This window comes from Vulpes vulpes, chromosome 12, assembly GCF_048418805.1.
Source record: "Vulpes vulpes isolate BD-2025 chromosome 12, VulVul3, whole genome shotgun sequence".
Taxonomy (NCBI): domain Eukaryota; kingdom Metazoa; phylum Chordata; class Mammalia; order Carnivora; family Canidae; genus Vulpes; species Vulpes vulpes.
Genome location: NC_132791.1, coordinates 68,774,211 through 68,898,863, shown reverse-complemented (window position 1 = coordinate 68,898,863; position 124,653 = coordinate 68,774,211). Strand labels below are relative to the sequence as shown.

Below are 124,653 nucleotides of genomic sequence, written 5' to 3'. Positions count from 1 at the left end.
AGAGGGAGAAGCAGGCTCCCCATAGAGAGCCCAATGCAAGACTCAATCCCAGACCCTGAGATCACGCCCTGAGCTGAAGGCAGACGCTAAACCACTGAGCCACCCCTGACAACCCTTGGGTTTCCATTTTTAATCTAGTAATACAGTCAATTACATTAGTCTAGTTTTTCAGCATGGAACCTCTCGTGATATAAATCCTGCGTGGTTGTCATATATAATTCTATTAACACATTACTGAATCTGATGTACTAACATGTTCTCCAGTATTTTTGGTTTAATGTTCACATTCATCCCATCTGATCACTTTCTGGTGGCCTAGGGCTCTTCCCATCCTTGTATCTGCCCTTTCCAAGCCAGTAGCACATTTGAAGTCATTCTCATTTTTAGGTAGCAGTTTTTCTCTGTTAATAAGATTGCCTCTGCTTTGCATATTTCAGGGATTCCTTCTAATAATCTCTGGCCCACCCAGGGTATCTGTTTCTGTTTCCTAGTACTGTTATGGATTTAAAATATAATAATAATAACATCTGCCATTTCTGGGAACTTGGGATGGGAGGGACAGAAGCCTTTGTAATGGGCTCTACCTTTCGTCCTCTCTAAAATCTAAGATTGATGCTGTTTGTAGGTTCTTCCTGGCACCTGATTATTTCTAGTACTCTCTGATTTAAATATTGTCAGAAAACTAGGCACACCTACCTAGCATTTTCCATCTCTTTTAATAATGCGCTTTCCGGGGGTGGGGGGAGCAGCCCGGTAGCTCAGTGATTTAGTGCTGCCTTCAGCCCAGGGCCTGATCCTGGAAACCAAGGATCGAGTCCCATGTCGGGCTCCCTGCATGGAGCCTGCTTCTCCCTCTGCCTGTGTCTCTGCCTGTGTGTGTGTGTGTATGTGTCTCATGATAAATAAATAAGAATCTTTTTAAAAATGTGCTTTTTTATTTAATTCTATAAAAACGTAGACAATTAGGAAGGAAGGTAGTACCTTGACCAGTTTTCTGTAATGGAGATATGTCATAATATGCTTTTCCTAGATGGCTTCCAAAACCAATTTGGAACAAATTCTTCTAATTTCTTCTTGGAGTGAACCAGTTTGGTCAGCTACCAATTTTTTTTCTCTTCTATATCAGGATTGGATTTTTTTAGAAAATGAAGTGTTGATTACCTCAGCAGCATTAAAACAGTATTCCTGGAGACGCCTGGGTGTGGCTCAGAGGTTAAGCATCTGCCTTCAGCCCAGGGTGTGATCCTAGAGACTCAGGATTGAGTCCCGCATCAGGTTCCCTGCATGAAGCCTGTTTCTCCCTCTGCCTGTTTCTGTGCCTCTCTCTCTCTCTCTCTCTCTCTCTCTCTCTCTCTGTCTCTCATGAATAAATAAATAAAATCTTTAAAACAAAACAAAACAAAACAGAAAACTATTCTTGGAGTACCTGGCTGACTCAGAGAGGCAATATGGTGCTTGATCTCAGAGTTGTAAATTTGAGCCCATATTGGGTGTAGAGATTACTTGAAAATAAAATCTAAAAAAAAAAAAAAAAAATGAATAGAATTATTTTCAAGTCCCTTTTCCCTAAGGTTAAAAGGACATGATAACTTCTAATATTTTCTGTTTTTAAAAAGTTTATCACACTTAATCTTTGGCCCAAAGAGTGGGGCAAATTGCCTTGGGATTGCTTGTTTAAGGACAAAGGATCAATCCTTGTCTTAGTTCCCCAAATGGCAAAGTTGGAACTCTGTGCACATATCCTAAATTCATCCTCACTCTAGGATGACTACAGTAGATAAGATTTTACCCAGGAGGAAGCCTAGAATGGCCAACCCAGGCTATCTGGGGAGCCAGTGACTCCCTACAACAAGCTGCTGAGCACACAGCCTTCATTGCCTGAATTCCTATATACCCCCAACATTCATCCACTAGCCATGCCTGACCGCCTACTGTGTGCCTGGCAGTGTCCTGGCAGTGCAGATTCAACAGTGAACAAGGTAAACAAGGCTCTTAAGATATAAACATCCTCCCAGACCATAATGTGTATTGAAAGCTTCAATTTCGTATGAGGCTTTTGGATGCTCAGGTAATGCGATCTTGAAAGGGAGGACAGAACCTTTTTTTCCTGCAGGGGACACTGTGCAATGATATCCCATTTCTTTCCTAGGAAATGAGATATACAAAGAGATCACTGGTTTGTTTGTCATTAGATATGGCAGAGGTATATTGGATAACCAGTCCTTTCTTAACCGAGGTCCTGACCAGTAACCCACCCTGAACTGCCACACTGGCACACCATGGCATAATTCTTTGGGGGGCAGGTGGTAGCTTCTGGAGGTACAGGGAAGGGAAGGTTAAGAGAGAAAACCACCTCTGATCGATACAGCTGCAGCAGCATCATAAATAATTTAAGACAGACTCCGTTTTTAGTTTCTTTGATCTGCTTCTCTCATCATGTGGTGTTACTGCCACAAAAGTTTACTCTTCGTGGGCTGAAGAACCTTTCCTAGCACCTCAGTCATCTCCCTGGGGGAAAACTCCACTTTGTATCAATTTTTCAGCTTCATAACTAAGTACTGATATCGTTACCATTCTGAAGGATCTCAAGTACGTTGCTGCTTTGCGATGTCACAAGTCAGAGCTAAAGAAAGTTACTCACTAGTACTGGTAATAAGCTAAATGGGGTGGCTCTAGGAGCTGTCTTCCTGTTGTCCCCTACTTATTTTAGAAGGTGGTTTTGTTTTGTGAGTATTGGGAGAGGGAAGATACAGGGAGGAGTGTGGAGGGCTGATTTATAGGATCCCAGATTCCAATTTAGTACTGTTTTTGATGGCAGTGAATGAGGAGATGGTATATTAAGAGGTATTAATTAGTAATAGGATGGGCGCTAATTATTGAAGAAGGAGTTGATTGGCTCTGGCAAAAATGACAAAGTGTGTCTATTGTTCTATTCTACCACCAAGGTACACATTAAAAATCTCCTTCTTGTTGTGCTGGTGTTCCTCAACAAAGGGCACAGCTTGTATCTCCATTATTTTGATATTAAGAATATTTACACCACTAATATAGGCTACTGATTTATTGGTTAATGTATTTGCTGGGGCTCAAGCTTGTTGTTCTATTATAGGGGAGGGGTAATATCTGGAACAAATTTGCAGAATATAAACAAATACTAAGAAAGGGATTCTATTAACATCCTACTGTAAAAATAACATTGACTTTGAGGAGGAGGAAGGACGAACCTTTGGCCAAGAGGTAGGCATGTTTTCACCTGTCTCCAAACTACAAGCCAAGGCAAGGGGAAGAGCTACAGTATATATTTAAAATTACCTATCACCTTTTTCTGAATATGATCAAGGGCACAACAGGGAAAGCATGCTGAGAAGTGTATTTGTTAACCTGTTTGCTGTGTTTTAGTATCTGCCACATTTACTGCCTTTCTGCAGAACATTCTCCTTCAGAATCTTGCTATTCTCACTGCCTCTCTTCTCATTGACTCTGCACTATTACCTCTGCTTCTTACCTGGATCCATAATTGGAATGAGGGTTTGGTGTCTTTTGTAACTTCAAGTTAATATACTCTATTTTAAGGCCTCAAACCACTTCTGGGGTGCCTTTTCCCAATCCCCACACATTTAGATAGGTCTCTAACTGGCTCTGAGGTTTCTCCCACAGCCAACTGCTGGCTGTGTGCTGTGTGCTGGCAAACAAAAAGTGAACAATTCAGTGGTTTGAATGGCTTGTCTAGTGTCAGGAGGTAATCAGAATTAGTAATGAACTGAAGACCAACCACAACATCGTAGCCACAGCCTTAGGCTCTGACTCCGAACTCATGTCTCTTAATTTACTGTGACATGCACAATTTTGAATTCTATCAGGGGAAACATTTTTATGATATTTTCCATCATAATGGAATCTTCTACTCTGATTTTCTTTCTAATATGTTTCTGGAACACAGTAGTAATATTTATAAATATTTCCTTAGAGAAGCAATATGGCTACATTAATATAAGTGAGAATATTTTCTCCAAATATATCCATTTTAGAGTTCCATCAGCTTGCTAGGGATAAGCACTATGTTCCACAAAGGCATTTCATAGTATGTTGTTTACTCTTTTTTTTTTTTAAAGATTTTATTTCTTTATTTGAGAGAGACAGAGATAGCACGAATGGGGAGGAGAGGGAGTAGATTCCCCGCTGAGCAGGGAGCTCAATGTGGGATGCAATTCCAGGACCCCCGGATCATGACCTGAGCTGAAGGCAGATGCTTAATGGACTGAACCACCCAGGTGCCCCTGTTGTTTAATCTTAAAAAGGAAAATGCTTAATATTTATCTTCCAGTATCCTTACATACAAAGACTCCTAATATGTTCTGCTATGCGTAATGTGTACCTAATTAAAATATTTGCACCTCATGATTCCAAAAGAGTTTTAAGTTTCCTTTTGCAATGAAACATATTTGGTTTATCCGTATAAAACAGTATACTTTTTATTTAATTTAACCATAAAAGTATCACTAACAGATTTTAAATAATTTGTTACACATTAATCCATTATTTTGTTAACAAGAGGAAAATGGCTGTCACATATAAAGCATCCAACACCTATTAAGCCCACTACAAGCATTTGTTGAAGGAAAAATGAATATATCTACTTTTCAACTGGAGAAACTGAGGTCAAATGAAAGGTTTGGGCCATTATCAAGTACTGTATCTAATCTAATTAAGAAATCCTCTAAATAGCTAATTCAAATATTCTTTTCCTTTCTTTCCTTAAAAGATAAATGAAAGTTTTGATATTAGACATTTACTCTTGAAAGGAAAATCTGAGAGTGATGTCTTGAGGAATAAAAAAACCCTTCAGATTAAAATTTTAGAATAAAAAAGGGCTCCTGGGTGGCTCAGTGGGTTGAGCAGCTGACTCTTGATTTCCTCTCAGGTCATGATCACAGGGTTGGGGGATCAAGCCCTGAGTTGGGCTCTGTGCTCAGTGAGGAGTCTGCTTGGGATCTCTCTCTCTCTCCCTCCCTCAAGCCCTCCCCTGGTCTGTCTGTCTGTCTGTCTGTCTCTCAAATAAATAAATAAATAAATAAATAAATAAATATATCTTTTTAAGAGTTTCAGAATGAAAATATGGAAGGAAATTATTTCATTAAAATACTACTTCTGTCTTACTTTTAATCTTAATTGTTAGAGCCTAAATAACATTTAAATACTATGAAATTACAAGATCTCATTCATTATACCTCTGAAGTGTGGACAAGGGAAAACTGGAAATCTTAGTAAAGTTCTAACTTTTTTTTCTATTGTATACATCATCTTTGTTTGATTTTCCAAGTGACTGCCACAAGTGGGAAATAAAAACAGTAATTCAGCCCCATCTTCACCTGCCAGCCAACAGCCCAGTTCCAGTGTGAAAAATTATATTTTATGGTACATGTGTCCAAAATTTATTTTCTCCTCTTTGTTATAGAACCTTATTAAATGTGCCCTAGTTAAAAAACAAAACAAGGGTGCCTGGATGGCTCAGTCAGTTGGGTGATTGCTCTCAGCTCAGGTCATGATCCCAGGGTCCTGGGATCGAGCTCTGTGTTGGGCTCCCTGCTCAGCAAGGAGTCTGCTTCTCCCTCTCCCTTTGCTCCTCTACCCTACTTGTGCTGTCTCTCTCTCTTTCTCTCAAATAAATGAGTAAAGTTTTTTAAAAACAAAAACAAAAACAAATTTCCCAGCCTTCTTTGCATCTAGGTATGGCCAATGAGATGTCAATGGAAGTTGTTGGAGGGGGGCCTCCTGGAAAGTCCTTTTGCCCTCTCCTTCCCCCTCTCTTTTTCTTTTCTTTTTTTACATTTTATTTATTATTATTTTTTATAAGTAAACTCTATGTCTAATATGGGGCTCAAACTCCCTATCCTGAGATCAAGAGTCACATACTTTACCAACTGAGCTAGCCAGGCACCCTTCCTTCCCTCTCTTCTGACAGACACACAGTTCTGATGTCTGGCATTGCAGGGGATCCCCAGCTTGGACTACTGAGAAGAGCCTGAGGATAGAAGTCGCACGCTAAGATGACCAAAGAAGAAAGAGAGATGAGCCTGATCTCTAAGAATGATGGGGCTGCCATTCTAGCCTTGTAAGTACAGTTGACACACAATGTTATATATCAGTTTCAGGTGTACAACATAGTGATTCAACATCTTTGTACATTATGCTGTGTTCACCCCACGTGTTGCTACCATGTGCCACCCTAGTTATTGCAATGCCACTGACTATGTTGTCTATGCTGCATCTTTCATCCTCATTTTATAACTAGAAGCCTGTACCTCTCACTCCCCTTCACCCATTTAAACCCTGATATTTGAGTTTCCTGTTACATGCAACTAACCTAGTAGCTCCTGATAGAGCCACACGATAGCTATTTGACCTTTGGCAATTCATTTAACTTCTCTGTATCTCAGTTTACTCCTCTGTACAAATGGGCATGTTATAATAGCACTGGCTCACTGAGTCATCAGGATTAAATGAATTCACACATGTAAAGAGTTTAGAAGTGTAAGCAGCACAGAAAGAGGGCTCAAAGGATCTTGTTATTATTATTCATTTGCACCAGGATAATGCCTGGAATATAAATGTGAAAGGAAAGGGTGAATGAAAAGGAGAAATCAGCTGTGTTTGTTTCCTGTCATATTCTTCAGAGGCAGAGACCTGGGCAAAGAGCTTAACAGAACACTGATAATACTTCTCAATCAAAAGGACTTCATGGCCTAAAATGTGTAAGGAACCACAAAAGATCCCCAAAGGCCAGAGCAATCTTGAAGAAGAACAAAGCTGAAGGCATCACAATGCCAGATTTCAAATTACACTGCAAAGCTATAGTCATCAAAACAGTATGGTACTGGCACAAAAATGGACACACAGATCAATGGGACAGATTAGAGAGCCCAGAAATAAACCCACAACTTTAGGGTAAATCGATCTATGACAAAGGAAACAAGAATGTACAATGGGAAAAAGACAGTGTCTTCAATAAATGGTGTTGGGAAAACCGGATAGCTACATATAAAATAATGAAACTGGACTGCTTTCTTATACCACACACAAAAATAAACTCAAAATGGATTAAAGACCTAAATGTGAGATTAGAAACCATAGGAATTCTAGAAGAGAGGACAGGCAGTAATGTCTCTGACATTGGTGGTAGCAACATTTTTCTAGATATGTCTCCTAAGGCAAGGGAAACTAAATAAATAAATTGCTGAAGGGTGCCTGGCTGGCCACTCAGTAGAGCCTGTGACTCTCCATCTCAGGGTTGTAAATCTGACCTTCATGTTGGGTGTAGGGATTACTTAAAAATAATAAAATCTTTAAAAAAAAAAAGCCTTCTGGAACTACATCAAAATAAAAAGCTTTTGCACAGCAAAATAAATAATCAACAAGAAAAAAAAGACAACCTACTGAATGAGAGAAGACATTTGCAAATGATACACCTGATAAGGGGTTAGTATCCAGAGTATTTTAAAAATTTATACCACTCAACACCAAAACCACAAATAATCCAATTATAAAATGAGAAGACATGAATAGACATTTCTCCAAAGAAGATATCCAGATGGCCAACAGACACATGAAAAGAACTCAAAAGCAATTATCATTAGTGAAATGCAAATCAAAACCACAATGAGCTATCACCTCACACCTGTCAGAATGGCTAAAATCAAAAACACAAGAAACAAGTGTTGACAAGAGCATGGAGAAAAGGGAACCCTCCTATGCTGTTGGTGGGAATGCAAACTGGTGCAGCCACTCCGGAGAACAGTATGGAGAATCCTCAAAAAATTGAAAATAGAATTATCATATGATCGAGACTCCTCAGTAGCTCAACAGTTGAGCATCTGCCTTCAGCTCAGGGTGTGATCCTGAGGTCTGGGATTGAGTCCTACATCAGGCTCCTTGCAGGGAGCCTGTTTCTCCCTCTGTGTGTGTCTCTGCCCCACCCCACCCCCGTCTCTCATGAATAAATAAATAAGTAAAATATTTTAAAAACTATCATATGATCCAGTAATTCCACTACTGAGTTTACCCAAATAATAAGAAAACACTAAATCTAAAGGATATATGCACCCCTCTGTTTATTGCAGCATCATTTACAATAACCAAAATATGGAAGTAGCCCAAGTGTCCATTGATACAAGAATGGATAGAGAAGAGGTGGTACACACACACACACACACACACACACACACACACACACACACACAAATAGAATAGTACTCATCCATAAAAAGAATGAAATCTTGCCATTTGCAACAACATGGATGAATCTAGGGAGTATAATGCTGAGTGAAATAAGTCAGAGAAAGACATCATATGATTTCACTCATATGTGGAATTTAAGAAACAAAACAAATGAAACAGCAAAAAAGAGACAAAAAGCAGACTCTTAACTCTAGAGAACAAACTCATGGTCACCAGAAGGGAGGTGATGGGAGGACGGGGTAAACAAGTGATGGGTTAAGAGTATACTTACTGTGATGAGCACTGAGTCATGTACAGAACTGTCAAATCACTATACTGTACACCTGAAATTGTGTAACACTGTTAATTAACAATGTGAACTAATTTATAATGTTAATTACACTGGAATTTTAAATGGTGACTTAAGAAAGTATATATTAAAAATAAATAAGTAAATAAAAGCACTTTACAGATTATACTGAGTGCTTTCAGATACTACAGTTCCTCAGATGAAGTGACCGTTGGAGCTGTTTGTGTTGGCAGGTCATTAGCTTGCTGGCTCAGTGGCTGATACACATGTTCACTGTTCAGAGAGGGCCTGTTGGCTTGATTCCAAAACACAGTATACACAGTATACAGTATACAGTGCAGCATATACGTAGCTCTGGTTAACTGCCCTCTGAACCTAATTCCAAGTTTAAATCATGTGGGAGGGGACATGAGGAAATGTAACTTAGCCATGCTCTAGAGAAACCCTAACTCTGCCTTCCCTACCTGCCAGTGGGTGCACAGGTGGGTTGTAAAAGAGAAACCCCCCCTCCCTTTCTTTTAAGAGAGTTGCTTCTGGAATCTTTTCCAGAAATCTGAATTTTTTTTCAGCTAGTTTATTTAGAAGCCTTCTGAGCCTTAGGGTTTGAACTTTAGGATGATTGCCAGATTATTTCCACTCCCATCTTAATATAATAATAATGATAATAGTTAACATGTAGTGAACGCTCACTGTGGGTCATGCACTATTTTAAGTAATTACTCATGAGGAGAACAAAGGCCAAAGACATGTAGATAAAATTAAGTTTCCTTACAACTTGTAGCCCATCGACAAGTATTTGAGATAGGCAGGATATGACATTTCTCCAGTAGTTCACAATTGCCTTCATGTTAATGCTCTGCTAGAGGCAAAAAGCAACCTTAGCTCAACAATAGCTAGACCTCAAGGTTCCTGCATATGTTTTCTTTAACGTATGAAAATTTCTTTGGAAACTTCCTTTATCTCTATCCCCAACCCCCCAAATTTAAAAGTATATAATCAAGGGCACCCAGGTGGCTCAGTGGTTGAGCGTCTGCCTTTGGCTCAGGTTGTGATCCTGGAGTCCTGGGATTGAGTCCCATGTTAGGCTCCTCATGAGGAGCCTGCTTCTCCCTCTGCCTATGTCTCTGCCTCTGTGTGTGTCTCTCTCATGGATAAATAAATAAAATCTTTATTTTTTCTTCAAAGCAAGTCTCTTTACAAAACCAGGGCAGCTCTTTTTGGCTACAGGTCCTGTCCCTGTGCTTTAATAAACCATCTTTTTGCACCAAAAAGTCTCATGAATTCTTTCTTGACCCTCTGCTGCTGGCCCCCACATCCAGTCAATGATATCATCCAGTTTGGTCTCCACAGAATTCTAAAAGCCACGTCCTATGATATACAACCTCCAGAGTCATGAAGCCTAATCCACTAACAGTGGAACGGCTCAGCCCAAAGTCACCGGAAGAGGCAGCAGCAGAGTCAAGAGACAGCCTGGGCCCTTGGTCACCGTCCAGGATCTGTCATATTCCTAATCTCTCCACTTTCTGCCTTTTCTCCTCAGGCCTCAGGCACTCACAAGGAAGTGAGTCTGTTTCTTGGGCCAGGCGTGGCCATATTTCTTTATGACTTGTTGTTCTGCATTCCAGTCTTTTATTACTCACAGAAGATTATAAAAGCCCTTGGGCAGTGTCTTCTATTAGCCTGTCAACCACCAGGACAAGTCTGTTGTCCCTGCCAGAGGGTTGTGGCCTTTGGATGGTCCTGCAGCTAGGCAGGCTCACTGTCAAAAGCCCACGAGGGCCTCTGGTCTGTGGTTCTGAGGTCACAATGCTCCACAGAAAGTTTTTTCTGAGGGGCCATTCCTGTTAGTGATATCCAATGGGGTAAGAATGACTCCCAGTAAGAATACTACTATTCTAGTATTCTAAAATACTAGAATAAAACCTCATTTCCTTGGTCCTAACTGGCACTATCAATGTAATAACAGGTTTTTGGGGTATGTGTGGGGGAGAGGTGGAGAGAAAAATGAGGGTGGGGAAGGACACAGGATTTTATTTTTTTAAGATTTTATTTATTTATTCATGGAGACACAGAGAGAGAGAGTCAGAGACATAGGCAGAGGGAGAAGCAGGCTCCCTGAAGGGAGCCTGATGTGGGACTCGATCCTGAGACTCCAGGATCATGACCTGAATCAAAGGCAGACGCTCAACCACTGAGCCACTCAGGTGCTCTGGACACAGGACTTTTTTTTTTTTTTTTTTTTTTTTTTTGACACAGGACTTTTAAAAAGGTAATCTTTCTCCCTAAACCCACAATCCATCTAATATGGAGAAAAGCATTAGGCACATGCCAATTGAGGGACATTCTACAAAATACCTGACCAGTGTTCCTCAAAACTGTCAAAGTCATCAAGAACAAGGAAAGTCTGGAAACTGGATACAGGATAACTAAGTGTAATATGCTGTCCTGCGTGGGATCCTGGAATAAAAAAAGGACATCAGGTAAAACCTAAGGAAATCTGAATATAGTTAATAGTAATGCATTGATATTGGTTAATTAATTGTTGCAAATGTACCACATGAATGTCAGATATTAATAATAGAAAAACTGGGTCTCCTGGCTGTCAGTTGGTAGACTATGCGATTCTTCATCTTGGGACACCTGGGTGGCTCAGCAGTTGAGCATCTGCATTTGGCTCAGGGTGTGATCCCAGAGTCCCAGGATCGAGTCCCACATCAGGCTCTCTGCATGGAGCCTGCCTCTCCCTCTGCCTGTGTCTCTGCCTCTCTCTCTCTCTCTCTCTGTCTCTCATGAATAAATAAATTAAAATAGTTTTAAAAAATAAGGAAATTCATTAAAAAAAAAAAGTAGGGGAAACTCTCCATTTCGCGGTTGTGAGTTCAAGCCCTATGGCAGGTGTAGAGATGACTTAAAAAATAAATTCTTAAAAAGAAAAAAATAAGGGAAATGATGCAGAGTATTTGGGAACTTGGAACTATCTTTGCAATTTTTCTAGAAATCTAGAATTTCTACAATAAAAAATGTATTGGAAAAAATGAAAGTCTTATCTGAGATTTTTGGGAATGGCTGTGTTGTTTGTCTTATCATAAAAACTCTGAACCAAAAACACCCTCTCAACTCTAAAGAGCTTTGGGCACTTTCCAGAAAAGGACTGGCCAGTTTTTATTGTTTCTGCTGGTCCAGGTGGCACATTTTATTATTCCTGTGTTGTACAGTAATGAGATCTGACACAGGGAAGGGCATGCTAGAAGTTACTAGAATAAAGGCAGAACTGGGTGGGGAGTCCTGTTTACCCTTCCTAGTATCACTGTAGGCTTTGTGTGTGTGTGTGTGTGTGTGTGTGTGTGTGTGTGTGTGTGTGTGTAGGGGGGACTAGCTGGGATGAATTCAATTCTATTCAGTTCAATAAACGTTTACTAGCACTTCTTCTGTTGTGGAAGCACCTGGAAATCTGAAACCAGGTACGGTTCAGTTGCCTGCTCAAGGGCCTTGTGCTATGATTGGGAAGCAAAAAAATATTGTAAAGAAGTAATTTCAGGACAAGAGGGGAAGTGTCTTGGTGGCCTGGAGGGAGCCAGGAGAGAAGGCCTAGGGGAAACATGTCAGCCTGAAGTGCAGGTGGACCCCCTCAGAGAAAAAGGTGGTTGTTGGTTCTGTGGGGGCTCTGCTGTGTCTGACGTTTTACAGAGCTTCACCTGGTGGTGGGCTGGGCCGGGCACTAAGGCTCATAATCTGACAAGGCGTAGGTCTGACCCTCAGTGGCCCAGTTCCTGTGAGAGCCTGGAAGGCTTTAGTGCAGGAACTAAGAGCAAAAACAAGGTCCACGTAACCCCCCTTACTCCTGGGTCTCTGAGAAAAGAGAAGGGAGATTTTTGCAGGAGTTTCCTGTCTGTAAAACATGTTGGCACTCCTAGGACAGAGGGACAGCTCTTTGTTTTCTGTGGAGGACTTAGGGACAGATTAGCCTGGCGGGATGAGGGAGATGGATGCAATTTTCTTCTGCCGTCTGATAGTGAAGCATGGCCATATCTCCTCTCGGCTGGGAACCAGGTATGGGAGACACTCCTGGTGCAGGGCCTCCTGCTTCCCTGTGGGAGAATAAAGGAGCCTCTGGGCCTCAGGTCAAAGCTCTGTACAAGCCCACTGTACAAATGTGAGAGATTTTCTTTCTTTTTCATAGTAAGTCTCTGCATTAAAAGAAGCAATTTCCCAAACTGTGCCAAGTTTTATCCTATATATTTTGAAATTACTTCCTACTTTTCCATGTTTTCTGAGGCCTGGTGGGCAGATACCTGTGGGGTCCTCTTGTCTCTCTGCTTGGAGCCTTTGCTCCTTGGAGCCTTTGTGATAACCATCCGGTCCCCTTCTCACATCCCAAAGTTCTCCCTCTCAAAGATGTATGTATGCTTGCATCATCTCCTGACAGAGCTAACACCCTTCCCTTCCTAAACTTGGGTGAGGAATGACACTCTACCTGCTTGGCTTTTTTCAGCACATGGTATAGTCTCCCAGGCTATAATTCTTTGGTAAATTATGCCAATAATTGCCCAGATTTGGGGGGATTGGTCTTTTGTAACATCTTCCTTTTATGGATCTCCCAAACATGATGAAATGGCCCTGGTATCCGGATGAAGATTTATTTTTATTTTTTATTTTTATTTTTAAAATTTATTTATTCATGAGAGACACAGAGAGAGGCAGAGACAAGAGGAGAGAAAAGCAGGCTCCCTGTGGGGAGCCTGATGCAGGACTCAATCCCAGGACCCCAGGATTATGACCTGAGCAGAAGGCAGATGCTCAACTACTGAGCCACCCACACATCCCAGATGAAGATTTAGAAAGTGGTATGCGGAGATAAATTTACAATTATTGAGGAAGAAAAGTGATGTAATATGGAAACATGATTTTTGTCTTGAAAATGTGATCCTTAAAGTGGATATAGATAGGCTAGTATAAGGATTTCTTAGTATCTTTAAGGAAAGAAAGCCAGAAATCAATATTTAGGCCTTTTAAAAATGCAAGCACTGAACAGTGATTTAGTGATAGTGGTCTTATCAGAGGATGTTTTTCTTCTATAACTTACTTAGATGTGACTTAACTTCTCTTTGCAATAACTTTATTATAGTTAAAATATCTTGAAAAGACAGGCTATGATTTTACATTTGGCTTGAGGGATAAGAAATGGGTTTACATGTTATTTTTGCATTTTGTGAAACTGGCTACAAATCAGAGGAATACAAACAGAATTATTTTTAACTGATTTGTTCAAATCATACACGCTATTGCTTTTAGAGAAAATGGTTTCTGGAAGAAATGGCCAGCAAGATTCCGAGTGATGGATCCAATAATCTGACTTTCGTACCTACCATGTGCTGTGTTACCTCCTAGAAATTCAAAGATGAGTAAATCCGAGCTGCTGACACCAAGCGCTCATAGCTTGGCTTGAGAAGATAGTAAACAGAAAATTATTGTCCAGTATGATGTGTTCTGTAATAGTCACATAGTCAGAGCATGGGAACAGCAGGTGGAAGTAAGACTTTATAAAGGGACCAGGGTCTTGCTCTGCCTAATTCAGCTGGGACTGGTGATACTTGACTTTTAAATTGACAGCTGAAGCATAATCAAGAGTTCAGAAGGGCAGGTAAAGCACATCCTAGGCAGAGAATCAGCCATGCAAAGAATAGAGAATGCAGAGTGCATTCAGGCATTATAGACACTTCACCGTGATTGGGATAAAGAGAAGAGGAATGATCAAAGATGAGGCTGGGAAGGTCTGCAGGGCCCAGATCTCTCTTTTTATTTTTTTTAAAGATTTTATTTATTTATTCATGAGAGACAGAGAAGGAGGCAAAGGCAGAGGGAGAAGCAGACTCCCCGTGGAGCAGGGAGCCCAATGTGGGGCTCGATTCCAGGACCCTGGAATCATGACCTGAGCCGAAAGCAGATGTTTAACCACTGAGCCACCCAGGTAGCCCCCCTCATTTCTCTTTATGTAATGCCTTATACAGCACACAAAGGAGGCAGACACTAGACATTACCCTGCAGACCAACACTTCTCAAACTTCAATGTCCACCAGATACCCATGGGGAGCTCCCTTAAAATAATACTTGAGGGCACCTGGGTGGCTCAGTCAGTTAAGCATCTGCCTTTGGCTAAGGTCATGATCCCTATTTCCAGGATCAAGTCCCACAACAGGCTCCCTGCTCAGCAAGAGTCTGCTTCTCCCTCTGCCCCTTACCCTGCTTGTGCTCTCTCTCTCTCTCTCTTTCACTCTCACTCTCTGTGTCTCCCAAATAAATAAATAAAATCTTAAAAAAAAACTCTGCAAAAATAAAATGATACTTGAAGTAATAAATAAAAATAAAATGACATTTGATGGGGGCACTTGGGTGGCTCAGTCTGTTAGGCTGCTGATCTTGATTTTGGCTCAGGTCATGATCTCAGGGTCCTAGGATCCAGCCCCAGACTGGGCTTGGTGTCAGGCTCTGTGCTCAGTGTGGAATCTGCTTCAGGATTCTCTCTCTCCCTCTGCCTCTCCCCCACTTGCTCTTTCTCTAAAATGAATTAAAAAAAAAAAAAAAAAGACACTTGATGGGTCTGAGTGCCACCACTTCTAATGAGCCCCAGATGTTTTGTGGCTGCAATCAAGTGACCTTCTGGCCTCACTAAGGGAGCAAATCATTACAGATTCCAGCACCAGGAATGGATTTCTTGTCTGTGCTCAGCTCTGATGTCTTCTGCCCTTTGGAAGGAGGGGTGTGCAGTGGGACCTGGGTCACCAGAGCCTCCAGGCTGGTGAGTGGTACCCACAGGCTGCAGCCTGGGTTTATGGCAGGTGTGCTATGAGTAATATTTTCTATGCATTCTGTGATGGAAAGAAAAGCAGGGGGACGCCTGGGTGGCTCAGTGGTTGAGCGTTTGCCTTGGGCTAGGGTCATGATCCTTGGGTCCTGGGATCGAGTCCCACATTGGGCTCCCCATAGGGAGCCTGCTTCTCCTTCTGCCTAGGCCTCTGCCTCTCTGTATCTCTCATGAATAAATAAATAAAATCTTTTAAAAAGAAGGGGAGAGGAAGCAATACCAGTTCAAATAAGCAGGTGTGCACTATCAAACCACAACCTGGCTTTGTATTAGGAACCCACAGTGTTGCAACAGCTCCTGTGGCCCAGAGCCTCCTTCCCTCAAGCACTCAGTGTTTTGAGACTGAAATCTCAACTCCTAATGTACTCTGCCAGTGGGGCTGAGTTCATCCCAGCCTGTGATGGTTTCTGTTGCAGTCTCTCTGTCCCACTCAAAGTGGCAAGACTCTGTTATGTGATGGCAGCCAAGGAATGGTGGGCTGAAAACACCAAATCTCCTTCTGGGACCTGACAGTTTGTACTGGTTCATTATTATACGTACAGCTCTCTAAGTTATTTTAAGTCATTTCTTAGTCCATCCTCAAAACAGAAACAAGATGATTAAGTTGGTCATTTCTCCTAATGACAGTAATAGACATCCATCCTGCACAGAAAAATGCCAGCCAATGTCAAATGAATGCCAATTTGGATTTCTGCTGAGTCCATTGGTCTTTGGGTCACTGTTGTAAGCAGTGTGTGAGTATAAACATATTTGGTTATATTTGCTGTTCCATTTCTAGAAAAGAAATGGGAAGGAGGCCTTATGTTTTTAAGATTTTACTTATTTATTTGAGAGAGAGCAGGTGGAGAAGGAGAGAGAGAATCTCATTCAGGCTCCTCGCTGAACACGGAGCCTGACCTGGGGCTCCATCTCATGACCCTGACATCATGACCTGAGCCGAAATCCAGAGTTGGACATTTAACCGAGTCACCCCGATGCCTTCCCTTCCTCCTTTTTAAGATTTTATATTTAAGTAATCTCTACACTCATAGTGGGGCTCTAACTCACAACCCTGAGATTAAGGGGTTGCATGCTCCACCCACTGAACTAGCCAGGCACCCCAGGAGGCCTTCTTGTCTTGACTTTTGTCTTGCTTACAACTTTTCTGATATGATTGCTTACCTTTTCTAAACAACATAGAAAAGACAAGAGTCATGCCAATGGTTGAGAAGCATGATGACATCTGCTGTACCCCCTCGTTGTGCTGGTTTGGAGAGAACACTCACTTTCCTCCTGATGCATCTAATCTCAAGACTCTTCTCATTCTATGGGTTCCAAGGGAAAAGATGAAAGTCCTTATATCTCCTGTGTTTGAACATGCTGCTGTGTTATCCAGAGTCTGTTATGAGGAAATAAACCTCTGAAATTACAAGTTTCTCATATATCAGAATTGTTTTTAATTGCATCCCCAGCTGACACTTTTGCCCTCTCTTCAGATAACAGCAAAACATAAACAAAAGGAGATATAATATTACAAAATAAAAAGGAACTGGAGGGAAAATTTTGTTTTTAACCCAAGCAAGTATCTTCACTGATGCCCCTCCCACTACCCCCTCTCTGCTCCCAAATACACCATTGTAGATCTGTGGGGGAAACACAGCTCAGATATACACCATCCATACACATTTAGTGGATAGCCTGTATTATGTTATTATATATTTTTAAGCAGGGAAGAGGCATTATTGTATCCTTTATAAATACTATAATTAGACATTCAGCAGCTAATAACCCACTTTGTAATCTCCTACAAATTAAAATAAAATCTAAACTAGAGTGAGCCTAATGAACTCTAGACACAACAGTAATATTAGTATGCTCCCATTGTAGAAACAGGAGCCGAAATAATTTGGTGTGGAGCTCTGTGTGTTGTCGCCTGTCTTCTCACCTCCTGGCAGGTAGTACACTTAAGTGCTATGCTTCCCAAAACACCTTTGTCAATTTACTCATTAAATAGATGTGACATTTAGACATTTTTCCTGCTCTTGCTGGTTTCATCTATGAGGTATGTATAGATAAAATACGCTTTAAAAAAAATTTATTTGAGAGATAGAGAAAGCGAGAGACAGAACATGAGTGTAGGGGGCAGGGCAGAGAGGTGGGGAGAAGCAGGCTCCCCACTGAGCAGGTATCTGATGCAGGACTCGATCCCAGGACCCTGGGATCATAACCGGAGTCCAAGGCAGATGCTTAACCAACAGAGCCACCCAGACGCCCCTATCAATGACAACATACAGCCAACCCCAACTTTTATTGAAGTTTTCAATAAAGATATCTTCCTTTTCCAGTGTTGGGCATAGCGTAGACCAGCAAGGCCTGAAGTGGAAAAATAAAAGTTTCTCTGCTTCTGATTCTTTTTTAAAAGTAATCTCTAGGTTTCCTACTATCGACGCCCCTTCAAGGAAAGGGATCCTATTGTTAGAACCTTAAAAGTATCCTAATGACATTGCTCCCAACCACTTATTTTAAGAATGCATTAAGGCCATTCACTCTCCCTGTAGAAAGGACCTTTTGAGTTATTTAATATAGTGACTCCTAAACCTGGCTTCTCATCAGAGCTTTAAAAAAAAGAAAGAAAGAAAGAAAGAAAGAAAGAAAGAAAGAAAGAAAGAAAGAAAGAAAGAAAGAAAGAAAGAAAGAAAGAAAAAAAGAAAGAAAAGAAAAGAAAAGAAAAGAAAGAAAAGAAAAGAAAAGAAAAGAAAAGAAAAGAAAAGAAAAGAAAGAAAGAAAGAAAGAGGCACCTGGGTGATTCAGTGGTTGAGCATCTGCCTTTGGCTCCAGGCATGATCCCAGGGTCCTGGGATCGAGTCCAGTATCAGGCTCCACACACAGAGCCTGTTTCTCATTCTGCCTATGTCTCTGCCTCAATCTGTGTCTCTCTCATGAATAAATAAAATCTTTAAAAAAAAAAAGAAGAGAAAAATTCTTGTCTTTGCCATAGTTTTCTGAATAAAAAGCTTTGGAGGTGAACTCCACTAGTATTTTTAGTTTTAATTTTTTAAAAGAATTTTATTTTTACGTAATCTCCACACCCAGTGTGGGGCTTGAACTCACAACCTTAAGATCAAGAATAGCATGTTCCACCAACTGAGCCAGCCAGGCACCCCCCACTATAGTCTTTTTATTTTTTTTAAGATTTATTTATTTTAGAGAGAGAGAGAGAGATAGCATACACAAGTATGTGGGCGAGGGGCTGAGGGGGAGAGAGAGAGAGAATCTTAAGTAGACTTGCCACTGAGCATGGAGCCTAGTGCAAGGGTTGATCCCAGAGCCCAAGATCACAAAAACCAAGAATGAAACACCCAACTGAATGTGCCATCCAGGCACCTGCCCCACCCACCCCACCCCCACTATAGTCTTTTGAAAGCAAAGTTCTGGGGCTACCTGAGTGACTCAGCCAGTTAAGTGCCTGCCTTTAGCTCAGGTCATGATCTCAGGGTCCTGGAATAAGGCCGCACATATTCTCTCTCTCCCTATGACCCTCTCTGGGTCCTCTCCCTGCTCCTCTACTCTCTCAAATAAATCAGTCCTAAAAAAAGTTAGTTTGTACAGATTAGGATCCAAACTCCATGTGTTGCATTTGCTTATTCTGTCTCTTGCATTTCCTTTAATTTAGAGGAGTGTAGCTTATTCCTGATGCTCCATAATTTTTATGCTATTGACTGGTTGAAGAAACCAGGTTTGTCTTTCAGATGTCCTACCTTTTTTTTTTCTTCAAGATTTTATTTATTTATTCATCAGGGACACAGAGAGGCAGAGACACAGGAAGAGGGAGAAGCAGGCTCCGTGTAGGGAGCCCAATGTGGGACTCTATCCCAGGACCCAGGATCACGGCCTGGGCCAAAGGCAGAGGCTCAACACTGAGCCACCCAGGTGTCCCAATGTCCTACCTTTTGGATGTGGCTGATTGCTTCTGTGTAGTACCATTTTACTTGTTAGATCTACCAGAATGATTAGATTCAGTCTCAACTTTTTTTGGGCAGTGATCCTTTATAGATAATACTCTTTACTTCATACAGCATTATGTTGGGAGGCATGTGACATCTGCTTATTCTGTTGGAGGCTGAAGGACTCAGGTGATGACACCTTCTACTGTAAAGTTCTCCATCAACTTCTTTCCTAATAGTTTTGGTGTCCATTGCTGATTGTGGTCTAGACTTCATCAGTGTTTGCAAAACAGTTCTTTTTTTTTTTTTAATCCCCATCATTCTTCCTATATTTATGAGCTGAGCATTTTTCTGAAAAAGGGAACTTAACCTCACCAGTGGGGATAATCTGTTTACTCTGAAAATAGTTTGCTCAGAGCAGGGACTATAAATGCTTACTTTTTAGTGAAATAAGTTAATAAAATAAGCGTGTTTGTTTTTGCATTAAATGCTGCCCTTTCCAAACTGAATGACACCTTCAAGGGGGTCTCACTGTGTGCTGCCAGCCTGTGGGCCTGTGCTCCATACCTGCTTTCCAGCTGAGCCGCCCCTTCTCCGGCAACAGAAAACTTACCGGGGCTACTGGGTCCAGCTTCATGCAGCTTCAATGTCCCCAAGTGCTGTATGTTTCTCACACAGCAATTCATGTATTAATTCCATTGTCCAACAAGTGTTATTTGCCACATGCTCTTTGAGTTTGCAGCAGCCAATTACTGGTGGAGCCAGAGTGTGGCTAAGGGTATATGGTTAAGATTAACCTGAATCTTCACCTGCTCCCTCTAAAGCTACCTGACATAAATGCCTAATAAAAAAAAGAGTGCAAGTGATATGCAAATCTCCTTCACAGCAACTGCTCCAAGCCTCACTTGCTTACTGATGCCACCCCCACCTGGGGAGAAATTCTGGAGTTGCTACTGAGTCTACTAACCTCTTTCCATGGAAGAGCCCTTTATATACCTGAATGTGCAAATAGCCTTTTTTTTAAACCCCCAAAACCTGATCTTCCCACCTCTGATCTTTCGAATATGTAGCAGCCTGAACAGACAGTGGTGTCCTGACAGTACAGAGCACATTGGTGTCACCCTCTCTTCATTCTAGCTACCCAAACCTGAGCAGCGGGGAAGCCAACTATGAAAAATTTTAATGCATTTGCCTGGGTATTTCCTGTTCCTCCAGAGGCACTCATTTGCCTCAAAAGGTTTAGAACATTTCATCATAGAGACAGGAAGAAGGGGGCAGCTTTTGTTTTTATAGCAAAATGAGAATCATAAAGCCAGGCTTTTGTCATGAGGGAGAGGATTTTGTAGATTTCTTAGAAGTCCAATTAATACATCAGGTCAGTGGCAGAGAGAACCTGGGAAGTGAAGAAAGGCAGGTCGCCCCACAGATGAAGGGGAGTAGTTCGGTGTCCCCCAGCCCTGGGACAGCCTGGAAAGGAGGAAGGCAGAGGCAGAGGAGGAGAGGTGTGTGAAGATGCCTAGTAGCAAGGTCCAGACACGGGGGCTGGTGGTCTGCCAGGACCCCATTCCAACGCTCCCTTTAAGATGGGGAATTGGAGAGGCCCCTTTCTAGACCATGCTCCAGGTACTGGAGATCCTGGTATTCCTGTCTGAACCCACTTCCTGGCTCTGCATGGGCTTTTTCCCTGGGTCCTTTTTGGATTGTGTTTGTCAGGCTGCATACCCCAGGTCCAAGGTGTGATTGAAGGAAGCTTTTGTGGGAGGGTGCCTAGGTGGGGGAGAGGAGGGCTGGCCACAGGCTGGGAACCCTGAGGCCCCCAAAATGTCTAAACTTGAGACTGACCTTCCAGGCTTCTGCTCTGCTGATGCACTTGAAAGGGGTGATGTTGGTGAGGTAGGAGGGCTAGGGACATGTGAGTAAAGACTGCCTGGGGCATATCTTTATTGGAGAGGGTGCAGGTCCCTATACCCCCTGTAAGAAGAGAAAGCTGGGACTCCCAGCTGGGTTATTTGGTAGAGCATGCAATTCTTGATCTCCAGATTGTGAGTTCAAGCCCCATGTTGGGCAGACTTTACTAAAAAAATAAATAAATAGGGACTCCTGGGTGGCTCAGTCGGTTAAGCATCTGCATTTGGCTCAGGTTATGATCCTGGAGTCCTAGAATTGAGCCCCCATCAGGGCTCCCTGTTCAGTGGGGAGCCTGCTTCTCCCTCTGGCTCTGCTGCTCCCCCTGCTTGTTCGCATGCTTTAACAAATAAATAAAATATTTTTAAGATGAAATAAAATAAAATAAATAAAATAAAATAAAATAAAATAAAATAAAATAAAATAAGAGAAAGCCAATGCTTATTCTATGAATATCACCAATGACAGCAGGAAGCCAGGAATGGTCAACCAGCATACCAGGGACAAAGCTTTGCACATGGTCCACTCTGTTCCAGGCCAGTAACCACCACTGCCAAATCATGGCCTTGGGTGGAAAATGAATTATGGATTTGTGTTCTTCATAGTTATTTATATGACCTGATATTTTTCCAAATCTGTCATTATGTGTACTCGTCAACCAGGAAGGATAGAACATCATCATCTTCTAGTTTGATTTGTAACTCTTAAATATTTGCACATGCAGTAATGGGGTGGCCTTGTGATCTGCTTCTCCAAGCACAGCCTACAAGAGGCTGAGTCCTAGAGGAAACACACTTAGTTTAGCTCCACATCTAGCACCAAAGTGGGAGGGGAGGGAGCTGGTTAATACGAGATGGAGGCAGAGCTTTGGTTATACAAATCTAGGACTGGCCTGAGAGCAAAGAGGCCCTGGTGCTGGGACAGTGCCATCAGAGGCAAATGGCAGTAACCCACCTTGAATGGCCATACTACACCAGCAGACAATTCAGTGGGCACCAGTCGAGGCACCAGATCAAAGCAGCAACCTGCAACAGAGACTCTATCAGCCACCAGGAGGCACAACCATCCAGAAAGCAAAGAGCAGGAGATGCAACCAATGATGTTGACAAAGACTTAAAATGTTAATTGACAGATTTAAATAATTCCACTCCCGGACCTGCCCTACCCTGACAGATAAAGTTACTGGCAAACGGAGACTGGGTCCATTTGAGAAAATGAATTTTTTCTTTGCATATCTGAGCATTAATTACATTTGCAATCCTACTACCACACATGAAGACAGCATCAACTTTTGGGGATGGGGGTAAAGATCACATTGTTTTAACATACTTGGCTTACTGTTGACTAAAACCCCTATGTTTTTATTAGGGAAGAGCTGGTGACTCTTGATTTTGGGGTTGTGAGTTGGGTTCCCACGTTGGGATTACTTAAATAAAACTTAAGGAAAAAAAGGCCTATCTTCTTAAAATTTAAATTTGCAAATACTTAACAGGGATCTCCTTTGCTTCCCCTGCCCAAGCTGCTATTTTTTCCTTCATCAGTGACTAGTTCTCAAACTTGACAGCGCAGCAGAACCACTCAGAGGCTTTTTAAACACAGATGGCTGCTCTTCACCAGCCCCTCCTCCCCCTTTCTGATTCAGTAGGTCTAAAGTGGGACCAGAGGATTCACATTTCGAAAAGCTCCTAGATGATGCCAATGCTCCTGTCTCCAGACCACACAATTTGAAAATGATTGCTATTAAGCCTATGTTAATGGAGAGCCATTTTTCTGAGTTCACTCTTACAGACATGAAACAATTAGCATTAACTCATACAGCACAAATCAACCTTCCCCAAACTTGGCAGGGCCTGTTGTCTATCCATGTTGTTTATCAACAATGGAACACCATTTTTCTTGGCATGCAGGATGGGAAAATTTACAATTGAGAATATCCAGTATTGCAGAGAATATGAGGGAAGAGGTACTCCAATATCCTGTTGATGATGTTATGAATGGCTACCCCATTTCTGGATCCAATTTAACAGTAACTACCAATACTTTTTTCATTTTTTTTTTTTTTATGCCTCAACCTGGCAACTACCAATACTTTTTAAGTACATATCTTTTAATCCAGAAATTGCCTGCTAGAAACTCCATAAAACATATGTATGATGTTCACAGCAACATTGGTAAGATGGAAATAATCAAATATCCCTTAATATGAAGTATTAAAATCAGTAGCAAATGTCATAAAAGGTATTACCTGAATGATTGTTCTCCTATGCGTGTTTCTATAATTTAATCACTGAATAATTTTCTACAGTATGTTCTGTAGCAGAGAAGATACTCTGTAGCAAAATATCGTGGATATTCTAGGTAGAAATCAACTGCTGAAATTCAAATGCAAGATGAAAATCCATTAACATTTGAGTAAGCTACTTTTGTACTTTATCAGATTGATTCCTTTAATGATTTTCTTCCACTCCTTGGAGACTTCATAAAGCCCTACCAAACTGCCTGGCTTGCACATCTAGGATTACATGAAAGGAAAAGTGGCTTGGAGTTCCTCCAGTGAATTTATGCCTCTCATGTTCCCATAGACACTTTAAAAAACTTTTTTGAAATACTTAAACTCACAGTAGGTTGTGAGCAGACTCTGAAGGGGCCCTGAGCACCCATCACACAGCTTCACCAACGGGTGAAGAATTGTGATGCCTCATCAGTCAGTTCAGGAAAAACCACATACGCTTTTAAAGGCAGCACTTAATTTAGCCAAAGCCTTGAGAGCCTCAACGAAAAGTTATTAGAACTGAACATCTGGAAAAATGGGAAAGTGGGCAATAGGATGACTACCCTGGGGAAAGATGCCACAGTGTGGGGAAAATCCTCATCCTGGAGACTGTGTGCATTCTAGTTGCAGCATCACCACAAATTTTATGTTAGAAAACACATCTGTCTTATATGTCTCTATTTATATGTAGATATATTTTTTTAGATATATGTTCTATAGATAGATATAGATATGTTCTTATCTAAGAATATGGTACATATATGATCTTGCATGAATTCTTTTGTCCTTGGGTGAGGAATGGAGCCATGGAGGTCTTTCCCAATGCCACAATTGTGAATTACAAGATGGCGTTTTATTATTGGAAGATTATTTTCTGATATTTAAAACCTCAAGTGTCAAGATAGAAGCATGTATCAGTCTTTGAAAGCAATGTCTTTTATGGAAAAGCTACCAGAATTTAGAATGTGCACAATCTTCGCCCCAGCCATTTCACAGCCATAAATTTAGCTGAGTTACCCAAGTAGGCAATGATACATTTTCAAAGATCTTACACCAATATTTTTGTGAGAAATAGATACTAATTATAGCTTTATGCAATACAATACTAACATAATACTAATATTACTAATATTACCCAGCTGTTGAAAACAAAGTATGGATTTTGAAAGATGTTCATAAAGATCACTGAACTTGGAAACAAGTTGCAAAACATAATGCAGTATCTCATTTATATGCCTATCCACATGTATTTGTGGATGTATGTAGTGGTGGAATGACAAGGGCTTAAATATACAGATATACAAACATACGTGTGTATGGAAAGAGATGAAAGGATTGAGGATTTATCCAACAGTGGTGTTTATTAACTCCAGGAATTACAAGACAGGGGAGGGGTGGGGTATATCACTGTTTTTCGAATATTTTAAATTAAAAGAATAAAAAAATATTCAGTGTAAAAAAAATAAAGGGTTCAAAGTGAAAGAAGCTATAAATTCTTTAACAATAAATATAGATATCGGAGTAATCAATGGTCATTCCCATATGATTTATTTTAAAAGTTCATCTTCTTGGGGCACCTGGCTAAAGCATGTGACTCTTGATCTTGGGGTTTTGAATTCAAACCCCACATTGAGGGTGGAGATTACTTAAAAATCTTAAAAAAACAAAAATAAGAAAAAAGATAATCTCACTGATTTGAAATGCTACCTTTCTTATATGGCTACCATTGAGTCTACTCCTGGAATTTTTCTGTCCTGCTGTATGGCCTATTCATGTGCCAATACCAAACTTTGAATTATGGAAGATTTAAGAGTGCGTTTTAATGTCTGGTAAGGTTAGGCTTTTTTGTTTGTTTGTTTTAGTTTCCATAGCTTTTCTTGTATATTCTCTCAAATAGAAGTAAACAGATCATCTGTATTGAGAGAAAAATATTTTCATGATGAGTCTTAAGAATATGATACATTAAAAAAAAGAATATGATACATCTTTTCAATAGTTAAAGCCTACTTTTCTATCAAGAGTTTTATTTTTTTAAAAGTCTTCCTGTTAGGGGCACATGGCTGGCTCAGTTGGGAGAACTTGTGGACTCTTGATCTGGGGTTTGTGAGTTTGAGCCCCACGTTGGGCATAGAGATTGAAAAAATAAACTTTAAAAAAGGTTTACACATAAATTTCTTTTTCTAATAATAAAAAGGGTCTTCTCTTCAAAAGCATCTTCTAACTAGTTTAAGTTTGTGTGTATATATATAAAGTCTTTTATTTTTTAGTAAACATTTTTATTGAACTATAATTATACATACAGAAAAATGCATAAATCATAAGTGTACAGCTTGATAAGTAGTCATAAAATGAATGCACCTATGTAACCAGCACCTGATGATGAAACATTACCAGCACCATAGAAGCTGCCTCATACTCTTCCTCTTCCGGGTCTTTGTTGAGCTAAAGAAGCCAGATGAAAAATCATGTATACGAATCCACTTATATAAAGTTTAAAAACAGACAAAACTGACAATTTCATCATGACAGTGCTTACCTTTGGGGGAGGGAGATAGTGAAAGGGGATGCTGATTCTTGACACCTATAGATAAGTTTTGCCTGTTTTGAACTTCATTTAAATGAAATCAGTTATATATATATTCTTTGTGTCTGGGGAGTGCTACTTGTATGCATATGATATTTCAAAGTATACTTGTAATTGCTACTTTACTAAGTCATCTTACAGTTTTTCAACAAATTTCTTAAGGTTTTCTAGATACTAGATGCCTATCTGCAAATACTTCTTCCTTTCCACAAATTTCATATGGCTTTGTTTTGTCAAACTGCATTGGTTTTAAGGGGAAGAGAGAGACAGGGGCACATCTTGTGTCTTGTTTCACTTTGTGGAAAGCCACTTTTGTATTGCTGGCTTTTGGGCAGAAGTACAGTGGTAATGAATGACTCATCAATTTCTGTTTATTGAATACATTCAGCATGAATTGAATGCTCAATTCTGTCAAATGCCTTTTCTGAAAAATGGAGAATGAATTTCTCCTTAGCTCTTAATATGATGGTACTAATAATTGCCTACTATTGAATTATCCTTGTAGTCCTATAAGAAATCCTACTTTGTCATGATTTATTAGTTTTTGAAAGTGCTGTTGGAATGTTTGCTAATACACAAGGCTTTTTGCATTGGTATTTGTGAGTGGTCTATAATTTTCTCTTTGGTACAATCTTTGTCAAGTTTTGGAAATAACGCTATTGTATTTGCTTTACAAAATCAATTTGCAAGTCTTAAAAACATTTTTTTTTTTTTTTGGCACTTTGAGGTCAAGATTCTTTTTTTCTAGCTTCTAGAATTACATCAACAACATTGGGATCATTTAATGTTAAAGGTTTAGTAGAAATCCCTGGAAACCATCAATGCCTGACACTTTTTTGGTAAGGAGTCCTTTATTAGTTTCTTCAATGACAACTGGTTTTAAATTTGTGTCTAGGAGGGTAAATGCTGGCAATTTGCCTATTCTTAAACAAGTTATTTTTCTAATTTATTACATCAAATTAGTCTTATAATTTTGAAAAATTTCCTGTTTTGTGGTTATTTCTCCCGTTGTCATTTCAATCTGTGTATTTCTGCTTCCTCCCTTTTCTCTTGAAAGAGTTAGCAGATTCACACCCTCTCTCTTTTACAAATTCCTTCCGTTTTTTTTTCGTTCAGATTTTACAACGTTTGTATAATTTTCAGCCTCTCCCATTTTTAATGATATATTCTAAATACTGTAAATTACCTGTCATAACTCCTTTTTAAAAAAACTTGAAGTTTTCATCAGTCTTGTGGTCATGTCTTTCTGGTGTGCTTTCACTGTCTTTGGGGATGTCGGCTTGCTTATTCTCTTATTTCTTCTAACTTTTGAATGAGATCTCATGGTCATCCTCACAGTTTTGTGGAGTTTCCTGATTGAGAGTTTTCCTGTACTTCTTAGGAGAGGAGCGGCTCTAGGATGCCTTTTCTTAGTTCCACTGCCTTAAAGCTCCGTTTTCATTTTGACAAAGAATTGACAGGACATTGCTACCCACCTTCCTTCCCAACATTGACTTGGACTCTCTCTTCTCTTTGTGCTATTGTACCTGTCCCGTCAAGCTGAAATCCTAATTCTAGCTGTTTCTCCTCAGTGCTGCTAGGTTTTGTCTCATTAGTTCTGAGACCTACACAGCACCAGGTCCAAACTGCTTTAGTACATTTGTCAGACTTCATTACACTGCTGAGACACCACCCTGGCTGAGAAGCAGGGGACTGTCAGAATACAGATGCTGAAACTATGCTGGCCAGCCATTTGTCCTTCCTTCCTTGTGTTTTTAAGTTCACAGGGACAACTGTCATCTAGTTTTGTAGAAAAGGGTCTGGGGTTAACCTGGTTACTCTGTATTCTTAGGGGAAGGTTCAGAAGGGACCCTCCTGTGGTCATGGTCCCCAAGCTTAACCCTTGTGAAATCTCTATTACAGAAAAAGAGATTTTAATAATGATCATTTTATGATGGTTATGACAAATTATAGTGAGGAAGTTACTGTATTTCAGGTACTAACTATGCCAAGTGCTTTATATGCATTATGTCATTTAATCCTTGAATAACCCTTAGGCGTTCATCCCCTCCTCACCCCAATTTTATGGATAGGAAAGTTAGGTTCCAAGATCACGCTGCTAAATTTGCACATCTGGGACTTAAACCCAAATCATAAGACTCCAGAGCACCTCCTTACTAAGCTGACTCTCAAACAGTATCAGGTCCAACCATTTCCAAACTACGGGCCACTGTGAACTGAAATTAAAGAATATTTGAAGATCTGATAAAAATGTATACACGTTACAGGTCAAATCTAAAAACACCATTGTGTGGTATGACCTGATTAATCAATCTTGTTTTCATGCAGATGCTCAAAACAAAGCTTCTCCTACTAACTTCTGAAAAAAACCACAAAGAGGGTGAGGGCAGAACACAGAGCTATTTGAGGTTCTGGACTTCTATTTCCTTGCTCATTATAAACCAATGCTAAAGAATAAATATGTGAAATATTACTTATAATTCAGTTTATTAATAAATATTGTTTTTGTAAATAACTATTTAGAAATAGGAATCCTTTCTCTGCAGTTCACTGGCTGATGTGTTCTGGTCAGCATGCCACTATGGACGGTGAACACCCACTGGGCCACAAGACTGCATAAAAAGGCCCCTCACATGTGTACCATTTAGAAATTCTATCATACTTATTGTAAATTTAGAAATTTACAATCTTTTGCTATTAAAGTATACAAGCAGTTAGGAAATATTTAAGTTTTGTGAAATACTTTTAAACTTAGAATTCTCTCCCATTTACAAATAGTTACTATTATTACTTTATAACTGCTAGTGGCAATTCAGAAAAACAATCTGGGTTTTTTATAATAGCTCTACTGCCATTCCATAAATGTTATTTTAACTCCCCATGTCTAGGAAGTTACTTAGTTTGAGATAGGGATGTCTTAATTTGTCGGGACTTAAATAGAAGCAACTGAAATAACTTGCTGAAAGATAACATCTGCTGTTAAGCTTATATTTTCCCCACAATCAGAAAAGGGATTTTATTTCTAATTAAAAAAATAATAAAGTTGACTTTGGCAAGATGAGTTTTAAAACTAAGGATGCCAACAACAAATGAATCATTTCTCCAAGCACATACCAGATTTCCCTTTGGAAGGACCATTATTTAAGGGCATTCTCCCCTCCAATTTAGGAAAGAAATTAAAATTTAAATAATCCCTAAACAGTAATACTAATAATTTAGTTTTTATACTGATAGTTGTAGAATAATTCAACATCAATTATCACCAAAACTTGAACTTAAACTCAGCTCCTTTAGTGAAGAGATTTTCTTATCCATTTCAGTCTTTGAACATCATTCAACAGTGATGGATGTGATTTATTGATAAATTGTTACTAATGAAGATGAGTTTTTACACTATTTCCTTTACAATTAGCTAGTTCACAGAATGAAGAAAACAAAAAAACAAAAGCGACACTCCAATCATTAACGCCTGAACAGAACATTTCCCTTCCACTTACCTGAAAATATAAAAATATAAATGACCATGTATGGAGCTGTACCATTAAATTTACTTAGTGGTTCTGTTTTTTTACTGAGATTTTTACTTATTTATTTTGAAAAAATTAGAAAATTGTCATTTTGAAATCAGAACCACTAACATATTGAAGGCAACAAACTAAAAAAAAAAAAAAATCCAAATGGCTAAAAGTAACTTATAAAAGTACAATTTACAATATCACATATTTCAGAAAAATAAACAAAACCACTAAATGTCTTTCCTTCTAACTATTTTCTCTCCAGAAAGAAAAAGCAACTAATGAAATTAAAATCAAACATAACTGTTATTCATCCCAGTGACATCTAAATGACCCACACAGCACAAAACTTTCTCATTCACAATCACATAAATTATTTTTCCCTCCCTATGTAATTTTCCCAATTACATAATAGTCTTCTTAAATCAATGTCCCTTTAGAAAATTACTGTATTAGTTAAATCTATTCATCCTTGCTATGAAGTTAATTTCATTTATAGAGGCCACATAAGTTTAACTGGCACACTTAAGACAAAAGTCATTCTTTATTACAGAATCATCTTTTCAAAGAAGAATCCTAGATACTTAATTCATTAAAGCAATTTTCTACCATCAGTTGTCAAGCTTTTTAAATGACCATTAAGTGTTCACCTGAAGATTATCAATGCTATGTGAACTGTAAACTTATTTTGAAGATTTGTGTCCATTTTACAGTATGATACAATTTGTATTGAAGATTTTTTTTAAAAAAGATAACCTACATACATATAGTTAATTTGCCGCAAAGAACTTCTTAGAAATACAGTATAAACATTTAAGAACCACAACAGAGTCCACTGTGGTTCAAACTTCAACAAAGATTTTCTTGAAACCCAGTACAAAGGTTACTGGCTCAAGACCATATACCAAAGTGACATCGGCACAAGATTTGATTGTGAGACTCTACTTCTTAAAAAAAATAAAATAAAAAAAAGAGAGCACACTTGGTTATACATGGCTTTTAACCTTGAGCTACAGTTATGCTACAAATCCCCCCACCCTCCCAAACTAAATGAAGTCAGTCATGTGGAGATGTGCACATTCTCTGGGCACTGTTTAGAGTCCTTGATTTTCCAGCTCTGATGGAGATCTCGAAGGCGTTCAGAAGTCCGTGTGCTTACATTCAGGGCAGGATGAACTTTACAAATTCCACTTTCCTCCATTAGTGACAGGCCACAGATCCCAAAGTATGCATGCAAAGCATCTGAAAATGAGGTATTTGGTTTTTTTTTTTAAATCATAATAGGCATTCTTATTTGTACATGCTGCAAAGTATTGTAGCTACATATCTATTAGTCCATCACATTAAAATTAAATTTAGAAAAATGTTAGTTTTTGAAACGTGCTCTCAAGTTCTCAAAACACCAATTAAAAAAAAAAGATGATCAAAATCAGATATTTTGTCAAAGAAAATATCATTAACAAAGGAAAATAGTTCTCAAAGAGGTGACACTCTCAACATCCTTTATGGTTAAAAAAATAGAGTAGTAGTAATATAAGACTTCTCGCTAAGTTTTCCTTTTGCTTATAAGTTTCCCTTTGCTTTTAGCTCTGTATAGTAAAAGGAAAAAATTTCCTTAAAAATGAAAATAGACCTTTGACTCTAAGTAGCAATACCTTTCCCCTCTAAGTTTTACCTCTGACATTTCCATAACCAAAGTATCTTCATACTGTGTTCAGTGAAAGAGGTCTAAACAGAATACTCTGTTGTGGAATGCTGCACCATATTTAGTTTTCCTATTTAGGGGAATGTCAGTCATCCAAAAAATGTCTGACCTGACAGTAAAAACAAACTTACATTCCCTGTGGTTATAAATACCATAATCTTTCTTCTATACTGGCTTCACTACTGTTTCCCATCTTTCAAAGGGCAGTGACCCTCTTGCATTCAAGCAGCCACAGAAATCACATGGCTGTTCCTCCTGGACAGCCTTATACAGACTCTGAAGAGCTCAGAGCTCTGCAGTTATGGGCATACTACAAAAAACAGATTTTGTAGTCATCAAGCATTTTTCCTATTTTTGTACTGGCCATCATTTAAGGCAAGAGCTACTGAAGTTCAGACACCTTACCAACTCAAACTTTGTCAGAAGAATTAAAGAAAAAGTTTTACTTACGTGAGTATCATTTACTTTTCAAAACAGGAGTGATGAGAGAGTTGTGCCTACTCAAGATTATTTGTGAGGCCCATGTCACTCCCCTTTCATGTCTTCTCAGAGAATGCTTAGGTTTCTTTTAGCTCACTTTTCTCTCATTTTCAGACCACAAAAAAATTTGATTTCCCCTATACTATGAAAGTTTCCTTCTAGTTATTCTAAAATTACAAAAGGCACAAAACGACATTATGTTTTACTGTCTAGAAATGAGGAAACATTTCTAGGAAAAAATACAACTGAAAGAGAAATAAAATCGATCCAGAATAACATAAAATAGGATCATCTACTTTCTACATAATGTAAAAATAAACATTTTTTTTGCGAAGATTTTTGTAAAAGCCAATGAATCAAGATTTGTTTCAAATCTCAGTTTTTTTTTATTTTAATCTTCCTTATCCGTAGGTGTATTCAAGCATATTAGATGCTAAAATATCTAGTTTCCTCATAATGAAAGTTCATTCTTTTAAGTTTTTCTTCTATAAATGTATATAAAATTGCTTTGCATCAATTCTGTTACTAAATTTACTAGAACCAAGAATAAGCTAATTTTAAAGACTCTTAAAAAAATGATTTTCCTAGACTCTGTTAAACAGGTCTTTCCACATATATTCAATTTACTAGACACAGACTTTCTATGCTCTGTGGTGTATAAGTTCAGAAGACATTTTACCATATCTGTAAAAAGTTCTATATTCAAGCATTTACACGAATATTAACAACTGACTGCTAGAAAAAAGCTTCAAGAATTAAAAAAAAAACACACACCTATTGTGGGGCGTCTGGGTGGCTCAGTTGGTTAAACATCCAACTCTTGGTTCTAGCTCAGGTCATGATTTTACTGGTTGTAAGATTAAGCCCCTTGTGGGCTCTGTGCTCAGTGGGGAGTATGCTTGAAGATTCTCTCCCTCTGCCCCTTACCCCACTCATGCTCATTCACTAAGATAAATAAATAAATCTTAAAAACAAAATCTATTGTAAATACTCAAAAAGTATTTCAAGTATGTTTATGCCATACATGCTAAGATACTGTCATTTCTCTATTACCATTTGGTAAAATAGTACAAGCCCTGATGAAAACCAATGGCATCAAGACAATTCTCACTTTTCTTGAGGTACTGTTCTAACATTTATAGCTATGGTTACAGATACCAAATTTAAAAATATTATTTTGCTTTAGAAATTAGAACATAAAAAAAAACATAAAGAACTCATATAGCTCAACAGAAAAAAAAATGAGCAAAGGATCCAAATAGCTATTTCTCCAAAGAATATACACAAAAGGGCAACCAATGCATGAGGAGATGCTGGATCATCATTAACTATGAGGGAAATGCAAATTAAAACCACAGTAAGATACCATGTCACTCTTATTAGAATGGTCATCACCAAAGGGACAGGAGATAACAAACACTGATGTGTTTATGGATAAAGTGAACCCTTGTGTACTGCTGGTTGGAATGTAAATTGGTATAGTCCCTATAGAAAAAAGTACAGAGAAGACTCAAAAAATTAAAAATAGAACTACCACATGATCCAGTAATATCCTCAGAGGAAACGAAAACACTAACATGTTATCTACTCCCCCATGTTCAGAGCAGAATTATTTACATTAGCCAAGACATAGAAACAACCTAAGTATCCATCAACAGATAAATGGATAAAGAATTGTGGTATACAGGTGCCTGGGTGGCTCAGTCAGGCGTCTGCCTTTGGCTTGGATCATGATCCTGCAGTCCTGAGGTTGAGCCTTGTGTGGGGCTCCCAGCTCAAATGTGAGCCTGCTTCTCCCTCTCCCTTTGCCTCTCCTTCCTGCTTGTGCTCCTCTCTCTAACAAATACAATCTTAAAAAAAAAAAAAAAAAAAAGACTTTGTGGTATATACATACACAATGGAATAGGATTCAGCCATAAAAATGAAGAAATCCTATTATTTGCAACAACATGGATGGACCTTAAAGGTGTGATGCTAAGTGAAATGAAGTCAGAGAAAGACAAATATCCCACTTATGTGGAATCTAAAAAACAAAAACAAAAAAACGAAACTCACAGAAGAAAAGGGATAGGACCTATGCTTACCAGAGGTGGAGGTTGGGGGGAGGAGGCATTGGAAGAAGGGTGTCAAATGGTACAAACTTCCACTAATAAATAAGAACTGAGGTGTCATGCAGAACATGAGGACCACAGCTCACACTGCACTATGATATATAGGAATGTTAGGATAGTTCATCCTACGAGCTCTCATCACAAAAATAAATTGTTTGCCCTTCACTATTTTGTTTCTTCTGAATCTCTAATAAGAGATCAGAAGATCTCTTATCTTCTATAAGAAGATGGGTGCTAGCTGAGCCTATTGTGGTAGTCATTTCACAACAGATGTAAGTCAAACCATTATGCTGTATGCCTTACACAGTGGCCTACACAGTGATGTATGCCAATGATTTCTCAATAAAAATGGAAAAAAATATTCTTTTGCTGTAGAAATTAAAAGCACTGTACCTTTCCTAAAAAGAAGCATATCCTGCATGAAAATATAGGTAAGTATGGATGTGAGGAAATATTTCTGTTCACTTCAGGTAAAATAATCTGATTTCATGAGCCCCATATTTATTATTTTCATTCAAATATATATATATTATGACTGTAGCAGTTCTATGATAGATGTGATGAGGTTCTAAACTAATAGTAAAAACCATGATTCTATTTCAGTGCTGTAAAAACAATCATTCCTTGTATCTACGTTCATGTAGTAAAGCTAATATTTTGTCAACTTGCTTATCAAAAATGTCAGTGTTCTGAATTTTTTTTTTAATAAATTAATTTTTATTGGTGTTCAATTTACCAACATACAGAAAAACACCCAGTGCTCATCCCGTCAAGTGTCCCCCTCAGTGCCTGTCACCCATTCCCCCCTACCCCCCGCCCTCCTCCCCTTCCACCACCCCTAGTTCGTTTCCCAGAGTTAGGAGTCTTTATGTTCTGTCTCCCTTCCTGAGAAGAAATGTTCTGAATTATTTATAACGAACTTTCAAATTGATTTTTTGGGAAGCTGTAAATAAAGCCCTTTTGCTACAGGTGAAAACATCAGGGAGAAGGACAGGTAGCTTGGAGAAAGATGCTAGAGGTGGAGGAGCCTTATTTCAGGAGGGCCTTGTGTGCTATGGGGAAGAACCACCTCAGGGTGCTTAGAGACTCTCAATGATAAGAGATTTACGAGAAGAGTTTAGAGAAGTTCTCAGCCTTTTTTGCATCAGAGATCCCTGTGAGAGTCTAAGGAAAGCTTTGGCCTCTCTCCTCTCATTCAAGCATGTACACACATGTGGGTGAAGGCGTACATGCATGCGTACACACACATGGTGTCAATGTGAGGGGGACCAAACTATAGAGGCAGTAAGATTAATAGTCCAACAGTTGCAGAATCGTAGACCTGAACTTGGTCCTTCTGCCACTCAAGTTCTGAGTCAGGATGGAGAATGAAGACTAGCTCAGCTGGCAGCCTAGGTCTAAGGAGCCTGTGGACAGCATCGATGTAGTTACTGAGCAGGCTGTTTTATATCAGGGTATACAGCTTGGAATAAAGTATGTCTAGGTTTGGGAAATGGCAGAATTATCCACATTTTTTGGAGAAATGTCATTATTGACCCTTGAACAATGCAGTGGTTATAATCATTGACCTCCTGTGCATTTGAAAATTCACAAAGAAATTCTGACTCCTCCAAAGGTTAATTAACAGCCTATTGTTCACAGGAAAGCCTACTGGTAACATCAACAGTCAATTAACACTTACTATGTTCTATATATTATACAATGTATTCTTCCAATAAAGTTAGCTAAAAAAAGAAAATGCTACAAAGAAAACTGTAAAAATAAATTTAAAAATTTTAAAATTATAAAGAGAAATACATTCACAGTACAGCATAATACTTATAGAAAAAAATCCATTTCTAAGTGGACAGGCACAGTTCAAATACAAGAATCTTTTGTTCTTTACTTTTTTGCTATTCCTGAGTTTGGAAAACACTGTCTGAATCGATTTGGCTCTTGAGATTTAGACAGTGAATGATACGGAGTTCAGATAGCAAAGTATTCTTCTAAAAAAATAACTTGAATCTGCTGAAATTCAGAGAAGGGTGTGTACAGTGAGGGACAGCTATCTTCAGAATTAAAGATGTTTGATTTAATGGCTTCTGAACAGAGTAAGAACAGATTCCCTTATGGACTTAGTGATTTATTCTACTTAGTTCTAGTGACAGCTAATAATCCTTAAGATTCTGGATGGGCCAAATGATTCTTTATTTGGACAGGGCCCATTCAGGCCATCTGCCTTATTACCTCAAATGAAATAAAACATTAGTAAATGAAATATTTGGGAAAAAAGGCATACTATAGCAATACATCTTGATAATCCAACCCTTCCGTCACAACCCTCAACATGCTAAATTCCCCTAAACTTAAACAATTTAAATTTAAATAATATGTTTTTAAAAAGGTAAACTGTAGTAGCTAAATTTTCTATATTATGCCCTTTCTAACAAAGATGACTGAAGGTCTACTCAAGAAATAAACAAAAAGTAAAGTTGTTGTAGATTCATATAAAAAATAAATTACCTGGATGACTATCTGGCCACTTGGCAAATCCCCCTACAAGGCGATCTTGAGTTGATAAGATGTAATTTCTATTTTTCTCAAAGTTAGTGTACTGAAAAATTTTCAGAAGCTGAAATGACAGGACATATATAAATTTACTAACATCAAGCTTTCATATTGACCTTTGGCTCAATTTTCAGATATACATCAATTAAATATGATTTTCTTTAGCTAAGGCTCTCAAAGCAAGCCTCTCGGGGACCTGAGCACTTAGAATCAGTCACCCACATTATTGTCATTTTTATCATCTGATCACAACTACTCTCCTTTTCTTGATCTACTCACTATTTCCTTCTTTGAAGCCATGCCTAAACAAATCTCTTTGCATCACATTTGGCTAGGTTCAAAACACAACTCTACCAATCTGTTCTACTTAACCAGTCATTTTGAAAAGGAGAATTTATCTACATATATTTTAATTCTTAAGACAGGCTTTTGAGATATTAGTTATAAACCGGTAGTAACTTGAACCAAAAATATTTCAAAAAAGAGAAACAAAAATTATTAACCAGATGCTAGAGACAGTTTTACTTGAGAACAGTAAAAAATTGTAGCTCTTTAAAAACCAGGAAAGGTAATAGGTGAGATAAATATAACTTTAGCGTAAAAAACTATGTAGCTTTAAGACTTAGAACATATATTTACTCTGTCTCTCAAGATCCCATTAAATAGACAAAAATAAAGGATAAATTAAACTATGAAAAGGGGTGTGGAGCAGTAGACGAGAGAGTTTAAAAAATTCCTGTAAGACACAAGGTATATTAATAAATCAGAAAGAGCCATAGAAGATATAAGTGATTAAAGCAGTGTTATTTCTCAAAAAGAAAAAGCCTGAATGAATTATGATACAAATAAGAAACAAACTTATTCATTTTAATTTAGTCCATACAATAAAAGGAAAGAGACTCTTTAGAATCCATCAGCTAGAAATATTTTCCAGCCAGTGGCCTATGGGTTATTAACTAAGAAGAAACTATAATCTTAACACTGTACTTGGTTTAGCAATAAACAATATTTATATGATCGTACTAAGTGTTGATTCTTGGGTTTTAAATTTTAGAATCAACCCACAGGGAAAGTATAAAATATGTGCATATTGTTACTAAATAAAATAGAAATGTTACTTAACTTGGTATTATAAAAGTAAAGAAAATATGACAGAATTAGAAAGTGGAAGGGGAAGAGAAAAGGTTCAGGACCAAAAAATACAGAATGAGTAACAATCTACTTGAAAAAAGGGAGGCTAAATCTTCATTCTTCATAGTTAGGAATCAAAAATAACGTCTAAAGAGAACTCAAGAAATCCATTAAGCTGGGACGCCTGGCTGTTGATCATGCACTCATGCCCTATGTTGGGTGTAGAACTTACTTAAAAATAAATAAATATTTATAAAAACCAAAAAAATCAGTTAAACTTATGGTGATATCCATAAGAATTAAGAAATTTTAAAATGTTTAAAAGTTGTTGCTTTCAGAAAGTTGTCCATCAAAAAGACTCAAGAACCTACTCAAAGGGCTTTGACTTGCTAAAAATGGCATCAAAAAGAATAATGTAACAGATTAAAATGTGTTAACCTCAATGGCCACTAAAATGATTCTGTATGATGAGATTTTTATACAACAGCAACAAACTATCCAAAAAGAAATTAAGAAAACAATTCCATTTATAATGGCATAAAAATAATTAAATATTTAGGAATAAATCTGATCAAGGATAGGAGAGATTTGTAAGCTGAAAACTATAAAATAGAGCTGAAAGAAATTAAAAATCTAAATAAATGGAAAGACATCCCATGCTCCATGTGGGAGAGCATAATTCGCAAATTATATACATTGATAAGGGATTAATATTCAGAACACTAAAAGAACTCCCTACAACCTTACAACAAAAAAACCCGATTAAAAAGTGGGTGAAAGTGGGGCATCCGGGTAGCTCAGTGGTTGAGTGTCTGTCTGCCTTTGGCTCAGGTAGTGACCCCGGGGTCTGGGACCAAGTCCCGCATCAGGTTCCCCACAGGGAGCCTGCTTCTTCTCCCTTTGCTTGTGTCTCTGCCTCACTCTGTGTCTCTCATGAATAAATAAATAAAATCTTTAAAAAAAGTGAGTGAAAGGCCTGAATAGACATTTTTCCAAAGATAGACAAATGGCCAATAAGAATATGAAAAGATGCTCAATATCACTAATCATTAGGGAGATGCAAACCAAAACCACGAGTATAGCACTTCACACCCACTGGGATGGCTATTATAAAAACCAAAACCAAACAGGAAAATCAAATGTTGCTGAGGGTATAAAGAAACTGGAACCCTCATACACTGCTAGTAGGGATGTAAGATGGTGCACATCTGCACTGTATGGCAGTACCTCAAAAAGTTAAACGTAGAACTACCATATGATCCAGCAATTACACTCCTAGGTAAATATCCAAAAGAAATGAAAGCATAAACCCAGTTATTTGTACACCAATGTTCAGAGTCGCCTTATTCACAACAGCTAAAACATGGAAATAACTAAAGTGTCCATCAACAGATATGTGGATAAATAAAATCTGGTAACAACATATTACTCAGCCATAAAAAGGGATGGAATTCTGCTATGTGTTGTAACATGGATGGACCTTGAGAGTGTTATGAGAAGCTAATAAGTAAGCCAGATGCAGAAGGACACACCATGTGGTTCCACTTACATGATGCACCAAGAACAGGCAAATTCATAAAAACAGCAGAATAGAGATTACCAGGGACTAGAGGGAGTGGAGAATGGTCATGAAGACAGAGTTCAAACTGAGGAAAATCAAAGTTTTGGGGAAAGACAGTGGTGAGGGTTACACAACATTGTAAATGTAATTAATGCCACCCCAATTATACTCTCAGAAATAGTTAAACTGATATGTAGTACATTATGTATATTTTGTCACCATAAAAAAAAAAAAGCTGATGGGGAACTTTATACGGGATAAATCAGGTTTGACAACTCTGGAGCCTTTTGATCAAAAGGAGACAACCAGAGATTATGTGCCTCTTGATGTGATGCAAAAAGAAATATACATAATTTCTGGCCAAAATATTATCAAGGAATTATGGCTGGCTTTGCAGATGTGGTAATGACACTACAGTTCTGTTTCTTAGAAAGTTCTTTTTGGTTAAGAATCATACTGAAAAATTTCCAGGTAATATAAAAAATGGTATCTGGGATCTGCCCTAAAATAATACAGTGAGGGGGACGGAAGGGAGTTGGAATATGGATAACACTGGCTGGCTTTGGGATGAAAGCTGATGAGTCTAGCTGTGGACATACAGGGGTTTGTTATACTATTCTACTTTAGAATATGTTTGAAATTTCCCATAATTAAAAAAAAATTGAAGTGGTACACTTGAAGAATGGTACTGGAAGTGAGGAGAGAGAGGGAGATATACTGTCTTCATTTTAAATCATTCTGTTTTCAGAATTTAAGAGAAAAAATTAGGATATTATATAAAAGATGAACACAGACTTTTGTCAGATTGCCAAATATCACAATTAGGTGATACATTTTGAAAGTGAAAAGGCAATTTTAAGATAGAGCAAACTTGTAGGAATTTAGTGGCTAGTAACCTCATGAAATTAGGTATGTCAAAAGGTAAGAGATGGGAAAAAATGTGCAAACATCAATCAGTAAATTATATAGAAGGGTTAGGCAAATCAATGAAAAATTAAAAACCATGAATCTTTTTCAAAGGAAAAACCCATAGTTTGTCTTATAAGATTAGTAACTTCCCATAAAGCTTTTGCTGGTATCATGTTCAGACAGATCCTTACTATAGATAAACTACCAGCCATTTTAGTAACAAGATTTTTACAACCTTATACTTTGTATGCTATCCTTTCTTATCTAAGTTCTCAGCCACTTAAGTTTTATAAGAATGAAAATTTTCAAGTAGCACAACAGATTACTGAATTAGCTTTGCCGGGGCATCAGAAAATCTTAGCAGTCTAAATTTAACAGTATTTAATGAACATTACAAAGATCAAACCTTTTGAAGCACAGTTTGTATCAACATAGAGTTTAGGTTTCTCAATTTTACTTTTTCTCTTACCTTTAGAGTTGCTCCTACCCAAAAAGAGTAACAGGTATCTACAGGCTTATTAGGTCTTCCATGATAACCATTTTGTTGCCTCATTATACACCACCTCTTTATCCGGTTCAATTCTTTTTCTGAAAAAACTTCTTCTAGTTTATCCATCAGACACAGTGATGCGATGCCACAGAAAGTCGATCCTCCTATTAATCAAAACCACACAATACTTCAAACTTCAAATCAGATGCCTAGGAAAATAGTATAAAATGGCTGGAGAAAAAAAAAAACAATGGTTATATAATTCTGGAAATCAGTAAAATAAATTGTGAAGATGACTAATTATACGTTTAAAATAATCACAAAACACTGAAGTCTTCAATATTAATTTGATGAAACAAGATAATTTAAAGCCGTAAAAAATATTTTACTTATGAAAAGATGACTCTAGAGGCTAAGGAACATGTTCAAAATTACATGGTTTACTGGAGGAGCTGACACTTGAACCAAGGATGACTTCTTCCTGTCCAGGACTCTGTTGCCCAAGTCTGATTCCATTCCCTTCAAGACCACATGCACAGTGCTCGTCAACTGTGGTTCTATCTGCCCCAGAGCACAAATTTTCACATAGAACACAGACAAGCTAGAAGCGGATATGTACATATGATACCTACTCAGCTTACAAAATGTAAGGATGGAAAGTCAGAGCAAGGGATGAGGGAGAGTGTACTGGGGGCAGAGAGAAGAGCCTGTCAGGAAGGAGATGAGTATTCATTCACTGCGGGAGACTGAATGATGCCCTCCAAAGATTAAGATGTCCAGGTCCTAATCCCTGGAACACATCAATGTTACCTCCCACGGCAAAAGAGACTTGGTGAATGTGATTACAGGTTCTGAGACAGAGAGATTTTTCTGGATTATCTGGGTGGGCCCTAAATGCAACCACAAGTGTCCTCATGAAGGGGACAGAGGGGGATTACAGAAAGAGGAGGCGACGTGACTATGGAAGCAGACTGGAGTGGCTTGGCAACACATCCAGAAGCTGGCAGAGGCAAGGGAACAGATTCTCCCTGGGAGCCTAGAGTAGGAACCAGCCCTGTAAAGTGCAGTACAGACTTCTGTCTTCCAGAATTATAAGAGAATAAACTTGTGTTGTTTTATACCTCTAAGCCCGTGGCAAAATGTTACAGCAGCAACAGGTGACCATGGCATTCAAAGGCAATTCCTTTCCTCAGGAATTGAAAAGTCCACTATTTTTCCACAAAGGAAAAGAAACGACACTTTCCACTGGCAATGTTTACTGTCAAGTCCAAACAATATGAAAACATTTACACTTCCAATTTATTGTGACCTCACCTACTGATTAATTTCAGCTGCAGAAATGGATTGTTTGTAATATGCTTCATTCTACAACTTCTCTTTTCTGTTGTATGTCCTGGATGCAGTCTCTGGCAAAGGAAAAGTGAACATTCCCTCTAGAAAACTCAAGGTAGTCATCACGTTAAAAAGGCCACTATCAGTAAGAACTATTTAATCTTCAGAATTTTTCCCAGTGACTTGGGAGATCTATGTCAGTCATGAGTGAATTAAAACAGAAAAATAAATTTACAATAACTGTTTAGAATAATTTCCTATTAAGCAACTACCAATCTTATTTCCTCTTCAGTGACCCACTGATTTCAATTTCTCTTTCATGACAACCTGGCCATCACTTCAGGTATTATTACATCATTAAACATAAAGTCTTCAACAGATAACATGTACTTATTAACTACTAAAAAATAGGAGTGCCTGGCTGGCTCAGTCGGAAGAGAATGGAACTCCTGATCTCATGTTCGTGAGTTTGAGCCCAATGTTGGGTGTGGAGATTACTTAAATAAATAAAACATTAAAAAAAAAAAAAAAAAACTACCAAAAGATAAAAAGAGCTATTTAATTGTTACTCTCCAAATTACTTGTTAGAATGCTTTAAAGCAAACTGGCACAATTTAAAGTAAAAATACTCTCCACTCTGCCCAAATCACCAGCTTTGCACAATGATAACTTCTGAAGTAAGTCTGAGCTCTAAGTAGCCAAAACACTTACCGCACAGTCTAGGCTTTAATCTAAAATTCATTTACCAACATTTACCTGAGAGTGTCTTATTTTACACAAAATTCTTAAAAACTAGTTCTAAAAACCTAGGCTAACAGTATTTAGTTAGAACAGTATTAGATGCAGATACAAACACTGCAAAACAAGACAGGTAACATTTTAATAACTAAGAAATACCATTAAAAAAAGTAGGCACAGGAACTCATATTCTATTTAGCCTCCAGAGGCCTAAACAAGGTTACATCAATGACTCCTATAAGTTTCAAAACATTTCAAGAATATTACATCATTACAGGCATGCCTGGGTGGCTGAATCAGTTAAGTGTCCAACTCGTGATTTTGGGTCAAGTCATGATCTCAGGGTTGGGAGATGGAGCCCCAGGTCAGACTCCACACTCAGCATGGAGTCTGCTTCTCCTCCTGCTCCTCCCCATCCCCCATCTTATGTACCCCTTCTCTCAAATAAATAAAATCTTAAAAAAAAAAAAGAATATTACATCATTACATTAAAGTACAATATAAAACTGCTTCTTATAATTATCTGAATTCATCAAGAAAGGTTCAGTTGTGTTCATTACATCTTGGGTAACAAAGATATCTTTCCTGAAGGCTATTACAACATGTGATATTAAGGTACATGCAAATACGAGAAAGATGGACATTGCTGAGTTTGTCAACTTAAGTGAGATGCTTCAATCACACAGATGATTCATGTGGGCAGAACACCATAGTCACAAGACGCACAGATGGAAAGGACCAGAGAGGCAGGCTCTCTCTAACAATGGATCTCAGTGCTCCTGGGGGTGGGGTGAAGAAGGTGTTCCTGATTCTAGTCCTGGATACAAAGACTTACTGACATTTTAAGTGTGTAACAGGTATTAGGCTTATTGCTCCCATAAGGTTAAAGCTCACTTTTAAACATTCTCTTGTATTTATTTGCATGTATCAAAATATCTGAAGGAGTCTGTGTGCTCTGAAATACGTAATTTAAGATGGCTAACAACCATACAGCTAAAATAGAAAGCAAAAACTAGGTATATAAATAAAAGTAACTATACCATTTTATATTCAAATACCCCATGGAAAAGGTGAAGTGAGGAAAATTCAAGAAACTGAATGCTTACATGAAATTAGGCCAAAGAGCTGAATATTTCTCTTCTGGATTTTTTTTTTTTTTTAAGATTTTATTTATTTATTCATGAGAGACAGAGAGAGAGAGGCAGAGACACAGGCAGAGGGAGAAGCAGGCTACATGCAGGGAGCCTGATGTGGAACTGGATCCTGGGACTCCAGGATCACGCCCTGAGCCGAAGGCAGATGCTCAACTGCGGAGCCACCCAGGCGTCCCTCTCTTCTGGATTAAGGAGTAGAGATATTTTTGAAGAATCATGCAATCAAATTAGTTTATCTTAAGTATTATTGTTATATCCTGAATCCTGAGAGAAAAAAGAGCTTTAATCCTAGGAAAGCAGATAAATCCAATTCTTTCAAACACAGGAATGCTTTACCCTACAACTGTGCCAGGGCTTAAGAGACTCACTAGGACAAAAAGGAATCCTCCCGTTTGATGATCTCAGCATAGAAGGGTATCATGTGTCTGTTTTGTATACAGGACAAATGGGCTCTCAGCTAAACAGTTGTGCGAGAAGAGCCGATGAACTGTAGCAGAAGGACACAACCCACACTCAGCCTCCTGAGCTTCAGGATGCCGAGTGGGGTAGAGGATAAGCAAATACTTACTGGACAACCGCAATGTATGAAGACAAGTGGAGTTAGATACGAATCAGACATACCAGCTCACAACATAGCAAAGAAGCTCAGGCAAACAGGTAAGTGCCATGAAGATGGCATGAGCCAGGTATTACTCCAAAGGAGGAACTGCTCAAAGCTGCAGCACAAGAGACAATGAAGAGTTTTATGGAGAATGGAACCAGTCACAGGAAGATGGGAAAACTCTCAAGGTTTGGAAAAAGAAAAAGAGGAGAAGCAGATGGAAGCGGAAGCATTTCAGGCAAGGGAAGAATGTTAGCCATGTCCAGAGGTGAAAAGGCATGTGAGAAAATTTGGGAAACACATGTTCTCTGCAGCCTGGAATGCAACACGGAAGGGGTCACTCACACACATGTCTACAAAGCAAGGCTGGAAGTGGACAATAACTAAAATGAGGGACACAAACACGGGCAGAAAAGCACTGCTGAGCATCGACAGGATTTTAAGCAGGCTATGACATATACCCAGTCATATGTGAGCCTAGTATGTAAGTCACAACTCTGAGTAAAATGACAATGGTTATTGTGGTGGTTTGGTACCATGTCAACTTAGCTAAACCAGAAGCGTTTCCCTGGATGGGCTACAGTCCAAGAAATCTGGGTGTGATCTGTAAGGAGGAAGAGGAACAGCAGTCCTTATCTTGCCTGTGGTTCTAGGAGCTAAGAGACAGGGCAGAGGTGCCGGCAGATTCCAACTTGTACTTATTCTCCCACATATGTGGAATGCCACGTCTGTCCTACTTCTTGCCCTGGTGACCCAAGACCCACAGTCAGATGCCGGAGCAAGAGCCCCCACCAGACTTCTCTACCACAGTCCTGCTCTGGCAGCTGGATGTGCCTGGCTTTCCAGATTCTCCTGCAAGGTTTTACTGTCCACCTGTGCAAGGGCTGCAGGATGGCTCCAGTGACTTCTCCTCAATCCACCAACTTCCCCATCAAGCTCTTACTTTTCTGTATTCTTCCACAGTTGTGGACAAGCTTATTCCCATGATAAATCCCTATTCTTTACTATATGTGGTGGTTTTAGGTCTCTGATCAAATGTGAATAATACAAAGATGTCTATTCCCAGAGGGCTGGTGTGAGAATTAAATGAGACTAAATGGTAGCTGGCACAGAGCAGCTGCCTCATCATAAATTCTAGTCCTTTCCACCTGTAGATCAAGGATTATAAGCAGGTGACCTACAGGAGAACACTGGTATAACCGCAAATAAAAAAACAAAACAAAACAGAACATGAGGTCAAACACCCCGAATTCTGGACTTCTGGCTTCTACGGATTGAAAAACCAGTAGACCTGGGAGTAGCTGTTCCACATTCCTCAAGAGCAAATGCAGGCATGGGAAGAAGGAAAGAAGAAAAGAATGGTTTAAAAAATGTGCAGCCTGAGACGCTGAAGTGGTATGGAGGGAGACGTGCTGGGCAGGCAGGTGGGAAGGACACAGAGTTCTGGGAGCCATCAGCACAGGGCTGACTAATAAAAGACGGTCCATCGGTTCACCCCAGTGCACGCCTCATGCTGCAGGTATGGGAGATACAACACTGACTGGAACAGGCAAAGATCTCTGTTCTCCTGTGGGGACAGACAGATAATACACAAATGACAGAATACAGAGCAAAACGAGGGCAGAAAGGGTAGATGGGAAACAGACTGTGTGTGTGTGGGGGGGGGGGGGGGAGGTTTGATGACAGGGTGTGTGTGGGCGGTCAGCAACCTCAAAAATGATCATTGAAAATAATCATTTGAGCCAAGACCTGAGGGATAAGAAACAAAGCCAAGTGTAAGCTAGGGGTGAGGGTGGAGGGTTTTATACACAAGAACAGCAAGTACAAGAGCCTGGAGATTCAGAAAGAGAACTACTCGAAGGAAAGAAGAAAGCTGGGTCTGAGTAAGGGGGTGAGGGGAAGACACCAATATGGTGAAGGAGCCAGAAACAACTTGTAAGGAAGTGGGGCAAGAGGAACCTGATGCTTCCAGAAAGCAGGGAAGAAGCTGAAAGTTTCCGGTGCTTCAGTAAACACAAGGTGAGGAGTGAGAGGGCGACAATGGGTTTGAAATCTTGATCGCTCATGACTTTATAATAGAAACTTCCTAAGCTGCTGAAGGCTTACATAGAAAGTTGAAGAACAAGCCACTTGTTTAGAAGGGTGAATAGTAGATTTGGACTGCTATTGTGAAAAGATTAACAATAGAAAGAAGAGGGGGGAAGACAAAAGACTGGAAGGGGCAGACAAACTGCAGGGTGACTTCTGAGGAAGAGGTGTTGGTCACAGGAGAGGAGGTGGGGTAGGACGGCCATACCAGTGGCCTACAGAGCAGTCTCCTCAGCCTAACTAACCTTACAGAGAACATGATGCCAGATGTGTGTGCGCACACGGTGTACCCTGAGAGGGGATCCTGGTCAGAGGCCACCTCGCCAGGGTCTCCAGACACACAGCTCTACTTCGCTGCCCCAAAGGTGGAGGGTGCGCTGTATCTTAACATACCTGGAACCCATTCACAGGACACCAGCCCTGTGTATTAATGTATGTATTGCGGTACTCTGAGTAGGATGCCCTCCTCTGGAGCTTTAGGTCTCAAACCCATCAAATTTAGAGAGGAAAAGAAGAGAGATAAAAGCTTTCTTCATGAATCACAGTCCATGACTGATGATCTTGATGGGTATAATCCTTCTCAAGTCATACAGACTTAAAATCACTACAAGTGTGACTCAGCAAGATTTTTTTCCCCCGATTGGATCTGTCAGAGAGAATCATGTTTGAGCAGCCCTCTGTTTTAAGTCCCAGCAAATGCAATCCTTTTTTCTTGGGAACAAGAACATCAGTTCCACAGGTCTCCTGTACTGGTAATGTGTCTCTTCAGCCACAGTGCCCATTAACACCCGCTACAATACTGAGCACGAACTCTCTGAATTCTTAGACACCAGATTTCCTCTATGTGCACCTATGAGTACATATCCCTCCTTACCAAGTGGTGATGATGAATGACAGAACTGCTATTGCAGCTTGCCCCAAGCCCAATCTCACACAAATAGAGGTACACACAAGAATTAAGGTGTCCTAACTACAGTATGGCTTCAAAAGAAAAACCAAGACAGTCTTCTACATAGCCCTTAGGGATATATACTCCATAAATATCTGCATTGAAGGAGGGAGTGAAGATGTGTGAGAGGGAGAAGTGACCAGATAGGACAAGGCCTCAGGGGAATTACAAGGATATGGGGTCAAGGAGTATATGTCAAAAATACCTTTTTTAAAAAAATCTTTTTATATGTGTTTTATAGTTTACAAATCACTTTCCTCCTCATCTCTTACAATCCTAGCAACAATTTTAAAATTAAAGGAAGATCCAATTACTTCTAGTCTGTCCATGGGGAAATCCTCAGAGGGACGAAGTGAGGGGCCAAGTCCCAAGCAGGTGTCAGGGCTGAGATCTGTTCTTGCACTCTATCATGCTGCCAGAGGGAGGGATAAACAGGCAAGTACAAAGAGATTGCCATGACAGAAGAAACTTAAGGAGTTCACTCAGAGCCTCCTTGATCTACGCTCTTTCTTTTTAAAAAAGGAACATGGCTGGAGAGCCTGGCTGGCTCAGTCAGTAGAGCATGCAACTCTTGATCTCAGTGTTGTGAGTTTGAGCCTATACTGGTTGTAGAGATTACTTAAAAATAAAATATTAAAACAATAATAAAGGAGCATGGCAGCTTATTAACTCCTACACAGAAATACTCAATTTGAAAAACTTCAGGCTACTGATGTGCCAACAAATTAAGTATATCAACCCACCAATCTGGTTCTGCCCAAAGTGGGGCAAAGAGTAAAAGGAGAAACTGTATTAATGTATGTACTAAAACATATGCAATGCAGCAAAATGTCTTATGGTAATGATTAAGGATTATTAAGAAAGGTACAAAAAACATTTTCATTTCTTCACAAATTCATTGATTTTATATAGTGCAGCTAGTCTTCCAGTATTACGCCAAAAAAGAGAACCTGCTGTTTTCCAGCACTATCTTAAGAAATCACCCTGGGATATTTTCATGCGCTGACACTCAAATAGGTAACTAGAAAATATTATAGGAGTGTGAATATCCTGGTCTAATATTTTCTGACCGATGACTGACCTTGAAGATGTTCAAAGTGGCAAAAAGTGTTAAAAGGGAGATGTAGGAAAGACAACAACCCTGGGTTGAGGCAAACTTCTGGGGTCCTTCGTGTCAAAGACATCATCATGTTATTTAAAAGAACAAAAGAAACTAAACGTTCATTTACTTTAAGATGTCTTACCATGAGATTCAAGTCCAGCTCCCTGTGCCAGCCCATTGTCATAGGACTGAAAAAGAAAAACATTGTTCAGTTTAATAGGGAAATGATAAATAAGTCCTCATTATGATCATTTTTGGTCTCTTGATCCATTTTTGGTTTCTCTCTCATATCTTCTAAAAATCCTTTCCCACAAAAGAGTAGTTTTAGGCATCTTCAAGTACCTGGTCTTGGTTTATTTACCAAGTCAAATGCATACAGTAGGCATATTCTGAGACAGATTGTTCAAAGATGGCACCTATTATATTCAATTTCTACCCAATAAAAAGCCCCAATCCTATTATTTTCCTACTTGCAAGAGCATAAAGTTTAAGGAAAACGTAAAGAGTCTGTACTAATAAAATATTATGAACATGAAATAGGTCTATTTTGAGGCTCGTGGGTAGCTGAGGATAACAATGCCTGCCTAAATTTGGATCTCCCTACGTATTCTACAAAATCAAAACAGAAGAACAATACAACTATATAAAACCGAAATCTCAGGGAAGCTGGAAGCGCACAAGCTTTAAATTACCTGTCTATAGAAAAAGGAACATCAAATCCCAGCATGTTACCTCTCACACTCCTGACACCCTTTTGCAGAGAGCAAGGGAAGTCTGTGGAAAATCATCAGGGAGGGAGAGGATGGGAGCCAACAGTAGGCCTGAGACGGATCTAAAATTAGTGCGGGAAGGAGAAGGTCCACTCTAAGGGTGCAATACAGGCAGTCCTTGTTTTGTACAGTCCTGATACGCACAAATTCCAGGTGCCATACCTTAGTTAAGCAACACAATACGGTTCCAATCCAGAAACCATGGTAAGTTAATTGTGAGCAACTGCACAGAGTACAAACTTGCTGCTAGCACCTCAGTTTACAAATCACTACATACAGATGTGCATCATAATCAGTAACCAGTCCTATCATCTTTTTCAGAATCTGTTAGTAACTGGTCACTGCACATATTATTCAGCTCATGCACAGACAGCAAAACATATGGTTGTGTTGTCTCTTCCTTTGTTTTAGTAACAAACCCACATGACATTCTCTGAAAAGGCAGAACCAAAAGAGCAGACAGACCACCAAAACCCAAAGTGCAATCAAGAAACGAGAAGCAGCACCACTAGAAGTCAAAGTGAGATCAAACACAGAGTAAAGAAAACACAGCTGATCCTGGGCTCCTGTGCTGGTGCTGCTGTCGGAGACCTGACGTGCTATCAGGAGAACTACGTGAAGGCAGAGTACTGCGAGTGAAGACCTGGCTGTGATGGGAGGGATGAAGACGGTCTACAAAAGGGATACTGCCAAAACACTGACAGGAAAGGAATTCTTGGAGATGTTTTCACAACAATGAAAACACAAAGGATAAAGTGTTGGGAAGCTGCTACAAATTTAAGGAGTCTGATCATCTACCAAGGCAGAAAAGATGCTCAAACCCTGTCCTAAGTTACAAAATGAAAATAAGGCAAGCACTGTTCAAACTACTCTTTATATATTTTTTCCACAAAGAAATTACTTTAACTCACTATTTCTAATGTTTTAATATTACAATGTACTAAGTACTGGCTTTACCACTTCAAAATTCTCTGTACACTTATGACTTCCAGTTTGATGTTATGGCAAAAAGTGGCATAGGTCACAGAGCAGTGGTGATCTCCCCCAGATGATTCATATCACTGGGCCTCTTGGCAGCCGGCATGCTCACTGCCACGGTCGGGCCCCACTGTGCAAAGTGAGCGCTGCCTGAACTGCATGAGCTCTTGGAGAACAGAGCACTTGCCTGCAGGGAAGGGACTTCAGAGTGTGCAGTGCTCAGAGGGCATGACTGATGAGTCAAGTTAACAAGGAAGCAGAGACAGGCCCTCTGAAGATCAGGTAATAAAAGACACTCAAAGGAGCAACATTCAGAGACCTGAGAAACAAGAGAACCTCTGTCCTGCCAGAAAATCATCAAACACACAACACTTTCCTCAACATGAAAAAAAGAAACAAAATCAAACCCTACAAATGCTCATTAAAGAAATCAGACTTTGTTGACTAAAAAGAGTACACTCTTAAATAGAAATGTTTGTGAGAAAAAAAACTCACAAAGTGACTAAACAAAGAGACACATCTATATAAAGTAACTCTGAAATGAAAACATAGCAAATGCAATGAAAACATCTCAGCATATGAAAATCTGCTCCCGCCTCCTCAAAGTGGCCATAAAGCAGGAAACTGTCATACAGTACCCCAAACTCAACTGCATATCATCAAGTAAGCACCTGGGAGTATGCAAAGGAAACTAAAAGTTAAAAACAGAAAGGACAAACAGTAGGAGGAAATAAACAGAGTTCAATAACTTCAGCAAAGAAATGGAAGAAAATAAGGAATAATAAGACCAAGGAATAACATTCTCAAAAGAAAAGACAGGAAGTGACATGGATGAAAAGGCAGAAAACAGCCAAAAGATGAAAACTGAGATACAACAGTAAAAAGGGTCAGAGAGAACAGTGACTGATCAAGGACAAGCAAGGAAGAATGAAGATACATACACAAAACTGAAGTGCCTAAAGGATAATAATGAACTGGAACTTGGCATTAGCAAACTATGGGCCGCAGGCTACATGTGCCTGTGGTCTGGTTCAGTATCATCTGGAGTGAAGAACATGATCATGCTCACTCAAAACAAACCAAAAATACACTGAGAAAACATTCTTTACCCACAAGACTGATAAAAAGTAAAGAGAATGATAACACATTCCATTGGCGAGGTGGTGTGGAAACAGGCACTCACCTACACTGGCAGGAATATAAACTGGTTCACCCCTCTGGAAGAGAAAATGGGCAACGTCTAATAAAATTACATATGCATTTCCCTTTTGATCATGCAAGTGCACTACTAAGAATTAACTCTGAAGATCTATCTCCAACAATACATAAATGCGTATGCATATGGTTATTAATTTCAACACTCTGGATTTGGAAAATAAGTGCATAGAATAGTTCAAAAAACTAAGTACATGCACACAATAGAGGACTATGAAACTAGGTACCTTGAGTGTGCTACCTTGTAAGAAGGAAGGAGAAACAAAAATGTGCTTATCTGCTCATCAAGAAGAAATACAGGAAGGACAAACTCAATACTAATGAGACTGGTTCCCTATAGAGTGAATGGGAACAAGGCGGCAAATATGGGAGCCAGGAAAGAGGTGAGACAGAAGGAACAGGAGCTGACAAGTAACACATCTTGGAATACCCCTTTGTGTACAGTTCTGTCTTTCAGAACCAAGTCAATATTTCACATATTAAATACATTTTAAAAAATCAACAAAATTGGGGAAAAACACTAAAATGGAGCCCAAACAAACTTAGCTGTATTTTACACAGATAACATAAACATAGCGAAGGTGAGAGGGAATAAAGGAAGGAACTCAAGTATTTCTTTTTTTTTTTTTTTAAGGTCTAATTTTTAAGTAATCTCTACACCCAATGTGGGGCTTGAACTCAAAACCCTGAGGTCAAGAGGTGCGTCCTCTATAAAGTGAGCCAGTCAGGTGCCCATCAAGTATTTCTTAAATATGGTATTTTGACTATATATCCTCAGGTTCAAAACAAAAAGAGTCAATGTATCCTAGATGATGGGAACCAGGCTCGTCACTGTCCAAGAAGGGGGTTACAAAAAGAAAAGAGGAAGATCAAAAAAACCTGTGGTGAACTGAAATTTGAGGTATCAACAGGACTCATGTTTTTTAATACACATATGGGTAAAGAAATAGAATGGGCAATGTGTGTAAAAGGGGAGGGGGGCAGTCTGTGCATAGATACACACACATACATGATTTCCTAGCTCGGCCTGCTGAGAGAAGGGTTAGAGGCAGTGATATCCCAACACCAGGGAGCACTGCTACTATGCCCAAATCCTCATTTCTACACACCATTCTCCAGTAAGAACTAGAGCTCCTTGCTGAAATGACTGATTCCAGGAAAGTAGAAGATGAACCTGGAATATCTTGTACCAGAATGCAAAGAGCTGCTCAAAGAATGAAGGGAGTGAGACAAAAAGACACAAGCATCTGTGTGAAGGGGCTTGCACTGGCTAAATGTGGGACAATGTGACCATCAAAATAAGTAAGGACAGTAACAGGCAATAGCCCACACCAGATAAAACAAGAGTCTAGAGTTCAAACTGATATAGATTGATGGATGGATGGATGGATGGATGGATGGATGAATAGATGATAGAGAGATGTAAAGTGAAAGTTTTTTCTAAAAGCAGAATTTCAACTGAAAATTACAGAGGAAATGATAGAACTGGAAAATCATCAATGGAATACTGACACTGGTAGACAATAGTTTAATGAGGGACAAGTTATTTAACAGTCTCCAAAACCTTGCCAGAAGATGCTGAATAATTACAAGCAGAATAATGCTAACTTTACAGAGAAGAATATGGCATACACCACCTTAACTGGTGATCAAAAGTTACCAACACTGCTAGCAGGGCAAATCAATACGCTGTATTTCCAAATACAACACACGGAGAACATGGTGTTACTTCTGTGGCAGTAACGCCAAAACACACATTACCCATCCTTCTATTTCATATAAATCTCCATTCCCTCTAAAGCTCCTTTAAGGGCCTGTTCTTTCTGCTATCGCAGAATCTACCAAATCTGATCCGTACTCAAACGTTCGGTTAAAAAAATTTCATTACACTAGGAACTTATTTTTCATTTTGAAATACTGACTAGTAAAAGTTGAATTAACAACCTAAAACAGTCTAATCTACATAACTTCTATAAAACAAAACCTCATATTTGGGAAGTAATAAACCTGGGAAGCAACATTTGAACAAGGATCACTCTGGCTGAGACTAAGCTCTCATTATTGCCAATGAAAAGATGAAATTGTATCATGAAAAAAGTAACACTTCTATTTGATATAAGCCTTAAAATAAACCTTAGATTTAAAAAAAAAAAAAAAAAAAGCACATGCAAAAGTATTAACAAAAAGACCTGAAAATCTTTTGTTAGCTCAATCTTGTTATATTTGGTTCTTGCTAATCCAATGACTTATGGAACTCCCACCTCACACCAAATACAGAAATAGTTTCATCAAAGAAACCATAATTTTCCATTACACTTAGCCAGGGCTCTTCACTGACCCCTGGTAGCAAAGGCTATCAAACAGGTGCCTTTGAGGTTTTACTTCTTTTTTGACCAATCTCTTTCTAATAAAGACATTTGTTTCCTTAGGCACAAATTACATTTAAATTTTAATGGCCAATGAATCAATCTGTCCTTTACAATTATTTCTATATTCTGATTACACAACGTATCCAAAAAGCAATCTTACTGCCCTTATTTCCAGATTCTGGTGGAAGAGCGACTGAGACATGCATTGTACTGCAATCTCCATATAGTAACAATAATAACCTAAAACAGTCAATTTACCAACATAACTCACCATACTTCTTCTAATATAATTGATGGCTTTTTTCATATCCATGCCAGACCAGTTGTTGAGCATATAGCAAATACAGGAGGCACAGTATACAAATCGCATGTCATTTTCACTGCCTTCAGGGACTGCACAGAAGCTGAAAGTAATAACAGTATTATTTACGGTAACACCACACTAGAATCTAGTTTTTATTTTTTTGTGGGTGATGGGGGAAGCAAGACAATCTACTTCATGTCTTAACTCACAGAAAAACTTATTAAATATGGGTTTAAAAGCCATATACTACTTTTATTAGTAAAGAACAGGACTATTAACTTGAATAACACAAAATCATCCCTAGGTCACCACTCTATTTCAAAGTTCTGGATATCTGGGTAGCTTTACACACTACCAGTTACTCCTTCCCAGATGGCACCACACAGAATAAGTTTATTTGGTCCCTATCATGGACAGTCATAGCACACCAGCTTGAGAACTGATGGGGGGAAATATACCTAGGACCCACTGGGTAGTAAGAAATTTCCGAACCCATGTTTTCATATGTGTAATTTCTTCTAAATGTATATGTATATAACCACTAACTAATAGATCATATTGTGTTACAATTTAATTTTTACCTATTTCATTAGTTTTAGAGAGGTAACAGTCTGAGTCTGATATCTATTCCTTTATTTATAAACAAGGATAAGGTGGCAGTAATCAAAGACCATATGGAAACTTTGAGAACTTAGTCACATACACTGGCTGAGGTAAAGACTGAGTTCTATAGTATTTCCAATTACTGACAATTTATCTTACAAGTCTACTTAATTTTCCCCTCACCAAGATCGTGTCTTTTAAACACTGAAAGGAAAACAGAGGTATTAGCTGATGGAGTATTGACATAACATTATGGGGAATTGGTTTGCAAAATCTTTTCCTTAGACAGTATCACAACTGCTTTGTCACTTCCTAGATTTGGTGGGGGGGGGGGGGCGGGGGGGAGGGGAGAGTGGAGAGTTTCACCTTAAAACTCTGGGACGATTCCTCAGACATACCATACAAACCACCTAATATTAATAAGTTCTTTTTCTAACCTTTACAAATGTCACTGAAACTATCTACACTATTGTGTTCACCCCCTTATTCCCCCAATCACTATATCTTAAGGAATAAAAGTTCAGACTAAATGTATGCTTACTTCAAAATATCCATTTTTTTCACCCAGAAGGTAAATTAAAGTCCATCCTAATACTGAAACCATTCAACCACTTACTTGTGAACATATCCACTGTCTCAGTTAAAAAAAAGAGAAAAAACAAGGAGCTCTGCTGTTGTGATTTCTTTTTACTCACGTTAAGAAACCTTGGGTGGGGGGGGGGTTTGATTAGGGATTTAACTGTATGTACATGCAGTGAGCTTTAAAGGCTTCTAAATGGGTTTATGATAAACTCTAAAAGTTCTAGTACAGTATTATACCCATTTTTTAGTTCTACAAAATTTGTCCGAAAAAGAAAAAATAGAAAAAGAAAAGGACAAAAACCAAAGAGTGACCCATACCTTCCATCTTCCAGCTGAAGGGCTCTCAAGCCTGCTAAGCAAGCTTCCTTATTTACTCGGCTTAGGTCATCTCCAAGAATAACTAAGCATGAAAGGCCAGTGTAAGTCATTGCTATGTGGCCACTATCATAAGGATGAGCCGTTCCAGGATTCTAAATTCAAAGTTAACATAATGTTAATTAATTGGTAAACTGAAAACTTACTTCATTAAGTAATCCGGCACGAGGTCTCAGGAACTAGTAAAATTAAATGTTAGTACTGATTTGTACCTACACCAGATTGAAAAACAAACCCCATTTTATAGGTCTCAATGTAAGTATGACTGCATGCTTGCCAGGCTACACAATTTTTAAATTTATCCTGCAAACCTCAAACTTTATAGAAGCAGATCTGATATGCAAATAAACCACATTATTTGAGCTTCATATGTAGTCAACCACATTATTTACAATTTAAGTCTCATGAAGTTAGAAAAGCATACAGCCTTTCAAAGATTTATAAAAGAAATAAAAATTATTTTACTGTACAAATCCAAATTAAATACCATAGTAATCTCCACATAAAAATGTTTTAAATGTCTTAATTTTTAAAAATTGAAGTACAGTGACATATGACAAAGAATATTTTAATTTTGACAGAATATGGGTAATATTTTAAAAAATTCATCTCTCCTGTACCCACTGTAAGAAATGGTAACTTCTACAACCACCAAAACACACCAAATCCTGGCTCTACAACTCGTTGTCTTGCTTCATTTCCTCCTTCTGAAAAAAGGATATTAGTACCTCTATCATGGGGTTATTGTGAGGATTAAGTAAAATTACTGGGACAAAGATGCTAGTTATCCTGATGATGATGCAAGTACAAGGCAAATATCCAAAGGGCCACTACTTCCTGGGAGTCATGAACGAGGATCTTGGAATCATTAGGGAGTGAATCACATTATTTTCCTGCTCACCCATCTTCTGTGGTTCCTCACAGAACAAGTGTGCATGGTTTTCAATACCTTCTATAATCTGAACCCACCCCACCCATCTGGTTTTACATATATGATTCTTTATATGGTCTCACAAACGCGCCAAACCAATTCTCATCTGGCTAACACTTTCAATTCTGAGCTCCTTCCTAGAGCTCAAACTCTGGTACTCCTGCTTATTCTACTCCACATATACAATAGTCTACCTAGAACTCCTATGGCATATTTCATTTTTTGGTACTTAAACTAAACATCTACCATGTTAAGAGCACTGTGGGGGAACCCAAACAGAAATCAAATGCAGAACTTAATCTTAAGAGCAGAAAAAGGGTCTGGTCTAGTAATTACAATACAAATTAGAATGTAGTGTCAGGAGGGAGATATAGCAACACAATGATTTTTTTTTTTTTTTTTTAACTATCATCTTATCTTCTGTTAGCCAAATCAGAAGACTGTTTAGCTTGATTTTCTTTTAAGGAGGTTCCATGTCCAATGTGGGGCTGAATTCATCTCCCTGAGATCAAGATTTGCATGCTCTAATGACTCAGTCAGCCAAGGGCCCCAGTAACACAAAATTTTAAATGGATTTTTCTTTTTTGCAGAAGAGGAGCTTGGTGAGTAGAAAGGAGAAGCAGCTTTATAGGTAGAAGAAAAAGTAAAAGCAAAGCAGAGAAATAGCATGTATTAGGGACAACACTTCATTTAATAGACAATACAGAATTTGTGAAGGAAAACAGTGAGAAAAGTGGGTTGAGAGCATCCATCAGTGTTTCTTAAAAAGAGCTCTAAGGCCATGGAAGATCCTGGGCATTTAACAGGTAAGGCAATGGCCTATAGATGGTTTGGTTTCAGAAGAAAAACTGAGAACACTACTGTATTTATATACTGTATCTGACAATCCTATGTGCCTCAGATTCTTACAGACTCTCAACCAACCACCCTCAGTGAAAACTCCTGGGGGGGCCTATGAGTCCCCCTGGACTTTCCTGGTCCTCCCAGTACTCAAATTCATATGAACACAATGTGGCATGGAGTGAGACCTGGCCTCCCCAGAAGATGCCAGGGATCCAGGTGAATTAGGACCAAAACTGGGTGTCAAGAGACTGTAAATCAAGACAAAAAAAATTGTTTCTTATTCAGTTTTATTCCTGTTATTTTAAAAATGTCTTGGAAGTGGGTAGGCAAGAGGAAGGCGACTGACTTTTAAAAGTAATGCTTTCAAAGCCCTGTTTTATTTCAACAAGGGTAGGTATACATCTGTGTAAGTAAGCTATGGCACTCTGGGGGCGGGGGGGGGGGCATCATGACCAAGTGTCATAGCACCCAGAAACCTTGTCCACTATGAGCAAAGGGAGAGCCATCTTCTTCAGGACTGGCATCAACTGGAAAATGTTATATGTATAGGAAAAGGGGAACATATTTTATGAATCCTTGGTTTTTAGACTCCCTGCTAAAAGCAATGGGCACACATGATTGAAGACAACTTGACCGAGTCACGTGACTTTGACACTGGCAAGATGATCTGGCCTAAGACAGAGGAAGAAAATTGAAGCAGTGCCTCTAGGAAATCAATCATGTTGCTTTCACCCACCCATATCACTGCTATTTATTCCATAATTTAGAAGCAGAGCATTAAAAAATGGGCAATATGCCATTTATGTTTAGGTTACAACTGGATATAAATATTAATGTACTCAGTATTGTTAGACAGTAGCTTGTAACCAATATATAAGCAGTGACCCATTAAAGGAAAAGTGTCTATGCTGTATGGCCCTCTTTTGAAAAAAAAAAAAAATGACGAAGTTTCTCTCTGCTTCTGCTATAGAAAAATATTGTTATTTTGAGTCTAGATGCAAACACCTGCAGAGCTGGCTGGTTCCACTGCTTCGAAGAAGACAAAAGCTCTTCACTCTGCTAGAAGTCACCGCTTTCTACACAGCATGTGCTGGTACCAAAGTCACTGGCTGTAACCCTGGAAGATTGTCTGCCTATTGCCGCAAAAGTCCTCAAACTCATCACTGCTAGGGTCTTCTATTACTGCCTTGGCAAGAACTTTTTCTTTTATTTCTAAGGTATGTGAGTCGAATATACAGCTTTTCACTAACACAGAAGTTCTCTGGCTCCCTAGAGAGCAAGTACCAAGCAGAGTGCTTTATTTCCAATTCTCCAGGAAATCACCAATAATTTTTACAAACACAAGTGACAGTAGGATATAATGCTTGAGACAGTAGAGATTTCTGTGTATGTACTGTACATTGTGCCAGGAAATAAGGTGTGCACCACACTCCTCTGTAGGAGTTGTAGGTCATAATGTACATCAACAGACACTATTTTAGGTATATCGAAACATGGAAGCTTGCTTCTATCTGTATAATTTCTTAGTTTTCTTCCTCACTAAAATCCAACCACCTCCCTTCTCCTTCCTCCTAACCCAGACAGAACTCACCTTTGATGGGTTGAATGGAATACCCAGGTATGAAGAGCCTCGGAAACCACAGCGATTTAGATTTGATCCTAGAAAATAAAAATGTGTACTTATTTAAGGCATACTTTATTTCTCTACAGACTCTAAAGCCGTTCAATTAAACATTCTTTCAGGAAATGAGCATTTTAGTACCAAAGCCTTGTCACTGTGTCCATTTTCATTCTAGCTAATGGTTGGTTAATGCTCACTATGTGCAAAAGCTGTTATCTCTTTATGGGAATTTCCTCATTTAATTTTCAAAAATTTGTTAAAGTTTATTTAAAGTAATCTCAATATGGGCCTTGAACTCACAACCCCAAAATCAAGAGTTGCATGCTCCGACTGAGCCAGCCAGATGCCCTTTTCACTTAATTTTCAAACCAGAGACAAAATAATGATTTCCTACTATGTACCTTTAGGTTATAGCCTACCTCACTGTATACAAAATGCTTCCTTACCTTTTCTATATGATTATTTTTCATGTGACCAACATATTTAATCCCCATGCTAAAGAAAGGGAAGCAGAAGTCCCAGAGGTTAAGTGACATGTTCAAGGTAACAAACCGTTAGTAATGCATCAGGATCTGGAATTCTAACTTCCCATCCAGTGTCTTTTTACTTTAACTCACTACTTTTTTATATGTGAGCAAACTAAAGGCAGAAGCTGCTCTAGTCACAAAAAAATATTATGTATTTTGCATTTCAACACAATAACCCACTTCGAAGTACTGGGAAGTTAAGAAAATAAGCTGGAAACTTCAGTCATGTCCATGAAAAGGGAGCCCTGTGCACTGGTAGTGGGAAATGTAAATTAGTATAGCCAGTATGGAAAATAGGATGGAGGTTCTTAAAAAAATTATAAATAGAACTACCATATGATCCAGCAAGCCCACTACTGGGTATATATCCAAAGGAAACAAAATCGCTAACTCGAAGAGATGTCTGTACCCCCATGATTACTGCAACATAATTTACAATAGCCAAGATGTGTCTGCTGACAGATGAGTGGATAAAGAAAATTTTTCACACACACACACCAACCAGGATATGATTCAGTCATAAAAGAAGAAATTCTGCCTTTTGTGACATTATGGATGGAACTTCAGGGCGTTATGCCACATGAAATAAGAGAGAGAGAAATAAATACTATAATACTCTATGTTCTCACTTGTATGTGCAATTTAAAAAGGCTGAACTCACAGAAATAGTAGAATAGTGGTTCCCAGGGGCTGAGAGAAATGGAGAGATGTTAGTCATACAAAAGCCTATCTGTAAGATGAGTAAATTCTGGGGACTTAATGTATAGCATGGTGACTATTATTAATAGGACTGTATTATATACCTGAAAGTTATAGGAGAGATCTTAAATGTTGTCACTACACACACAAAAGGTATGTGAGGATACTGTGGTAATCATTTTGCAATATATACACGTATCAAATCATAATGTTGTATAACTTATACTTACGTATATTCTGTCAATAATATCTCTATAAAACTGGGAAAAATAAAAAAACTATAAATGAAAAATTAGTTATACCCACAGTAAGAAAGTAATTATGGTTCTGATACCTATTAGACAATCAGCATGATAGATGAAGAGGACAGAAATGTAATATCCATAGACTGTACAAGCACTGTTAATAAAAAAAATCAAGTAGATTTATAAATAGGTTCTGACGTGAGAAACTAGTTTCGTATCTCTTATGACTGGAACATGACTAATTCCATAATAACTGGTTTCATTCTTATATTCCTTCAAATCAGGTACTCTATTCTCTGTATTTCCCACAGTACTTAGAATAGCTTAAACATTAATTTCTTGAACAATTTAGGAAACTTTACACACCAAATTTAAAACTTTCCACTAACCACTTTCCTCTATTAACAAAAAATTTATTTGAAAAAGGGTATTATCTAATGGTGATATTAACGAACATAGCTCTATTATCTTTGCTAAAGACTTTTACATGCATAAACTATTTAAGACTTGTCAATGTATAATAAGAGTAACAAAAAGGTTCAGACTGACAGGGTAAGGATACATCTTAGAATTTACTCTTGTAACTTTCAGGATAAGAAAGGCCAGATGCACAGACACACCCAATACAGTGCTACATGTGGTAAGATTCAGAAACAAACAGGAGTCCAGCAGGTTAAATGCAATACTCTAGCTCCTCAAAGGAACACTAAACTGCTACAAAAATACTTAGGGAAAACTATATAGCCACATGGAGAAATGATCAAGAAAAAAAACAGGACACATTTATGTGATCATGTTTATAATTAAGCAAAGGAGGCTTATCAACAAAGTCCAGAAGGAAATAAATAAAGTAACATTGTATGGAATGACAGGAGAGTGAATTCCGTTTTTTGTATGAGTCATTTTTGCCCTAATGAATTATCAAACTTATTAACTTGAAACCACACCCCTTTATTATCTCACAGCTCTGCAGGTTCCGAAGTCCAAGACAGGTCTCACCAGGCTAGATGAGCATGCCAGTGGGGGCTGCACTCCCCACTGGAGGTTCTGGGGAATAACCTCCCCTCAAGTTCCCTCAGCTTGCTTAGCAGGTGTGGCACTGAGGTGCCCACACCTTTGCTCATGTCAGCTAGGTCCCAGAGCTCCTAGAGACCACTCTTGCCACTGCTTGTATCTGGGCCTCTGTACCATGGGCCTGCAACACAGCTGAAATCTTTCTTGTGCTGGGATTCTCTCTAGCTTCTCCTTCTGCAGCATCTCTCTGACTCTTCCTGCCTTTTCTCCTTTAAAAGGGCTCATGTGGTTGTACCAGGCAACTCCTCGCCCCAGTACATAAAACACCTATCTTCCTATTTTGAGGTCAGCTGACCAGGAACCTTAACTTCATCTTTAAAGTCCATAAGTGCCTAGTGTCTGTACAACCAATAAAACTTCCACCACATGAGCAATAAGGTTGATTTGCTTTCTTGACATTGGTGTGTTCACTGGAATATCACTTTTTTTTAAGTTTTATTTTTAAGTAATCTCAACACGGGGCTTGAACTAACGACTCCAAGATCAAGAACTGCATGCTCTTCCAACTGAGTCAGCCAGGGACCCCTGGAGTAGCACTTCTAATTTCCTCCTAAAACCTTTCCTTTGCATTCACAACTTAGCCAACTGGCACAAGAGGCCTAGCTTTCAACCTATCTAGGCTTTTCACATGCCTCCTTCACCAAGCTCAATCATTTCTAGCTTATGATTTAAAGTGAGAGATGTGCAGCCCTTCTTTTCACTTAAACACTTAGAGACCACTATGGGGTTACTAACTGCCCTAATTTCAATATTGTGTCTGCGCGACTAAAGAGGCCTGAGGAGAGGGATGAAGGGGAATGGCCGGTCAATGGAATAGTCATAACACACGTTTATCAATTACGTGCACTGTCTTATATAGGCACAGTTGGTCATGCCTCAAAACAATTGGAATAGTAGCATCAAAGATCACTGATCACAGATTACCATAGTAAGTATAATGAAAAACTGAACTACTGAGAAAATTACCAAAATATGAAACAGAGACATGAAGTGAGCCAATGTTAGAAAAATGGAACCAATAAACTTGCATGACAGAGTTGCCACCAGCCTTCAATTTATAGAAAATGCAGTATCTTCAAAGCATATTAAAGTACAATAAAATGAAGAATGCCTATTAGAGTATAAAAAATCTGTTTCTGAATGAAATGTTATTTCCTTACAGGTAAAGGAAACTGTTCATTTCTAAGTATTTAGCTTATTTACTTACACCTTTAAATTATCTGAAAAGCAGCAAAAATACTGATGTTCAAAAATATCACCAAAGGTTAGGAGACTGCGGCATGGATGTTTGGAATCTAATTCAAGATCCTATTCTTACTAGCTCTGTATGCTATGGGCAAATAATACCCTCTCTGAGCTAGTTCCCTCCATTTCTGAACAAGGAACCTAACATATTGCAAGCAGTACTTTGCAGGGTTCTTGCAATGTTTAAAGGACACAGGCAGATGATGTTCTGTCCAGTGACCAACGGAAATCAACAGTAACCCAGTTCAAACAGATTCATTAGATTTTTACAAAAAGTGAAATAGGAAAAAAGTATCAGCTTCTGTTGCAATTGAACAAGAAAAGTTTCTTTTTAAAAAAAAAAAAGTTATTTATTTATTGAGAGAGAAGGAGAGAGAGCATGAGGGGGAGGGAGGAAGAGGCAGAGGCAGAAGCCCTCCCTGAGTAGGGAGCCTGATGCAGAGCTCTATCCCAGAACTCTGGAATCATGACCTGAGCTGAAGGCAGACGCTTAACTGAGTCATCCAGGCACCCCAAAAAAAGTTTCTTTAAGTATACAATGGAATATTACTCAGCCATTAGAAATGACAAATACCCACCATTTGCTTCAACGTGGATGGAACTGGAGGGTATTATGCTGAGTGAAATGAGTCAATCGGAGAAGGACAAACATTATATGTTCTCATTCATTTGGGGAATATAAATAATAGTGAAAGGGAACAGAAGGGAAGGGAGAAGAAATGGGTAGGAAAAATCAGAAAGGGAGACAGAACATAAAGACTCCTAACTCTGGGAAACGAACTAGGGGTGGTGGAAGGGGAGGAGGGCGGGGGGTGAGGGTGAATGGGTGACAGGCACTGAGGGGGGCACTTGACAGGATGAGCACTGGGTGTTATTCTGTATGTTGGCAAATTGAACACCAATAAAAAATAGTTATTATTAAAAAATATAATAACAATAAAAAACAAAAACAAAAAAAACCAAAAAAACAAAAACGACTTCCTCTTCCCCCTTTCCAAAAGAGTATATATTGTCACTCAAAAAAATTCATTGGGCAATTCATTCTGATTCTTGTCAAGATTTGCCTGCTATTGTGTTTTCCTTTATATTCTAGTAAGCTTACCTATTCATGATAATTATTAAGTATAAATGAGCCATTCCAAATTTATAACCAGATGCATATTCACAGTAGTCTAAGCTTCCTTGGAGGTTATTACACGGTGCCATCTAGTGTTCCTATTCAGTAGCAGCAGAATAAACTGGAAGTGTGGGTCTGGGTCTCAACAGAATCAATTGCAGAGTCTGAAAAAATATACAGGCCTGTTGGGTCCTAACTCAGGCCCACATGAAAACCCTCAGAATGGGGCCTGGACAATCATATATACAAAGAACAATCCCTGTTTGATAGCCAGCCAGAATCGAGAACCACTGATGTGGCTCCACAATCAGAGTCACAGAGTAAAACTAGTTTATCTTGTTACATGCAAGTAGTTTAGTTAGCAGGATCTCATAAACATCTAGATACACTTTACACAACTCCTGGTTTCAGATTCTCAAGAGACTGGACAAGGTGAACAAAACATTCTAGAGCCTACAAAATAGGTTTATCTATTTTCTAAATTTCACAAATTCGTTTCAGAGTCAGAACTAGATTAACTAAGGAAAAGGCAGGTGGGAGACTTCCCTTCATAGAGATTTAACAGTTTCATGCAACAAAACAGTAAATGAAGAATGAGACTGTGACAAGATTGGTGGTGTGGCCTACCAGACACATGGTGAGGGACAGTTGGGCACATAACCACTGTGGGGCCATCTCTGCAAAAAATTCTTGATCTACAATTCTTCCAAACCAGACATGCTATTTTTAAATGTGCAACATGCCCAGTTTAGCCACATGCAACTATACTCACACTTGTAAGTATGTTATTTAAAAAACGCAGTAATAGGACTTAATCTATTTAAAAAAAAATCTCACAGGACAACATACACGATAAACACAGCACCTATTGTACGGAATCAGTACTGGAGATATCCAGGAATGGGAATCTCAAAGGACTAGAAAACAAAAAACTGTACACTAATTTTGCCTCTAGCATTATCAAGCTATATTATCATGAACAAATTATTCATCCCATTGGATCTTAATATCCTCATGTGTAAAATGATGGACTATAATATTCCTTGCTCTACTCTAGCTCTAAACTTCTCTGGCTGTGCCCTTGATAAGAGAAGGGAACACACAACCCCCAGCTTGATCCTCTGTGTTTTCTAAACACTTCCAGAAATTGATGAGAAGGGCCCAATCCTCCAATGGCCTAACCATACACCTAACTAAGATACCAGTGGGGTCTTTATACCCCTGGAGTTAAGCGGAAAGCCAGGGTTAATTCTGATTAAATATTCACAACGTACTTAAGTACCACACATCATAGTCTCCACCATGGACCAAAAACTTCACCAGTAAAGCTAACCTGGGGCTTGGGAGTCAGAAGCCTGGGATTTCAGTCTGATCTATCACTTAATACCTATGTGTGGCCTCAGGCAGCTCTCTTAGTTGCTATGTCTCTCATTCTCCTCTTCTGGGGAAGGCAGATTAGAACAATGTGACAATGTATTTGACAGTGCCTTAAAGAGCATAAATTTTAATTAATGTATAACGTTATTTCTGCATTAGCAAAATATCAGCATTTGTATATAACCATATAACATTAAGTTTAGTTTAATTTTAGTTGTGTTTTGAAGAGAGGTTGAAGTTTTCTGAATTTTGTTTTAAAGATCGATTTGACAGAGAAAGCAAGCACAAGCAGGGGGAATGGTAGCGGGAGAGGGAGAAGAAGCAGGCTTCCCGTCTAGCAGGGAGCCTGATGTGGGGCTCCATCCTAGGACCCTGAGATCATGACCTGAGCCAAAGGCAGACACTTAACCAACTGATCTGCCTGCCAAGGCTCTCCTTTAACTTGGATTTTTAAATATGGAAACATACTTTGAATACACAAATAATGCAGATACATAGAATAAAAACAAAGTACTACCTTATCCTGTCATCCTCCTACATGTGTTCCCATCTACTTCCCCTCCATAAATATTTTCTATGTTTCTGTTCAGAGTTTTCCCTATATACTTATTAGTCAAAGATTAACACAAAACATCTCTGTACATGTTAGTATTTATAGCTTAACTATATATGAGCATTTTCATGTCAGTATATACATAGGTCTATTTCAATCACTTTACTACTGCATACTATTCTTGGTAGACCATAGTTAATTTAACTGTTTCACTTTTGTGAACATTTATTCCCCTTCTAATTTGTCTGTGTATCGAACAATGCCAAAACATATTCTATAAAGATTTTTATGCATGTTATTAGTTTCCTGAGGTTACAAATCACCGCAAATCTGGAGGCTTTCAGCAATGGAAATATATTCTCTCAGAGTTCTGGAAACCACAAGTCCAAAATCAAGGTGCTAGCAGGACTGGTTCCTTCTGAAGGCTCTGAGGGAGAAATCATCTCATGCTTCTCTCAGTTCCTGGTGGTTTTGGGCAATCCTGGCATTCCTCTGTGCAGTAAGCTCACTGTAACCTCTGCCATTGCCCCCACAGGGCATTCCCCTCGGGGTCTAGAATCTCCCTCTTCCCTTCTCCTAGAAGGGCACTAGGCAGTGATCTGGAGATGCTTACCTTAATTACACCTGCAGAGGCCCTTCTTCAACTAAGGTCATATTCTGAGGTTCTAAGCAGATCTATCTTTTCGGAGCCACTATAACACACATGAGACTGTGTCAGATGTGATAAAAAAAAAAAAAATCATATACTAAAATGTCTCTCAAAAGGTTACAATGATTTTCACTTCCACAAAAATGAAGTGCTCTTTCCCCAGTACTCTTGCCAACTTTTACTTTTTTAATTTATTTCTTTTAAAAGATTTCATTATTTATTTGTGAGTGAAAGAGAGACAGAATGAGAGCTCATGAACAGGGGGAGGGGCAGAGGGAAAGAGAAGCAGAAGCCCCGCCCCGCTGAGCAGGGAGCCTGATGTGGGGCTCTATCCCAGGGCCCAAGGATCATGACCTGAGCCCAAGGCAGACGCTTAACCAACTGAACCACCCAGGCACCCCTCTTGCCAATTTTTAAAACTTCCAGCTAAATTGATGTTACATTAAAAAATAATGCAACCTTGTTTCTACTGCATCTCCCTGACTTTGCTAGTAAGGCTAATTCTCTTATATATTATTTACTGACTTCTTCGAGGTCCTCCATTCTTAAATTTCATCATCTTCTAAACAGTGATGTGTCATTTACCGTTCAATCTTTAAGAGTTCTTCACAGTCTGGATATGAATATTTTGTTACATATATTACCACAACTTCCAAGCCTGTCACTTACTCAGCCTTATCTTTTACTACAAAACATTTTAAAGTATTTGTTTAATCAAATTTATCACATTTTTATTTTATGGTGCTGGATTTTTAACATTTCTGGATTTTTCAATTCCCTAAGATTTTACATGGTATCACAAGGTAGGACAAATACAGACCTAGGAGTCACAGAAGGCACACTCTACTCATTCTGCAAATCCCTTATGAATGAGAAAATATTTGAGGAGCCAGAGGATGCTAAAAAGAGGTGTTTTGAGATGCAATATCCAACAAGCAATTCTCAGAAGGCCAGCCATTCATTCAACTCAACTGAATACAATCCACTCAATTCTGACACTATGCAGAGATAGGCTGCAGACACTATGCAGACTCCACAGGCTGAGGGCTCAGTCCACCAGGACTGCAAACCACTCCAACGCACCCCCCAACTTCAGACCTCAGATGCAAGCCCCATTAGCTGTGCTGCTTCTGACCAACTGGCTACAGACTGGAGGTTCTCATGAGCCCCTCTCCTTGGGCACAATTAATTTGCCAGAGCAGCTCACAGAGCTCAGAAAAACTTGTTAATAGTAAAAGAATGTAACTCACGAACATGCAGATGGAAGAGATGCATAGGGTAAGGTATGGGGAAGGGGCACAGAGCTTCCATGCCGTCTCCGGTGTGGCACTCTCCCAGCACTTCCACGTATTCACCAACCAGGAAGCTCTCTGAACCCTGTCCTTCTGGGTTTTTACATAGGCACATTACATAGGCATGATGGATTAAATCACAGGCCACTGGCAATGGCTTCAGCCCCCAGCCCTTCACCCCTCCCCTCCCTGGAGCTCAGGTGGTGGGACTCTAATCTCTGGCTGGCTCCAAGGGCATAAAGGTCCCATCCTTAGGCGCTTTACAAAAGTCACCTAAGGTAACAAAAGACAATTTCTATCACTCTCAACCCTTAGGAAATGCCAAAGGTCTTGGGAGTTGTGAGCCAGGAACTGTGGATGAAGACCAAATACACATTTCTTATAAATCACAATATCATGATGCTTTAGACCAAATGTGAAAACACAGAGAAGTCAAGGTGGAGGATGAATGGGTGATTTAAGAGTCCAACAACTCCTGATACACAACAAAGCTTTAGGCACTAAAAGACAAAAGAAATGTAAGACAGATACATTCTTTGCCCTCCAGAAGTGTAGAATTCAGGCGCAAGCAAAAATATTTTAAGTAACAATTAAGCAGCGATGAATGAAAAAACAATTAGCAATGTGCTTCAAACCAACAAAACCCATGGAGAGGACAGTGCAACACAAAAGAGAATTCTGATAAGCCTCAAAAGAGATGGGGTGAGTACCAATTGGAATTCAAAGAAAATTTTAAAACTTCCATCAAACTGTAATACACATAAGAAAAGCGCATTATCATAAACAACTCAATGAACTTTGCAAAGTAAACTTATCACATAACCAGTACTCAGCTCAAGAGAAAGTACATGACAGCACTCCAGAAGCCCCCTACTTCCTCTTCTTCCTTTGCTCCCCAATAGCTCCCACTGGTTTTGTCTATTTTTGTACTCTGTATAGAATTATACACTAGGTAACTTCTTTCTCTCAAAACAGGTTTGTGATATTCATCAAAATTTTTGCATATAGTTATAGACTGTTCTTTCCCACTTTCCATTGTAAGAATTCCATTGTGTGACTGTATTAATACATCATTTATCCATTATACCCAAGACAGGTAGTTTGTATGGTTCCTAACTTCTGGACTCTTGTGAAGAACACTGCTGTGAACATACCTTCTGGTGAACATGTTTTCACTTCTGATGGGTGTGGACTAGGGAGAAGTGCACACATGTTCAGCTTTAGTGAGTACGGCTAGTTTTCCAAAGGAGTTGGTAAATTGGCAGTTTTCCTTCAGCTTGTGTGAGTTCCAGTTGTGCTGTTACTTTCTGCCTTTTCCATTTTAGCCTTCTAGTGAGTATGTAGCAAACACATTATGAATAATATGAGAGTTTAGATATTAGCAAACCTCTCGCAACAAAGCAGTCTTTAGAAAGAATACGGGTATTTTAAAAAGATGTATTTATTTTTTTAAGGGAGGGAGAGAGAGAGAGAGTGTGTGAATGGGATGGGGGGAGTGGAGGCAGAGGGACAGAGCTTCAAGCAGACTCCCTGCTGGGCACAGCGCCTGATGAGGGGCTCAATCCCATGACCCATGCAATCACGACCTGGGCAAAAACCAAGAGTTAGACACCCAACCGACTGAGCCTCCCAGATGTCCCAAGAATATGGGTTTTAGTTAAACTAATTGCACACAAAAAAAGTTCATGAACATAGTCACACACCCAAGGGATAACAAAATGACATGTGTAAAATCCATGTTTAAGAGCATAAAACCAGCAGCCTATTGTTTTGTGGCCACTGCTTTTCCACTGGGGAAATAATTAATCAGTTATTTTAACCATTCTGCAAGTTGCTTTAAAAAAAAAAAAAAAGTGTGTATTGATAGTAAACTACCATGAAAAACTTACAATAAAATGGTAGAAGAAAGTAAACATATTTTAAGAAAAAACAACAGCTTAGTTCAATCACAGAGCCCAGCAAAGAATATAGTAGTATGAGTTCTCTCACTCAAATGTTATGATCTATACTCTTCTAGAGTAGCAACGGCTATTTCAGAGAAATGAATAGCAATAAATTTTTTCTAAAAATAATATATATTTTAGCAAAAACATAATAGAGAATAGCTTTTCTATGACTCACACTGTATAATTTCCTTATGCATACTATGTGAGGTGCTTTCAAGAAATTAGTGTAGAATTTAATCAGGACATGTGTTTTTAATAATCCAAAATCAGAATCTATAATAATACTATATGTAATATTTAACTTTTAAAATTAAAAAAAAAAAAAAACCCAGACTGATTTAAACTAGTCAACCCCCCCCCCACCAAAACCCAAAAAACAACCTAGTAAAAAGGGAAAACACAAATTACTTCCACTTTGCAGGCATCTAGAATTGTGACCAAATCTCAGCCATAAGCTCCGAAAAAATGAGTAGCATTATTTATTAATTATCACAGCCCGTATTTACAGGTGTAGCAGCACATTCAGTAAATCCTACTCACCAACATGCTAGAATCTTTAACTACTTACCAATATATCATACATACTGATTCATGCAGCTGGTGAAAAGTGAGTAGATACTTGTGTATGCCAGACCTAGTTCAAAATGTCTAATCATTTTTAAGTAAGAATTCACTGACAGGCCAGATTTTAAAAATTATATAAACACAAACACTATGAAATCCAATAACAATAATGTAGAAAGACATAAAACAATGTCCAAAAACATCTGCTAATAGATCAAACCTCTTTTTTCTTTTTTTAAAGATTTTTTTTTTTTAAAGATTTTTTTTAAAGGTTTTTTTATTTATTCAGGAGACACACACACAGAGGCAGAGACACAGGCAGAGGGAGAAGCAGGCTCCATGCAGGGAGCCCGACGTGGGACTCGATCCCGGGTCTCCAGGATCAGGCCCTGGGCTGAAGGCGGCGCTAACCCCTGAGCTACCCAGGCTGCCCAAGATTTTATTTATTCATGAGAGACACAGACAGAGAGAGGCAGAGACATAGGCAGAGAGAGAAGCAGACTCCCTGCAAGGCTCAATCCCAGGACTCCGTGATCATACCCTGAGCCAAAGGCAGACGCTGAACCACTGAGCCACCTGTGTCCCCAAACCTCTTTTTTTCTAAATAAAGTTTCAGCTTATTATTTCCCTAAAGTTCATCTAGGTGAGACATTTATAAATGTTTACTTCAACCAACGAAACACCCAGTTAATTTATAAATGTTGACTCATTTAGGCATAATAAAAACTGTCATTTTCAGGAGTTTATCTGCTTCTCTTTTGAAGGTTAGAATTTCTAACATTTGTAAATTAAATCAATGTTAGGTATGTTACACTTAACAGAGTGAACAATAAGGTGTATAAAACTTGTGGGCATTTAGTTGATCAGGAAACATAGAAATTTTGAAAATTAGTTACGAAAAGAAAAATAACTGACCAAAATTTATAAAGTTTAAGAAGCATAAAAATGACTGTAGTGCTAGTAAGAGTTCTAAGAAACCATCAGAGAAAGGCTAGTGAAACACAAGAGAGAAAACCACCAGGAGACTGAAAAGAAATTTTCTGACAGCAAAGAGTTCACTGAAAAGACAAAAAGAATGGCTGGGAATGAAAAATACAGCAAAGGCTATAAAACTAATCAAACATAAATACCAAATACAAATAATCAATATGCAATCATCAATGAGGAAGTGCGGAACATAACATGTGGCTATAACTGCAAATCTCGAGTCCCAGACAACTGCACAATGGTTCTCTCGAAAGAGAGAGCAATGATTAGACTTTTTAATTTTTATTTAAGTCATCTCTACCCTCAACATGGGGCTTGAACTCACGACCCTGGGATCAAGAGTCACACACTCCACTGAATGAGCCAGCCAGGTGCTCCAATGATTAGACTTCTTAAGTGTTTGTATTTGAACACAAGGGGAGTGCATCACTGCAGGGAAAACATGGATGAATAAAATATGGTAATAGTTTATAAATTAATACTGAGATTTGCTAGTCTGACACATGTTATGCCAAGTACAACTAACTAGTCACACTAAAAATAAAATGCTAAAAACTCACTCACTGTCTTCTGTGGGAAGGACCTGCAGGGAGTAAATCCACTCTATTATATCATCTTTGTTCACAACATCTAAGGAATCCAACATATCCAGCCCGGAGAGCGCAAAAAATGCAATTGTCAGCCTAAAAGAAAACAAACAAACAAACAAACATAATATTTCCATCTTAACTATCAAAACCCTGAAGTCTTTCTGATTCAGAAAAATAATAAAGTCTTTCTAATTTAAAATTAAACAACAGTCTCATTTTGCAAAAGCCAAAAAGTCCTATTTATAGTTCTAGTTTAATATCAATCACACATTTGTTTCATTTGTAAAAAGGAATAGTTAGGAGTTAAAAAAAAAAAAAAAAAACCTGTGCTACTCATCTGAAGCATATATGGATTCATTGAAGGCAGTGTCTCAGCAACCTAAAGGCTAAAGCAGAATTTAAAAAAGAATTCTCTGCACCTAATTAGTACAAATAAATTAAAAAGGCTGGAAAATATGTAAAAATCCCAATTTCCACTTATTTGCCAAGAGCAACTATGCTTACAGTTGGTGCTTAATTCTGAAGGAATGTTAGAATCCATCTGTATTCAAACTGGTTTACAAATAATGTGACTGGGAAAAACTTAAAATGAATTTTGGGAAATAAAACTTTAAAAATACATATGCGTCTCAACTCCATTTTCCCAGAGAGGATTCTATGATAGAATGAAAAACAGGAAGGCAACACAATCCCTTCCTTCCAAGACGGTACACTAAATGAGAAGTGTTAACTTTGTTTTCATAAAAAACTAGTACTTTGGTGATTATTTTTTATACAAAGAGTTTGTTATATTTAATTCTTTTCAGGCTAAGATGCAAAACTGCTATCTGAGCTTGGTATCTTATTTCTGTATTCTAATAATTCCTATGACTAATAACAAATTAATACTTTGATTGGCCTAAAATCTGACAGCAAAGGCACTGGACACATTCTGTAACCTTTTCAACTAAGATTCAAAAAGAGAAATAAGCCTTACTACCCTAAGGCATCCACTGTGTGTAATAAATTAACTTCTTTCCCATGCATCTAGAAAAATACTACCAACTTAAGGAAAAATGAGAAAAGTCACTTTTTTTTTTTAAGGGTATAATTCTCTTTGATCCCTCGTTGAAAAAGGCTGGTGTACATTAAATAATAGGAGAAGAAATCAGGGAGTAATTTAATTCTAACCAAAGCTTAAGGGCAAAAACTAAGACTAATGAGATATTGGTACATTTAACAACAACAGATTTTGGGAAACATAGATTATTGAGACACTATTACTATGTACCAGACAACGAGCTAGAAAATTTCTTACATACTACCCTAATTCTAACAAACCACTGAGATCCACCAGAACTAGGGACGTGATTTATCTGAGACCAGGATTAAATTAAGGGCAGTGAACAAACCCCTTAATGTGGGAGGCTGTGGTTCAGAGCTCAGGCTTCACCATCAAATGAGCTATGTTCAAATGGGTGGGCTGATTTAGCCATTTATAACCTAGGTAGGACCTTTGCTAAATCTTTTCTAAGTCCTCTTCCTTATCTGTAAAACATTACACCTCACAGTTACTGCGATACCTGCCCGCAAGCAAGACCTCAGGGAAATCTCAGTAAGGAATATCCTTACTGAGATTTCCCTGATTTGACAGGAGCTAATGACAACCTCAGGATCTAAACACAATCACACTACAGGTCCTTTCTCTAGGTCATTGGGCACCTTCTGCCCCCCAGACAACCCTGTTCTTTCCCAAAACAAAATGCTACTTTAGAAATTAGAAGAATGTCTATAGAATAGCAGCCATGTGTCAGAATTACTGCTCTTCATAATTATGTCTCAGGAGATAAGGTCTGCCTTGTGGTAATAGGTACTCAAATATTTATTGAATTAACTAATAAAAGACCTGCAATACCTCATCAACCCTCTTGGAGAACTCTCACTGGGATTTTCAGTTTTGTTGTAAATGATTATAGTCAGATACAATTAATTAAAATTATCTAATAATTACGTTTATTAAAGCTTTATTATAGAAAAAAATAAAAGGAAGATAAAAGTGGAGGACAGCATAGGATTGTCGATAAGACAACTTACTAAGGCTGAATAAGTTGAAGATCTTCTGCACAATAAAAAATGTAGAATTAGAAAACATCTAAAAAGCTATAAAAATAAGCTGGTATTCTTTTCTAAGTGAAGTACTCTCAAATTTTTTTAGCTCAAGATCATGAAGTCCAAAGAACTCCAGTAATTTGCTTGAGATTTCAACCCTAGATAACCACTTAAAACTTCTTAGGAACTCGGGACACCTGGGTGGCTCAGCGGTTGTGCCTCCTCTGCCTCTGCCTTTGGCTCAGGGCATGATCCTGGAGTTCTTGGATGAGTCAGGCATTGGACTCCCCGCAGGGAGCCTGCTTCTCCCTCTTCCTATGTCTCTGCCTCTTTCCATGTGTCTCTCTTGAATAAATAAAATCTTAAAAAAAAAAAAAAAAAAAGCTACTTAGGAACTCTGAGTTGCATGGTGGTGTTCTCCACAAGGGTGTTTCTCAAGCCCGTCTACACATTAGAATTAGCTTAAAAACAAACACCTAAAACACCGCTAATAAAACAGAGAGGCCTGGGCCTTAGTCTATAAAACTGAAATTCTGGGTGGAAGGTGGGGTCTGGGTACCTGGTATTTAGGGTGGGGGAGGCAGGTGTGGGAAGCTTCCCAGGTGAGGGTAATGTGCAGCAGGGCTTTAGAAGCACTGCTCTAGGGGTGCCTGGGTGGCTCAGTCAATTAAGTGTATAACTCTCTTGATCTTAGCCCAGTCCTGATCTCAGGGTGAGTTGAAATCCCATGTTGGGCTCCACTTGTGGGCATGGAGCTTGTTTAAAAAAAAAAAAAAAGGCACTGCTTTAGAGCAGTGATGCCGGTAGGGACATTCTAAAGACATTTTTGGCTGTCACTAGAGAAGGGTGCCAATGGCAGCTAGCTGGTAAAGCCAAGGATGCTGCTAAATGTCCCACCTACAACACACAGGGCAGCGTCATTCAAAAAAATGCCAACAGTGCTGAGGTTAAGTAACCCTGTTCTAACGTCATACTGTTACCTACATGTTAAGTGTTATATGAATGACTGTTTTTCATTTTACTTGCTTCTGAATATGGATGCAAATACCAGAAATCAAGTCAGTTGCTGGTAAACTACTTTAAAATCTTGCATACTTAATTATTAAAGGCTTCTGAGAGTCCAGGATTTTCAACTACTAGCAGGTAAGACTAAGGTTTATAGGATTAACACAGCTATAGTGAAAAGCTTATGGTCATAAAATAAGACACCCAGCAGGCTGGCAGACAGAACCAAGGAATCAATTTGCAGCAAATGTCTGGCCTCCCTCTAAGATAGGCTGGAAAAATATCCTTTCTCATCACAGCAGAGTTCTCAAGCAGTCCTAAAATTCTGAGAGGGAGAGAATTACAGAAGTCATAAGAAAAACAAAGCAATTTTGGGCTGTGGGCCTCTGAGAGAAATAATGGAGGCTTTTACAGTGCCCCATTGAGTGGTATTTGGGGTATGGACTGCTGCCCACCCACCTTGGAGCAGGTGTCTAGAGGGGAAATCGTGTCAAGACACATGCCTAAAATCAAGCCAGTGAAGGTATTTCAATTTTGTTACTTTGGTGAGTATTCATTTGTTCTCTTCCTTTCTTCTCTTCCCTAGAGTTGAACTCTGAAACTATAACCTGAGAAAGCAAAGTAAGCCAGCCACATCTTCCTGCCCCTTCTTCCACTCTGAACAATACATATGGAAAGTATATCTTACATGGATGAAGCAGTAAAGTTTGTCTCCTCTAAATCAACGTGCTGCCCCACTGGATCAATTCACAGATGGTAGGCATCAACTAAATGATGTCACCAGAAGATCTCCAAGTTTTCAGGCTTAAGAAACAGTCGCCCAAGCTCCCATGGATTAAATAGGGAAAAAAAGAAAGAAAAGAAAACCAGTCTGGGCAGTAGATAAAAGAACTGAGTAATAGCAATATGATTTCCTGTACTACTAAACGAGTAGTGTACTGTTAGGCTATGACAGGTAAGTAACCATTTGGAATATACTGGAAACACTAATTTATGGGCACTGACTAGATTCCCAAACTTTGGATTACCTGCTCTGCCTCTTTCTAGTACAGTCTATTTACTAGCATCCCCAAATGTAACTGCATTCCTGCCTAGCTCTCAGGTGGGGCTATAATTAAACCATATTGCAAAGAATTTTTAAATTATTAACAAGCATTTAGAAATAGGGAATATTTAGAAATAGGAACACAGTTGCTGGATAAAATTGCTAACAGTCGAAATGATGAGAGAGCCTTAGAGGACATTAATTAATTCCTTAATTAATAATTTCCTTAGAGGAAATTAATCATGAAGTTAAAATACACAGCAAACAGAGGCCCCAATAAATACTCTGGAATGAATGACTGCAATGCTGCAAGAATGCTAGAATTGTAAGCCTTACTCTTTATCTGTAATATTTTTAAATAGCTGGTTCAATGGTAAGTATTTTTAAGTACAGTCACACATCTTTGGAATTATTTTACACGCAAAATAATTTTTCAATAAGAAATGTTTACTAAACATCTACTAGAGAGCAGATGTCATGACAAAAACGAATAAAATAAGCCTCCAAACCTTAAGCAGGTTAAATTATGAAAGAAAATAACTAAGTAGTTATATATGTACTATTAATAGAAATCATTTTCAGGGTGCCTGGGTGGCTCAGTCAGTTAAGTATATGACTCTTAATCTCAGGGTTGTGAGATTGAGCCCTGCCTCAGTTTGGTGTTGGGCATGGAGCTTAAGATTCTATTCTCTCTCTCCTTCCTCCCTTCCACCTTTCCACCCCACCATGTCACACAACTAGTGCTCTTGCTGTCAAAAAAAAAAAAAAAAAAAAATCATCTTTTTTTTCTCAACCTACTCCTTTTGCCTCTTGTTCTCTAGACCAGATGGCAGATCCAAACCTAGAATTCTGGAACTCCTCCTTCTTCCTATACCTCTTCATTCTATCCCTGCTTCCACTGCCCCAGCATACGGCTCTCAGACTCCTGCATACTACAACAGTTCCCTAACGGGTCTTCCTTGTTTGGTCTAGTTCCACTTTCCAGAGGAACCAATCTCAAATTCAAGGATGACTCTGAAATGCATACCTAACCAGAAAGATCCACTGCTGGGCAACTTTCCATCACTTATGTGATATCAAATTTAAGTTTCTTGATCTGGCACACAAAGCCTTCTGTGATCTGGCCCATGTCTGCCCTCCAGACTCAATTCCTACCACACTTGCCTTACATCTTGAACCACTATTAGACAAATGATTGCAGTTTCTCTGCTCAACACTCACTCGTCTACCTTTATTGTCTTGTCCATTTGCCTATAATCCATCCCCCACTCCTCCAAACCTAACACATTCTTTAATATTTAGCTCCAGGATTACTTCTTCCAAGAAGCCATCTCTGAGACATGTCTCTCTTCAGGTTGAGCTAAGGTTCTTCCATAATGTCTGTGGATACCACAATCATTGTGCAAACAAATTCAAGTGTGGTCAGGCAATCAGCACCATCAGCACCACCTGGGAACCTGTTAGAACTTCAGGTTCTATGCAGACCCCTCCCAGATCCATGCAATGAGAATTTGCATTTAAACAAGATCCCCAGGTGATTTATATGCCCATTTGAGTTGGGAGGAACTGTTTTAAGAATGTTTGTACATCTGTCTCTCCTATCAGGCAAACAGTCTCAAACTCCAGTGTGCATGAATACCATCTGGAATGCTTGTCACAATGCACACTGGCAAGCCCAGAGTTTGAAGCAGAACTGGGGAGGGGCCCAGGTACTTGCAGTCTTACAAAGCATGTGATGATGTCACTGATTTGGAGCCTCCTGCCATCATCATCACACCTTAAGAAATACACCGCTGGACTGCAATATATTTCAGATAAGGGAGGAAATGAAAGAGCAGAGTAATTGCTAGATGTTAATCATGTGGACAGTTATGACACAGACTACACAGGGGAAAACGGAAGGACACATGAACAGAAAGACCAGGTAGATTGTGAGGTCTCAGAAAATAAAAACCAAATGTCTAAACCCTTCTTCAAGAGCAGCTGGATCTGTAAAAATAACATACATAGAAAATGGTCAGTATTATGTTCTTTGATTTAAAAAAAAACCTACTCTAACTCCCATTACCCAACTACAAATGGCAGTAACAACTCATGACCAAAAAGCTCATAGAAAAGAAATCTGTTAATGCACAAAGCTCACAATCCAAACTTTAATATTCACCTGAGGTAACTAAAAGCTGCCACTTTCCAGAAGTTAATATGAAAAGAAAGCTACAAGTGAAACAACAAAGACTTTGTTCTTTTCATAAACCCATTGTTATTAGAAAAATAAAAATTATTTAGTCCTATTCGTCAGACTAAAAGAAACAGGGGAATGAGGTAATTTTGCCAGGTGGGTGGGTCAGAAAATAAGTGTCTAAATATCTAGTTTGTTATCAGCCTTCCCCAGAGTCACCTGTGTCATATCTATCAGTAAGAAAAAAAGGAACACCAAAATCACTGGTTTTGCACTGTATCCCTGTACCCAGACACACAGCAGGCCCTCAAATAAATGTGTGAAAGATTAAACAGCAATACCAGATGAAGAACTGTGACTTAGCAAACACATTGTTTCATCTGAAAACTCTGGTATCAGTAGAAATTTTGTGATATGTCAGTCACCTTTCCTTAAAAGCTCAGAGCTCCTTCACAAGCATCTTAAAGTCAATTAGAGATCACATACACCATGAAAGGACTTAATGCTAAACTAAGACTGAATCAGAAAAGAGAAAAACTGACAAACTTTAAAAAATTACTACAAAAACTGCTATGTGCACATTAGCTTAAACGTGGTTATTAAGTGTGCCCTAAGAAAACGAGAAATTATAAATATTCAAGTGATAAACATTAGGCATTACAAAGGAAATAATATTTAACGCACCATGACATAATACACTCTCTTATAATGCCTGTTGTAGACTCGAAGATTACACTAAAGTTTTTAAATCAGTTTTCAATCAATTTTTGCAGTTTTATTTGTTATGAGCATCATCAGTTTACCAACATACATTAGTATATATGATTTTGTCCATGCTGAAATTTTAAACAGAACAAACATTGGCATTTTGAAAATGCAACCACAGACCTAAAATGATACCTATGAGCAAAGTTCAACTGTTTAACAAGCACAATAGGATGGAAGATTTTTTTTTATCCAAATGCTTCGAATTCACATAAAGTTAATCCCCATAAAATATGTGATTTATTAGTATCATTTGTTCCATCACATATCATTCCAATCAATAGAGTGAGTTTTGGAAACCTTAATTTAGCTCTAGAGATATGCTCTGCTAGTCAATCAACACCTATGGGTACAGAAAGGAATATAAAATGATGCTTCACTGTTTCTTTAGCAATAATATGTTCATTGTTCAGGGCTCAGCTCACATTATTCGACAAATATTTACTTCATGCCTCTTATATACGAGATAATATATTCAATGCCCTATAGACTTTCTGGGATAATGGAAATGTTAAAGCAGAAACAAAAGCTACTGGCCAATGAGGTGATGGAGCCCTCGAAATGCAGTGGCTGCTGCAATTGGAAAGAACTGAATTTTTAATGTGATTTAATTTTAATTAATCCAAATTTAAACAGCCAAATGTGGTTCGTGACTACATTGGACAGGGCCCCTCTAGTATCATACAGGAAACTAGAAAAAAGATAACCTTGTGAAGTTGACAATCCAGCGTGAAAGAAAAATAGTAAGCAAATAAACCAACAAATATGTAATTTTAGGTGGTGATTGGAAGGGGTGGATCTCTTTTGGGAAGGCGTCTCTAAAGACATCTGGGCTGGGAATCTGCTCTCACACACGCTCCCAATAACCCTAGGCGAACACGCCGCACAGAACTCTATACTGAAACAGCCTGTCTTGTGCGGCTGTACTCCAGCACCCAGCATCATACATTTCAAGGCCACTAGGCAGAAGTCAACTATCAAACCTCCAAGTCTGACCCAGCCATGCAACGTCTGAAACACACCAGAGAACCAGAGTCCAGAAAACACGGAGAGATTAGAGCAAAACCAATCTGCTCTCTTACCCAGTCCCAGGCAGCTTGGGAGCCCCACTTCAAAACACAGCAATGCAGAGCGAGGACCGCCTCCTCCTTCTTCTCATCTCCAGACTTTTACTCTGAATGACTAATTCACAGTTTTTTAGCCGCAGCCAAATCACACTCCTCAGCCAACTCCAAACTCCCAAGGCTACGGCAAATACACTTTTAACAGGATGCTCCACGGACGCTGCACCTCTTCCGCCAACCTTCTCCTACCCTGAGATGCACAATTCCTGGAAAGTTAATTTCTACAAACCTTACAGGGTCTGCGCCGCTCCTACACATCGAACACCGTACAGGTATTCAATTAAGAGTTAATCAGGTGTCGGAGGAAAGGGTAGCATGGGAGACTATACACCTAAACTACCAAGACGAAATGACTGGTCTTTCTCCTACACTCGGAAGTCGGTGAGGCCAAGTGATTCGCAGCCTCGCAGAGGGAGTAAAAAGGAAGCTCAGAGCGACAGGGAAAACGGTCGGGAAGAGAGAAGGGCAGAAACTGGAGGTTCCCACGCCCTCGCCCTACCGCTGCCCCAATCCCCCCGCCGTGGCTCGGGGGCGTGAGGGTGACCGCCGAGCCGCCCGAGGGGAGAGGCACCGGGCAGCGCCGGGTGGGCGGCGGCGCAGGCCCCACAGAAGGCGGGTCAGCCGGCAGGCTCCGCGGTGCCTTTCTGCTGGGGCCGGGGCCCGGAGCCGCCAGGTACCTGCTGGTCTCGAGCGAGGAATAGCGCTCGGGCAAGACCTGGAGGCAGCGCTGGAAGAACCGCACGTGCCGGTCCCGCAGGAAATCCAGCCGCTCTCCCTCGCCGCTCCCCGCCGGCCGCTCGTCCTCCGGCGCCGCCATGCTGCTGCGGAAGCGACGTCCGCCGCGACCCGGAAGCAGTTGGCGCGCGGCGGGAAGGAAGCCCGAGGGGCAACCCGGGGCTGGCGCGTGGGGAAGGGCGGTGCGCCGGGCGCGGGGAGGCTGCGGTTGATACCGCTCGGTGTTGGCAGACTTACGCTGCGCTTTAGGCCTCGGATTTCTCTCTGGACCACACCTTTTCCGTTCTGAGCTCCACAGGCTTGGAGACCCCTCTCACGCCTTGTAAAATGCGGCCCACAAATCCACAAATCCTTGCAGAACTCTTATCCTCATTCGATATTTGTGGAAGTGCAAGATGAAAAGCTCCTAGATCGCTTGGAAACCATCAGGGGCTTAAAGGGAAAACGGATGGATCAGAGTAAATCGTTCTTTGGAAGGCCACAGTTTTAAAGCTGAATGGATAGGCAAGCTAGGCCTGCAAATAAAGCTGTGGAGATAAATGTTCATTAAATAATTAGTGACACTTCCTAAGGTCAGAGACATTCCTGGTCCTCTCTAGGATACCAGCAATCACTTAAAAATAAATATATATATGTATACACACACACACACACACCCAAATATAACATACACTTATAACCTATTCATACGTGACTGCATCATTTTCTTTTTCAAGTCTTCATGCTTGAGTCAGTGCATCCATCTAGCATCAATGTTGAATCAATTTACCATACATAGCAACCAACCTAAAATGTTCTCCAACTACCTGTATATTAAAAAAATGAACATGCTTCTAGCTTTTTTTTTTTTTTTTTTAAAGAGATTGATTTGCTTCAGCAGTATGTTACCATTCCCTTTAAAAGTTCATGAAGCACTCTTTGGGGGGGATCATTTTCAGCCAAATATTAAGCCAAAACCTATGTTCTTTATAGTCAGCTAAGTTTGAGTATAGTTTTATTATTAGCTTTCTTAGAAAATCTATTTAAAATACATACTGTGTGGACTACAGTTATCCAAAGTGCCTAATTTTAGGTTCTAGTAACTACTAATTCACAAGTACTCCTGTTACGTCTTTAACAAATACAGCATCACCAAAGGGCTGGATACAACTGGAGGGCATTTTTGGTGCTTCCTTACAAATAGGGAGGCCACATTCCTTGCTTTTCAGATATGTCAGTCTAGAGGAGTGCTCAATCTGTTATTACAGTTACATACACCACCAAATGTCTGAGGATGCTCAAAATGAGTCATATCACACACATTTAATTTACTAGAACGAATAATGCAATCTATATGTGCTCAGAAAGAAAATCCTATTCAACAGGCCTTAAAGGAAACCCAGATATTTCATATGATTCTCAGCTCAAGAACCAGTAGCCTGATCCAAATTCTATGGTAGACTCACTGCCTCTAGGTGCATATACATACATATATATATATTTTTTTTTCTTCCCCATGGATGATTTTGACCACATTTAGATTGTTGACATATGCATGACAGAACCTAATCCCCACATAAAATGCCACTCTACATTAAGTAAGAAGTGTAAATAGCTCGAGTTTTCAAAGTACACGAATAATAGAATATCTATAAAACTGAACATTTAGCCATTAAACAATAATGTTTGAATTCTATAGAAATATAGGAAAGTATGTATAACATAATGTTAGGTAATTAGTATGGTAAATAAAATGTACTCTATGACTGTAACTATTTTAAAATATGTAGGTATTTTTTGAAAAAGTTACCCTGGAGTGATGGAATTATGAGTGTTTTATTAACATTTTCCCTTAGAGTTTTTCCTAAATTTCTTACCCATATCCTTTATAAGAAATGTTTATTTATCTTGTCTATGAGCCTGTAACTGAAGGTACTCTTAATTATGCTATTTCTACATCCTTTATATAGAGGATCCATATGATAAATCCCTCATTTATTTTGGATTCAGTTTGAAGGACTGGTTTTGTGAATGAGAATTCCATACTTTTATTAAAAAACAAACCAAAAAACAGGTAAAAAGCCATAAAATCATACTACCCAGTATGCTTCCTTAGATGCAGGAAATGGAAAGCTTTTGTGCACAACAAAAAGCAACATGTTCAAAAGCCGTATGTAAGAAAACTTTCTTTTGTGTATCTTCTCATAGTTCCATTCTGTTTTTAAAATCTGTTGTCCAATATTTTATTTCTAAGCTGCCTCCAATCATTTGAAAAGGTTATAGAGAACAAGGACTACAAATAAAACAAGCATTCCTGAGTAAGGATGTTTTATGTCATTTCTCTCATTTTGCACCAATAATAGTGTAATTAGAATTCAGTTTCTGGAACACCTGGGTGGCTCAGTGGCTGAGCATCTGCCTTTGGCTCAGGGCGTGATCCTGGAGTCCCAGGATCCAGTCCCACATCAGGCTCCCTGCAGGGAGCCTGCTTCTCCCTCTGCCTCTTTCTTTCTGTCTCTCATGAATAAATAAATAAAATCTTAAAAAAAATCCATTTCCAAAATTTGGAAGCCATCTACTTTGACTATATTAACTATAAAATAAGTAAAGGTTACTACTATTAGTAAATTTCTGAATCATTTGACCTAGATGTATCAAGTTATAATTAAAGATACTCCAAGATACGTCATTTGCAAATATTTTCTCCCATTCTGTAGGTTGTCTTTGAGTTTTGTTGATGGTATCTTTTGCTGTGCAAAAGCTTTTTATCTTGATGAAGTCCCAATAATTCATTTTTGCTTTTGTTTCTCTCGCCTTCATGGATGAATCTTGCAAGAAGTTACTGTGGACAAGTTCAAAAAGGGTGTTGCCTGTGTTCTCCTCTAGGATTTTGATGGAATCTTGTCTCACATTAAGATCTCTCATCCATTTTGAGTTTATCTTTGTGTATGGTGCAAGAGAGTGGTCTAGTTTCATTCTTCTGCATGTGGATGTCCAATTTTCCCAGCACCATTTATTGAAGAGACTGTCTTTTTTCCAGTGGATAGTCTTCCTCCTTTGTCAAATATTAGTTGACCATAAAGTTGAGGGTCCACTTCTGGATTCTCTATTCTGTTCCATTGATCTATGTGTCTGTTTTTGTGCCAGTACCACACTGTCTTGATGACCACAGCTTTGTAGTACAACCTGAAATCTGGCATTGTGATGCCCCCAGATATGGTTTTCTTTTTTAAAATTCCCCTGGCTATTCGGGGTCTTTTCTGATTCCACACAAATCTTAAAATAATTTGTTCTAACTCTCTGAAGAAAGTCCATGGTATTTTGATAGGGATTGCATTAAACGTGTAAATTGCCCTGGCTAACATTGACATTTTCACAATATTAATTCTTCCAATCCATGAGCATGGAATATTTTTCCATCTCTTTGTGTCTTCCTCAATTTCTCTCAGAAGTGTTCTATAGTTTTTGCAAATGACGTATCAGATAAAGGGCTAGTTTCCAAGATCTATAAAGAACTTATTAAACTCAACAGCAAAGAAACAAACAATCCAATCATGAAATGGGCAAAAGACATGAACAGAAATCTCACAGAGGAAGACATGGACATGGCCAACAAGCACATGAGGAAATGCTCCGCATCACTGGCCATCAGGGAAATACAAATCAAAACCACAATGAGATACCACCTCACACCAGTGAGAATGGGGAAAATTAACAAAGCAGGAAACCACAAATGTTGGAGAGGATGTGGAGAAAGGGGAACCCTCCTGCACTATTGGTGGGAATGTGCACTGGTGCAGCCACTCTGGAAAACTGTGTGGAGGTTCCTCAGAGAGTTAAAAATAGATCTGCCCTATGACCCAGCAATTGCACTGCTGGGGATTTACCCCAAAGATACAGATGCAATGAAATGCCAGGACACCTGCACCCCGATGTTTATAGCAGCAATGTCCACAATAGCCAAACTGTGGAAGGAGCCTCGGTGTCCATTGAAAGATGAATGGATAAAGAAGATGTGGTTTATGTAAACAATGGAATATTACTCAGCCATTAGGAACGACAAATACCCACCATTTGCTTCGATGTGGATGGAACTAGAGGGTACTATGCTGAGTGAAATGTCAGTCGGAGAAGGACAAACATATGGTCTCATTCATTTGGGGAATATAAAAAATAGTGAAAGGGAATAAAGGGGAAAGGAGAGAAAATGAGTGGGAATATCAGAAAGGGAGACAGAACATGAGAGACTCCTAACTCTGGGAAACGAACTAGGGGTGGTGGAAGGGGAGGTGGGCAGGGGTGGGGGTGACTGGGTGATGGGCACTGAGGTAGGGACTTGACGGGATGAGCACTGGGTGTCATTCTATATGTTGGCAAACTGAACACCAATAAAAAATAAATTTATATAAAAAAAGATACTCCAAGATAAAAGTTAAAAGAAACGAGTTTCCTATATTTATTATGTATGTAGTACCTTTCCTATAAGATGGGGACTGATTAAATTTAGGGACTAAGATTTTATAATAGGAAAAGTTGAGTCATATTAAGTTAAATTGTGTTTTCATGTACAAAAGTTTGGGAGTTTTAAAATTAATTCTTTTAACCAAATATTTTGAGCCAAACAGAAGCAGTAAAGAAAACTGCATCAGCCAGGAAGATGTGAAAGACACAAAGTTTTTATAAATGTGTCAAGTCCAGAAGGCTGGAGGGAAATTTGGAATAGCTAAAGAAAATCAAAAAATATTGATAATACAAATAATAGGGTATAGATGAGGTAAGGCATATTTTTAAAATAAATATTCTCTAAAACAAAGCATGCTTCCAACAAATACAAAATATTTATTACACAAAAAATGTAGCAACTGACAAACTACCAATTTGTTAAGCTTAGAAAAATACTACCTTATTCTCCCACCCCCACCCGACCCCTGCCAACAGGAAAACCTTCATATTTTTGTTACTTGGGCTAATTCACCTCCAGGTTATAAATGTTACAAAATTTTTGTTTAAAAAAAAATGTTACTCTATGATTGTCCCAATTTATTTGCCATGCCATGACAAAAACAAAATATCTTTGCAGTGTTCTGAGTATTTAAATGAAATAACGTTTGTAGCATCAACTTATTTAAAAGACTTTTACATCAATAATAGGCCAACAGACACATTAAATACCCTCTGAGTAGAAACAGGAAATACAACAGTGCCACATGAAACTCACTGCCTGTTGATTCGCATACAACACAGTTATCAATCTGAATGGGGCTAGTACAATTTAAGAACATGGTTAGTGACTCTCTCCTGTTATGAATATGTGGACATTCTCATCAACTGAATACCAACTTCATTATCTCATATTCTTTTCTGAAGTCCTTGTCTCCAGGTTGGAATAGCCCTAGGAAGAAGAAGAAGAGCAATTATAAATACAAAGGAAAATTTTTAAAAATCCTAATTAATTAAAATTCTATGGTGGGCTCACTGAAAGAGATTATAATATGCCTCCTGGGTAAGTAAAAGGCTTTTCATGGGTGATTTTGACCACACAGACTGTTGAGTAATGGATGACAGAGTCCAGCCCCCATGTGAAATGCCACTCTATATTACTGGGTAAGAATAAATAGCTCAAGTTTTCAAAGTCTAGGAATGCTAGAACATCTATATAAATGAACATTATTTAGCAACTTTTATCAACTTTCTATTGTAAAATATAGCATATATATAGAAACTGTACAAAATATAAACATGTAGTTATATTTAATAATTGTTATAAAGTGGACACCCACTCTAACTCCTTTTTACCTGTGTGGGATATGCAGAAGTGGCCCAGAGCTGGTGGGTCCTGTCTTTTTGGCCCTTTCCTCCCAACCTTTGGTAGGTCTGTAAAGCCTAGAGGGATCTCTACTAATGTTGTTTTCAACCTGTAATCAGAAAGAAAATGAACTATTAAGTTTGGACTAGTGAGTGAGATCCTTAGTAACAACAGCAAGCAGTTATAAGAAACATCCTTGATATTAGCTAAACAGAAATAAAACTGTTAATAACCTTTTCAGTAAACTTCTCACTGTGCTCCTAGACCTGGCATAAAACCTGGACTCCATCAATCTATTAACAAACTGTTAATTTAGTTTCATTTTTTCTAGTCCAATTATTTTGTTCTGTTTCCACTGTGGTTCTATTTTTCTCTGTTTCTATTCTGAGGGAAGTGTAATGCAGCCAAGTACAACGGTGGGATAGCCAGACAATGGACTTAGGATAAATAACCACCAGAAGTTCTTTGCTCCCATGAAAGGCACCAACATCTGAAGTCCATGCACTACGAGGGATACTGAGCAGTGCTCCTAAGCTGCCGGACGTCTGACACAGAGGTACATAAAGAGAAAATGAAAAACAGAAGGGAGTGTAGGAAGAGAAAACTCAGGGTAAAAGAGAATAAGGTGCTGAGAAGGTGAAACGAGAGAATTCCGATGACAGTTGCTTAAGTTGCACGAAGGTGGGCTTCGCGTTATGTGAATGGGCAAGTACGAGACTTGGGGGAAATGACACCGAAATATAGTGCGGGATGGATGGAAAGTGGGTTTTATGCTTGTCTCCTTACAGATCAAGGGTCTAGGATAGGACCAATAAAAATAAATGAATCTCAGCACGCAGTACCTTTTCTTTCAATTTTGCCAGTTTTCTTTGTTTTTCTGCCTTTTCATCTTCCTTTAACTGTCGATCCAGAATTTTCAATTTGAGTTTATGTAAATCCTAAGAAATACACCAACAAAAGAAGGGCAATATTAAGAAAATAAAATTAGTTGGAATTTGACTTAAAGGTTGGTTGCTTGTAGGTAAAATTAAATTACCCTAAGTATCACTACTCCTCCAATAATTAACTTTTTTGCAACAAAAGCTAAGAGCTGTATTTTTCCTGAATATAAATGTAAGACACGCACTTTTTTTTAGCTATCTTATTTTATTCTATGGTTTAATCTAAAACTCCTTTTAATAGTTGACCTAAGCCCATTTTCACTTACTGATATAGATATGTCTGGTTTTAGATCTCTTGAATTTTTTTCATTTTACAGGATTTCTTTATTTCCCCCATGGTCTTTTATTGTGTGGCCTGCTCACCTTTTTTGGGTGGGGGGGATGGGGAGAATGCATGTGATCTTTTGTTATTTAGGAATATTTTTACATATGGACTAAGAGATATCCTATTATTGCGTTTTTGTCTATTATTTTTCTTTGTATTTCCTTTCCTTTTTGCTTTATGAAAAGTTGCGACTATGTCTTTTGGATGCATAGAAGAATTCCTAATGATTATATTCCTAACAGTTGTATCTCATGCGAACTTTTTCATTCTAAAGTATCCTTCCTGGGGCGCCTGGGTAGTGGAGTTGGTTAAGCATCTGACTCTTGCTTTCAGCTCAGGGGGTGATTTCAGGGTGGGATCGAGCTCCCCCACCCCAGCTCAAGCTTGGCTCCACACTCAGCAGGGAGCCTGCTTGAGATCCTCTCCCTCTGCTCCACCACCCCTGCTCTTCTGCCTCTTGAATGTGCTCGAGCTCTCTAATAAATAAATAAATCTTCAAAAAATAAAGAAAGAGTCCTTCCTGGTCTTTTAAAATATTTTTTGGACTGAATTCCACTTTACTGGTAAAATCATAAACTCTTTCTTTGATTAGTATTTTTCTTCTGCATGTTTTTTTAAAAATCCCTGATCATCCCCTACCTCTCAGCAGTAACCTGGATGCCCTTAAATATATCCCAAGTTTCTCCATGGTAGCAGACCCTAGGGTACAAGGATGGACAAAAAGGACAAAAACCTCTGCTCTCATGGAACTTTCATGACGATGGGGGGGATACGGACAGTGAACCAGTAAGCAAATCACCTACGGTGTAGGACCAACTGGTCTGGCAAAGACCAGACCTGTGCAGTCGGGCCCACAGGTCCCTGTCCAGCCTCATCCCCAGCTGCTTTCCATCTCCTGTGTGCACGGTGCCCTGAGACTACTGCAGTTCTCCCGGTTCCCGGCCAAGCCACATGGCCACTCCTGCTGTTCCCTCTGCCAGTAAGGATCCCTCCATTTTTCTCCTCCAAGGGTCAATGCCAGCGTCACCTCCTGTCTGACACTCGCTGCTATGGGGGAAGCTGCCCGGGCTGCCTGTCCATCTCCCGAAGTACCGGGCCCCACCCACCTCCATCACCGCGTTCTCCTGACATCTCCCACTTGAACACCTGTCTCTCCCTCGAGACTACAATCTACTGGAAATCAGGGAACAGCCTTTCCTGTTCCGACTGGACGAACGCCGGGTACAGCCTGACAGGCTTCGAGAAGCCCTGGGTTCTGCTGCGTGCAGCCCTGAAAGCATGTCCCGGGAACTGTATTGACTCACTCTTTCTTGAAACCTGCAGATCTCCTCTGCAGTAGCTTTCCTTTTTTCTGCCTTTTCTGTCTTTTCTCTCATCTCCTTTTCAAGTCTCAGAAATTCTTCCTGTTCTTTCTTCTGCTGCGCATAACTCTCCAGCAGTAATTTTAGCTTAAACTGGCGTCGGCGCTCTTTCTGCTGCTTCTTCTCTTTCTCCTCTTCTTCCTTCACCTGGGAGGCACGTCTCATTGACCTTTCCAGACTTTTCTGTTTCTTCCACGCTTCCACGGCCAGTTTCTGCTTCTTTCTTTGTTCCTCTTTGCGTTTTTGATTATCTTCTTTTTTATTATGAAAGAGTAGAGATAGGTTCTCTGCTTTTTCCTTTAACTTGAAAATTTCCTCCTTCTTTTGCTGCTTTTTGGTTTTCCAGTTCTGAATAGACTATATGATTAAACAAATAAAAAGGACAGCAAGAGAAAAATATTTTTAATAACCAGGAGCACTTGAAAATGCAACCTCATATCCATCTTCCCAAAAAGAATATGGTTGGCAGAATGCTGGTTACTGGAGTTTTAAAGCTTCTTTCCCCCTAAACAAATGCAGGTTTTTTTCTACTTCATTTTTTTAAAATAAATTTATCTTTTAAACCCTGAGTAGTGGCTTATTCTTTTGGCCTTCCTCTTCTTCTCTGAATCCCTAGGTTCACAAGGACTACACCTCATCAAGTAGCCTCCTCTCCTTTACTTCCTTCCTTTGCGTTCATGGGGAACATCTCTTCTTCTGATCACCCCACTCAGCTTCCAAATTCTCTGTCTAGGCTTAGAATACTTTGAGTGACTTTCCTTTGGTCAAAAATTAGAAGAGGAATTAAAAGTGGGCTGGTGGAGAGCATGGGGTCTGAAGCCAGGCCATCTGAGACCAAATACTGGTTCTGCATTTTAGTAGATGTGAACTTGGATGAGTCACTAAACTTCTCTGTCCTCATTTTGCACATCTGTAAAAGTGGTGGGTAGTACCTCTCAAACAGGGCTGTTGTGAAGGGTCAGTGAGTCAGTGCCTGGCACATAATGATTCACAAGTGTAAAAAAAAAGTAAAATTGCTATATTGCATATGGGTATATAAATATTATTTAAAATTCTAGCAGTCTGCTAGCAGCCATTAAGGATATATCCACTGAATTACTTCCCCCACTAGTCAGGAAACAGTTTCTTTACCCTTTCTCATGCTGTATCATACATTCATTAGATAAATCCCTATGATAAGGGCACTATATGCAAGGCAATGTAGTAGGAGCCACAGATAATTAAAACAATACCAAGTGCCATCTAGTACAGATTCTCTCAAAGCACAGGTCCACAAAAATATCAGGAATTCACACCATAATGTAAATTAATGCCCTGCTTCCTTCCATGAGAAAGTTTTCTACAGGGAAAAAAAAAGTGAACTGACTAAACAGTGAGCTTACTGAGTAGCTGATTCTGGTGCAGTCAATTTATTCTCCTGGAAACCAGTAATAGTTAACAAACTAACATCTAGTCCATGGGCCAGGTTTGAGTAGCACTGTTCTAGGTGAGATAAGATATGTGCATAAACACCAGCATAGAGAATGCGCCCTCGCACATCATAAAAGAGGTATAAACAAGGGGCGCCTGGTTTGGCTCAACTGGTTAAGCATCTAACTCTTGATTTCAGCTCAGGCTATGATCTTAGGGTCCTGGGATCGAGCCCCAGGTCAGGCTCAGCGCTCAGTGGGGAGCCTGCTTGAAATCCTCTCTTTCCCTCTCCCTCCCACCACCCACTGCTCATTCTCTCTCTCTCTCTCTCTCAAAAAAAAAAAAAAAAAAAAAAGAAAGGTATATATGAAGAATCTAAATTATGAGAGGACTTCCTGTGTCTGATGGGCAAGCAGGAAGTAGCATCTGATCTGGTCAGATTGTGATGGGCTGGCAGTGGAAAGGGAAAGAAAGATGGAGGCTCCAGAAACAGAAACAAGCAAGGGTCCTCAGGCCAGAAAGTTCAAGGCATGTCTGAAAATCAGTATCTTCATTTGGGCAAAATACAGGACATGTTAAGGGAAGTGGGAAGTAAGCATGGAGAATTTCCTACTCATCTTTTTTTTTTTTTTTAAGTTTTATTTAAGTAAGCCCTACAGCCACATGGGGCTTGAACTCCCAACCCCAAGATGCAGTCACCTGCTCCACCCACCGAGCCCTTTGATCACCCCTCCTACTCATCGCCTTAAACTCAGAAGAGTTAAAGCTACAGTCCTGATCCTTTCCCCCAAACCTCCCTCTTCTCCTCCAACATGTTGTATCACAATAAATGGCCCCTCATCATGCACACCCCACCCACCTCACCCTTATATTCAATCAGTCATCACACACTAGGAAATAGAGTGAGAAGAGGGAGCCAGAATCCAGGTTTACGTTTATTACCAGAATACTGTGTCTGCTCCTCTTCCCTAGAGAGGTGGCTCTCAAACTTTAACTTGTGATGGAATAACCTAACGACCTTGTGAAAACACAGATTGCTCCCCCCACACCCAGGGTTCAGATTCAGTCTGTGGTTGGAGGGGTCTGGTAAGTTTTAACAAGTCCCCAGGTAATGCTGACTTTGCTGGTCCAGGGACCCCATGTTTTCAGTATCCTGGAAAAAAAGCCTAAATAAATTCTTAATAGCTCATATTTTGGCTTTTTAAAAATGACTTGTTTCAGGGTGCCTGGGTGGCTCAGTCAGTTGGGCATCTGACTCTTGATTTTGGATCAGGTCGTGTCTCAGGGTCATGAGATTGAGCCCCACGTCTGGCTCTGCACTAGGTGTGGAGTCTGCTTAAGATTCTTTCTTTCCCTCTCCCTCCAGCCCTCCTTCCCTCTCCCTTCCATGAGCCTATGTGCTCTCTCACTAAAAAAAAAATTACTTGTTTTAAAAAATGTTCTTTAAGTCCCAAATGTCAATTTTCCTACATTCAACTTATTTTTAAGGGAAAAAACAACAAATGAACCCTAGTTATTTTTTCTAAAATTTTATTTTTATACAGATTTTATTTATCAGAGAGAGAGAGAGAGAGAGAATGCCCACAAGCAGGAAGAGCAGCAGGCAGAGGGAGAACTAGGTTCTCCACTGAATAAGGAGACTGATGTGGCACTCGATCCCAAGACCCTGGGATCACAACCCAAGGAGCTGAAGGCAGATGCTTAACTGACTGAGCCACCCAGGCACCGATTCTCTAAAATTTTAAATTAAATATGGAATCAACATTTCTTCACCACTTTTGAGGTATGTCATCTGTTGAACAATCATACTTTTGCTGTCAAACCAAGCTAGTTGACGTTTATTACAGCTGAAGTCTATAAGTAAGAGACTGAGACAGACTATCCAAACCCATGGTATTCAACTAGGGGCAATTCTTGCCATCTATGGGGCATCTGTCAACATCTGACATTTTTGATGATCACAGCTAAAGGGGTGTTACTGGCATCTTGAGAGTGGAGACTAGGGATGCTGCTAACCATCTATGACACAAGATAGCAAAGAGGTCTCCAGCCCAGTCAACAGTGCCAAGGGTGAGAAGTCCTGGTTTAAACCAAAGCCAGAGTCATCTTATTGTGAAAACGGAACCTGTTAGGTATTTGCTACCATGAAGAGTTACTCTTTCCTCTGGGGTAGCCAACATGTTGAGTCTTTTAAAATAAACAGTGAGGCTTACACTCCCAAACTCCAAGAAACTTTTAAGAACCAAAGACTTTTTCATACTGTCTCTATTTTCCATTGAAAACAATCTGGCCTTGGTGGTAAGATAACTTTTACCGAACCCTAAATAGCTCTGGATTTCCCACATTTCAGGCAGACACAGAGGGTTCTGCCCACTATCAGAAGTTTTATGGCCTGTTGTTGTATTTCTCAGCCTTGAAGAAATCCAACTGGAGTTCCGCTAGCTGGGTAAAATTACTTAGGTTCTCACTGCCTCAGTTTCTCTTTTAAAAGACAGTGGGTTGAGAAACTCTAAATGCACTTCACGAGCAGTTGTAAAGTTAATGACACGTGTTAAAGAGGTAGCACAATGCCTAGAAGGCAGCAACATACAATGAATAATAGCTATTGTCATGACTATTACCTCTTTTTTTCTTTCTTCCAGGGCCAGAAATTTTTGATACCATTTCTCGTGCTGCTGAACTTCATCCTGTGTTCTTCCAGGAAGGTTTTCTAGAACTTCTCCCATAAACGTTGGCTTCCCTTTATGTTTGTTTCTGACCTTTACAAAGTTCTGATGGTCATAGTTATCCCAGCCCCCTTGCCGCCCTCCAGTTTGCTGAAGAAATTTTTCAAAATCTACCACTTCTTCTGGAAGAGTGCTTGGCATTATTTTGTCTCCAGGAAGCTTGCCTGACATGGCTCTGAAAGCTTTCTCTGCTCCCAAACTACTCAAAGCCCACATGTCGATTTTTCTTGATATGGCACTCAACTCATTATTGGTGCTTTTCTCTTCTTTAATAAGCTCTTCATATCTAAAATTTTAAAGGTAAATTTTGAATAATAAGATAGAAACCAATCCATATTAACCTTGCCATTTCCCCCCTCTTGAATTTCATTATTCTTTACTCTTTTCATGTCATCTTCTCGACTTAAAATTATTAACATTGTAAATCTAAGCCTTAAAAGAGTTTCCCAAAAGGGGAAAATAATACCCACATCTTTCAAATTCTAGAGTTTTTATCTTGTCCAAATACAAGCAAAAAATCACTTAAAACATAAAAAGCAATCAAAGCTAAAACAAAAGCTGAGGGCAGCCCAGGTGGCTCAGCGGTTTAGCACCACCTTCAGCCCAGGGTGTGAGCCTGGAGACCCAGGATTGAGTCCCACATCGGGCTCCCTGCATGGAGCCTGCTTCTCCCTCTGCCTGTGTTTCTGCCTCTCTCTCTGTCTGTGTCTCTCATGAATAAGTAAATAAAATCTTTAAAAAAAATTTAAAAAATAAAACAAAAGGAGAGAGGTGTTAAACCGTTCTTGTGTTATGACTAATACCAAATACAGAATAAAATGGTTTGTATACAACAACCTAGTGGAGAATTATTGAAAACTAAAAGTCAGTAATTTTATATCAAAATGAATTTAAAACATACATCAACCTCTGTTCTTCCTTAAAAGTGTTAATCGCATTTTCAATTTCTTCCATCATTTCTCTGAGCTTTTCAACAACTGTAAAAAAAAAAAAAACACACACACACACACAAAGACTGTTATGTTGTATTTTAGTAGGACTAAGACTAAAATGTTAGAAAAAATGAAATGTTGCCTTACTTTTAAACACACTTTTTAACCTAAAGGATAAGACACTTATGCTTATAAAGCTAATGTTTATGACTATTTTTTCCAATAACAGATTTATTCCTCTGAATATGTGTTATTAAACCTTAATACCATTATTTTTTTCCCATAGAAATGTTTTATACTACACGTACTGCCTTGTGACAAGTAGTTTTCATTTAACAAAATGCAGTCAAATATGTGGTTAACTTTCTATATCAATATACATGCATCCACTCTCATTCTTTTCATAGCTTCATAGGATTTCATTGTCTATACATTCACCCTCAACCATTTAATTAGTTCTCCCAAGTGATGAGCCTTCCAATAGATGCAATGCTAAGGTCAATATTTTTTGTGTAGTGATTCTATATGCTCAAGTGTTTTTAGATAATAACTAAAAATTTGAAATGCCAAATTAAAAAGTATACGCACTTTACAGTATGATTGATGCTGGTGCATGGTCCTGCAGGGAGGCTTAACTCACATACAGGTCCTGAGAGCCACCTCCTATGCACCTTGAACCATTTCCAAAATGAGAGGTGAAACGGATCATGACTGATTTCACTGATATTTTGTGATCATTTATGAGCCTGAGCATTTTTTTAATGTGTTTTGTTTTCCTTTTGCTATAAACGAGTACCTGATAATCTTTACCCATTTTTCCATTAGGTTATTTACCTTTGTTGCTCCAATTTGTCGGCACTCTTTATATGTTACAGACATTAGTTTTTTAAAGTTGCATATGTATTGCTGGTATTTTCCTAATTTGTTTTTCAACTTTATGGTTTGGGGTTTTTTTTTTGTTTTTTTTTTTTTTTTTTTTTTTTTTGGTGAAGTAGTCAGTGATGTCTACTTCTGGCTTTAAGGCTTCTTTTCATCATACTTATAAACTAGAATACAATTATAAAAACTTGTTTCCTAGGATATTTATGGCTTCATATATTAGTAAAAATTAGGAGAGTCATAGTTATCATTTTTTAGTGCTTCCTAGGTTATAAACACTGAACAAGTGCTTTATATACATTGTCTCACTTCATCTCCCCAGAATCCTGAGGTAGGTCCTATGATTATCTCCATTTTACAGCTAAGGAAATAAAAGCTCAGAAAGATCAAGTAATTGGCTAAAAGCATGTAACTAATAAGTGATTTGATCCTTCAGGAATGAATGCTGGTGTACGCAGGGAGGTAAGAATGCCACTTCATTTTTTTCCAAATTGCTACCTTTTGTCCCAGTACTATTAACCTTTTCCTTATGTGTTCGAAATGCAATTATTTCAAAGGTGACTATTTGAAAAAAGCAATGGTGGGAAAAGCACTAGGCTAGGAATCAGAAAATTAATCTTTTTCTTCTTCATTAGCTGACCAGAGTTTCCATTCTGTACACACTATTCTCTGTTCTACCTACTTCATAACTTGTAAGGATGTGATAGCATTTTAAAGGTAAAGCAACTACATAAATGCCAGATATTATAGTTAATGATCTAATGTATCTTTATTGATCCCTAACCAATACAGTATGGCCTAGCTCCAGTAAAGCCAAACAGAAAAAGTGCTTATTGGGAGAGTATAAATATTTCTAATGAGCAATAGCAAATACTAACACATAAGACAGAACATGAAATCTAAATTCACTCACAATCAGGTGTAGGCTTCACATCTTTTAACTGGTGCTGAAGTTTCTTTACATTGTTATGTATTTTGGCCAGCTGTTGCTGGATTTTTGCTCCTACAAGGAAGAAGCATGTACTTTTTAAATAACTCTATGACAAAGGTGGTTGCAACACAAAAGACTGATTCCTATCACTTAGTAGAAGACAAGCAAGAGCAATTAAATAATGGACAAAAGATGAGTATTTGTGTAAAAACAGCCTGAACATTTCAAGTACCCTTGATCTAAATAAAGTAACTCGCAATTTCCTCCAATATTTAAAAGCCCACTAGGTTAAATTTTTTCTTTCTTTCTCTCTCTCTCTCTCTCTTTTTTTTAAACTCTTTGGAGATTGAGTGATTGAACACTGTTCTAAATACATGGAATAGTAGCTCAGATGTAGTCATGTTTTGTTCTTAAAAAGTTTTTTTCTTTTAAATGTGTTATCAGTTGTAGAAACAGAATTTGATCTCTACTGTTGGAATATTAAAACTGCCTAACCAATATTAACTCCATGAATATACAACAAACTTCCTAATGAGAATTAATGCTATCTAACCACATCCTCTGTGACAGGGGTTGGTAAGACCCACTGGTGTCATTGTCATGGCCTTGAGGAGGTCCCCAGCTGCCATGTAGTGGTACCTTTGTTATAGGTTATCAAGCTCAAACAAGGGACTAGCCTGAAAGAACATGCTAGACCCACAATAAAAGCCAGATGATGGTCTCAAAGACATTTTCAGATGTTCTGTATCAGCAGAAAGACTGGATTCTTTTTTCCTATTTTCTTTCTGAAGTAATAACCTTACTTTAATGTTTATTTAAATTATTATGCTAATATCATATATTCATATAATAATATTGTTATTTTATCATCGTTGGGTACTTTATACCCCCTCTTTCTATTTTGTAACTTTTCCACAAATAAGCATGAAGCACTAAACAGCTTTGTCCAAAAGTCCTTAAGACCAATTACTTTTTTTTTTTAAGATTTTATTTATTTATCAGAGAGAGAGAGAACATGCACACAAGCTGGGTGAGTGGCAGGCAGAGGGAGAGGCATGCTCCTCGCTGAGCAGGGAGCCCAAGGCAGGACAATTTCAATCCCAGGACCCTGCGATCATGACCTGAGCCAAAGGCAGACACTTAACCAACTGAGCCACCTAGGCGTCCCTTAAAACCAATTTTTTTTTTTTTTAAGTTTACCCATAGGCCCAGAGTCAGTGCTAACAAACCTCACACATGTGTATGAGGTTTTGCTTTGTTCTACCTTTTTTTAAAAAGTAATTTATTTATTAATTTTTAAAGTAATCTCTACATTCAATGTGGGGCTTGAATGGCCCTGAGATCAAGAGTTGCATGTTCTTCCAACTGAGCTGCCAGGTGCCCCATGGTTTGTTCTACTTTTTATTAAAATTCAAGAGTTCCATAAAAGCAGAAACATATCCAACATATTTTACAGGGTCTCATTCACTCACTGTTAGAACTCTAGGTTGGGCAGCTTCTCGAGCAAACTGTAATAACTAGGAAAGTTTTGTTATTTTGTTTTTGCCATAGTTTGACCAGCTACAGTGATACTGTCATAGGGCAAATGATCCCTTAATTATTCATTTGGAACTAATATTAAGAATGGGCCAACCATCACACACAGTATTACATAAGTGCAAGCCCAAACTGCAGTGCGATATTTGAGGCAAGGAAAAGGTATTTATTACTTGTAAGTTATAATATGGGAAGAAGAAACTTTCTATATACTTATGCTAAGACAGCGCATTCCATCCTCTCCTAGATAAGATAAACACAAAGTGTGAATAAAGAGAGGCAGAACTGTACAACAATGGGAAATGAAAAGATAGGAATAAAGTTGTCTTACAAAAGGGAATGCAGAGAAGGGAAATACTCCAGTAATGGCATGATTAAGACATAGAAAGATCAGTCTCGGGGTGCCTGGTGGCTCAGGGAGTTAAATGTCTGACTCTTGATTTTGACTCAGCAGGGAGTCTGCTTGAGATACTCTCTCCCTCTTTCCTTCTGCCCCTACCCCTGCTCACACTCTCACTCTCTAAAATTAATTAATTAACTAATTAATTAATTAATTTTAAAAAAGATCCATCTCTCTGTTGTCTACAAAAGGACTGAGAAAAAGAAATATTAAATGAGGGATGTTAAGATTTCTCTACAAAGTAAAGAACTAGGCATTTGATAATTATATTAGGGCCTGCTGTCATCCCAACAGAAGAGGAAGAATGATTTTTGCCACTAACTGACAGAGGATGACTTTTTATAATACTGCAGTCTTAGATTCTGAAAGAAAACATTTAAGAATTTCTTTTAATCGACTATAAAGGAGTATAAGCAGTGTAGCTTTTATATGTCTTAATATTTCATAATGCTTAGTTGATAACCATTATTTTTCCTTTATGCAATGCTTCAGTTTTTTTTCATTATAACAAGGATTTTGCAACATAGAAACTCTTTACAACAAAACAAGATATTTTTACAGAATTCTTTAAGAGCAACATTTAATACACTGTTACCAGTGATTAGTATTTATTAATAACAGCAGAACATAGTCATTGTGCACTTTATACAGTACTTTCTCATGTATTACACTTCACTGGATGCACAGACAGCTCCTCTGAGGCAGAAATGGTAGGTTTTCTATCACAGACAAGGAACTCCGTTTTAAGGAACTCCGTTTTAAGGAACTCTGGCCTTGCCCACCTCCTACCACAGCTGAGTAAGGCATCTGCATCTGTTGGTGTTTACTTATTCAGTCAACAACACCAGGGCGATGAGAGCCGTAGAACTGATTTCCCTTCATTTTAAGAAATTTTAACTGATGTGGCAACCAAAAAACAAAACCCTGTTTTTCCTCTTAAATAGAAAAAAACATACATAGAAAACAATCCAGTTCGAATGACTGAATAGTGACTTGAAAAAATACAGATCCCTAAAAGACAGACTTATTACCAACTAGAAAGTGATTTTGACAGAGAATGCACACAGTCAATGCACACGGAGAGAGCAAAACAACTACAACTTAGTGTCACTCAACAGTTTGTAGCTCATCATGAACTCAACTTACTTTCTGTTTTCCTGCTGTTAATCAATTTATTTTCTAAGTCTTCCAGCATACTCTGCTCACTTCTGAAGTCACTTTTTTGGTTGTAGAAATGACTGTGTTTATCTTTTTCTATGTTAATAACTCTTCAGAAAAAGAAACAAATGGTATAAATATGATTAAACATATTTTAAATTGTTTAAAATATGAAGACACTCATTATAATCAGTACTTATAGATGGATTAATTCATCTAAGGAGTCCAAATATAATTACTAGAATTAATACATCTAAAGAGTCAAGTTCAATTACAATCATGAGTAATTGAACTGCTATTAAAATTATAAAATGTAAGTTTTGGAAAAGGCAGTCGTGGACTTACTTTGAAAACACAATAGCTATTTGGCTCTTGATTCCAGCTCAATCTTGCTGTGGCCTGAAAATGGCCACCACTGCAAATGGCTGCTTTCAATAGGAGATAGGGTTAGCTTTGTAAACTGAGCCAAGACCTTTAACTTCTCCTGCAGTGAACCTCCTCCTCACTAAATGTGAATGACAGATCTCAATGACCTAAACCAGGATGTGATTAAATTATATGACAGACGTTCATGCAGTAAAAACGTACTACAGAAATGCATTACTAATATTAATAAACCTAAAATTTCAAGAGGCAAATGATCTACAAAGGCAGGAACTTTAGTATATTTAGGGAAGTCATCTACAAGGTGATTTAGTATATTTAGTATATTTAGGGAAATCACCTATAAGGACTTCAGAGCTTCTTCAGTGTCATCTTTGCTCTTTGGATTTAGTTCATCTACCAGTAAGGAGTGCTAATGCTAGTGTGAACCCTGGGGTAAGACAAAACAAGTACTAGCAAAAAGATTTTCTGGTTGGTCAAAGAAGTTTATTTTCTTCTTCCAGAAATGAACACAAATTATTCTCTAGTAATCCTGTATTTAACGAATACTGGGATATCTCTGGCCACTGACTTAATTTCATATAACCTAAGGGAGAGTTTCCCAGTATTTTCTACTTTGGCATCCATTAAAAAAAAAGTTAATATTTATAAGGTACAGTGGGGTAAACAGATGAGACGTCTTGGGCCCTACCTGGCTGCCCCAAAGGCTGAGATTATTACCGTAATACATGAGCATGGGTGAGGAAGCCAAAGATAGAACAGAGCTGTTGAAGAGATCTCAGGGCAGCCCAGGTGGCTCAGCGGTTTGGCATCTGCCTTCAGCCCAGGGCCTGATCCTGGAGACCCGGGATCGAGTCCCACATTGGGCTCCCTGCATGGAGCCTGCTTAAGAAGCACTCCTCTGCCTGTGTCTCTGCCTCTCTGTGTGTATGTCTCTCATGAATAAAAAATAAAATCTTAAAAAAATATATAAAGAGATCTCAGTCTGCATGTCAACTCTAAAGGGCTGAGGGAGTCCTGTGCTGAGGACTGGGAAGGCCATCCAGGTTCTGGTGGCAGGTGGGGGAAATTATAGGATCAGAGAGAAATGTCTGCATGTACACAGGGTTTGCTATAACAGTAAGTTATGTTCTGTGATTCCTAGGTTAGAAATATTTACCTGCTAAGACATTCAAAATGTACTAATGGAGACAGATAGCTAAATATAGGAAAAGATGCCCAACCTTGCTCATAGTAGGAGAAATGCAAAGTAAAAATACACCATGGTAACATCGTACACCTACCAGGTTGGCAAAAATCACAAGTGTAAACACATATTCTGTTGATAAAACTGTGGGGAAATAAATCCTCTCACACATTTCTAGTGGAATTACAAATTGCCTGTGGGGTGCTGTTTAACAGTATTTATTTATTACATCTACAAACCCATGGGCCTTTGACTGAGCATTTCTACCTCTAGGAATTTTTCCTGTAGATACATTTACACATGTAGAAAACAATTGGACAGATGTAGATAACTATGATTCATTATGACAAAAGACTGAATATAACCTAAATGTCCATCAGTATGGGGCAGGTTACATATATTATGGTGCATTTGTGCCCTGGAATACAGCACAGCAATACTGTGTTCTGTGTGCTGATAGGGAAAGAGTTCCAAAATGCACTCTTCTTCTAAGAAAGGTTTTACATAAGAATATCAGATACACCCCAAAAGTAGAGAGCGATTGAATGACTCCCCTTGCCTACCTTCACATCCACTCTGATTTGATAATTTTACCTCTCTTGGTTCACCTAGCTCTTCTACTTTTTAATCCCTTCTCTTTGTCTCTCTTTAACTGAAGCATTCTAAAGTAAATCTACTACATGATTCAATTTCACCCCAGCATACCTGAATATGCATCTCTAGAGATTATGAATACTTGACTTACTGAAATGCCATGATCATGTCTGACAAAAATCAACAACTGCTTGGTATTTAAGATATACTCAAGTTAAAAACAAAACAAGATGCGTAAAAGTATGTACAGTATGCTACCACTTATATAAAAAAGGAAAAATCTGAATATGTATTTTTATTTCCTCCTAAGCAAATAAAAATCCTGTGGAAGGATATAAGAAAATAAAAATAGTGGCTGTCTAAAGGGAGCCAGGTGGGTGACTGGGATCTGGGGTGAAACAGACTCTCCACTCTGTACCCTTCGATGTATGTTGATTTTTGAACCATGTGAATGTATTACCTATGCTGAAAACAAAAACAGAACTATATTTTAAACTGTTGCTTTTCTGTATTCAATGAAAATTGTTGGCCAGAAACACTCTATTAATGGATTTTTCTAACACTCTTTCTTTCCATGAGTTTTTCCAAAATCTTATAACAAGATGAAGAAAGTCTATTCAGAGCTATAAAACCTAACAAATACTGGTAAACAAAGTATATATACTGCCATAATTGACTGGTTTGCTATAAACATGGCTATTAACCACTTGGCCGATTACCCTGTCTAGAGACAAACATAAGCCAGACCCCTAACCTAGAGTCCAGTTATACCTAAAATCATACATTTCAGAAATAAAAAATAAAATAAAATTGTATTTCCTCAAATTCTGAGTATTAAAAATAAAACCATTACATCAATGCAGAGACAATCAATCTCCCAAAGCTACAGTATGGTATAAGTTTCAAAGCGCAAACAGTATACTTTTTTGTTGGCAGAATTTCTAAACAGAACTGCCACATTCATGCCCATCTAGAGACCATTCCTTACAATAGGCTCTATTTCTCCTGATTTCCTTAGGAAATTAGTACTATACAAAGTCAAGCAGTGTTCGTATAAAGCTCTCAGCTGGGATGCCTGGGTAGCTCAGCGGTTGGGCATCTGCCTTCATCTCAGGGGCGTAATCCTGGGATCTGGGATCGAGTCCCACATTCGACTCCTTGCAGGGAGCCTGCTTCTCCCTCTGCCTATGTCTCTGACTCTCTCTCTCTTCTCTCATAAACAAATTTTAAAAATCTTAAAAAAAAAAAAAAAAAGCCCTCAACTGCAGGGCTGGGGTGTGGGTTGGGTGTGTAAGTTCTAATTCTTTGATCATCCTTTACAATACTTATATCATGGTCCTGCTGATGATGAACATTCGACAGACATCACTGGTTATTTAAAGAAAAAATACACATATGCTAAAAATGAAAAATGAAAGTAAATGGCAACTTCTCCATTACTCTAGACATGATGTGCAGGACGGATCTGAAAGAGGAGAGACTGAGGGAGGGAGATCAATTAAAAGGCCATTTCAAGAAAAACAACTCGAGGGTACAGACTCTTCATTAAAATCACTGAACTCAAAAATATTTACCAAGTGCTTATCTTGGTAAGTGAAAATGTACCAATGTATGCGATCTGAACAAATTAACTGTCTTGTTTCCCTTGAAATACACTGATTCAAATAACACAACTAGTAATGTTAACTGAAGATAATGTTCTTATACTTACTGATTTCTTAATTTTTCTGCTGTGCGTCTGAACTCTGCTTTCTTTGTCCGACTGACTTTCTGCTTCCAGTTTTGAAGCTGAAAGGGACGAATCCCACCCGAAGTACCAAAACCACTGTCATTCTACACAGAGAACAAAAACAGATTTACCATCAATAATAAAAATGGCAAAAGATGAAGGCAGAATTTTTTTTTCGGAGATAAAGTGTCAGTAATCAAGTTTCTTGAGGGATAATTTGGGGGCCGATCTTATTTAATTTTAAAATGCTAAATTAAAACATATTAAGTCTGGGGATTTTTACAAAAAGATCTAAGTATTTCAGTCATTTAGCAATATGTATTAAACACTTGTGATATGTGGTGCTCTGGACACCAGGGAAATAATGATGACCTACATCAATATGGCCCCAGGCTTAAAGTCTAATGAGGGAAACATTTAAAAAGAAAAAAGTAAACCAGCAATAAAGAAAAAACACCAACTGCAATAAGTGCTACTTAAGAAATAAACAGGATAAGGGTGCCTGGGTAGCTCAGTCGGTTAAGGGCTGCCTTTGGCTCAGGTCACTATCTCAGAGTTCTGGGATCAAGCCCCACATTGGGCTCTCTGCTTAGCGAAGAGCCTGCTATTCCTTCTCCCTCTGCTTGTTCTGCTCCCCTGCTTGTTCTCTCAATCGCAAATAAGTAAACAAAATCTTAAAAAAAAAAAAAAAAGCGGGGGAGAGGGAAGAAACAGGACTGAGATGGGGATAATGGATTAAAGGATTGGTTTTTCAGTTAGAATGACCACAGAAGTTCTATCGAGGGGATGACGCTTAAGGAATATTGGAGCCAGCCATGCCACAAAGAGTAGGGAAAGGGGTCCCAGGCAGAGGGCCCAGTGTGTGCAAAAGCTGCAGAGCAGGAAGGACCTTGGCTGGTTCAAGCAGAGAAAGAGCAGTGATGACATGATGTTAGTAGAGGTGGGGAGCTTGGTAGGAGGTAAAGGTAGACAGGCAGGTACATGGCCTATCTCATTGGCATTTCAAGTCACTTAGGGAGTCTGGATTTTACTCAAGAGTTTTGAGCAGAAGAATATCATGATAGATGGAAATTTTTAAGAAACACTTTCTGGCCATTTTCAGAGAACAAATTGGTGGGAGGTGGGGGGAGGAGGTAAAGCAAGACTGGAAGTAGAAGGATGGAGGAAGGAGCTGGTACATCCAGAACATGGATGAGGGATGATGGTGTCTAGGGGCACGGGGGTGGTGGCAGATATAACAAGAAGTAAGACCAGAGCTGCCTAGGTGGCTTAGTTGGTTGAATATCTGACTTGGTTTCAGCTCAGGTCATGATCTTTGGGTCCTGGTCCTGAGTCCCACGTCTGGCCCTGCACTCAGTGTGATGTCTGCTTGTCCCTCTCCCTCCTGCTCCTCCCCCTGCTCTTTCTCAAATAAATAAAATCTTTAAAAAAAAAAAGTAGTAAGACCAAATATATTTTGGATCTATAACCAAAAGGAATTGCTGACAGATTGATGTAGGAGATGAGAGAGAAAGGAAACAAGAGTTTACATTTCTAGAAGCAACCAAAAAAAAAAAAAAAAAGTAATGAATTTAGGAAATATTTTTTCATTGAGATACGTAATTCATATTACCATAGAGTATATCCATCTAGTGTACAATTCAATGGTTTTTTAATACATTCACAAATGTGTACAAACATCACTACTACCTAATTCCAGAAAATTTCCATCATACCAAAAAGAAATCCCGGATGTGCCAGCAGTCACTCCTCACCCCTCTTCCCCACTTGCCCCTGGCAACCATTTAATCTATTTCCGACTCCATGGATTTGCCTGTTCTGCACAATTAATATAAATGGCATCACACAATGTGTAACCCTGTGTCTGTCTTCTTTCACTTAGTATAATGTTTTTAATATTCAACCACGTTGTATCATAAATCTGTACTTCATTTCTTTTTATGGCTGAATAATATTCTATTATATGGATCTACCATATTTTGTTTACCCATTCATCAGTTGATGGAAAATGGGCTATTTCCACTCTTTGGCCAATATGAATAATGCTACTATGACCATTTTTGTGCAAGCTTTAGTATGAATATGCTTTCTCTTGGGCATACACCTAACAGTGGAATTTTTGGATCACAAGGTAATTCTGTTTTACTTTCTCACTTTAAAGATTGGGTTGTCTTGGGTGCCTGGGTAGCTCAGTTGGTTAAGCAAGCATTTGCCTTCAGCTCAGGTCATGATCCCAGGGTCCTGGAATCGAGCCCCAGGTTGGGCTCCCTGCTCAGAGGAGAAAGTCTGCTTCTCCCTCTTCCTTTGCCCTTCACCCAACTCATGCATGTGTGCATATGCATGCACTCTCTCTCTCAGATAAATAAAATCATTAAGAAATTAAAAAGTAAAGAAATAAAAATTGGGTTGTCTTTTTTATTGTTAGCTGGAAGCATTCTTTATATGTTCTGGATATAACTCCCTTATCAGATAAAAGACCTGCAAATATTTTCCCCTTTTTCCTGAGTCATCTTTCCATTTTCCTGATAACATCCTTCAAAACACAAACATTTTCAATTTTTATAAAGTCCAATTCATCCATTTTATCTTTGGCTGCTTGTGTATTAGATATTATACAGAAGAAACATTCAAAGGTCATGAAGACTCACATCTACATTTTTTTCTAAGAGTTTTATACTTTTATCTTTTACACTTAGGTCTCCATCTATTTTGAGTTAATTTTTTTATATATGGTGTGTGGCAGGAGTCCAATTTCACTTCATTTTGTATGTAGATATCCAGTTATCCCAACACCACTTGCTGAAAAGAATCTTCTTACTGAATTATTTTGGCACACTTGTTGGAAATCAATTGCCCATAAACGTAGGCTTTACCTCTTAACTCTCACTAATCTGTATGTCTATCTTTATGCCAATACCACACCGTTGATTATTGTAGCTTCACAATAGGTTTTGAAATTAAGAAATATGAGTCCTCTAACTTTGTTCATCGAGACTGTTTTGGCTATTTTGAGTCCCTTGCATTTCCCATATGAATTTTAGAATCAGTTTATCAATTTACAAACAAAAAGGCAACTGAGATTTCCACAGGGATTGCACTGTCTCTGCAAATCAATCTGGGGAGTACTGCCATCTTAACAATATTAACTCTTCATATTCATGAGCCTAAAATGTCCAATGATGTAGGTCTTCCTTCTTTTCTGTCAATGATGTTTTGGAATTTTTAGAGCATAAGTTTTTACTTCTTTTGTGAAATTCATTCATATGTGTTTTATTCTTATGATTCTACTATAAACAAAATTTTCTTGATTTCATTTTTGAATTGTCCATTGCTAGCATATAAAATTATAACTAATTTTTATCGATTGTTTTTTTATCCTTCAATCTTGCTGAATTTATTTGCTCTAGTAGTTTTTATGTGGACCCTTAAAGATTTTTATATACAGATTATGCCACCTGCAAATAAGGATAGTTTTACTTCTTCCTTTCCAATTTGTTTTTCTTGCCTAATTGCCTTTGCTAGAATCTCCAGTAAGTGGTGAAAATGGACATTCTTGTCTTGTTCCTTATCTTATATGGAAAGCTTTTTAATCCTTCGTCACTGAGTGTTATGTCAGCTGTGGGCATTTTATAGAGCCTTTATCAGATTGATGTGTTCTCTTTCACTGCTAGTTTGTTGAATGTTTTTTTATCATGGAAAGGTGTTGGATCTGGTCAATTGCTCTTTCTAAATCTGCTGGAATAATCATGTGATTTGTCCTTTACTCTATTAATAAGTTCTATTATTGATTGGTTGATTTTCATATGCTGAACTAACCTGTATGTCTGGTACAAATCCCAGCTGATCATGGTATGAATCCTTTTCATATATTGTTAGATTTCAGTTACTAATATTTTGTTGGGGAATTTGCATCTGTATTCATAAGAAATACTAGTCTGTTATTTTCTTTCTTGTGATCTTTGTCTGATTCTGGTATCAGGGTGATGATAATAGTCTCACAGAATGAATTGAAAAAATCCCCTCCTCTAGTTTCTGAAACAATTTTGGTACAAACAAAAAACTACATTTATACTGACTTCTATGTTTACCTCCCCATTTACTTTACCAGTACTTTTCATTGATATTCTTCTTCATGTGGATTTGAATTTCTATGTCTTTTCATTCACTTTGAAGGATTTGCTTTAATACTTCTTGTAGGGCATATATACTGGCATATATGTTAGTGTTTGTCTGGGAATGTCTAAATTTCTTCATTTTTAGAGAATAATTTGGGTGGACACAGAATTCTTCATTAACAGTTCTTTACTTTTAGTACTTTAACTGAATCATTCCACTGCCTTCTGGAATCCAAGGTTTCCGACAAGAAGTCAGCTGTTAATCTTATTAAAGATTTCTTGTATATGACAAGTTCCTTCTCTTGGTGCTTTCAAGATTTTTTTTTTTTTTTTTTTTTGTCTTCGTCTTTCAACAGTTTGATTATGATGTGTCCAGGTATGAACTCTGAGTTTACTTGGAGTTTATCAAGCTCTAACAATATGTAGATTAATATTTTTCATTAAATTTGGGAAGTTTTCAGGGTACCTGGGTGGCTCACTTGATTAAGCCTCCAACTCTAGATCTCAGCTCAGGTCTTGATCTCAGGGTCATGAGTTCAAGGCCCATGTTGGGCTCCACACTGCATGTGAAGCCTACTTAAAAAAAAATTGGGGAAGTTTTTCCGCCATAATTTCTTATAATCTCCTGCCCCTTCTGATTTCTCTCTCCTCTCCTTCTGAGATTCTCAGTATATATGATCTTCATGGTGTCTCACAGGACTCTGAGACTCTGTTCATTTTTCTTTTTTTCATTTCTGTTCCTCAGTCTGGATAATCTGAATTGGCCTATTTTCAAGTTTCTGACTCTTTCTTCTGCCAGCTGAAGTTGGATGTTGAGCCCCTTTAGGGAACATGTCATTTGAGTTCTTGTACTTTTTAACTCCAGAATTTCTATTTAATTTTTTACAATTTTAATCTCTTTATAGGTATTTTTAATTTAGTGAGACATCATCCTCATGCTCTTTTAGTTCTGTAGCCATGGTTTCCTTTAGTTTTTTTTGAATGAATTTAAAACAGCTTATTTAAAGTCTTTGTCTATTATTTCCAACACCTAGTCTTCCTTAAGACAGTTTCTTTATCCTGCTTAAAAAAAAAAATTATCTTGTGTTTTTTTTGTTTTTGCATAGCTCATATTTTTTTGTTAAAAACTTGATATTTAAACATATAATTTGGTTAATCTATTATATTAACATAATTATATTACATTATAAATATAATAATTATATTAAAAATATAATTTGCCTCAAAATGAGATTCTCTTCCAACCCCAAGCTTTGTTGTTGTTGCTGTTTAGTCAACTTCCTGAACTAATTCTGTGAAAACTATATTCTTTGTGTGGCACTGAAATCTCTGCCTGGTTAGCTCAGTTGTCATCTAATGGTTGACTGGTCAGAGGTTTTCCTAGATGCTGAGAACCAATACGTCTTCCAGCCTTTGCTAAGGAGGTCTGCACGCATCCCAGGGTACACCTTCAACACTTAGGCTGTTTACAAGTCAAACTCAGCCTTCATTCATCACTTGCACAGAGCTTCAAGGTCAGCCAAGGATGAAGGCTTAGGGCTTTCTCAGGTCTTCCCCAGTGTAGTGGTTTCCTAATGCTACTGTAACAACTTACCACAAATTAGTTTAACACAACCTTGCTGGCTTGGACAACATAAATTTATTAGCTCACATTTCTGGAGCCCTAGGTGTCAGCAGGTTTGTGTTCCTTCTGGAGACTTCAGGGAAGAATCTACTTCCATACTTTTTTTCAGCTCTTAAAAGCCACCCTCATCCTTGCCTCATGCCCCTTCCTCACATCGTTGTACCCTCTTCCTTCCATTGTCACATCTCCTACCACTGGCTCTGATCCCTCTGCCTCCCTCTTAAAAGGACCTTTGTGAATACATTAGGCTTACACAGATAAGCCAAGATAATCTCTCCATTTTAAGATCTCTAATTAAATCACATCTGCAAAGTCCCTTTTACCATGTAAGGTCACAGAGCCACAGGTACTGGGGATTAGAATGTGAATATCCTGAGGGGAAGGATGCATTATTCAGCCTACCACACCTGAACAGAGACATAACCCTACACATGTGTGTGATCTTCTAGAGGAAATTCCTTGTAAGTAATCAGGTAAAGTCAGAGAAGAAATGTAGTTATTACTAAAGGACTACTCCAAGCAGCCAAGGGCCATAACATTTAGGCCATCAGAGGGAAGTTTACTTAAGAAAAAAATACAACAGGACACAGCCCTATCCTGGTTTAAAGCAGGGACACACGCTAGTGTGATGCTGTCATAGATACCTTTTAAAACTCATAATTCAACTATTAAAATGATTAAGATGGAAACAGTATTTGAGAGGAAGGTAAGGATTTGTGGTCTTCAGACTTGTAAAACAATGGTGAGGGGGATTATCAATAAACATAAATATGAGAAAGGATAAACAGGGTGCGTTATTACTTTTCATTATGGGTAAGAAATTTCTTTATAGGTTCCATACCCTAAGGAGGTTATAGAATAAAAAACAATACAAAATGTTTCTAAAACTTCGAAGATAATTTCTCCAAAATAATGTGAAGGAACTGTTATAGACTAATTTATGTCTTCCCCCCCAATTCATATATTGAAGCCCTAACCCCCTTTGTGACTATACTTGGAAATAGGGCCTTTGAGGAGGTAATTAAAGCTAAATGAGATCATAAGGGTGAGGCCCCACCCAAATAGGACTAGCGTCCATATAAGAAGAGGAACAGGGGTGCCTGGGTGGCTCAGTTGGTTAAGTGCGTGCCTTTGGCTCAGGTCATATCCCGAGGTCCTGGGATTGAGCCTCACGCTGGGCTCCCTGCTCGGTGGGGAGCCTGCTTCTCCCTCTCCCTCTGCTGCTCCTCTTGCTTGTACTCTCTCTCTGTCTGTCAAATAAATAAATAAAACCTTAAAAAAAGAAAAAAGAAGAGAAAGAGACACTGGTGATCTCTCTCTCTCTGTGCACAGTGGAAAGGCCATGTGAAGACACTTAAGAAGGCAGCTATCAACATGCCAAGGAGAGAGCTCACACCACAAAGCAATCCTAGCAGCACCCTAACCTTGGACTATTCTAGCCTTCCGAACTGTGAGGAAATTAACTTCTGTTGTTCAGCCACCTAGTCTGTGATACTTTGTTAGTATGCCCTAACAAACTAATACAGGAATTTTAGCTATTTTAGTGAACATTTCTTACATCATGAAGTGGTCATCAGGAAAAATCTCTCCTCAAAAAACATTAGTTGGTTTCACTATAAGAGTCAGTGGGAATATTCATGCATTTAATCATATGACAAATACTCAAGTTCAGTGGTAAGCTGAGAATTTGAGTGTGTAGGTGTGTGTGGTATATGAGGGAAGTGCAAAGATGGATTATACCTAGCTAAAATCCTCAAAAACCTCACAATATGGTACAGCATGGTTCTAATTTCTTTTTTAAAGCCCAAACACCCTTGAAAGATTGTTACTGCTGTCATCATCAACTCCGAGGCTCTTCCTTCCCTAAAATGATGAAAACATATAAAGCAGGGTGTCTCAACCTCAACACTCCTGACATTTTGGGCTAGATAATTTTTTTGTTGGGGGACTATCTTTTGACTTCTACCCACCAGATGCTAGTGGCACACACAACCCAACCCCACTCCAGTTGTGACAACCAAAAATGTCTCCAGACATTGCTAAATGTCAGAAATAGATAAAATATTTCAAACAGCTCCACAGGTGATTTTGATCCAACCCCTGGAAAGGCAAACATCACCAGAAAGGAGTGATAAAAAGGCCCATTAATAACATTATCAGGCAAAACATGATGACAGAATTTAGAGAACAATTCACTTTGAACTAGAGTAAGCCAGAAAGGTTTCATGGAGAAAGCCAGCAAGGTGGCTAAACCCCTGGGATCATACATTAAATAAAATGTTAAAAATTATTTTTAAAGTATTTAATGCATTATTATATTTTACTTGTTTCCCCCTTGGACATCTGGGCCAGAGGTAGAATAATAGAATTACAGGGGGATGCTGTGAAACATTTGGCTGAGTGGAATTTCCTGAGCTAATAATTCAAGTCAAGAGAGAAAATTGCTATATTCTCTTAGAAGAAGAAAAAGAGAGAACCTATCCTCACTTCACAAAAGCCTTCCTTCAAGTCTGTGTTGATCCTCAAATACTCAGTAAGTGCCTACTATGATTCAGGACTAAAACACAAGAGAAAAAGGAAAATATGTAACATATAGCCTACTGGTAATAAGTGCCATGGAGCGAAACAAAACCAGAAGAGGGAATAGGGTGTGATGAGTAAGGGGATTCAGTTTGGGTAAGTCATGAAAAGAAGCACTGAGGGACACCTAGGTGGCTCAGTGGTTGAGTGTCTAGATGCTTTTGGCTCAGGGTGTGATCCCAGGGTCTGGTGATCCAGTCCCACATCAGGCTTCCTGCATGAAGACTGCTTCTCCCTCTGCCTATGTCTCTCCCTCTCTCTGTGTGTCTCTCATGAATAAATAAATAAAATTTAAAAGAAAGAAAAGAATCACTGAGCTGATGGCACTTGAACAAAGTTACATGAAAGAAACAGAGCTAGGGGTGCCTGGGTGGCTCAGTGGTTGACCCGTTGCCTGCCTTTGGCTCAGATCATGATCCTGGGGTCCTGGGATCAAGTCCCACATCGGGCTCCCTGCTCAGCAGAGAGGGGAACTTTTTCCCTCTGCCTATGTCTCTGCCTCTCTGTGTGTCTCTCATGAATAAATAAAAAAAATTTTTTTTTAAAAAAGAAAAAAACAGAGCTAGCCATAGAATCAAGAGGGAAGAGGGAATCGCAAGGACAAAGCTCATAAGGTAGGAGAGTGCTAGGCATGTCTGAGGGACAACCAGAAGGCTCTGTAGACCGTGGTGAGGACATGGGCTTTTACTATGAGGGCTCTGAGCTGAGGAGTGTCATTACTGGACTGAACTGCCCTGGCTGTTGAGGATACTTGAAGAAGGCAAGAATGTTAGAACAGAAACCAATTAAGAAAGTATTTCAGCCAGGGAGAAATGGCGGTGTGGACAAGGACAGCAGCACTGGAGATGTGAAGGGTGGGATTTCTGACTTACTGTGCAGGCAGAACATGAAGGGGCTGCCCAGGCTTTGGGTGTGGGCTGTGGGGGAACGAGAGCAATGAAGGTCTCTGCCTTAAGCAACTGGATCCAACCATTCCTGAGGATCCTCGGGTCCTCAGCGCAGAGAAACAGGTCCCAGGCGGACGTGAGACCACCCATATTTATTTCTTCCTGTGCTCCTCGCTCAGATACACACCGGGGCAGCCACCACGCCCGGCCCCGAGTCTCTCCTACCAGGCACTGGGCCAGGGCCCTCCGGACGTGAGACGTGAGGACCGCTGCAGGCAAGGTGCCAGGCTCGGATCCAGCCTTTCCACAAGGCACGGCGTCGCCGGAGGAGAGGTTCTCGTCGCAGGGCCAGGAAGCGGCAGAGCCACGGTTCCCACCGACCTTCCCTCGATGCCAGACCGCATGGCGTGGCTCTGAGAAAGCAGCTGGACGCACAAGCCCACAGAGCGCAACGCCGGCGCGGGCCCGGCCGCGGCCACGGGAGGCCCCCGGCGCCCCCGGCGCCCCCGGCGCCCCCGCCCGGAACCGCGCTGCAGAGGACCCTGCTCGGCGAGGCCCGACCCCGTCCCGCCCCGGCGCCCCGGCGCCCACAGCCCCTCGGCCCACGCCCGCCGCCCGCACGGCTTCCGGCCCGCCGCGATTTACCTGTTGCGGCCCCTGCGCGGCTCCCACGCCGCTCCCGGGGGCCGCGCCCGCCCCCGCCCCCGCCACAGCTCCCGCCACCGCCGTGGCCGCCGCCGCCACCACGACCGTCGTCAGGGCGGCCATCTTCCCTCGCCCGGCCGCCCGGCTGCAGCGGCCACCCGGGCCACGGGGTTCGGGCCGCGGGAGCTCCTGGTCCTGCAGACGCTCCCTGAGCGGCGGAGCCCCACGGGACGCAGGGCTCGGGGGGGCCACGGCGCGGGGCGGGGCCGGGGCCGAGTCGAGGGGCGGGGCCGAGCCGAGGGGCGGGGCCGGGCCGAGGCCAGGGCGGGTCGGAGATGGAGGGTGGGGCCGAGTCGTGGAGCTGGGCCGGGGCTCAGGACCCGGCGGGAGCTGGGGGCGTTGCTGGGCGCGGCCGACTGGGATGCGGGCGGGAGTGCAGGGAGGGCCAGAGGGATAGGGCGCGGTCGGGGGACAGGGCGGGGCTCCGAGGGGATGCGGAGCCGGCTGGAGCGCGGGGCGGTGCCGGGGCGCGGGGCGGGACCGACGCCGGAGCAGCGCCGAGACTTGCGGCGGGGCCGAGGGCAGGGTGGGGCCGAGTCGTGGGCGGGACGGGGCGCGGGGGCACCGCGGACCAAGCGCAGGGCGGCCGGGGGAATCGGGCCGGGCTCTGCCGGGGCTGATTCAGGGCAAGGCGGGAGCGCGGGCGGGGTCGGCTTGCGAGGCGGGGCCTGAGTGTAGAACGGGTTGGGAGCGGGGCCAAGGTGTGGGGCGGGGTCGGAGCGCGGGACCGAGCGGGACCTGGGAGCTGCGTGGGGCGGGGCCAAGGCGGGATGCGGGGCGGGGCCGGAGAGCGTGCGGGGCCGGGAGGAACCTGGGTGGCGGCAGGGCGCGGCCGGGGAACGGGGCGGGGCAGGGGCGGGGCAGGGGCGGGGCTCAGTACGAGCAGGGGCGGGGCTGGACGGCGGGGCGGGGCGATCGGCCAGAACCTTAGCGCTGCTGCGGGCGCGTGTCAACTTTCCCAAGAGCTTCGCTACTGGTATTCAGCAAAATCTTTCTAAACCCCTCCTTTACCTCCAGTCCCCTACTCACCTTTTACTGTCACATTTATTTGTGTTATATATAGATATAGCTTTATCTATAGATACATATTTTACCTAGTAGGACCGCTTTCTAGGTTTCTACTAAGTGCTGGTGAAACAGTCTCACTGTAAAAGCGTTTATTTATGAGTTTGAACAATTAACTGTATTTTACACTTTCCAAGAAACGAAGCAGGGCATGCCCCGCACTGTCAGACGCCAGAGGCAGAAATGCCACACTTGGTCAATAAGAAGGGACATTTCAAAGACACTGTGTAGGGGAGTTGGAAAAAATCCATAGATGGATGACTCCTGCAATTAAGGCACAGACAACCAGTGGCAATTTGCCTGGTTCCTGGACTCACCACCGCCTTTTCCTCCTCTAAAGAAATGGATTCATCCGTTCATCCCTTCACTCATGCAATCAATATCCAGCTCCTGCTAGGGGCCAGGCCTTGTTCTAGGCCTTTAGAATTCAGTGTACAGGTCATTAGACACATGTATGCACATGGGGGCACACCCACACAGACACACTTATATGAGGTTCCTTCTCTCTAACTTTTAGGGAATTTAAGCAAGTAAACAAATAGGGTATTTACTGAGTATTTACTTTGTGCTCACACTGTTCTAAGTAACCCAGTGAAGTGGGTATCACTATTATCTTCTTTTCACAAATAAGGATACAAACCTCAGCAGCCTGACTCCAGAGATCATCCTGGTAGAGTAGTTCAACAGGAAAATGGATGAATGTCTCTGGAGCCTGGAGAGAGATTGGAGCTTAAGATGTGACTTTGGTCTTCATCTGCATGTAGAAAATATTTTATTTTATTTTGTTTTATTTTTAAGTATTTATTTATTTGAGGGGAAGAGGGGCAAAGAGAAAGAGAATCTGCACCAGACTCCCCATCCTATGTGGGGCTTGATACCATAAGCCCAAGATCATGACCCCAGCCAAAATCCAGAGTCAGATGCTCAACCAATTGAGCCACCCAGGCATCCCTGCATGTAGAAAATATTTTAAATAACTCTGAATGAGCTCACACAGGAGGAGGATAAATTGAAGTCTAAGAACTGAGTCCTAGGGCCTTCCAACATAGGTGACCACAGACAGGAAGAAGAGGAGGGAGACTCAGAAGGAGAGGTCTGAGAGAAGGGAGGAAAACCAGAAGTCTGTGGAAGAAAAAAGTGTTTTGAAGAGGGAATGATGCACTGTGTGGTCTGCTGCCCAGAAGCTTGAGTGAGAGGAAAACAGAGAAATGATGGTTGGATTTGCCAACAGGGAGGCCATGGCCACCCCAAGAAGAGCAGCGCCAGTGGGATGGTGAGGACAAAGCCTCACTGAGAGGGTTGAGGGAATATTGAACATGAGGAATAGAAATAGAAATAACTGATGTTTTGATGAATTTGTGATACAGGTGATCAGACAAATGAGGTGGTCTCTGGAAGATGTGCGACCAGAGAAGATGTGTGATCTTTGCTGTGTTGTGTTTCAGGGTGAGGACTACTAGAGAGTGCTTGTGCCCTGGAGTCCAGGACAGAAGTGGAAAGGTCTGTCTTTGATATGAGTGTAGGCTCTTCCCAACTGGATGTTTGCAGTGCAAGCTGATTGGTAGATGTGGAGAGAGAAGATGGCTTCCTCTCCTCTCTTCGTTAAGCAGGAGGAAGTAGGCAGCTTGGGTGTATTGTGAAGGTAAAACCTCTCTAATTTAGATATGCACATTTTGTCCAAAATGAGATCTGTTGCTATAGCACCCCCTGAGCTCCTGTAACTGTTAGTCTGGAAAAATCTGGCAGCTTCGGGGGCAGTCAATCAACAGCTTCATTTCAGTGGTCTCTGCAAGGGGCAACACTGGAATGGATAATCCACGGGAATATACACACTGCAAGTAATATGCCTACTGTTTAAGGCTTTCAACGATGTATTAAGATGGAAAATTCTGGGAAGTGATTAAGAATCTCACAAACAGAAAATGAGAGCAGACCTTTGCAATGAGATTAGGCAGCTGCCAGGCCCCTTTCAGTGATGAGAGCTACAAAATACTATACAGTTTCATTTGTACTATACAGTTTCATTTCTTACATTTTGTACCAGTTCTAATTGAACATCAGAGATTTGTTTTTCCTTCACCTCCTTTGTATTTGCATTTCTTTTCTCTTACACTGAAAATCTATGTTCCTTACACTACCAACATGTTACTTATTTGCATTTTCTTGCAACAATTGCATACTCTTAAATTACAGTTGTAGCATTTCCACAAACAGTAAACCTACTGAGAGAAATTTAAGATCATTTTGCATTCTTTTTGTCCTTCAACTCTGTCCTACACTATATATCCCATCAGAATATTTATTGTGTTTGACGGTTTTGTGAAATCTGTCTTCTCTCTGTGGTTATGGAGTCAGTTTGTATACAGTTGGGTTCTTTCGATAGTATTTGTGTTCAGTTTCAGTCTTCTTTTTTTTTTCTTTCTGGTTTACTTTTTAAGAAAGATGTAAAACATGTGTAACATATATAAAGTCAAATGAGACAACAAGGTCTATTTAAAGAAGTCTTGCTAACACATTCTCTCCATGCCATTTCAAATTATCCTCTATGTGTAACAATTTTTATCAATTTCTGGCTCATCTTTTATGTTTCATTTCACAGAAATGAGTTTATATATGGTTATATACATAGTATATATATACTAACATATCTTCTGTATATGTATATATACATATAACATAATATGTATGTATATAAGATTTATGCAAGTATATGTATAACCTTGTATATATATTCTTTTTAAAAACTTATTTGAGAGAAGGTGTGTGCACACAAATGGGAGGAGGGGTAGTTTATACATAGTCATATATACAGTCATGTATACTTATATATATCATATCTTGTATATATAAGATGTATGTAAGTATATAGCCTTATATATATTCTTTTTAAAATTTTTTTATTTGTAAAGATTTTTATTTATTTATTCATGAGAGATACACATACACACACACAGGGAGAGAGAGAGAAGCAGAGACACAGGCAGAGGGAGAAGCAGGCTCCATGCAGGGAGCCGGACGTGGGACTCCATCCCGGGTCTCCAGGATCATGCCATAGGCTGAAGGCAGCGCTAAACTGCTGGGCCACCGGGGCTGCCCTATATATTCTTTTTAAAATTTATTTGAGAGACAGCTCCTACTCTCCGCCCCAACCCCTCGCCCGGCCCGGTTCGCTGCGGGTGTGGAACACGGTGCTGCCCGGGCTCACAGCGGAAGGCGTAGGAACTGTGTACAGCTTGATAACCCTTAATAAAAAAAGGGACTTTGACTGGGGAAAAAAAAGTAAGTAAATAAGTAAGTAAATAAATAAATAAATAAATAAATAAAATTTATTTGAGAGAAAGCACCCATACATGTGCACACATGAGTGGGGGAAGCGACAGAGGCAGATAATCTTCAAGCCGACTTCCTGCCAATTGCAGAACCTGATGTGGGGCTCAATCCCACAACCCATGAGATCATGACCTGAGCTGCAACAGAGTCAGGTGCTCAACCAACTGAGCTACCCAGGTGCCCCTATACGTATTTTTATTTTTATTTTTATTTTTATTTTTATTTTTTTCTCACAAAAATATGTAGCATATTATATTAGTGTCTTAGGGCTGCCATGGCAAAGTCACAAACTGAGGGGTTTGTAACAATAGCAATTTATTCCCTCACAGTTCAGGAGGCCAGAAGTACCTTCTTGGGGCTCAAAGTGGGTATTGGTCCCATGGCTCATTCCTCATTCCTAGCTTCTGACGGTCACCAGCCACCTGCAGTGTTCCTTGGCTTTTAGAAGCATGACTTCAACATCTGCTTCCATCTTTGCATGGGGTTCCCCCCCACATGATGTCTGTGTACAAATTTTCCTTTGCTTATAAGGATACCTGGCATTGGACTAGGTTCCATCCTAATCCAGTAAGACCTTACCTTAACTTGACTCAACTGCAAAGGCCATATTTCCAAATAAGTTCACATTCATAGATACTCGGTGTTAGGATGTCAGCATCTCTTTGAAAGACACAACTCAACTCATATATAATTCCCTACACCTTACATTTTTCACCTAATCATATCTCCTGGAACTTACTTGGTTCACAGAAATCTTCATTTCTTTTTTTAATGCAGTTTCTTTTTTTAATGCAGGCATCATGTTCCATTGTCTTATTTTTTAATTTTTTATTAAAGATTTTATTTATTTATTTGAGAGAGAGGGAGAACACACACATGGGGAAGGGCAGAGGGAGAAGTAGACTCCCACCAAGCAGGGAGCCCAACTCTGGGTTTGATCACAGACCCCGAGATCATGACCTGAGGCCAAAAGCAGACGTCTGACTGAGCCACCCAGATACCTACCTTTCCATTGTTTTATTCAACCAGTAATCTATTGATAGATGTATGGGTTATCTCCAATCTTTTGGTGTTACAAGCAATGATTCATAAGTATTTCATTTCAGGGCAGTGTATCTTTAGTGGAATTGCTGAGTCAAAGCAAACAATGCAGTTAGGTATCGCTAAATTCCCTTCAAGGAGTTGTATTATTTTGCACCCTCACTAGCAAAGCCTGAGGGTGCCCATTTCTTTGCTGCTTGCCGTCACAGGATTTCTTCAACTTATTTGGATTTTTGACAGTCTGAATAAGTGGAAAATGGTATCTCTCAGTAATTTTAATATGCCTTTCTCTTATGAGTGAAGGTCAGCCTTTTTTCACAAGTGGAAGGACATTATTGACTTTCCTTTTCTTTGAACTCTCTATTCACATTCTCTCCCCATTGGTATTTGGGCTTCTTTCCATTTTAAAGAGCTCTTTAATAATTAGGTGAATCTGATATAATTTTGTGATATAAATTGTAAATATTTTCTTCTAGGTTTTTAATTTGTTTTGTGATTGTTTTTGCTTTGAAAAAGTTATTTTTATCCTTATGTAGTTAAATTTGTCAATATTTTAGAATTGTCTTTGATGCTTCTGGATTTATAATCACAGTTGGAAAGGCTTTTCTCACTCAAGTTTGCAAAGGAATGAATTCTTGTTTTCTTGTGTGGTTTTGCTTTTTACAGGTAGATATCTGTATTATTTGGACTTCATCTTGATATCCGGTATGAGATATGCATCAAATTTTGCTTTTTCCCCAAATGGCTATCTAATTATGCCAACAACATTTATTAAAAACAGTATATTCTCAACACTGATTTTAGGTGTCACTTAACTTTTCATAAAATTGTTCTATTCTGAATTTGCTTTTTTTTCAATATTTATTTATTTATGTGTGTGTGTGTGTGTGTGTGAGAGAGAGAGAGAGAGAGAGAGAGAGCAGGCATGAACAGAGGGAGAGGGAGAAGGAGAGAATTTTCAACAGACTTCCCACTGAGAGCAGAGCCTGATGCAGGGCTCAATCTCAGGACCCCAAGATTATGACTTGAGTCAAAATCAAAAGTTGGACATTTAACCAAATGAGCCACCCAGTTGCTCCTATTCTGAATTTTCTATTCTATCCTTCTGTGTGTCTATTTATGTACCAATGAATATATGCTTTTAAAATTACAGAGTTTTTATAAGATGTTTTAATATCTTATAGGTCTAGTTCCTCTCATTGTTTATTTTTTCCAGGGTTTTCTTACCTTTTCCTATTCAATTGTTCATAAGAAACTTAGAATTAAATAATCTATTTTGAGGGAAAAGAACTCTAGATATTTATTGGAATCACATTAAATTTATTTATTAACTTGGGAAGAATTAACACACGTAAGACATAAAGTTATCCTATCCATGGACAAGGTATGCCTTTACATTTATTCATGTCTACCTTTTCATCTTTGATGAGTAAACATTTTCTTTTAAGTTTATACATAAGATTTTATGCAACTGTAAGTGTGATTTCCCCTTCCTTCATATCCTTTCACTAGGTATTCTTTGAGTATATGAAGATAATAGATTTTTGTTAGTTTTTTATATTGTGTTTTAATCAGTTATCCTAATTTTGGTATTATCTTTAGAATGATTCTCTTAGGGTTTCAATTTATGCTATTATAGTATCTGCCAATAGAGATCATGTTATGTCCTCCCTTCCAATTCTCATGCCTATATTCCAACTAGAAAGAAGACTCCAAGTTTGGGTTTCCCTGAAATCAGATCATGAGTCAAGGACTTGGGTAGAGGAGGAGGCTTGTTTCGGAGGTGGTCCCAAGAAGACAAGTGAGGGAAGGGAGGGAAAGCCAATAAAGAGGCTATAGTGGTTATTGCTGTGGACAGATGGACTCATTCTATCTACGGACCTCCTAAGGAAACTGACAGAACATTTCTCAGAACTGCTCCACCAAGAGATGGGGAATCTTATATATCTATCCAACAAATCCCAAAACTCCTTGGTTGAAGACTTCTCTGGGGCCATTAAACTCCAGCATTTACAGGCTGCCACACACAATAACTAAACAATCTCCCAGAGAAAGCCATTAAGCCAAGAAGCAGAGGCCTGGGCAGAAGTGGGCAGCTCTCTGTGAAGATAGGTTAACTCAGAGATGGGACACCTACAATGTTTGCTACAGAGGCAAAGAGCAAAAGAAGCTTGACAGCAAATCTGTTCCTTTTTAAGAAGCTCTCCTAAGAGCTCTATGGTGTGCCTTCCATTTATATATCATTGACTATAACTGAGTCACATGACCACCCCTATTTGCAAAGCATCCTAAAAGGGTATTTATCTGGGTTGCTATGAGCTGATACTTGCTAGCACTGCCTGTTCTAACAGCCTGACTGGCTTTTTAAATTATTCTTATATTACCTGGTTCAGTCTTTACATGCAAATGTATTTTTTCTCTAGATCTATTTATTACTAAAAAAAAAAAAAGACCAAATTATTTTAGTAATAATAGCATTAGTAAATAGTAAAATGAATAGTTTATTTTACAGTCAATTTTGCCCCACATCATTGTATTCCCTCCCAATCCATACTTAGGTTTTTGAATTCTTGATCTTAGACTGAGAGAATAAATTGAAGTCTCCTGGTGCTAGTGTTTCTCTGTCTTTTTCTTCCTTTAGCTCTTGTGGTCCTTCCTGTGGATGTCAATGCCGTGTGACTTAGTGTATACACATTTATAATTCTTAGATCTTCACTGTGGATTCCACCTGTTACTGTTGTAAAGCACCCTTCCTGTTTAATGATTTTTGCCCTGAGTTCAATCTTGTCTTCTATTAAGAGCATTATCTGGTGATTCATTTTTAGAGGTATTTTTTTTGCCAGTAGGCCTTTGTCCACCCACTAATTTCAATATTTTTTCATTTTGTGTAGGCATGTCTCTTGCCTGTAGCCTATAAATTGAACTTTGCTTTGAGACAATATGTGAGCCAAGTTACAGTCTTATATTTCTGGTCTTCACTGCCATTTTTTGGGAGAAAAAAAAAAACCAACTCAATATTTACTGTCACCAATTCTTGACTTTCTATTTGCCTTTCCTATTCACTTTGATCCAGAAGTATCCAGTAGTAGCATAAGAGCACACAAAGGAGGCAGAGCAAGGGGAGTGAAAAGGGGAGAGAAGAACATGTTTTCCTCTTCCACTCCTGCTTACTGATTCTCGGGCAGGGGATGCAATGAATTGGACAAGAGATGATAGTATTGACTTAGGCAACATTGATTTTTTAACATCAGAAAACACGATTGTTCTAATATCCTAAGAGACCAGACAACATATGGGATCCCCCTAAAGCATTACCTTGGGGCAGACAAGAGAGACGTAGTGGAGGACATTTGAAGAGAAATCAGTGCGGGGAAGAAAGAGGCTATTTTCCAATTATAACTAACCAAGTTCAGCTCAATAAAAAACTAGTTACACGTGTTATGACTAGGGATTTGCAAGTATATTGGGTTTTTATTTTTTACGATTTTATTTATTTATGTGAGAGAGAGATAGAGAGCATGAGCTGAAAGAGGGGCAGAGGGAGGGGAGAAGCTGACTCCATGTTGAGTGGTGAGCCAGACATGGGGCTCCATCCCAGGACCTTGAGATCATAACCTGAGCTGAAGGCAGACGCTTAACCAACTGAGCCACCCAGCCACCCACAAGTGTTTTGTTTTAATGCAAATGTTTTGTTTTGCTACTGCCCTAAAGATCCCTACTGAAATTTGAACAGATGGTGAAACAGTTATAAACTATTTCAGAGTCACAGACCGATATGCTGACAATGGGTAGAATTGCTCCAGAGAGTGAAGTAAAATCAAATATATTCTTATGCTCAGGCACCGGATTTGCTCTTTCTTAAAACGCTTCATGGGGCACCTGAGGAGCTCAGTAGGCCTCTGCCTTGGGCTCAAGTCATGATCCTGAGGTCCTGGGATTGAGCCCCATGTTGGGCTCCCTGATCAGTGGGGAGTCTGCTTCTCACTTTCCCACTGCCTCTCCCCCTGCTTTTGCTTGCTTTTGCGCTCTCTCTCTCTCAAATAAATAAATAAAATCTTTTTTAAAAAGGCTTAATTATTAACAAAATATTTGTATTACTGTTGTAAATACACTAACAAAGGGATGGTTTTAGGGTGCCCTACAGAACCCACCAGCAAAAATTGACAGGGCTGCAAGAAATCAGAAATAAGAAATCAGAAGAGCTAACCAATCCTATTTATACATGAGATGATAACACCTTCCACTATTTTCATTCTCAAATAAAAATAGTTGACCTTTAAATGACTATTTCCATACAAAATGTTCAAGTGGTTTGAACCTGTCTGTATTTCTGGACACTAAAAAGAAACAGTGATATAAAGAGTCCTCAGTCTGGTGGGTTAGGGGAAGGTTGGGGTTCCCTACCAGATACTCTCTAGCACACTATCAGCTCCTTGAGACGGGCCCAAAAGATTTATTGCTGAATAATCACCATGACAGGAGGTGCAAAATCAGTGAATCTTTGCTTCAGATATGGCTGCAAGGCAGAGTGAGTGCAGGTCTGGAAAACAGTGTGAATATGTATAATCCTTACTTTTGATTGTTGTGTGTCAAACACACTCATTAACTCCATCACTACTCTTTGGTTTAAATAAATAAAGTAACTTGGGGAACCTTCGTTAACAAACTTTTAAAAAGGGATGCCTGGGTGGTTCAGAGGTTGAGCATCAGCCTTCAGCTCAGGTCATGATCCCAGGGTTCTGGGATTGATCCGGATCCCCACAGTGGGCTCCCTGCAGGGAGCCTGCTTCTCCCTCTGCCTGTCTCTGCCTCTCTCTGTGTGTCTTTCATGAAAAAATAAATAACATATTTTTTAAAACTTTTATTTTTATTTTTTTAAGATTTTACTTATTTATTCATAGAGACACAGCTAGAGAGAGAGAGGCAGAGACACAGGCAGAGGGAGAAGCAGGCACCATGCAGGGAGCCTGATGTGGGACTCGATCCGGGGTCTCCAGGATCACACCCTGGGCTGCAGGCGGCGCTAAACTGCTGCGCCACCGGGGCTGCCCTTTTTTTTTTTTTTTTTTTTTTTTAAGAAAAATTTTAAAAAATAATGTAGCTTGACTATGGCAGAGCCGACCATGAAGCCTGGATCTGACTTTACAATTAATACTTAATTTGCTAAACCATAATAACCTCCAAGTCTAGTTTTTTTCTTTTAAAGATTAGTTTTTTGTTTGTTTTTTTTTTTTTTCTGGCAGATACTAGAAAATAAAGAGGATAATCAATTGTGTTTGAAGGGGTGTTGATTATTCTTCTGTAGGAAGTGCTAGGCTGGCATCCCTCATATCAGCCTCAGGGAAATGAAAAATCTGTGTGGTTGATAGTTTTGTGGCCATACCACTTAGTCTTCAAATAATTCTTTTCCCTGAGTATTTATTTATTTGAGAGCGAACATGAGCGGGGGTGGGGAAGTGGGAGGAGGGGCAAAGGGAGAGGGACAAGCAGACTCCTTGCTGATCAGGGAGCTCAAAATATGACTGGATCCTAGGATCTCAAGATCATGACCTGAACCCAAGTCAGATGCTTAACCAACTGAGCCACCCAGGCGCCCCCAATAATACTTTCTTTTTTGATACTCATGAAACATTCACAAAAACTGACCATATATTTAGGCCACAAAAACCTCAATAAATGCCAAAAAGAAGAAACAATTCTCTGATCACAAAGCAAATGGAGTGAGAAGACAAAAAGACTCTGTTATGTGAAACTTTAAAATTCTCATAAAACTCTAGAGCTAAAGAGAATATCAAAACTAAAATTCTGGTAACATTACATATTAGTTTCCATAGGATACAGCTAAAGCAATCCTCAGAAGCAAATTCAAAAGTTATATTAATAAATAAAAAAGAATAAAAGTAAATTAATTAACCATCCAACTCAAGAAAATTGGGAAAAATCAATAACCAAAAAAGGAAAGAAAGAAAAATTAATCAAGAAATGTAAAAGCAGAAAATAATGAAATAAAAAGATGGAGAAATGATCTCCATGAATAAATTTAACCAATAAGACAGGTAAACTACTAGCTAACCTGAGGTGGAATTAAGAAATCACAAATATACGTAATATAAAATGCAAAAGAAAGTAAAAGAATCACGGGAGACTAT

General features: G+C 39.2%; 2 protein-coding genes across 7 annotated transcripts; both read right to left on the bottom strand.

Moving 5' to 3' along the window:
- Positions 1 to 29,403: 29,403 nt before the first annotated feature.
- On the bottom strand, positions 29,404 to 80,991 carry PGGT1B (protein geranylgeranyltransferase type I subunit beta). Of its 4 annotated transcripts, none has more exons than XM_072728785.1 (10): positions 80,823 to 80,979; positions 80,104 to 80,335; positions 71,914 to 72,032; positions 59,045 to 59,112; positions 55,623 to 55,774; positions 54,087 to 54,219; positions 48,626 to 48,671; positions 40,499 to 40,683; positions 36,384 to 36,492; positions 29,404 to 30,827 (listed from the first exon to the last, which is right to left on the bottom strand). In XM_072728785.1, exons 3-10 carry the CDS (start codon positions 71,993 to 71,995, stop codon positions 30,646 to 30,648), a joined length of 957 nt encoding a protein of 318 aa, XP_072584886.1. In that variant the 5' UTR covers positions 71,996 to 72,032; positions 80,104 to 80,335; positions 80,823 to 80,979; the 3' UTR covers positions 29,404 to 30,645. The 4 variants fall into 4 exon arrangements, with proteins under 4 accessions (XP_072584886.1, XP_072584885.1, XP_025871149.1 ...); XM_072728784.1 differs by having other exon boundaries at positions 75,721 to 80,335; positions 80,823 to 80,976; XM_026015364.2 differs by lacking the exon at positions 80,104 to 80,335 and having other exon boundaries at positions 80,823 to 80,991.
- Positions 80,992 to 85,285: 4,294 nt separating this feature from the next.
- Positions 85,286 to 113,330, bottom strand: CCDC112 (coiled-coil domain containing 112). Of its 3 annotated transcripts, none has more exons than XM_072728782.1 (10): positions 113,009 to 113,330; positions 103,140 to 103,261; positions 99,253 to 99,374; positions 96,153 to 96,242; positions 94,330 to 94,405; positions 93,324 to 93,714; positions 89,236 to 89,649; positions 87,508 to 87,603; positions 86,656 to 86,774; positions 85,286 to 86,251 (listed from the first exon to the last, which is right to left on the bottom strand). In XM_072728782.1, the coding sequence occupies exons 1-10, from the start codon at positions 113,129 to 113,131 to the stop codon at positions 86,209 to 86,211; spliced, it is 1,596 nt and encodes a 531-aa protein (XP_072584883.1). In that variant the 5' UTR covers positions 113,132 to 113,330; the 3' UTR covers positions 85,286 to 86,208. The 3 variants fall into 3 exon arrangements, with proteins under 3 accessions (XP_072584883.1, XP_025871160.2, XP_072584884.1); XM_026015375.2 differs by lacking the exon at positions 113,009 to 113,330 and adding an exon at positions 112,349 to 112,561; XM_072728783.1 differs by lacking the exon at positions 113,009 to 113,330 and adding an exon at positions 99,989 to 100,078.
- Positions 113,331 to 124,653: the final 11,323 nt, after the last annotated feature.

What these genes read in the sequence shown, in the direction of transcription:
- PGGT1B (XM_026015364.2), bottom strand. Translation starts at nt 80,962, where the DNA reads ATGGCGGCGCCGGAGGACGAGCGGCCGGCGGGGAGCGGCGAGGGAGAG. An exon ending in GGGTAGGAGCAACTCTAAAG is followed by an intron (nt 36,493 to 40,498) that starts GTAAGAGAAAAA and finishes CTGTCATTTCAG; the next exon opens with CTTCTGAAAATTTTTCAGTA. An exon ending in GTGGCCAGATAGTCATCCAG is followed by an intron (nt 30,828 to 36,383) that starts GTAATTTATTTT and finishes CCTCATTTTCAG; the next exon opens with ATGCTTTGCATGCATACTTT.
- CCDC112 (XM_026015375.2), bottom strand. Translation starts at nt 112,513, where the DNA reads ATGGGTGGTCTCACGTCCGCCTGGGACCTGTTTCTCTGCGCTGAGGAC. An exon ending in GCAGAAAAATTAAGAAATCA is followed by an intron (nt 99,375 to 103,139) that starts GTAAGTATAAGA and finishes CTTTTTCTGAAG; the next exon opens with AGTTATTAACATAGAAAAAG. An exon ending in TGGAAGAAAGAAAAAAAGAG is followed by an intron (nt 89,650 to 93,323) that starts GTAATAGTCATG and finishes TTAATCATATAG; the next exon opens with TCTATTCAGAACTGGAAAAC.